At 36.3% G+C, this 144179-nt stretch overlaps 1 protein-coding gene and 1 long non-coding RNA gene across 2 annotated transcripts; one reads left to right on the top strand and one right to left on the bottom strand.

Moving 5' to 3' along the window:
- Window positions 1–19829: 19829 nt before the first annotated feature.
- LOC137396367 (uncharacterized) lies at window positions 19830–28675 on the top strand. The gene is made up of 3 exons (XR_010978544.1): window positions 19830–19954; window positions 20156–20300; window positions 28142–28675. It is a non-coding gene; the product is annotated as an uncharacterized lncRNA (long non-coding RNA).
- Window positions 28676–33364: 4689 nt separating this feature from the next.
- On the bottom strand, window positions 33365–86263 carry LOC137396364 (TNF receptor-associated factor 3-like). Its single transcript, XM_068082607.1, has 14 exons — window positions 86201–86263; window positions 85422–85553; window positions 82625–82862; window positions 78981–79142; window positions 72276–72354; window positions 69187–69208; window positions 66468–66648; window positions 65330–65380; window positions 60559–60749; window positions 57325–57338; window positions 55356–55438; window positions 48640–48789; window positions 39692–39859; window positions 33365–34490 (listed from the first exon to the last, which is right to left on the bottom strand). Exons 1-14 carry the CDS (start codon window positions 86248–86250, stop codon window positions 34323–34325), a joined length of 1689 nt encoding a protein of 562 aa, XP_067938708.1. The 5' UTR covers window positions 86251–86263; the 3' UTR covers window positions 33365–34322.
- Window positions 86264–144179: the final 57916 nt, after the last annotated feature.

Genomic DNA, 144179 nt, shown 5'->3' on the forward strand with positions numbered 1-144179 from the left:
TTCAGGTGATATCCAAGCGTATCTACAACAACAAGAACATGGAGTACTTGTTACTCTGATTTCAAGCGTATATGTATGAAAAGAAACTGTTTCAAGCTTGCATGGTACAACGTATCAAATTTGTCATGTAACTGGGAATGAAACTCCAATTACTGGCTCATATCATAAGTGGGCTCAAAGTTAGATCCCACAAACCTAATGATGGTGGGCGGTGGCGGTTTTTGTCGTAAGGAATTTAATTATAAATCGCGTCTGAATTCTTTCGCTTGATTTATGGTCATACTCCACTCGTTGGACTAGCACGAACCAGACACACGACAAGAAGTTTTTTTATACAGATTCGTTTGGCTTGTAAGTTTATGATAATACTGTTGTTAGGTATATTTACTCACCGGAAAAAACATTTCACGGTTTTCATTGCGCAATGTATGATAGATTGTGTGAAACTGTCCTTCTTGATCTCTTCTCTTCCAAACTGGACGCATCCACCATCTTCTTTTATTCCTCCATGTATTGGAAATGACATAATTTTACTATATGACAAATGTTGGGTTATGCTTTGATGTTGCCATTTGTAATATCTGATGGATATACTATGTATGTAAAGCATACTAGTTTTGTAGGGTAATATTTGTTTAATTTTGACTGTACTTAGCTGTAATATGTGTTGAATGAAAGAGATTGATCATAACGGTTATGATTATAACAATCAACCGTATCAGCTATAACCCAAACTATCAGAGAGTAAAACATTCAGTAGGCATAGTATAAATATAATGTTAGATAAAATACAGTTGATTGGTCGAAACTTATAGTAGAGTGTTATTGCTCATGAGTGATGCCTATCAATAAATTCATTGAACTTCTGAATGTTTTTTATGCTGTGCATTCATCTGTAGCGATGAGCTCGATTACTTTTTTACATACCTCTCTTTTCATATACACATTTTTCATTTATATATAACATATTTTTCTCTTGATTCAATACTGAAGTCTAAAAAAACTCATTCTGAAACTACTATTTCTGTACATACAAGTTTATCGATCACTGCCTATATATTCAGTTGCCTGATTCTACCACAAGTCCACTCAAGTAATCCAATATAAGAAAGCAATTACAATCTCTTCCAATGAACCAAGGTTGTCTAGTCTAGTCTTTTGAAACCTTTTACTTTGGTCACATGACAAACATTTCTCTTCTACTTTTTTGAATCTCTGATGATGATCCACGAGCTCTTGGTAGTGTTCTATTTACACCCTGTTGAGCTCGATGTCAATATCTTAGCACTTCATGAAGAAACTTGTTGAGTATCACTTAGCTAAACTCATGGAATACTACGACATCGACCTGAGTAAGTCTTTCAAGTTCCAATTTGGTAAAGTCGTGTGTAGCTAACTCTTACTTTCAGTAGACCATTTTTTTATACTTCATCACTACAGCCTACTCATCATCTGCAGAAATAGCTCGTTCCTACTCTGCAAAAACACCATTTGACTGCATCACAGCCGAAGAAATCTGCAATATTGCAACTAGTCCCAATTCGAGTTTTTCCTTACCGTCTTAACCAAAACTCCTAGACAGTGTCTCACAAGAACAAGATAGCATTTTGCTTGGGAAATTGATAAGTTAGTTTAATTTGACCAGTATTGAAGTCGTGTATCCCTTTTAAACCATCTAAGGCTTTTATAGTTGATTTCGATTTTATCCTCCTACCTCGAATGTAATGCATAAATCGCATTCAATTCCAGACTAATTCTATTGGGCTATGGTGAAGGATTTAGCAGAGCACCGCAGTTGTGAGCACAAGCATCACAAATATGCTAATATGGAATAATGGGGAATAAAAGTCTTGTGTTTCAAATCTATCGATTTATGGGTTTTTAACTGAAATAAAAACATTTTTTCCAGACACTGTCTATTGTGTGCTGTCGATTCTGAGGATGTTTTTAGTTATTATTTTGAAACAGACAGCAATATCGGAATAACATTTTCAACTCTTTATTGTTTTATTGCACCATCATGGATGCCATAGCATCGAGCTCTTCTTCTTCAAGTCGAGTTCTCCAAGCTGTCAACCTATGACTTTGCACGATGATGTGTTTCTCACCTACTGTACCTTTCTCTTAGCTGAGAGTAGTTTGTTCTTACATCATCAAACGCTACTTCGGTATAGTTTTGTACTCATTTCATGAGCTGGCTGGTCGTTAGTTAGCCTGAGATTACAGTTTGTTGCTATATTTTGCTTCATCTTCTTTTACAGCTATTTTCTCGTGGACAGAGTTTAGTTTACCTTTCTTCCAGTGTAGGTAGTTGCTGTCAAATAACAGTTATAAAAACATTTTGAAGAGCGTTTCAAATTCTTTTGAAGTGATGTCCAATTGCGTAATAGCTCTGCAACCAGATGTGGTGCTGGACCCTAAGTTGCTAAATTCGCCGACAAAAAATTCAGAGTGTTTAGTAAATCGTAAAACGGTAAGGATTTTTTACTTTATCTATTTTTGTAGAGGTAGACAACTGCTAAAAGCTTTGTAATAAAAGATGCTAAACACTCAGCGATTGGCTGTTAATCAGCTTGAAAACTACTGCTTTTTTCTCTTGCAAATTGAGTAGTAACTTTTTTCAGGCTGAAGCTGCCTTAAATTACGTTAATCTTTGATATGAACAAGTTTAAAGTATATGGAGCTTTAAACTAGTTTTTTAAACATCTGCTTATATAATGTGCATGCTTATCAGTAGAATCGAAATTATAAACATTTTGAGTTCAAATGTAAGAAAAACTTGAGGTGATAGTGTATCTCAACGAATAATACAAAACACTGTGGTGCCAGTTGGTTTGTTGACAAGTACCTATAGAATTAATTTGTAATGATGAAGTTTTTCTCGTGTGACGCTATCCTTGGTTCAAGATCAGAACCAAATAAGGGTAATGTATATTAATTTTATGTCTCTAGGCAAAAAATTTGAATTTTTTTTTATCCAGTTTTACATAAAGTGCATTTGTTGGTAGATAGAGTTTACATCAACATGAAAAGATTGAAATAAATGTCTAATTTCACTACCAAGATATTGATTGATGACGGTACTGCAAGACTAGAGATAGCGTTTTATTAGTCAATGTTTGTGTAACATGCCTTAATTTGCGAAAAACAAAATGACACATTACGGATCAGAAGGAAGTGCTCATCAGTTAACGACTGGGTCAGACTCTCAACTCTGCATGCAGTACATCAGTAATACAGAACTATGCATTGAAAATTCTACGTTTTAAATCATTTGGTAAAGTTTTAGAGCTTCATTTTAAATGGAGCCAGTTTTAAATTTATTAACTATTTCACTTGTATTTCATTTTCCTTTTAGGAAACCACTTTGGGTTTTCTCAACTGTCTTCACTTTTCTTTTATTTTACTTTTAATAACATCAGTGGCAGCTAACAACATACAACATGTAATTAAGGCAGAACTGCATTTAGACTTTCAAGTTAACACCAGAATATTCCCTTATTAATGGAGAAATTTACTTCTGAAAAAAGCCTCTCATTCGGGAATCACCTTAGATTTCTCAGCTGGCTCCATTCCATGTGGATCTCATCCTCAGTGTAGTCTGTGACGTGCATTTTTTGTTTTTAGTCGAGTTTCCCAAACTTCTTATCCAGTAGATTATATTTTAGTTGAAGATTCACTCTGCATTATGTCACAGTATCTAACACTGTTGTTTGAAAACAATGAACACATTTCCTGGCATTTATACAATTGCTTATACATTGTCACTAAATCCAAAGTCTGCTAAATACCAACAACATTCTTTCCCTGGTCTTTCTGACAGTACACGTGCCACCTAATGTTGGTACTGCGCTGGTGCTACATTGACGTGTCATTTATTTTGTCAGGTAGTTTTGTTTGAATTATACCAGGCCTGATCCCATTTTTCCCAACTATATTTCATTGCCAGCTCATAAACTTATCTGGGAAGTTGCTCCTTTGCATCATTGCTAACATGTTCTATTATCCACAATCCTGCATACTGTAAAAAACCCTTAACTTCTTCCCACCAGAAAAATCAGTCACTTAGAATTAACCATATATGTATATTTTATCATCCAAAATATATCATGTTATCATAAAGTATATATACGTACAATATATGCAAAAATTTCCTTGGCTGTAGCTCTCTCGTCTGTCAATTCCCATCAAGTGAAGATAGTTTTTTATTTACTTTAGCCATCTTCCATCCTGGAGTCCGGCTGTTTTTGCCTCGCTGACTGGTTCTCGTACGGTTGGCCTTAAATCAGCTGGCTTAACTGGGTAGCCAACTTAACTGGCTTATTCAGGTCATGGCACCAATCAGAGCTCCAACGATGGGACTGTTGTTTAAATGCTTATACTCCCAATCCATCCATATCCAAATGTTAGAGGAATTGACTGCAGCTACATTTATCAACGCATTGAGATGTTTTGTGGCCATTAGCATACCTGTTTTGATGCTATTTAGTGATCAAGACACCAGCATCTCTAGAAGATAGTCGTGATCGCTTAAGCGTAAATGTAACTTTGAACGTTATAGTAGATATAGTGTAACTTGACCACACACGACATGATCATTATATGTAAAGCATTTTAGCAAACATACATTCAATAAATCAGAATTTCCAAGAGAAATGGCACTATATTATTTTAGTAAATTTGATAAATTTAGGTGGGAGTGCGAAGAGCCTAGTGGGTATTGCCTAACATTTCTGTGACTGCTTTGGGGTTTGGTGGTTGCAGGTATATTGGTAGTAGCATGACATCTGCTTTGTTTTGTATAAAGCTTGTAAGATCACCAAAGCTTGGTAGGAGTCTTCCTTGACTGCTTTGGCTACCACTCTAGCCAGTTTGGCAACTTCTCACTCAACTTCTCATTTTCTAGACATTCACTTCATTCACTATATATGCAATCCTGGTGTAAATTGCATTCACTTCTAAGTGTGATAGAAAATCCCCAAATTCTCTGAGTGCCTTCCCATCTTTGGGATGTATTCTTGGCCAAGCGGCAAGCTTGTTGCGAAAAGTACAAATAATACTTTGCTTGTTACCATATCTTTCTTTAAGCATAGCTCTTGCATCCAGGTATGCTTCATTAGTATTTGTCACAAAGTGTCTATCAATGCACTTCTTAGCTTTTCCTCCAACGAACCTTTTAGGTCTCTGAGACGTTCCTTCCCATTAATGTTTTCAGTCTCTAAATAAGCATCTAGGTCTACTTACCAGTCAGTAAAATCCAGGAAATCTCTTGTAAAGAAAGAAGGTTCTACTGATGTTCTCTTTGCAGTGGTTTTATTCATTGTTGAAAGGAGATTTTTTGCAAGCTGCATCTAATTCATCTCAAGCGGTCGTTGCAGAGTGCTCTCTTATGTATGTACTGGCAAGTGGGGGGGGGGTGGCTGAGGTGTGTCATCCTGAGTAATAACAATTACATTTTGTGGTGTGACAGCAGTTGCTTCTTTTGGCGTGGGATTTTTCCTGCTCTGACTTTGTCTTTGAAGGTCATCATATATTCACATCCCTTTTGCGAACTTCTCCCTTGCTTCCTTCAGTACAGATTTAGCTTCTTTGAGTTCTCTTTCTTCATCTTAAATCTGTAGGGCTGTTACTCTTTCTGACGTAGACTCCTTGATAGTCTCAAACTCGTTCGATAGATCGCTAAACATATTTTCCACACTACTAGCTAGTTTATTAGCGCATCAAACTTCAGGACTGTTGACTGTAGAACAGTGTAACTGTAAGACTGTATTGTACAGTCGAGAACTGTATTATTGCTCAACTGTAGAGCCTTGGTATTGTTTCCAGATTAATTATTTCTCTTTGAAAACTGGATAAGGTTTCACTGCAGAGTTTAGCTAGACGCTAGTGTGATAAGTTTGGGGTTATGGCTCACTAGTTTATTTTAAGATATGTAGATAGTAAAACCTATAAAATGGACAAAGGCACTCTAATTGCTGGAATATTTCTACATGAAGTAAAAACATCAAATGTATAAAGCATCATGTAGAAACATAGAATGTGCAGAAAAACTGACAAATAGTACAGAATAGCAAGCGAAATGGTATATTATGCATAACATCTGTTTTACTAACCTTGTGCCTCCGTAATCACATTACTAGCATACTAGTGACACATTCTTTAGTTTATTCACTGTTTGTAAAAACAGCTGTAAATATGTCAAATGTATGTCTTATTTGCTTGAACTCTAAAACTAAACTAAAATAAGACAAAAAAAAAGAGCTGGAACAAACAAAATTTGGTGACCCAAAAGCAGTGCTATCATTGGTCATCATTATAAGACCACCTAAGGAAGCCAGCGCAGAGGACAGGCCAACTGCCCATGAGTTTCCACTCAGGGTGACCAGATAGCGCAAACACCAATGCCCAAGGCAGTCACAGAAATGTGAGGCAATTCTTACTAGGCTCTTCTCAGCTCTTTTGTCTCCTTGCTAGCATGTTCTATTAGTAATTTATCCACAATCCTGCTTCCTGTAAAAGAGCCTTTACGTCCTCACACTAGAAGACTCAGTCATTTCAAATTCACCATAAATGTATATTTTATCATCCAAACTATATCATGTTTTTATAAAGGGTATATTTACAACACATGCAAAAATGTCCTTTGCTGTTGCTCTCTTGTCTGTCAATTCATATCGAGTGGAGATAGCGCAGTCTTTTATATACCTTAGCCATCCTCTGTCCGAAAGTTGGGCTGGTTTTTGCCTCACCAGCTGGTTCTCGTATGGTTGGCCTTAAACCAGCTGGCTTAACTGGGTGGCCAGCCTTTTCTTCACAGTATGGTGGTATGTCACATTCTGTACTTTTATTTTATAATATGTTCGAAATCGCTTTTTCATCTGGTAGCACCATTTATGTTTGTCAAGAGCTAGTCCATAAATGTTGGATGTACGCAATGGATGTCTGAACTAAAAGATATCATATGACTTACAGTAATAAACAATGAGAAAACTTTGTGGCATGCTTTTTTGTAAGTGTGTTTTTGAACATACTAGGGTTTGTTATCAGCCAATGATTATTAGCAGCACACACTCCAGCAGTACTGCCAACTGTGGATGGAGTAGGGAAGATTTTGATGGTTTCCATTTTTATTGACATCAATATTCTCTGGTTCTATTCTAATAAAGAGTGATGAATATAACGATGCGTCGTCCAATATTTTTTATCCAGAGGATAAATACCATTTGAATGAATTTAAGATGATGTTTTGGGGCATATTTGCTCTCATCCCATTTTCAACCAATTCACCCACATTTTTGAAGGTTCGACTACAATCATCTATTACATAAGGCACTCTGGTAAGATCTACGATTCTAATGGACAGACACATGTTTGATACACATGAAATGCTGTTATGATTATACCATTAACTTAAGCCAATTCTCTAACATGGAAAGCTGTACGACTGATGATTGGTGACTATCAGCGACAAGATTAATCAATCGATTGTTTTGGTGTAAGAGGAATCAATCTATCAAACTGGCAGTCACCTGCACTGGTTGTACTAAAGAAGAATGGAAAACAAGTCCATCTGGTTGTTGACTACAGAGCTCTAAATAAAATGTATTATAATAAGAGACTGCAGGATACCCCTATTCACTTTGCTTGGTGATGCTGTACCACCGAATATAAACAGAGCGGCTCAATTGACTAATAATTATAGGGAGGGCTTATAGTGCTAAAAATTCATGAATAATCGGAAAGAGCGTATCAGACACGTAAGAAAATGAATAAACTGTACTAGGAGTATTACAATCGGCGAGCAACAGAGACATACCTTTCAGGAGGGAAAATAGATGCTACCTATTCAGACCTACGATTGGCAAAAATTGTAGCTGAGCCCTCTCAAGCCAGTACCTGGGCCTGTTTTATATTCCTGATTTAACACTTTCAATTCTGGTCGCTTTAGTATAATCTTTCCCCAATGGCTGGTCGCTTTTTAGGTTTTTCATTTATATAATGTATCTACCGTAAAGCTGCGTATGAGCACACCATTGTGAAACTGAAAACATGAGCTTCCATATCATACTAAACATGAGTTTATTCTGCTGAACCTAATCTATGTAACTTCAGGACAAAGAAAGCCTTTTCAAACCCCAAATTATATTTTTTGTAAAAAGAGTGAAAGGTAATGCTTATTGCAGTAAATTCTTTGATTGTCTTTTATTTACTATTATTCATGTCTGACGTATTATTATTTTGCATTTGGCTTATGATAAGGCAAAAAACAGTCAACACATGGCATATTTTAGAATCTTTCTCGCTCATTTCTGGTTTGTGGTCACCATCATCATTCATATCCATTGGTCTAACACTATCTGAATTGGATCCACCACCAACTCTCCTCTTCGCTTCATCATTGTAATCTAATACAATTATAATAATGGTTCTGTAGCTATTCTTTATAAATGGATGATTAGCCCAAAGCCTGCTTCGGAAATCGGTCGGTGGGGCAGGAGTAGATTGGAAGAGGAGGAATCTCCCCCACACCCCACCCTTTTAATCCTCTACACCCCACCTTCCTATCAATCTATGATTGAGTTTAAATCATCCATCGGTCAAGCCATTTCATGAAAAACTAAATAAAGTGAAACTGCACTGACATCTTTCACTCACGCACACTGTGGTTTTATTTTACTGTGCCCAATTCTGGAAGCATTTCCAATTTTACTCACCTTCCTCATCATCGGAGTCATCTACATCTTCTTCACTATCACTGTCATTTACCAACTCATCAATATTTGCAGCTATTTCTTTATCAATTGAGTGTCTTGATGTGGACAAATTCCTAGTCATATTCTAAAACAAAAAATTTGACAAAGTTACTATTCTGACATAGCCTGAGGTTTTTACAAATATTTCCAGTTCTATGTAACATATTGGCAAGATTTCTTTGTACACAAAGCTAAAACGCGGGGCTATCAGAATTTTGGCAATATTCGGCGATCAGAGGCCAAGAATTAGTCCCATGAACTAACATGACCCGGGTCGCATTATTTCGAGGTTAGCTACTTGAAGAGGACAACTCCAATCGAAATATTTCGATGTCAGTCTTGAAAGTGTTAACAAATGCCATGGTGAATGGATAACAGCGAGTCATGTTTTCAGGTGTTGTAATCCCATCACCTGGTAAACGAGTAAACAAAACTCATGCGTTGGATCAGAAACGTTCAATGACAGATTCAATAAACAACAAACAGGATGCTATATTGCTATGTATTAAAATTCTGTATCGTGGTATTAGGGTGGAAACATATTTTATCTACCCAATTGTTCATTTACTGATTTAATTACTGCATACCTTTACTGTTAGAGCTAGTTGGTTGATTTTTTACCTTGTTTGTCAGTATAGTTTTTCATTGATTGCTAGCTAATTGGTGAGTCAGTTGTAGAAAAATATACATTTGATTGACAGTCGTGACTAATTTTTCTTTTAATATTAGTGTATCAATTCTTTTTGCTAGAGACTTTTCGGCATAACTGAGCAGCTTAGCCAGGCTTTGGCTATAGATTGCATCTTGAGGCAAGCATTTTATACTTTGTATTTATTATCTTACCTGTTCGGCATTTTTTAACCTGTGTGGCTGTATTCACTTGGTGATCATGTAAACACAAATTATTTGTATTTATTGTCCTACCATGTCTGTATGGTGTTTCTTCCCCATCTTTGTATTACTAGTTAAAACCAAACTAACTTCATATTAACTAATATGGTAACCGTTTCGTGGTACAATATTTTTTTCATTTTTTTAAATATTAACTAGATAATCTTTGAATTATAACTTTTAATCTTGTAACAAAAATCACTAGATGGCAAGACTTGGTATATACATATCTACAAATGTGTGCTGGCATTGAGATTTTGTCTCAAACTAGCCGATGGTCTACAAGGTCTATTGCTGAATTGAAAATAATCATGACGTTTCTTAAGCATGGAGACATATGCGTAGCTTCTTAAGGAGGCAAATTTAATACAAAAAACTTGAACAAAATATTAGAATCATGTGAATGTAGTGTGTTTGATCTTTCCCCAAATCAATCAAGTTAGAGTCCTGAGTTAATAAAGACAATAGCATATTTCTGATATTAAAGTTTGATTCAAATGTTTGGGTCAAAAAACGTGTGCAAAGACATTCCATAAGCAAAAGCAAATCGTAAAAAGCATCTCCTACATTAATCTGACCACCCCTTGACTGAATTTCTGTCTACTGAGCATAATCTGCAATATTAGATGAGCATGTCCATGCCTCTAAAGTGTCATATAAACCTGTCATTTTAATTTTAGAGTTTTCTTAAAAAATATCCCCCAACATAATGCAAGCTTGAGCGAGTGTCATCGTCGATGTTGATGTTTGTCTTTGTGAGGTTAGGAAGAGTTGTAGGTTTGAACTTGAGGGCTAGATTTGTAATTAAGTATTTCAAGTAGAAGCTATAAGAAATTCAGCTCAACTTGAATTCAGAGTGTCTGGGTCTCATCGCGTGCAGTGCACCTGTACTGTTGTGGCGATCTTTAGAGATTATATTCGTAAAAATAGCTAGAACAGAGAGTAGCGCAGTCAGTCCTTCAAATATCCAGTCCTTGATTTCTGTTACATGATCCATAGCCTTATCACCAAGCGTCTTCTCCATATCTTGCACAGCATTGGTTGCAACAGCATCAACAGATAACTCTGAAAGTAAAAATTCATAATTAATAAAACTCCACCCAGATATCATAACACCACTGAAAAGCAAAGGTTTTTACGGTATGTGCCCTCCCAATTTACATAGCCAATGTATCCGTTTAACAACAGGGTATGTAAATACTTTATGTTAATTTGCTAAAATAACTCATATTTGTAATTAAAAATTTGCTTGAAAAAGATGCTTACGTGATACTTTGTTAAACAAAAATATAACTACTCGATTTCTCAACAACTAAATGTTTGCAGTGGCTGAAAACGACTAACTGTGGCTCAGTACGACTAACTTGAAAGCTTTTGTATTTCCGGATTAAGCTCCGCCCCTACAAAACGACCCAGAAACTGACCAGGTTCTGAGCCACTGCAATTATACCTGACCTTTCAACATATCTGTCAACTCTCAGGCATTGGGCGTGAGACTCACGCAATCACCCCAAAGAAAAAATTAAAATGCGTGAGATTTTTGCCCCAATTTCCACAATTTTATATATACTATCATTGGTACATCAATTGCCCCAAAACCAAATCTCACGCATTGCCCCACTCTTGGGTTGGCAGGCCTGCCTTTCAACCCTAATTATTTTCCAGTTGACCACCTGCCAGGCCTAATTAATTTTTTACACTCGTTTTTTAATCAAGTGAGTTGGATTAGATTCGGCATAAATGATGTTGTATTGCAGATAATTTAAAACTTTTTTGCAACTTGTTGGTAAAACTTTTAGTTACAATTTGGTGCTAATATAGGCCTAATATATTAACTTATATGATATGTTATTGATGAGATTCAAATTGATATATGTTTTGGAAATCGAAAAGTCTATGTTTGGTTGCTACTACCAGTCAACTTCTTGGTTGATAAAACTTTAATAGTATATTAGAATGACAGAAAAATATGTTAGGAGCTAGTTGCAAAAAAAACTGGAGTTCTAACCAGTAGAACTGAAGTTATCAGCCTATATGCAACATCATGGCATAAAAGAGCGTCCGATCCATAGTTCAATTTATTGGTTTATTATGTCTTTATACCATAAATACATTCTATAAAGACAACATTTACATTCTAATGACTCCAAACAAACATAATTGCAATTATGATAATAAGACACACAATATGCAAACAACTTGAGTACAAAACTGATATCATCTGAACAACGCATAAAAACGGGTAAAAAGAATCTGTATCAAAATAAGTAGAAAAAGGAAGTTTATCAAAAAAGGTATAAAATAAATGTTCATAAACTATAACTATCAGTTGCTGATAATCACTGACATGTGTGGATGCTTTGGGCATACCATCATTGCCACTAGTAAAATAATCATCACTTACATTTCCAGCCTCACCTGCAAGAAACAGCATCACGATAATAAAAATTATTATATAAAAACGGCATAATTTTTTGGCTTTCAATTTTTTTGCGCAACAATATCTAAAAGTAAATGCATTTACTATGTCTTTTGTATCTTCCAAAAACTATAAAAAGTTTTATCAGCTAGAAACAATTTTTTCGAACTAAAAAATATATTAATTCAATAATTCTGCTGTAGTACATTTAGAACTTACCTTATGCTGCTAATAATTTATCATTCTGTTGTTTTGAATCGTTTTCACTGTTGAATTGTTCATCTGAACTTATAATTACGCTAGATTGACTCAGAAATCTAGCAATGGCTTTCGGTAAATGTATTCAAAATGGCGACCTCCTGAGTTGAAGAACTTGAAATCTAACACAGGATTGGCCTGGTAAATTGTTTTTATTTAACGACACTTGTGGTATCAAAATAAACAACAGACTCTTATCTTTCGAAATAAAGCTTAAAAAAACGATCTACATGAAAGGAGTATCAATAAAGTTACTCAGAAAGTGACCCGAAATAGTTGGTTTCAAGCCAGAGTGGACACAACTTCTCATGAAATAGTAGGCATTAGGACTGAAAGGGTTAATAGTCACGATCGTAAATAGTTCAAATTTGGTTTTGCATTTAGATTTTGAGTATAAAACCTACACTGCACAGCTTTGCCTGCATTCCCATTTTATTGGCCAGGTAAAACAATGTGACTACAGTGAAAGACTTTGTCATTGTATATTAGGGGTGGTAAAATATTAATCAACAACTAAGGAAAAAAGGCCGTTGTTCGGATAATTTATGGTAAATTATATTCAACTTTAAGCATATACTACGACCTTTACCAATTTTAAAATTAATAAAAGTAGGTAGTTTGAAATGTTTTATTTTGCATGGATCTATTATTTTGGTTAGGTATTACCCCTACATTGTAGAAATTCAAGGTTTGCTATTGTGGCCCGCGGGGTCTACTGGCTGAATGAGCTAATGAAACGATAACAGCGAGTCGTGTTTTTACCTTTTGTAACCCCATCACCTGGTAAACAAGTAAACAAAACTCATGCGTTAGATCAGAAACGTTCAGTGACAGATTCAATAAACTACAAACAGGATACTATATTGCTATGTATTAGTACTCTGTATTATACTTTGTATGCATCTTCTTACCATATTTACTTGGTGACCTGCAACTCCTGGTGCTTTTGTTTCAACCAAACATTTTATACTTAGTATTTATTATTTTACCTGTTCGGCATTTCTTAACCTGGTGGCTGTATTCACTTGGTGATCATGTGAACGCAAATAATTTGTATTTATTGTCCTACCATGTCTGTATGGTGTTTCTTCACCAGCTTTGTATCACTAGTTAAAACCAAACTAACTTCATATTAACTAATATGGTAACCGTTTCGTCTTACAATATTTCTTTCATTTCTTCAAATATTTACTAGATAATCTTTAAATTATAACTTTTATTCTTGTAACAAAAAATCACTAGATAGCAAGGCTTAGTATATACATATCTACAAATGTGTGCTGGCATTGAGATTTTGTCTCAAACTAGCCGATGGTTTACAAAATCTATTGCTGGTTTGAAAATAATCATGACGTTTCTTAAGCATGGAGACATATGCGTAGCTTCTTAAGGAGGCAAACTTAATACAAAAAACTTGAACAAAATATTAGAATCATGTGAATGTAATAAGTGTGTTTGATCTTTCCCCAAATCAATCAAGTAAGAGTCCTCAGTTAATAAAGACAATAGCATATCTCTGATATTAAAGTTTGATTCAAATGTTTGGGTCAAAAACATGTGCAAAGACATTCCATAAGCAAAAGCAAATCATAAAAAGCATCTCCTACATTAATCTGACCACCCCTTGACTGAATTTCTGTCCACTGAGCATAATCTGCAATATTATGCTCAGATGAGTATAATCCATAAGCCATCAGATGAGCATGTCCATGCCTCTAAAGTTTCATATAAACCTGTCATTTTAATTTTAGAGTTTTCTTTAAAATATCCCCCAACATAATGCAAGCTTGAGCGAGTGTCATCGTCGATGTTGATGTCTGTCTTTATGAGGTTAGGAAGAGTTGTAGGTTTGAACTTGAGGGCTAGATGTGTAATTAAGTATTTCAAGTAGAAGCTATAAGAAAGTCAGCTCAACTTGAATTCAGAGTGTCTGGGTCTCATCGCTTGCAGGGCACCTGTACTGTTGTGGCGATCTTTAGAGATTATATTCATAAAAATAGCTAGAACAGAGAGTAGCGCAGTCAGTCCTTTAAATATCCAGTCCTTGATTTCTGTTACACGATCCATAGCCTTATCATCAAGCGTCTTCTCCATATCTTAAACAGCATTGGTTGCAACAGCATCAACAGATAACTCTGAAAGTAGAAATTCATAATTGATAAAACTCCACCCAGATATCATAACAACACTAAAAAGCGAAAGTTTTTAAGGTATGTGCCCTCCCAATTTACATAGCCAATGTATCCGTTTAACAACAGTAGGATCAACAGGCTAAGTAGGCTGTAAGTCTTGCCTATAAGTAGGCTAAGACATGTGCTGTCCATTTTTATGAAATACCTGACCAAGAGATCAGTTTTAGGCAGTGAGGGTAAACACGGATTACTATAAGTAAGCTAGAAACGAATTTGTCACAGAGTGTAATTTCATGTCATATATTCATCTTGAAAATGGTTTTGTGTCTTACCTTGATCAGTGGTTGCTGTTGATGGTGGTCTGTGTTTGGTTAGTCTATGTCTTCTGTAAGTTGTCTGAAAAGCATACGTTTTATGGCAATCTACACAAGTGATCCTGTCAAATTTCGACACAGAAGCTGATCTGACCTCTTTACCTCCAGAGTTGGACTTCAAGAATCAATAACAATAACATTAAAGTTTCTTAGTATAAATTGATGCATGAGTTCACTGTTGACTGGGTTCACTCTTGTCAATAGTTTAGACTTTTTCCCACACCAAGGATGTAAATAACAAATGATATAATTTGATAAATACTTAAAAGATGAAGATAATTAATTAACTAAAAAATCTATTAGTATAAATTGATGTATGGGTGCTACTTCACACCATCGATGTTTTCGATAGTATAGACCCTTTGCAACACTAATGATATAAACGATATAATTTGATGAATAAAATATTATAAATGAAAAGATTATCAAAAAAACTATCTACCCCTACCTACCTTTACTATCTCGTGATCAAATTCGTTGTCAGAGAACAGGTCATCCAAGATATCTTCACACAGAAAGTCGTCACCATAGCGAGCCATGCTGACTATATTACTGAAATTGAAGAGGGGGAGAGAGAATGACGTGTTTACTGATTACAGGTTTTTTCCTTAATAATAAATAAAGCTACCTTCGACGGAAAATAAGTACTAACACTACTAACCAGAAATCAGGTGTTATCAGCGATCGACGCGCATCTGCAGCAAAAACCTATACCCAAAAACCTTACAAGGTAACACAAAACCGCCCTGCGAGAATTGTGTTAGCTCCGAAGCCCAGGCCAGCACAATCCCAACAAAGCTCCATCATTAAACCCTGCCCATATGAGAGCCGTGGGCTATTCTTGGGGAGGGGGGCTGTATATCATTGATTTGGTCCAGTTTCTGCTTCGATGTCAGCAGGTATTAACACGCTTCCAACCACTTGTCTCTCACTCGTGTGTCACGAATTCATCTTGACTTAGAGCGATAAATTCTTCTTTAGTCTAAAGTCTGCCATAAACATGACCTTGAAAATAGACGAGTAGGTCGCCAAAACCCCCATACATAAAAGTGTATCATGAATGCGATTCTATGGTTATAGCGCGGGAGCTGAGCAGAGACCGCATTTATCGAGAAGCCGCCCTGAGCCCAACGTAAGTTTGAAAAGAATGGCCTTAGCCACGGTCAATGACCTTGAACCAGAAGCCACGCCCATCGTCAAGCCGTGCGGCTTGAGCATGAGGACTTACGGTAACTGTATTTGTTGGACAAAAAATTGTCAAAACGAGCTTATGTAAACACTGCACTACGGTTGATGACATCTAGGAATAAATATAACTAACATAAAATGACATATCCATTGAAATAAACACAACAACCCTTTTCTCTTTCAAAATAAAACAGCTACCCTGTCTTGTTTTCATAAAACTAGTTCTAAAAATAACACATCTCACAAGTAGGCTAATGGATTACATGAAGTAAAACCACTACAGAAATTAGCATATCACTCTAAACTACAGCACATAGTATATCACTCTAAACTACAGCACATAGCATATCACTCTAAACTACAGCACATAGCATATCACTCTAAACTACAGCACATAGCATATCACTCTAAACTACAGCACATAGCATATCACTCTAAACTACAGCACATAGCATATCACTCTAAACTACAGCCCATAGTATATCACTCTATACTACAGCACATAGCATATCACTCTAAACTACAGCACATAGCATATCACTCTAAACTACAGAAATCAAAACTTAGCGTGCAATCAGGTTGGCAAATCTAATGGGTGACACTCAAGATCGCTAAGACAGACATGGTGTGCCCACCACTTCTTTTCTCCTAGCCTGAGCCACTGTAAGACCCTGGTTTTGATCCACCTCCTACTCATATATTAAATGTATATTTTCCTGGCATTTCTTTGTGAATGACACATTCTTACAGACAATGCATATTTTGCCTTCGCTCTGGCAAACAATTTCAGAACCTGTCCTACCCATCTCATCAAATCTCACATCACCAAAATTTGGATCAAGCTTACTAGCCTACTGCTGTCTCATAAAAACCTCTTTTCCAATTGCATTATCATTCTCAACAGCTGTTCTACGAGATTGCATTAAAACTTTAGCTGTTGACTTATTTGCAGTATCACATTTAGTCAATGACAATTCTCTTTGCTGGTTAATTCAATCCTCATCTCGCTGATTTATTCTCATCAGCATATTGAATGACTCTAGTGAAGATTTCGGTGTTAATTTCTTGGCCTCCAAGAACTTTTTGAGTTCAACTTACAGCTTCAAACCGCTCATAGTATCAACCTTGAGGCTCTTCAAAAATACATTACACTATTTATTCATTCATTTGGCTGGCATCTGAATTAGTCTGCGGCCATAACAGTGTAGGGTGGGGGCCATCTCTTTTTCCCCCACCCCCAAGAGAGCCAAGCCCAGGCCAGTCTGTGGCCATAACAGTGTAGTCGGCTACTACTTCTATCTTCTTTAAATAATCCAGGAACACTGCTGATGTTGACTGAGGCTTTTTATTGCTCCTCAATCATACTGGGCAGCTCATACATGCAAACACTGTGTCCAGATACTCTGCAATCTTCTCTCCAGTTGTAAAATCCATAAACACATTCAAGATATCGATTATAGTAGTCAACCACCGCAAACAGCAACTGACCATTTGGCAATGGTTCTAGCAGATCACAACTCAGATGTTACCATACCTGGCTACTGGTGCTTAATGGTACTGGGACATCGGAAGCAGTGACACGAACATAATCTTCACCGGCCTTACAAATCCTCTCAGCGTCAGCACCAGTCCTCAGCCACCAAACCTTTGTTTTCAACCGCTGCTTGGTCTTAACTGTGCTTTGGTGGCCTTCGTGAGCTGGCTCAAAACATCTCATTCTCAAATTTCTTGTCCCAACAATTTGATTACCTCTCAAATTTACCGCTTCACCTTTCACTCAATTCATTTCGAATACTTTGATATGAAATGCTGCATGACTGGAAATCACCTGACTGAACTGCAAGCACCCACACCAAAGTCTCTTTGTACTGACCTAAACTATTTACTATCTGCTTTCAATCTAACGCTTATGGCACTGCTTCTCTCGCTGTCATGAACTTAAACTCCTCAACCACGACACTTGTCATGCATGGTCTTACAGATGCACATGAGCTTAGGTGTGATAGAAGATCCACAATGTTGTTGTTAGTAAAGTTAGCCTATTTGGTGTGTTGTTGTAAGTTGGACAATTTTTGGTTGAACTACACACGATTTTCACCTTTGCCAGAATTGACTAAATATGGCTGCTAGTTTGGCTACTTTACCCTCATTAGTGCTCACGATGTAGGACCAAGGGTGTATCCTCAACCATATATCATGTATTTGAACATGATTTTTTCAGCAGGCTTTCAACTAGGTAATTCATAGTCAGTTTACTGGTCATATTCGATTCACTCAAAATATTTATTTTATTTTATTTTAATTTTTTATTATTTGTATTTATTTTTGGTCCACTCTAAACCTGGACCTTTGGTTGAATGTTGTTTTAAAAGATATTTATTGTGCACACATTTACATATAGCATTGTTCTACACAATAGCGAGTTGTAGACTTTCACCAAGAATATATCAAATAATAATAATAATAATGACAGCTTTTAGAGATGAATACTAATTACTAATAAAGACTATTGATGTTCGATTGCCAAGAAAGATCAGCTCTGCAAATCTGTACCGTAAGACCAAACAATTACCATGAAGCAAAGAAATAACCCTGAGAAGACATGTCCACACTATGCCCCCACCTGCAGAAACACAGTACTAGCAATGAGCTAGTACGGGTGGCCATTAGAAATTTCACGAGTCTGTAAGATCACATGGTGAAAAACATTGAGTAAGACATTGAAAAACTGAGCATGGACACCGCCACAGCTAAAATCATCACACAGAATAGCGGACAGTGGAGGTATGCAGTAAAAACTCTGACTGAAGAGCAGAAGGTTGAACTAGCTGAAATGTTTGATACTGATTACACTTTTTGCTATCTTAGCTATTACACCGATGTCTAAATAGTACCTGTCAAGATCTTTATTGACAGCCGCTTCATAAACAGGTCTCTCGGAGGAGATGATGACTAACATGCTTTGCTTAGTAAACGTCCTGGTTACACTCCTTTTGCTAAGCACATGCAGCTACATTTGAAGTGATTGGTCAACATTTGCATGATTCATTTTAGATTGTTTATGTTGAGGGTCTGATCAGCTGCTTTTTTGTTGTTGACCCACGTGTTCTGTCTTTGACTTGTGATGCTGTTAGTATCCCGTTCATTAGGTTTTTGCCCTTAGTTCGTTGATGGCTTTTGTAAGGGTTTGCTGTAGTAGCTTCTGCAAGCTAAAATTCATCCCTTTGTTTTTCCAAGTCAGTGAAGAGCAGGTGTTCTAGATTACCATCATTTTTTTGGTCAAAATCGCACCTCTCAACCGAACAAATTATTCTTTATTGTATTAACTTTATGATTTGCTGTTGGATTTGACTACGTATTGTGTCTAATTTGATTTTGCTTAAAAATGTGCATGAAATGCTTTTTTAGGAGAGTTGAATACCTTTACCATATTGATCATGTTTCTACAAAGTGCTGTAGTAGAGCACCCTATGGTTGTGCGACACTTTGTGTCAAGTGCGACACTCTGTGTCAAGTGCGACACTCTGTGTCAAGTGCAACACTTTGTGTCAAGTGCAACACGTTGTGTCAAGTGCAACACTTTGTGTCAAGTGCAACACTTTGTGTCAAGTGCAACACGTTGTGTCAAGTGCAACACTTTGTGTCAAGTGTGACACTCTGTGTCAAGTGAGACACTCTGTGTCAAGTGCGACACTTTGTGTCAAGTGCGACACTCTGTGTCAAGTGCGACACTTTGTCAAATATGCATCTTTAATAGATCAAACAAACAAAGCAAACCATGGATGATCAGAAGATAAAATTGTTGCTTCTTATAGTGTATGATGCTGTTGGTCGCTAAGGACGTTTCTATGGTACAAAGATGGCGCATCACATGTTTCGCTTCCAAACAATGACACTGAACCATGACAGAATAAGAGTGATGCAGCTGTTTCCATGACGGTATTTCAGTGCCATATGTCAGTGTGTTTAATACTAATAACAACTTTCTCATACAAGTTTTCCACCTACCTCTGTAAACATAAACATAGACTCTGACTCACATATTGTTTGAAGCCTCAGTTCACAGCGTTCACCTTCCGTTTTTTTACTTCATTGTTGTTGTAAATGCAGGTGTTTCTCTTGCATCTTACTGTCTTGTAGGAATTTGGGCTAAAGATCAGCTTTGCGAGGTCACCCCTCAAATGTATCAATAGTATGCTGATACCCTCTCAGCTTTGGACGCCATATGTATATATACCAGGGCATATTGGAGAGCTCTCCCCTTTTCGGTTCATCAATGAAACCTGTGAGTGTTTGTATAACAACTATCTAATGTCCAGTGTTGCCCGGGTAATAAAAAAGTCTTTGTCAAAAAAATATATAAAAAATAAAATATTGGCTTGTGCAGCTCAAATAAGTTATAGAAAAAATAAAAAACAGTAAATGTTTTTTAAATATAAAATAATTAGCAAGTGCTGCCTAGATAAGGTATTTTCTACTACAATGATTGCCATATAGAATGATTTGACACTAATACAATTAATACAAACTGAGCAAAATAAAAATCATGAATATGTTAAATTAATAACAGCAATGAGTACAAAGAGGTGTGTATTAAAATTTTACTGTTGCAGTAGAAGCTACCCACCAATAATTTTGAATACAACAATACTGGCAAAACTTAAAGTTGAGATATCTGAGTTAAACACATCACTGAAGTGCATGAGAGTGAACAATGTTCTACATGTATGTCTGACCGAGTGGAGATAGAATGTAGGGTCCATCTCTACTCGAGATAACGCAACATACAACTGTTTATGTAAAATTTTTTTACAGTTTTCTGTGACTGACCATACGATTTGTTGAAATGCAAATTCGAGAGAATGAAAGTCGAATCAGAAATTGAGCTTGTATAAATTAAAATTGCACATTTAAAACTAACAACTTAAACAAAATAAGTCATGAATAGGCTTTAAAAAATTTAGATACAAACAAATAGTAACTTCAAATTAGTAAGTTCAAATTAGTAAGTTCAAAGCCAGCAAAGAGCGGTGGAAAAAATGTATTACACCTCACGGGACTCGAACCTGTACATTTATATGTACGAAAGTGAAGCCAAACGCACCTTGATTGGTAGGTATAATATGTTCACAATTAGTCCATAGTTTGACAGTGCAGTGCACCCTCAGGATACGATCACCCGGATATATGATTTTTTCACTTTACGAAGTTGAACATGAGGATTTTTCATGAGGATTTCACCATACAAATTCAACAAAATATTCGACCGAGTTCAAATTTGGCAGTTGGTGTGCTCATTACGTATGTCAAAATTGCAATACAAAGACGCCGGAATGCTGTTCGCCAAAAATATTTTCACAACACCTGAAAAAGACAGGATGACTGTGTTCTCTCAGCTCTACAATTCTTGTTTGTAAAACGGTAATATTTTCCCTTGGTTGACTTGCAACAAAATTCACATTACAGTTATTTGGTTATCAAAAGATTCATCATGTCTTACTCTGTTGTGTTGTAGGTGCAAAATATGTGGAAATGTGATTACAAGCTCTTAAAAGCTAAAAAACAAACAGTTAATCGCCGCCATCACGAAGTTGCCGTAGATTAGAATCTCTTTCCAAAACGGCTCAAATGGGATGTAGTTGTACAGGATGGCTTCTGTTTACACTTTCATGCAACCTCATTCGTCGGAATAGTTTCATAAATATCTTTCACGCATTCAATAAAACCATGTCTATTGTTCTTACGCATCTGTTTCATCATCATTGTAATGCTGTTTTCATCATTGTAATGCTGTCATTTTGAGCACTGATATCTCAAAACCTACTGTACAAATTCGTTTAATTTTTCAACCTTAGCACGAAGGAGTGCATATCATCCTCTGTTAAACATGATGAGCCTGTTGATCTCCTGTGATAGCAGAAAAATGCTGCAGAAATTATTCACGCTGTTTGGCAGAAAGTATGGGCCACATGATCAGATTACGACTAGACGATTAGACCAAGCCGAAACAAAACTGTAAACTAGCGAGCATCTATATTTGGTAAGGGCTCTTCGGTGAAACCCGAAGTGTTTGCCACAAACTAGTGCTACGTGAAGTTTTATATTGAGCTTTTTATTGGCCTTTCAATTCACGTGAGAACATCTCGTGTCAAACAATAACCAAATGGATTGATTATGGCAGAGAAATAAACTGATTCCGATCTACGGCGGTTTCGAGATGGCAGCAATTAACTGTTCGTTTTTGAGCTTTTAAACTAGTAGCAAAGTTGGAGTTGCAATCCCGTTAAATGGAAGAGCAGATAACTTCTTTCAAGTTGCTACAAAAAATCCACTTACCAACACAGCATCCTTGCCGATTTAGTTTGAAAAAGGTTTTAATCAGGTTTTCTAAAGGTTAGTAGTAAAAGCGAAGACAGAAACTAATAATTGATAAAGTTGTAGTGGAAAAAAGTCAAAATTCACGTGAAATAGTTGAAAGTGCATACTAAAACTTAGCTTTAAGTTTGTGTTTAGTAAGCTTAACTTATCTGAGGTGGGTTCAAGGTTTACGTTGTATTTGTTTTGAAGGTAAGAATTCTCTACGATACTTTTTGCTCATGATACATTATAATGTTACATTTCATTGCAGATCATAACCACTAAATACACTGAATACAATAAAGTTACTGTAGCTAGCTATAGTTATCAAGGTTAACATACCATTTTGTTACTAATTTTTAACATGTGCAGCACTTATACAAAATTTTGACGAGGTTTGCTAAGGGATGATTGCATTATATATTCACTACTAGCTGTGCCACCCGGCGTTGCCGGGTATTAAAAATCAGCTTAAAACAATTAGAAGTGATGAGATTTGCTTAGGGGAAGGCGGGGTACAGTGTGCCAAGGGGCAAAGTGATCCACCATATATTTTTTAAATTGTATTTTGTATTTGGAGTTATCGTTTTTACAAGAGGTCATGTGATCACTGGAGGTCCTTTTGAATAAAGAAAGAGCAGTGGAAAGCTGAAGGTAAGAAATTTATTAACAAAAAACTGATTTTTGATGTTTTTTGTAAATTTCCAGCTTTGAGTTTGTGGTCTTCATTTTGCGTTAATGCTTTGTTTTACATAAATAAAAATATAGAGAAATATTACTCCATATGATTATAGTAAGCATGTAAAAAATGAAAACTCTTGCGCATCTACAATTTCTTGCATGCTTATTTTTCTCAGGAAAAGTCAATTGGGGCAAAGTGAGCCATTGGCTCACTTTGCCTCGCACATACACAAACTCTTGAAATGTTACACAAAACTAAAGCAAGTACTGCTTACATTTTAGAATGGTACGAAACTACAAAGGTAAAACTGGGCAGGCAGACATAAGTCAAGTAGAATATGCTGCAAAGATTGTTGAAGAAGGAAATGGAAAGTCAATTCAAGAAGCTGCCAAAATTCATGGTGTGAACTGTAAGACTCTTAAGAGGCATATTGAAAAAGGACGTGTTGGAGGTGCACAGCGTAGAAGTGAAACTAGTTTACACCAAGAAGCAAGAAGAGTTGGCTGGCCATGTAAAAAATCTAGACAACAGATTTTATGGTTTATCTACTGAACAAGTTCGTAAACTAGCTTACGAATACAGCATGGCTAATGACTTGAGCATTCCACCGAGCTGGTCAAGAAACAAGAACGCAGGTGAGCCGGTGTTTAAAGTGTAGCAACATGTGTCTACTTGGTTTAGATCTACGCTAAAAACATCCAAAGTAACTGTGACTAAGAACAAGACAACAAAAACTAAGAAAAAACAGCAAACAGATTCTTCATCAGAAGAAGAGAGTTAGCCCAAGAATTATTGTGTTCTGATGAAGAAAGTCCAGATGAAGATGAAAAGGAAGATGTGCCAACTCCTACTAGAGACAATATTAACATCAATGATCATGTTTTAGTTTGGTACGAAACTAGCAAAGGTTGACTTGCAACAAAGTTCACATTACAGTTATTTGTAATCAAAAGATTCACCATGTCTTACTCTGCTGTGTTGCAGGTGCAAAATATGTGGAAATGTGATTACAAGCTCTTAAACGCTCAAAAACGAAAAGCCGCCGTAGATTGGAATCTCTATATTTCGATGACGTAGCCATGAAACTTGGTTATCGTCTTGTCACATGATGTTCTCACGTGACAAGACGGCACGCAACACAGCAGAGTAAGACATGACAAGACAAGACTCACCTGCAACACAACAGAGTAAGACATGGTGAATCTTTTGATACCAAATAACTGTAATGTGAATTTTGTTGCAAGTCAACCATTAATGTTTAGTATGCAGGAAAAGTCATGAAATGTAATGAAAACTCTGTTACCATCAATTTCATGAGAAAAGCTGGAGACTGCTTTGTTTATCCAGAGGAGGAAGACGTTCATGATGTTGACTTCGAATCTATAGTTATATTTTTGGGACAGCCAGTAAACACTTGTGGGACTCTGAGGGTTAGAAATCGAACTACATTCAGAGTGGATTTATCTGCTTATACTGTAAGATAAACTATTCTCAATAATACTGCTGATAGAGACATTGTGGGCAACACACTTTTTACTACATTATTTCATGATAATGCTCATATGACTTCCGCCCACATTTTATGTTATAAACTATGTATATTTAGTTTACCATGTTCTATGTCTTAGTCATGAGTCAAATTCAGTTAGCCAATGTTCACACTTTATGTTTTAACACAGTTAAAGATATCAAATATATATTTTGTGCAAGCAAATCACATATTTATTGCTATGGCTCACTTTGCAACATTGGGTGGATCACTTTGCCCCGCTAGTGGGGCAAAGTGAGCCAGGTGTAACATGTTGCAAAAACAATAAATTCTCGCGATTGATCCAAAATGGAGCATTGCAATTCACATACAATAATAACAACATGTTGAACTTTCTATTGACCAAGTTTCAGCTCAATTCAAGCAGTCACTTATATTTTATTTGAGAAACAAAAAAATTGGCTCACTGTGCCCCGTCTTCCCCTACCACTTGCTGGCAGGCAACTCTCCAGCAAGTTGCAGGCCATTGCCAAGTGGCCTGGCTTATTGCCAATGGAAAATTCCCCTAACCTAGTTAGTAAGCTTCAAATGTCGGTAGGCAATGACATTGCGTCAGCTTTGTTGCCCAGCTAGGGTATTCTAATAATACCTATAGCCGGAATGCAGACAGATATACGACACTCGGACATACTTTGAGAAACATATTATATATAGATATAAGATATATTGATGGTTTCTATGCATATGCTTTTTCACTATGTGATGCCAACCCTAGTAGTGTGGTGTAGGGGTTAGTTTGTCTGTCTGCAGAACTGGTGAATCCTAGTTCAATTTTAATGCGAAGTTGTTTTTTCATTCCTGTTACTTTTGCTTTAAAATTTTCTTTTGATTAAAAGAAAATTTTCTTTTAATCAACATCTGCAACATAGACCATTATAACTTTTACACAAAGGTGTTTATCTCAGTTTACTGCGTTTATTTTAGTGTTATTCATACTGTACCGGCTTACTGTGCAGTGCTTACTACAGATCTATACTGATTGCAAGTCTTGTTGGCCTTATGAATTTGCTCACATGTGGGCATGCATTTTCCTTTTGGTATGGCTTCACGCATAATGCTAGCTGCAGTGTTAAGCGTGAATAAAATGAAAGATTGGAATGTGTAATAAGTATGTGCACAATTTATCCCATAGTATAGCCAGCTGGACGGCCTTGTGTATTGGACAAGTACCTGTCTACAGAACTGGAGGTTCCAAGTCTAGTACAAAGCGGCTTTTTCATTTTCAAAACTATCATTATAACTGGACACATGCACAGGCAGACCAACAAAAGACACATCAAGGTTTATCTAGAAAAATATAACAGGTATCTGAGGATTAACTTTATGGTTGTTCTGACGACTGCTGTCTCTGATCTTTACTATAAGAGACATCTCTCTCTCTCTCTCTGAAAGTAAGAGCCATCCTGTCTGATCTGTCTGTCCAATGTCAGGTATAAAGGTTGGAATAAAGGATTACATGATACAGGGCTTGAACTCATGACATTCAGACACTCCCACACCTGCGCTAATCAGCTATCTTCTAAATAATTGTGCAATTACTTGTTCGTTGTGCTCCAGCCAGGGTAGTAGTAAATATAGAAAAAGCGGACCATCGCTCGATGCGTTACAAAGCATTGTGGGAAATGTACTACACCACGCCGAACTTGCGGGCATAGTACCGGCCCCAAAACCACACCGCACTTGCGGGCATGGTTTTGGGACCAGTCTAATAATAGCCCAGCATCATCATCCTGGGGGCTTTAGGAAACCTTTATGGGGGCCCTCACTGATATATTTCGGTTAGATTTAGCAATAAATTGGCAACACTGGTTTAACTGCGTGCCGACATACTAGCAAAGCATTGTATAATTTTCAGTAATAGTGGTGCAGCACATACCACAGATCAGCTACAATGCTTATTTGATATGGTCTTGCCGACCAATTTTTGGCTATTTGGAAGCCCGAGTTCGACACATGTGACTTGGATAATCAATCTGGTTTTTGTTTCTTCTGTCATTCTCATATTGTTGGTTACCTGTCACACATCTGAGGGCATTCATCAATATTTATAAATAACAGCGTGTGTTTTTTGTTCACTCTGCGTCCAGGTATAGCAATTAAAATCTAGCGATGAAAAGCAGAAGAAAGCAAGAAGAAGAAAAGCAAGTATAGCAGAAGATTTGATCTCAGAACCTCCAATTCACAAGGTGATAAGCTAAGCCATTAAGCTACACAGAACACGAGGGTTAACCCTCGTGGCAGATAGTCGTTATCTGGGTTAAATTAGTTGGTGTTATGCGGAATGTCACTAAAGCTTGCTCTCACAGCTCCTATACTAGCTTATTCAAATTAGCCAATGGCAACCACATCACCTGTCTGTCTCTAAGCTGTTTTTTAATACCCGTGCAACGCTGGGCATTCTGCTAGTTTTATTATAAACAGGTCTGAGATCAAACACCTATAGATTTTATATCGGTGTAGCCAATATAGCCACGCATAGAGATCAATCGTGTTTTATACTTGCTTCTGGGAGCAATAAAGCTTGATACAATAGAATGAAGTTGTTGAGCAGAATGAATGAGAAACCTTTATTATTTAGAGCAATATTTCTACAAAAAGACATAACTGTGAAAATTTATATTCGAGGTTTTTCGTTAATAGAGGCTCTACTGAATATGCAATATCTACCTATTCCTACGCTATCACTTTTGAAGTATATTCTAAAAGAGGAAAAATAGTGGAGTATTCCAAACTCAAGCTTTGGTATTTTAGTTAAACCATAACTGTCACGTACAACTTTTATCGTATTTATCAAGTAAATCAGACATGCTGATTCTGATTTTGTACTCAAAATAAAGATTGGTCCACTAACTTTTAGAGTATTCAAGGCTTTTCACAGCGTTTTAATATCGGTCTCAAAAACAGCACAACAAGCTCCGCCCATAAATACGTGGCGTAACCTAGCTTTTTAGGAACAGAATTTAGGAATGTTTAGAACGGTCTAGAATAATAGAGATCTTAAAAATAATCTGTCTTTTCTGAAAGGTAAATAAGCGGTAAATAAGCTATTTAACATCGCATATTTAAAAATGAGCTCAAAAAAGCGCGATAACAACGCTAGCTTGTGATGAAATCGCGCTTTTTTGAGCTCATTTTTCTCGGCGTTCAGCCTATTTAAACATGTAACAAGCTACGGGCAATTTTGAATAGTTTATATACCTTTCATAAAAGACTGAGATTATTTTACAGGCTGGATTTAGTTAATAATGGGTTTTAAGACACCCATCTCTATTATTCTAAATCGGACTAAACATCCCTAACTTCCGTTCCTGAAAAGCTAGGTTTCGTCACATATTTATGGGCCGAGCTTGTTATGCCGATTGCGTTGTTTTAGAGACGGATATTGAAACGCTTTAAAAAAGCCTTAATGACTTTGAAGATTAGTAGACCAATCTTTATTTTGAGTACAAAATCGGAATCAGTGTGTCTGATTTACTTAAAATATACGATAAAAGTTGTATGTGACAGTTATGGTTTAATGATCTATGCTCTGCTGCAGGCAATGGAGTGCGCTGAATTCTACAGTTCCTGTGATAAAACTTGCTGAACCCAACAGAAGGAACTGAAAACATCTCTTCACACTGGTTGAAACCAAAAGGGTTTGAACTCAACACTACTTGAAATAAACAAAACACAGGAAAACTCGGTATTTAACATTATCTAGTTCAACCGCAGTGCGGACAATATTTTGCTGTACATAGCGGTCATTCCTTGGAGGCCTCCAGAAATTTAGTTTGCCATAGCAATTTCCTTCTACTGATTTCCAGTTTTACAACACGACTCTCTCATCAAATACAGTTACGCCAACTTGTTTATTCTGGTGGCTCTCAGAGCGAGCAAGTCCAAGGGCACTGGCCTTGCAGGTAAAATTTAGATTAATTTGGTCATAGATGTATAAACTTGCTATTTATCGCAAGTGAACATTCAGGATATTTAGATTTACAGTATAGACAAGTTTTTTTGCCTAAATGGCTTGCATTGCCGTTGTGAGAGTTGTCTGCGTTACCAAAATTAGCAATTGGAGAGCTATACAATCGTTGATGGAAAATAAATAATCAAACCAAATACATGATCTCTAGAAGACAGATAACTTACATTCTTTTTTTTTGTGTTTTTAAAGATGAAGTTAAAAAAACCTCTCTGCTGTTTCTAGTCATGTAAAAAACTGAGTTCAGACCTACATACAGGTTTATAATACGTTAACTTATCTAATGCTTTCATGAACAACCCTGATGCTTGCTGTCATCATCCAGTTCCATAGCAGAATTAAAATTTGAAAGCCAATTTATTGGCGTCATTTGCATGTTTCCTGTGTACTGCTGTATCAGATTCTCTTGAGAAACAATATAAACCTTCAGCTATTCAAGGTGAAAAGATTATGGAATAAGTTTCAAAGATTGCATTTGTTGTGGATTGTCGAGTGTCATTGTTTTAGGAGTTCACACTAATGCTCGCTCAAACCATCGTCCAAATAAAATAATTGCTTGCTATAAAAATGTCTTATTATTCATTTAACATTATTAGCCCTAATAATGTTAAATGAATAGGTAACATTTATTAGCCCTAATCCATATACATCAATTTAAGCAGCATATTTCATTGTATTATAAATGTATACACAGAATTTAGTAGTTATGGTCTTTTTTGGTAGGATGAGACAACTTCATCTTTCTATTATACTGCACAGAATTACCCGTACAGGATGAATTTATTCGCGGCGTGATATTTCGCGAAAATTGTCTTTTCATGCATATTCGCGGATGAATTTATTCGCGGCTGAAAACTGCCACTCTCTAGGAAAAGTTAACTCTATTACGTCTAGCAATAGAGTTAACCTTACGCATGCGCGGCTGCGCGCATCGTTTTCTATTTAGCTTACAACTACGGGTGGACCGTACTAAGCTATAAATTCTTTGTTGCGTTCAGAGGTTTTCACGAATATTCACAGATTTGGAGGCCTTTGATGAACCAACAATTTGTGGTATGTAATGAGTTTTTCACATTTACTAAATTAGTTGAATCTTACTTTGGTTCTTCGGTAAAACGCATTATTCATGTTTTCCATCCCTACCAATTCATTATTTGTTTTAGTGTGAGAGAGATTTTTCCTCATACACGGAGGAACAATGATTGCAAGGGTGGTGTATGTCATTTTTAGAAGATCACGAATCATTCAGGGAAGTCTGGAAATTCAGATAGAAGTGACCGCAGCTACTTACGAGGAGAATATATCTGATTTAAAAAAAAGAGCAAAAACGCCTTTACGAGCACAAATCTTTGGCCAGCCGGCAGAACTTTGCAATAGTAAGCTACGAGGAGGGTTCTGATGATAACTTCCTTACCAGCCATGTAGTAGCAAGAGAATCGCCTTTAACATCTACCCAAGACAGTGACAGCGATGTAGAGCTGCTATTACCAAAATAACTAGTCAGAGCGCCATTACACGCTAGTATTCACTTATCAAGAGTATCAGTTTAATTTTATTGCTCTAGACAACCGCAATATAGACTAAACTTTGTATTTCCTCCATTCATCGTTTGTAAAATTTTATTTGTACACTCAAGTTTGTAATAAATTATAATATATCTATACATGAAATAAAATATATAATTTAATCATGTTTGCTGCAACGATATCAAGAAGTTGTTGTCAATGAAGGGATCTAGGTTGACTGGTTGCTTCTCTGCCAATATTCCTGCCTTGATGAATATTACTACTTGTCTCTAGTTTTCGTAATCGGAGTAGGTTGTTTTATTCTCAATCTGCAGTAAACACAAAAAAGAAAAAAATCTTAACAAGTGTCAAGGAAGTACAAAAACAATAGTTGAAGTATTTAATTAAAGCGATCAGTTTTTAAACAAAAGAATTAACTAATGCAGTTAATAATGGAAAAACGTATCTGCACATCAAATACATACCATAATGTCCAGATCAGAATCATGATCGTCCTCAACTTCGGTATTCGAGATTGATGGAGTTGATTTCAATGTATAAAGACTAGGAGAGCTTTTTTGCGATGATGAAGCCATGCCGAACTACTTGTAAAAACCTTGAATAATTTTGTAAAGTTTGCTGCAATGGCAATAAAACTCGAACCCCGGCGAGGATTTTAAAGTTTTGGAACTCGGCTACGTTTAGTACTTCTGCCTAGTGGCTATTTTCGCTATGACGCCATTCTGCCTATCTTGTGACAACCTTGAATAATTTTGTAAATAAATGTGATGCATTGGCAATGGTGTTAGCTCAAAGCCTAGGCAATGATTTTAAAAATGTTTTGGAACTCACCTACGTTTAGTAGTTATATTAAAAACTAGCCTAGCGACTAGTTTTCAATTTGATGCAGTAGTTATTCTCCCTTGTGATAAAAAATAGAACTATTTATTCAGGAATTTAATAATTCGCGGAGTTGACTGTTCGCGAAATCGCGAATTTTTATATCCATCGGATATTTTCATCCTGTACGGTAGTTGAATTGTAACATAAAGTGTACTGCGATATCAAATATAATGTATAATTAAAATACCTATGCACTCTCTATCACTTTTTATTTATCACTTCTATTTTATTGACTAGAAATTCCGCTGTCATACAGCCCACGACCAAAGAGATGGCCAGAGATATTGGCAAAAAAATAAAGGGTACTGATGGTTGAGAAATGCAATATTAGCAATCAAATGGCTCTGCAGTGCAATAGGATAACTGCAATGGTAGCTGTAATGTACTGGGTGTGGGTGTTATTATATACAACAATAAGCAATAATGAATGGAAAAGATGTTTATATTTTCCCCCTGCAACAGGAGAAATGCAATATTGGCCAATATTAGAAGTAAAATGCACTGATATTCTTAGAATAATCAATTTTTTTAATATAGTAATAATAGAAAACCAATACACAATTTTGTTTACATTTCAAAACGTCATAGGTAGCAATATCGAGAAGTTGTGGTATTTATATAGGTTTTTAGAAAATTTATTTAAAAAGTGTTTGGTCATGACAAACAACAACAATGAAAGGAAAATATTACACGTTATATCTCTCCCTTGCAATAGGAGAAATGCAATGTTGGCGAATATTATAAGTAAAATGCACTGATATTATTAAAATAACCAATATTGTTAATATAGTAGTACAGCAATAATAGAAAACCTATGAGCGTTCATGCGTCTCGAAGATTTCTGCAAACTGCAGCAAAATAAAAGCTGTTATAAAGCTGTAGGCCTAATTTACTGTAATGTATGTAATTCAACAACAATAAAGAAATATGTTTATTATAACTCTGAAATGCAAAATTAGAAGTAAAATGGCAAGCTACTGTGTACTATACACAGTTTGAAAGTTGGTTGCGTTGAATGTAGAATGGTTTTGAAAGCGGGTAGGAGCATTCACATGTATAAAAATGTAGCAAAATAAAAAATGTTCTCGTCATGAAGGGGCGTTGTAGTTCGGCCCTAGCTTGTACATAAGTTGTAAAGAATTTCGGCTAACGTTTCAAATAATGAAACCTTCGGTGATTGGACAAAAAACACAGGCTGATAAACTGTGTACCACAATTTCGTACCTGTAAATCGGTCTACGCCTCAAACGGTCTACCTTTATTACAGAAACCTTCGAATAAATTCGAATACAAGTAAAAATGGCCATAGACTGATGAAATGAGCACGGTTTTCTCGTGAAATGCGCACTGCTAAATAGTTCTACAATCGGTTGCACGGCTTTATTGGCGTTTAAATTTTCGGTCTTAACTTTTATTAAACCGAGCTTTTCAAGCTTTTTGTGGCAATTTTCGTTCAAATTAATCTGTCTATTTGTGTATAATCCGATCAGATGGGTAAGTTTTAAAATAATACCGACGGTTTACAAAGACTTGGTAACATATTTAAATAGGTTTAAATGTGTTTTGTATCGTTATTATACTTTAACGACTTTACATTCCAATGCTTAAATTTTTTGATGAAATTTCTTGACGAGGGTTCGTCTCATTGTTGATGAATAATTTTCGTAAGTTGTGTGCACATGCATTTATCATAAAAACTCCCACACTTCCGCTCCGCTCGTGTGTTCGTGGGAAAATTATTTTTTTAAATGATAAATTAGGCCTACCTGGTTTTTGTTTATGCCACAGTAAGACCTGCAGACAATTAGCATAAAAAATGTAGAAGAATAGTTTCAATGGGGGTAATTATTAGCTTATAGATTTTGTGTTAGTCATTACATCGACATTGAGCTTTGAAATATCCTTACTTATGGAATTGACTCAAGATTTAGCAAACCGCATTACATATAATTTTAATAATTTGTTCATAGTAAAACAATAATAATTTTAAATGTTCAATTTGTGATATATCTATAGAACCGGACACAGGGTTTAACATAAGGACAAACACTGAGCTTTATATATATATATAGATTGTTAAATAGCGCTTTGTTCTACTGAACGCAGAATGATGCTATAGTATCCTCAGTCCAGTAATGATTTATGCACCCAGTGACAAACCTTTAATGAGACGTCCACATAGCTCTAGCGCTGTCATGGGTTCAAAAGCAACTGGAGGCGCGTGTTAAGTCTTATCTTTCCTTTTGGCAGATTTAAAAGTTGACGTGAATAAAAAAGAATAGTATTACACGCAGTCATGCCCTCCCTCGTAATAACGCGGGACTGCTGACATTCCCAGAACAACAAAGATTAGTTTAGAATGAAGCGTAGAAACACGAATTTTAACTTTGCAATGCTACCAGGCGTTTATTGATGTTAATCAAATGCTAAATTCACTAATATTAAAAACTAAATGTGACCATACAAATTTACTACAAAACAGATGTTGTGCACTCTATTGAAAAAGGAAACAAGAAAATGTGAATGGATTAGTGGAAAGCTAGAGGCACATGCGCACTCTCAATCAAATCAACGTTTAGAGCTGCTATGGACCGCAACGATTAGCTGCTATGATGTCATTGTGCGATGACAGACAACGTAATCATGGCTAGCGATGAACTTTTAACGTGTCGAACTTCAACACCGATGAAAGCAGCTGTTAGCATGTTTTTGGTTATTTGTAGACGGCATCAGATTCGATTTTAACAGTTGTGAAGATTAATGCCGATGTTATTTGGCAAGCATGCTGTTTCTGACTTGACAAGTCATGCAAATTCGCGATTTCTATTGGTTAGCGTACGCCTCATCAATGCGGTCCATCACGCAGCTAAACGTTGATTTGCGTAATCGTGTGATAACTAATAATACGCGATCGTGTGCATGGTCATAAAGGGTAAGAAGATACACAGAAATTACAAAATTAAGTTCGAATTGATCATTGAAAAGACACCCCTACCAAAATCTACCGTAAAGTGAACTCGGACAGTTAATCAAGATTCAAAGGCTAAAAGTCTTTTTTCGGTTAGGTAAAATTAGTAAGCTCTAACCACCCGCTTCTCCCAGCTGACATTCCTATCCAAGGTGAGTTTGAAGCTCCACCATCCCTATCAAACTCCGTACATGCTGGATATGGTTCAGACTTTCATGTGTCCGTTAAGCCCCTACACCACGACAAGGTACCAGCACAGGTAGGGGACGCAGTTGATAGGGATGGAGAAACTTAAAAACTCACTTTGGTAGTAATGTCGCAACCAAGCTGCAGCCCAACTCCCACATAAATGGAAGGCGGGGCTCTCTTTTCCATACTAGGTTATTGTGTCACCACCTGGCTCCACCTTGACTCTGACATAAATGCTGTCAGATATAAGAAAATTACTAGTTTCCACTTCACTGTGAAGAGCAAACTGTGGGCAGCCTGATGCGATGTTCATATCAGTCAGGGGCTTTCTGAAGGATGAGCTCTCTGCGTCGGGCTACAATTTATATAAAAATATACTCTGAATAACCGTAACCGGGTACAGAAAAAATATTCTTATGAGTCAAGGCTTCAAAAAACACGCTAGAACATTCCTAATAGGTGGCTCCCCCTGAAAAAAAACATGATGCAAAATTGTGTAAAATGATCTTCGCAGCTACATCGAGTTGTTTCCAACGTGTTTCGAATAAATCTATGAAGACTAAAGAATGGAAATCATCTCGACAACTAGCTATAGTTGTTCATACCGGTAGAGACATTCTAAATGTTTGCAGTGTAGATTTAGTGTTCTTGAATAGCTTGTGGTATAAATACAATGTATATCTTTTAAGGAGTGAAATAGTAAAGTAATTCTACTAAGATTAAACACAGAGTCAAATCTTATGTTTCATGGATGTTTTACTACAAACTGAAAGTAAATTCAAACATACAATCTTTAAAGGTTGACTTTCAATAAAATTCACATTACAGTTATTTTGTATCAAAAGATTCACCATGCCTTACTCTGCTGTGTTGTAGGGGCAAAATATGTGGAAATACGATTGCAAGCTCTTAAAAGCTCCAAAACAAACAGTTAATCGCAGCCACACGAGACCGCCGTAATTTGGAATCCTTTTATTTTGATGACGTACTCAACTCGAAGTGGTTTTTGTTTAGACACGTGACATTATCATGTAAAATTCTTTAAAACTGAATCTTCAAAAAATATAGTGTAGAAATTATTTTCACAACCTTGTAGAATTGATTAGACAGTAGCATATGCTAATGGAGAAAACAGTGGATAGCAAACATACGAAGACCTCAAAGGAAGAATGATCAATGTCACAATTGTTCAAACTTGAGATATAGCCATTTTAAAGTTTGCAAACTTTTTTTTAGAAAGAATCACAACATATATCATAGAAACCTTTTAGCTATTGGTCGATAAGGATGTTACCTGGGAATGTGATCAACAAAGAAGCAGTAGACATAATTTGGTGGCACAACATGGCTTAAGTTAAAACCACTACACGGACATTGATCGATTTACTTTGGAAATCATTGACAACTCTCTACGCATTATGTTTTATTAGGCGATAATATTACAACGCTATCACATTCTGATTTTGAACGCTATATTGCAGTAAAATATGGAGTTTCTAGCATCTAAATTTCAAACAAAAATGAACAGGTCACAATAATAAAACTTTTTTGACAGTGTCCTAAAAAACTGCGATATTTCAATTTGCATTACACTTCACGCTTTGGCACACACATGTTTTGGCTTATCGGTACTCTTGGGATATTTCCCTTCATTCCTATTGCCTCTGTCCATTGTATTAAGTTATTAACCTTTTTACTGCCATCCATATACAAATGTAGCTGTCAGCCTACTGCCAGCCATTTTGCCGAAAATTTCCGCATTATGCTTCATGATATGTATACAATATTTTCAACTTCAAGCTCTATCTAGAACATTTTTGTTATATATTTTATTTTGCCAACATGTTAACAAATAGTGCTATGCAAAAAAATTCAATGTATCTATACTTTGTGCATTGCTAAAGCCATGTGAAGCTAAGATCGCTACGAAGCTAAAACGATCTTCTACAATGTTTTTTCTCTTACGATACTATTACTTTCACCACCATCAAAGTCAGTGCTGCTACTTTCATTACCTGTGTAATCACAAAAATATGAATCTGAATTGGCTATCATGTCATCGACATAAGTAATTCTCTGTTTTCTAACTCGGGAGTTACTTAGAAAACTTACACAAAAAATGTTTGTTTTCAAGTTGGAAATTCCCAAACAAGTCATGCGTCGCTATTGGCTGAAAGTAATCAAGTGACTGGACAATGATCGTTATTGCTTTGTAGCCCTTGGACATTGATCAGTTTTGCAAAGAGCAGGTTTATTTTAAGCAGGAATATCTCAGGACCTCGATCATTTTTGCTGAAAGTCTGTCACAGAGGCTAAACTTGGTGGCCAAAACTATTTAAGAGAAGATAACCATAATGTTTTGAGAAAATGTGACATTGATCATTCTGTTATTGAGGTCTTCATATAAAGGTGACTCTCGAATTATAACGACCGGTTCATTCTCATTCCTTTCACTACCCTCCATGTACAAATTTAGCTATCGGCCTACTGCCAGCCATTATACCAAAAATTGTCAATTTGGCTTCATGATATGTATACAATTTTTTCAACTTCAACCTCAATCTAGAACGTTTTTGTTATATACAGTAATACTTTAACTTACGCTTCAATTACGCTCCAACGTACGAGAAACTTGAGATACGAGCAGAGCCAGCTTTTGAGCAAGTTTTAGCACTAACATACGAGCCATGTTTAAGATACGAGCGATGTTTAAGATACGAGCACGTGAGTCAGTTGCCAAGTATGCCGGATGTGTTTTACGACAACAGCATCACTCTGTATTTTTCAACTGCTCAGGTTATACTTTTGTACCGTGTTTTTGTGCGCGGTTTTCAGTGCAGAATTATGTGAATTAAAAGTATTGTGCGTAGACCGAAAAATGCCAATAAAATGAAAAATAATGCAAAGAAAAAGCAAATGATAATAATTGATATTAAACGGAAAATTATTGAACAATATGCGAAATGTGTATGCGTGATTGAGCTAGCTCAACAATATGACAGAAATACATCCACAATTATCAAACAGAAGGATTATATTCAGGGAATTTAGTTCGCAAAAGGACTAACCATAGTTTGTAAACGGCGCAGCGATCTTCACCACCGCTGATGGAGAGACTTCTCAGGCATGGGATAAAATAAAAACAATTGGCCGGTGACAGCGTAACTGAAACGATGCTACGTATGTGAAAAGGCCGGTTCTGTCTATCAAAACTATAAAAAAAGACATTCGGACAAGTTGGCTAGTGGTCGTGCATTAACCCTTTGTGACGACACCTGAGTTCGTCCTAATCGCAACATGTTGAAAGGGCGACAAAGGCAAACGTCCTAAGATAGGTTTATCTTGAAACGGCTGGCGAGTCGTGAGAGCGAAACAAAGGAAAAATTAGCTAACGAGAGAGAAACTTTAAACTACGAATGCCAAAGAAATTTAAATTACGTTAATTAAGTTAAAAATGAAAGTTTGCTTTTAGGTTTGCTTCTAAGTTTGTCTTTTAAGACTTTGATAAAATCTAAATTTATCAAAGTCAACTGTTGTAATGAAGGATAGCTTATATCTCCCTCTCTGGCAAATGCTAGCGTTAGCTGCTATTGTATGTACTATGGCCTATGGTACTATGTACGTAGGCCTATTTAATTTTACATTTTAATTAATCACATTTCCTTGCATTATTTTTTTATTTGTTGCTTTTTGAAAGTATGTGGTAAATTGGGACAATAACCAACATGTTTTTTTTGTTACAATATCTTGTTTTGAGTGTTCTATTTGCATTTTTCAGAGTATGGAAACCAATCAATATATATTTAATTGTTCTATATATAATTAAATTGCACCAACATGCGAGTAAATTGACATATGAGCTCAGTCTCGGAACACATCAAGCTCGTAAGTCGAAGTATGACTGTATTTTATTTTGCCAACATGTTAACAAATAGTGCTATGCAAAAAATTCAATGCATCTATACTTTGTGCGTTGTTAAATGTATGTGAAGCTACGATCGCTATGAAGCTAAAACGATCCTCCACAATGTTCCTAACTCTTACAACTATTACTTTCACCACAATCAGAGTCAGTGCTGCTACTTTCATTATCTGTGTAATCACGAAAATCTAAATCAGCTATAATGTCATCAACACAAGTAATTCGCTGTTTTTCAACTCAGGAGGTACTTACGAAAGCCATAATAACACTAAATAGTTCGAACGTCAGAAAGGAAAAATATTTGTTTTCAAGTTGGAAATTCCCAAACAAAAATTTAAAACTGCTTTGTGATTTTAGGCTAATTTCATAGAGAAATCTTTGGACAACCCTGTCAATACCATAAAAGTTCTAAAGATCGTTGGTTATGTAGTCAACGAATAATAAAATTAAGTTACCACGCGATTGCTAGGAAAGTTGCGAAAATGCGCCTACAGCAGCCGACCATAGACTACGCATAAATGCGCCAATGGCAGTAAAGATTTAAAATGCAGTGCAATTCCAACTTTAGTGCAAGTCGGAATAAAATTTTGCAAGTCAAAGTAAAACAATTTTTTACTCTGTGAGTACGGGAAAGTATTTCACTTCTTATTTGCTTCATTTTAATTTATGTATTTTATTACCTTTTAAAGTATTCTATTCCGCAATAAAATATAACAAATGGCATCAAAATATTAGAACAAGAGAAAACAACTCCTTATCACATGAATTAAAACTGATGGACAAAAAGAATAAGAAATTATTAAACAAGTGAGAACTAAAATGTTGTACCACTAAAACTGAGTAATACTCTGATGCCGTCTTCTTCTCCCCCCACATCATCTACACACTGAATACTAGTTCACTAGTATTCAGTGTGTTTATGTCGTTTATTGATGATAAGATGGAGCCACATAAAAGATTATTTCGGATATTTTCATGGGTCGCATTTGTAACCTCGAAATAGTGTATGTAGAGACAGTCAGAACCCGATGACTCCCTGTAGAGAGCAGACGACTCCCTGTAAAGAGGTTTGTTCAGAAGCATCGATGTAATCGTTGAAAAACTCTTAGAACGTAGCAAAGGCTGAGGATTGAGCCTTTGAAGAATTTAATAGTCAAGATCATATAACGCATTTCTCCACAATGTTTACAGTTGCTAGTTTCTGCAATATCAGCCTATTTACATACAATAATTAAAATTTCCAATGTTCTGAATTCCATCGATTATACAGCCAATAAATATTGTTTCATTTAAAAATTTTATACTCTATTGTGAAAGTGATAGATAAAAATATGCACATACATGTATATTATTGTGGTTCAGGTCTACATATTTGAGGTTTACACAGTGAAATGTATTATTGCACACCTTAAAGTTGCAGAGAACGTATCGTGATCAATAAGTCATGGCATCGTAAATTGAACAAACTTTTGCCAATTTCTACCATATCATTATACCCACTTGATTTCCGTCGACCTATTGTAATCGAAGTTTTGCTAGCGGTTTAAACTGCCCTGGCAAGAAATTATCAACTCTGGTTGTTTTATTAAAATTATTTAATTCTTGTTAAACCATTTTTTAACACCAATACTCACAACAAATGTCTCATGCTTGTTGAGTTCTGAGTTACTCGGACATAAAAGGGTGAAGGTCACTCTCTGTTTGAAAGGGAAGGTCAGAAGTTCATCGAATTCTCCTCTCATGAGAACAAAGAAAAGACTCAGACATTTCCCTCGACCGAGTCCGTCACCATTCAAGTAGGCCTGAGATATAAATGAAGATACATCTATGAAAATAGACATGCATACTTAATTTTATACAATAACCAAACCTAATTTTTCCTGTCTATGATGCATGTAGTCAGTCATAGTACAGTTATCCCTCACTCATAGCCGCTTACCTATGCAATAATCATACTTTTAAAAGAAAAGCTTGTGTCATTGTATATTGTTTATATCATTGCTGTATGACGAGATATGATTGAATCAATATTCTGAGCTTGGAATCTTGGAGCTTGGTATTTACCTCAAATTCATACCACAACATACGTTTATGGCTAAACCATGCCTAAACAAACAGATAATATGCATAGACAGATGAGTAATATAGACATCCGCTATGGCCCAAAGTACATGTTAATGGCATGTTCACAAATAGATTGACCAATGAGAACTAGCCTCAACTGTGTGAAGGCCATGAAGTCTACTGAATTGTTCAGTGCCATTATTGAAGAAGCTTCATTGCATTTTTATGGTAACACAGGAACAGCAATGATATGTGGTAGCAGAAGAGTTTGTGAAACCATTTGCTTTGCTATATTTTGTGCAATAAAAAAACTCTAGAGATTATGGATGGAAACAGGTAATCGCAAAAATACTCAAGCTCATTACATGAGCGTAGTTATGTTCTGATCATCGTTGGTTGACGCCGATTATGGACGCGACTAGCTTGCGTTGCAAATGGATATTGATTAAAGTCTGGTTCCCATATCGATTGCGAGACTCCAGCGGTAGCAAACCGCTTGCGATGCTAGGCTCGGCGACGTATGTTCACATAAAGCTGCATCGCTAATAACGGCATAAAAATGTTCGCTTGCTATGCCGTTTCGATGATGCTGACCTTCACCTGTACAGTGCATTTTGGGAAGGTTTTGCCTGCAGCTATTCGCGAAATTTGAAAATCGCTAAACTCTTGCATTGCTGCCAGCAACTACCGGCGCATAGGTTCCCATTTCGCCGCTAATAGCCTGCGGTGCTGACGCCGGTGTTTTGCGACGTACGTATATAGGAACCAGGCTTTAGGCCATATCAACTATTTAGGCCAATCAAAAATTATTCAGTTTTATTTTAATCAATCTAGATAAATAAATCCATTTTAAAATGGCACATCCTCAATGCATTGGGTATGCAAAATACACATTTTATTGGTACATGCCCTAATAGTGCGTCTCTTCTGTCTGCCTGTTTTTAGGGCCTATTTTGTTTTAGATATTGTGTAATCAAAGGCCCTCTGAAGTTTTGAAAGTCTATATGTACAAATGAATTTTTGTTGCCCATCCATTTACCATATCCAACCTTGTGTGAAAAAATACTTTTAGCGTTTTTAAACACAACACCATCTGTAATATAGCAATGTCACACTTGTGCATCTTTTTAACTAGAGAGCGACACGCTAAAATGACTTCAATACAGACACCAGATACTTACATTTTACATCTGAAAAAATATAGGCAATTAACTTGAAAAGAATGACATAATATACTTACAGATCGGCATATGAATGCCAGTATTTTGTACCAACGACAACTGATAAATCTGATGAGATCTCAAATCTATCAAAATAATAAAAATAAGTGTTGTTTCTGTATCAATCCTTGCTATAATAAGTCTGTGTGTATATCTCTAAAGTCACACCAAAAGTGTCGAGAAAAACCATTGCAATACACAGGAATCACACCCGGGTATTCGGATTCTCAGCCAAACACACTACCAACTGTCCTACTCAATCACCTTGCTGCATCATAGAATAATTATGCACATAACTATTACACATGATGACCAATGATGAACTTACACAAATTTTTCAGAGATTTTATTAGAAAACATCTGCATTTGTTCCATATTTGCGATTGTTTTTGATGTGCGAGGTGATTTGATTACCAGAATGATTTTAGATTAAAATCGATAAAACTTGATCGCGAGTAGCCCTTTGAACCCTAACGGGCAGTTTTCCGGCATTGCATAGGGTGTGCCGGAAACCCTAACGACCGGAATTCTGGCATTCACACAGCTCTGTTTACAGAAACGGTCTCTAAGTAACAGCGTGAACCAATCAAATCAATTCCTGCACTGGATGTTAGACCAGAGATTTTACTTCCATTTGTAACAGTTTTCAAATATCTTTATCTACTTCCTTCGTTATACTAACAAATTTTATCAGAACAGCGCGAAAAAATCGATAGTAGGTCATAAATGATTGTGATTCAAATGAATAATTTTTCATGATACTAACTATAATTTTCCAACATATTCCGAGTCATGAAATTACGATGAACATGTGCTCAATGGATATGACACTACTGTATATGTTTTTACAAATTTTTAAAATCATACAAACTTATTGTTTTAGCCCGATTAATGGTCAAGTAATGTTTTTCTGTTTGATGACATTTGCTGTGGGTTGCCCAAGTTTTTATTAGTGTTTTATCAAATATCATTGTATTATGAGCACATTTACATATATTTAATAAAAGTTTAAAAACTTCGGAACGTTGGACAAATTGCCCAGGGTTACTGACACGCATCGACAAGAATGGCCAGGGGTCAAAGGGTTAATATGCTCAGGAGGAACATGCGTGCGAAATGAGATCATTAGTTGTTATCGTAGCAGTAGTTGATATATGTTATTGCACTGAAGTTGCAGCGTCATGTGTCTCTATTCTGTTGGACTCTTTGCACTTATAGACATCACTAGCTGCATTACCCGTCTACACGAACAGATTCACGTGCAGCATAAGGTTTATTGAGAGTTGTCTTTCATACTGTAAAACAACTCCAAATATGCAGTCTACTGAAATTGTCCTGATCAGAGAATGCATGCACATATACATGTCAATGTTGGGGAGAACAATGGAAATCTGCAATGTGTCTTACGGCTAGATACGTGTAACATCTAGTAAATATTCTAGATTCATGGGTCTAGATTCATGCATCTGTTCACCCTCGTCTATATTTGCAGTTGACGATCGCGCACTTCTGCCGCTGAGCCCCCGCCTCGGCTGACCAGTCTTTACCCGCCTCGCAGTTGATAATCGCCTTTTTGCACTCGCCTCGCAAACAATCGGCCTGCACCCGCCTCGCAATCAATTGCCTTGCACTCTCCTCGAAATCAATCGCCTTGCACTCTCCTCGAAATCAATCGCCTCGCAATCACCTCGCACTCAATCGCCTCGCACTCGCCTTTCAATCAATCACCTTGCACTCGCAACCAATCGTCTCGCAACCAATCGCCTAGCACTCAATCGCTTTGCAATCAATCGCCTCGCAACCAATCGCCTAGCACTCAATCGCTTTGCAATCAATCGCCTCGCACTCGCCAACTCTTTCATCCGGAAAGCCGCGCCTGGAGACTCGCTGTACTCGGGGCAAAAAAGGTCTCCCATGCATCCCCGAGTGACGCCATGGCCCCAAGCCTAGCTGTGCTACCCGGCATTGCCCGGGTAGTAGAAAAAGTCTTTGGACAGAAAATTGATTTGTATTTAACATATAACAACATTTGCCATTCTAACTTTCAAACTACATATCATGAAAGAAGTGTTTGGTGTAGTTGAAATAAATTAAGAGAGAAAATAAAACGACTGTAAAGGTTTTCAAACCGATGTAAATTTAAAATTTCATAACTTTCAGTGACCTATATCTTTTGATAACGTACAGTGGAACCTCAGTTCTCAAACATAATCAGTTCCAGAAGGTAGTTCGAAAACCGAGTTGTTCGAGATCCGAAACAATTTTTCCCATTAAAATAAAATAATGTAAATTTTAATCCGCTCCAAGGCGAGAAAACAACTTCGGTAAAGTATTTTTTCAACATTTTACACCATAAGCTGTGCTTGTACCTGGGTAATAAAAGTCTTTGCACAGAAAATCTATTTGTATTTAACATATATAACGACATTTGCCATTCTAACATTCAAACTACATAGGTAACATGAGAAAACATGATAGGTAAACGTATCATGAGAAAAGTGTTTTGTGTAGTTGAAATAAATGAAGAGAGAAAATAAAAACAACTGTAAAGTTGATCAAACTTTGTCAAACAACTGTAACTTTCAAACTTCATATCATGAGAAAAATGTTTCGTGCAGGTCAAATAAAATTTAAAAATAAAACGACTATAAAAAGGTTTAGATGTAACAGTGAAATAGTTAGCAAGTAATAGCTAAATTGAGTGTTTTGCTACGATTACAATATGAGATGATTCGGTAATGATACAATTAATACGAACTGAGAAAACAAAATAAAATTCGGGAATATGTTGAATTAATAATAACAATTCTTGCATAGAAGTGTGTGTATAAAAGGTTACTGTTTCACAACAGCTATCCATCAAAACTCTGAATACGACGATACCGGTACGACGATATGTTATGTAAAAATAAAATATTGTAGTGTCTTTGTCTGGTCGGAGGTGAGAGAATCTAGATGCTATTTCCGCTCGAGATAATACAATTGTCCGGGTGAAAAGTAGTGACTTTAGCAAAGCAGCGATTTAGCAATTAAGAAATAGCCAGAAATAGATGTTCACAAAAACGGCATCGTGTTTCAGAGTTAAAGATGTGGTTGCGTCAAAAAATTCAATTTAATGAAATTAAGACCCATAAAAGGCTAAAACATCAGCTACAATTTGATGCCATTTTTGTCTTTGTAGACCAACCCTGTCCAGAGATATATGCGTTTGAATGGGGCCCTCTTTTAAAAAGCTCACGTTCCAGCGGGTGCTTCTTTCGTGACGTCACAAGCAATATATCTGAAAAGAAACCACGAGCGATAAGTATGAGGTCGCTCCCTTAGCCAATCATCAGCGCGAAATTTTTATATAGGCCGTAATAAATGTTATCACTCGTAAAACGTGTTGTCTGTGATCTCAAATTTAGGGATTTTACTCTATTATTAATTCGCATAGACATCGATATTTACTAAATTGATTTACATCGTTACTTTAATGAATTACTCGATCGACCCGTTTTATTGGCGAACAACATAATTGTAAAAATTGCTGCGAAGGTGACTGCGAGTTTTCTTGGCATCAGGTAGTAAAAGTTCTACGGAGGAAGATCGGAGAATGGAGATAAATTTATCTTTTACTATGAGTCTCCTATAGAGTTTCCTGTTGAGTTTACATTCAGATTATATTTCCCTGTTTGAGGCTAAAATGTAATTTCCTGCGCGTGCGAGATACGTATGTACAGTGAGTTCTTGATGGCTTCCTTTTAATCTTTAGCATCTAGCAATACAATGGCTTAGATTGATGAATATACTAAAGGTAATATTTTAGTACTCATTAATACATGTACTAATTAATAAAATTATAACTTTTGCTATCACTAATCATCGTTTTATGGTTTTTTATCGATTCTCCTAGCTACATTTGCTTCAAATTTTCTGTGGCAGTTTTATCTAGTAAATTAGATTTATGATTTGACTTTAGATGTTCACTTTTCACTTGTAGAAAGTGAAGAAAATTGATTGATCAATGCAAATCTTTAATTTCCAGAACCAAAGCTCCGAATCGTTGGCTTGGCGTACTTGTGCCTTTGTTAAACGTTTATTCGTTTTTAAAATTACACTCGCAATCTATCAAACTCCCAATTTGAAAGCTTTCAATAGATACGCTTTAGAATGACATATCTATGAATGACATATATTTATTGCATTTGTTTTACTGATTACAGGATGTTTATGTCGTCCCACCAGCCGAAGCAGCTTTGTCAGTGTGGAAACTGCCATAAAGGGGAAAGAGAGACTTGAATGTGTGCTGCATAAACCATGTTTTGTTCGAGTTTCTTGCAGTAGATGAATTTGTCTTATTGTATCAGCTAAAACTATATGAGTGGCCACGACTTGATGAATATTTTTAATAAAAGCTTTATGCCGGGATGAAAATCTTTTGCTTGTAAAAATTATATAATAAAATTATATTGTTGAAGATAATGCAAAACATGATTTGCAGAATATTGTAGTGAATTGGATACGGTATATGGATGTCCGTAAAACTGGATTTGAACTCACGTTCTCCAGTTCTGGAGAACGTGAGTTCAAATCCAGTTTGCAGCAGACTTCTCATCCTTAAAACTCTATCCCTATGTATATTATTTTCAAAGGTAGTAAGAAACTAGTTTTCAGTGTTGGCAATGATATACAGCCCCGCCCCAAGGATAGGCGACGGACATAATGTGGGTGGGGCTTTTGGGAGGCTGTATATCAGTAGTGTGGGTAGCGGCGGAAGTGTGCTGATACAAAGACCTTATTCTACAGTTAACTTGACAGAATTACCGTAGACCGGTAGAATTGGTAGTCAGTACTCCAATGTTTACACAGCATTTAGAGAAAGTGAGTAAGACAAATTTTCAATTTTCATTATTTGAGGCCTTTGAAACATTTATAATAATGTATCTGTAGTAGGGTTTAAAATTTTATTCTAACCAACATGAGCAAGTACAAAATAAAATATATGCCAATAAAGCCGTGTAGGACTAGACTTTTATCGCAAATAGCCGATGTGAATACGAGATATATTGACAGATAAGTTCACTGGTGACATCATTTTGGGCAAGTCTGGGCATGTTTTTTTGGCCTGAGCGTTTTTACGGCGACCAGATTTTTTCGATTTTAATCTTCAAATAACTTGGCAATGAGATTGCCTAACACAACAAACAACATATCAACTGATAGAGAAAAAAATGCTTTTTTTAAGATCAACTCAAATTTGACGCAACCACATCTTTAATAAAATTTGATCGCCAAATTCCAATATCGAGAGAGTCTATGGTCGATATCGTTTTGCCGAAAACAAATTAGCCGTAATACGTCGAGGACAAAAAAAGCATCGCGTGTCATGAAGCTAAAAGAAAGCCATCGAGTTGAAATTATTATGTCATTTTTGTGTGAAAACCGCAAACGATGAATAGGTTATGTATAGAGGTGTGTACTAACCGGAGATTCCCGTTAATGCGCCCTAGATACCTAGTAGCGGGTAATAGTCCGAAAAGTACGGTACTCTATAAGGCGGACAGACAGACAACGATTGCCGTTTATATAGTGGATAATCGCGCTTCGCTTGATCTGAGCGTTTTAATCGTGATCAAGTTTTACTGATTTTAATCTTGAAACGTCCTGCCAGTTAGATCGCCTCATACATCAACGTGTGAGGTGATCACACGTTGATGTGTGAGGTGATCAACGTGTGATCACCTCACACATTGATGTGTGAGGTGACGGCAGAAAATCGCATCAGGTGACGGCATCGCATCACGGTGATCACATCAGGTGACGGCAGAAAATCGCTCCGTCACCACCCCGATTTTCTGCCGCCTCCTCATCGGCCTCACTTAGAGGCCCAACAGGCAGTACAGGGTCAATAACCAGCTCCACCGGCGGCATATTGATGGCATCCACCTCCGAAAAGTGGTTGCCACCTAGACCCAATGATCTAGGTCGAATGTCACTGACAAGTTCATGGCTGACATGGTCAGTACCTATGTCACTACCATAGCGCCGTCGCCTGACATCCCTTACATGCCTAGGCATGCCATCCACACACACTGTGTGCTTAGAGTAACCTGGTACGCTGGTAACCTGCCCTAGCGTCCACTGTTTTGTGCAAGATGGGGGGTATGAGAAGTTGATGGAATTATTATTGATTACCGATGAAAGTCATGTTTTATCCTGTATTATAAAACAGTATTTCTTCCATGCTACACTGATCATATTACCTATGTTAAGGTTATTACTATTACTAACTATATAACTATCTGCTGTTACCACTATTAGTTCAGAACTCCCACTGCTCTGCAAGCTGCAATTACCCATCACACCTACCCTTATGCGCATCATTCTACCAGTTTCAACAAATTCTATATGTGAAAGGATATGCCAGGCCATTAACCGCTTTGGGAGCTCAGTGTGTCCTGATTTTGTTTTTCTACTACATACTGCTGCAGTCTTGTTCACTATAATTCACTCAAAATCAGGACTCCGCCAAATGTGTGGGACACACAGAACAAAACACTACAGAAGAAAGGTCGTGGAATGGGTTCACCATAAACATTTATTAGTTAATGTTTATCCCAAACTTGGAGTTATCCCCTACCAGTCAATAAAAATGACCGATAGGGGATAACTCCTCACCTGTAATCACTAACCCATAAATGAAACCTATATAATACTATTCTACACCATAGAAACACTCACTGATGATGGGTTCAAATCGACTAAGCTCTCCCTAGTGGAGGTAAAATTTTAGCGCACAATCACATGGTACTCTGCTACAAAACGTTCTACTGCTACTCACTATTTGAAGTATGGAAACATACTGCTTGTGAGGAGAACACGATTGAAATGCGAATGCTTGACATACCTGCTCATCGCAACTGAATAATGTACCCACCAAATTTAAATGTATACACGAATGTAAAACTATCAATGTAAAACCTTTGCTGCCAACACCAGCTCCAACGCTATTCACATGCCCTAAACTGTTATTTTACCTAAAAGTACATTTGCCACAGGCTATGAATGTGATTCAGATGAAAATTAACAGCCGTTAGCCATGAAGGTGGAAGTTATTACCATGGAGTACTAGATAAACCTAGATAAATAACGGGTGTTTTAACACTACGGGTGTTTTAACACCCTGATATGCTGTAAATCACTAGCAAAATGAACAGACGGCACCAACTAAATAACAATCAACTTTACGTACTCTGTAAATAAAACCTGTTCCAACTTCCAGCATATGAATATTTTACCAAAAACTCAACACTAACCCTCGCACACATTTTGTAGCCATATCTAGAGCTGTAGAAGGGATAACTATAGATCGACATCTGCCGACCTCTGATAGCATCAGATTTCTTTCTCTTGTAATCGCAGATTCTCCAAATGAGCACTCCATCATAAGAGGCAAACTCCAGGCCCTGAAATGAAAAAAAGAAAGTTTACAATGCTGACAGACCCATAAACATATTAACAGAATTAACATATTACAAACATATTAACAGAATTAACATATTACAAACATATTAACAGGAAGAAGGCTTTTAATGAACTAAGCATCTATTAATTTCCTTTATTCAAAACCATAATACTTGGTCACAAAACCAAACACAAGTCACCAAATGTCTTTTTTGAATACAGTGCTTTTTAGGGGCAATTCTTATGTGTTTAGTCGTCCCTCAAATTTATTGAAGTTTTTAATGTCTAATGTCGAGTTTGACAATAAAAAAAACTATTGAGTCAAAACAAAATAATTTTTTATTGTAGTGTATTATTCTGAAGAGAAAATCTTATACTGTAAAACCTTATTTGAATGCCATGGCGCTTTATTTTCCTTAGAGCGGCGCTTTATTAGAGGTGACGCTCAAATAAAGGGAGCGTTGTAATTTTCAAAAACCTCATCAGGATGTTGAAAAGATAAATTTAACTCTTCCACAGGTGAATCAAATGCCATCTAAATTATGCACTCTCCTTTTGGGGGTGCAATATCAACTCTTTTTAACGCAGGAAATTTACTGACTTATTTCCGATTTGTCATACAATTTTTAAATAAATATGCACGAGGAAGCTGATACAGTAGACACTCCTATAACATATACCTCCTATAACATATACCTCCTATAACATATACCTCCTACAACATATACCTCCTATAACATATACCTCCTATAACATATACCTCCTACAACATATACCTCCTATAACATATACCTCCTACAACATATACCTCCTATAACATAAACCTCCTATAACATATACCTCCTACAACATATACCTCCTATAACATATACCTCCTACAACATATACCTCCTATAACATATACCTCCTATAACATATACCTCCTATAACATATACCTCCTATAACATATACCTCCTATAACATATACCTACTATAACATATAATGTACCTCTTGCAACATAAATTCCAGATAACGTAAAGACATGCTAAGTTTTTTTTTTGTATTATGTAAAAAATTTCATATAATGTAAAGTGTCAAATTGGGACAACTTCTCAAACTCGATTTGAATGATAACATATCTGGTCGCGATCATGAGAAAAAACGACGTACGTATAGCGTTACACCTATTATATATAATGTATATACATGTATATACAATTTCTATGACATTCTAGTTCGTCATGATAGATCGTCAGATGTGTAGGCAAAACAGAGAACAGGTAGCTGCGCAAACTTGAAGGCGATCGATTGGTGCTGGTGTAACAGCGTTGGTCTACCAATCTGCACGTCACGAGTTGAGAGTATCATCCAGTTATCTTTTACCCTAACCTTGACCATTTGGATCCAGATAGATGACGAACAGGTAGATGCCACTCTTTATATAGTCAAATATATTTTTCTTTTGCTTTATTGTAGACATATAAAATATTTGTTATTAGTTTTACTTTCCAGAATAGAATGCGCTGTCTAAAAAAAATGAACAAATCGTTGTGAATGGACGTCGAATATGTGCATTTTCCATCAACTTGTGGCAAAATAACTGCAACCATTGTCTATAAAACCGGTGGAATTGATCAGAATAAGGAGACAAATTGTTGATGGAAACTAGTAATATTGCAGTTACGATACAGCCAATAAATTAAAAAGTTAAATCTAGTTTTTGTCTTGTTGTATAGCCAAAGGGGTGAGCTTGGAAAAATCTTTGAATGGATTAGGCAATTTACATGTATTTTACTGTTCTTATAACGTAAAATCCCTATAACGTAAATGTTTTGGGCATAGATTATTTACGTTGTAGTAGCGTCTACTGTACATGTCTCTACCAATCGATATCTATCGCTTGCAATTAATCAACGATGGTCTTATAGTTTGCGTTGCCATTTTTTGGAGCTTTCAAGTTTTTTATTTTATTTTAAATTTGAAAGTATACTTTTATTTTATAACTATATTTAATAAGGTTGCATAAAAGCTCATTGCACTCATCGATATGTTTGTTACAGTTCGCAGGCAAAACTGGCTTTTTATGTGCAATATACAGGAATTACAAGCGCCAATCCATTGTAACCAGGGTTCAGATTACCGCATTGGTGCTATCAAATAATGTGCTATAAATATGCAAATTTACAAGTTTTATAATAATAATCTATCAAATGCTACAAATATATAATCAAGAACAAGTGACACAAACCATAATTATAATACATGCAGCAACAAAAATTAACATTTTAAAACAAAAATATTAGCATCGTTTGCTCGACCAGTTGCATTCTGATTGTTGCCTTCGTTTCAAACCATTTCAGATTCTTCTGGCTGTTCAATACCTTCCACAGTGTTTTATGACCTCAACGCCTCTTCTGCACAGCTGAGCTAGTCATTATTAGCGCCCAATCAATTTTTAGCAAAGCAAAACTTTGTACGCGATGTCACTTTGAATAGAAACCGGTAACGAGAATAAAGAGAAACCGCGTGTAATCAAAATAGCCTCAAAATATGTAGTAGCACATTTTTCACCGTAAATGCAAAAACTTTTTCCAATATGGTTGATAAATCTAAGTATCAAGACCATGTTAAACAAGGAACTACTACTAGCCTGATACAGTTACTAAATATTTCTATGGGGTTGCTTTCAATGTTTTAACAAAAAAACCTAAAGACTTGGAGTTGGAAAATGGACTTCAATACTAACAGAAACAACGAACAAATTAATTGTTATTGATGTAATCAAGTCATTATTAGTACGGTTTTGTGGACTTTTTTTTACTGATCACTTGCTATTATGGGAAGAGCAAGAATGTCAAATAGTGGCGGTCAAATAGAAGTGGCATTCCAATGGAAGCGGCATTCAATTAAAGGGTGGCACTCTATTTTTTTAACCCTTCTGCCATAGTGGCGCTAAAATAGAGGTGGCGTGCAAATAAAGGTGGCATTCAAATACAGGATTGGATAAGGGTGCATGGAATCTCTTCAGCTTTCACTGAAAAGCTATTTCCATAAAACTATTGAAACTGATATGGAGTTAAAAAGCGGGTTTTTAAAAAGTTGATGTTTGATACTGTGAATAACTTGAAATACAGTGAAACTCGGATAACTCAAACTTCAAGGGACCGAGCAAAAGTGTTCGAATTATCAGAGTGTTCAAGTTATCAGAGCACTGTCACAAGTCCATGTATTTACCTATTTATTAGTAGATACATGAACATATACAAACTATAATATAAATCAAAAGCACAAATGGCTTGTTTCAAATTAAATGCTTCTAATGTAAAGTTTAAAACGTTTTTATCAAAAAGTATAGAGATTTTTCTATCACTTGAGATTGGTTTGTTGTTTGAGGTGATGTTATTGCCAGGACGTTTTTTAGATTGACATTGGCAAAACTTGATCGTTGCTGAAATGCTCAAAGAAAAGACATCTTTTTCTTTTGAGCGTTTTACCCACGATCAATTTTGCCGATCTTTCTTGAAGTTTATGGAAAGATTACCTTACTTTACCTGGGATTCGTTAAGAGCAACACTCGGAGGCAGTTCAATTAAAAGTTTTACGAGGTTTTACGGTACATTGTATATCACTCACGCTTTTTGAATGGATACTTATTGAATGTACACACGTATTTTGTGTTTAGGTCAAACGATGAATAGTTTTTTTAGCTAAGACAACGTATACGTTTGACTTCACCAATTCTTAAGACGTTTTAAACATTCAACATTCCGACGTTAATTCAACACGGAATCAACGTCGGAAAACTATTCATCACGGGCTAGCCGAGTCCCGCACTCAAGGATTTTCGCCACGCAAATACAAAACAAAAACAACATGCTGTTTTTGTTTTGTATGTGCGTGGCGAAAATCCTTGCGCCCGTGACCCGGCTAGCCCGTGCTGTTCATCGTATAGCAGTATAAATCAAATTTCACCAAACCTTTAGAACAGTCGTTGACAAAAATATTTTGCCAATGGAGGTAATAACGACGCTTATGAATTACGAAAAGTTGAGGTTTACCTCCATGGCTTGGAATAAAGTGATTTTCTAAAGCGATAGCAACCGTTTCGGTAGCCGTTGGGCAAAAAACAGTTCGTTATAACAGTGTTGAATTCGAGTTATATAGAGCCATTTATCATTGCGTGGGAACGGACCAAGCAAATCCAGTCGAGTTAACCATGTGTTCGCTATATCCGAGGGCGAGTTATCCATGTTTCACTGTATATGATATTCATAGCTAGACAAAATAGCTCACTTGATAGAAATTTTCGGTTGTACATTGTAAAGAAAATGTGGCTAAGAGTTAATCTTACTTCGTACGGAAGGCTTTGGAAAAATTACCAGTTTGGTTGTCTCCAAAAAGCCATAGAAACATTGGGGTCAGCAACAGCTTAAACATTGACTTGCAACAAAATTCACATTACAGTTATTTGGTATCAAAAGATTCTCCCACGTCTTACTCTGCTGTGTTGTAGGTGCAAAATATGTGGAAATGTGATTACAAGCTCTTAAAAGCTCAAAAACGAACAGTTAATCGCAGCCATCTTGAAAACTCTGTAGATTGGAATCCCTTTCCAAAACAGCTCAAATGGGATGTAGTTGAACACGATGGCTTCTGTTTACAGTTTCATGCAACCTCATTCGCCGAAATATTTTCACAAATATATTTCACACATTCAATAAAACCTTGTCTATTGTCCTTATGCTTCTATTTTATCATCATTGTAATGCTGTTATTTTGAGTACTGATATCTCAAAACCTACCGTAAAAACTCGTTTAACTGTTCAACATTAGCTCGAAGGAGTGCATATCATCCTCTGATAAACCATACGAGTCTGTTTGTCACCTGTGGTAATTGAAAAAGCTGCAGAAATTGTTCGCCTCATTTAACAAGAAGTATGGGTCACATGATCATAATACGACTAGATGATTAGACCAAGCCAAAATGAAACTGTAAAGTAGCGAGAATCTATATTTGATACAGGCTTTCTGATAGAACCCGAAGTGTTTGTCGTAAACTAGTGCTATAAGACGTTTTATATTGAGACTTTTATTGGCCTTTCAATTCACGTGATAACATCATGTGTCAAAACAATAACCACAATGTTTGAGTACGTCATCGAAATACAGATTCCAAACTACGGCATTTTCGTGATGGCCGCGATTAACTGTTTGTTTTTAGCTTTTAAGAGCTTGTAATCACATTTCCACATATTTTGCACCCGCAACACAGCAGAGTAAGACATGGTGAACCTTTTGATATCGAATAAGTGTAATGCGAATTTTGTTGCAAGTCAACCTTTAAGGTTGGTTCAGAATATATTGTTGTCTGTCGGTGTTGTCCTCTCAGTGATTATTCGTCAACTACGTGTGCACCATAAACAGATGACATCACCAGGTAATGCAGATATTTCAGAAATTTTTTACTGTCAGTCAATATTTCGCCCTGCAACCATGACGGTCTGTGCACTGTGTACTACATTGGTGATAGTGATTGATCGGGATTGCTTAATGGATTTATCCCTTCATGATATTTGCTGCGGGACTAGTATTTCATTATTTCAGCCTTTAAATCTTATAAACAAAACCTTTAGACGCTGATGTAAATGAAGATGGGTTTGTTATAGTGTAAACAATGTTATCACAGCCAATGTATTGTGGGATTAACACCTATACAGTGTGATATTAGTGTACAATTATTAGCCAAGTGAAAGTGTGAAGGTGAAACAAAATGGTCTTGGTTTCTGTAGACTTCAATCCAAAACTATAGTTTCCACTATTCAGTAAAACAATCAAATAAATATATAATCTTTTTTAAAGCTGCGTTCACACCAGCCGATTTGCAAACAGAGCTTTTATGTATGATCTGTGAATGAATTTATGGGAGTTATCAACCCGATTTTTTTGGTTCACACTAGGATGAGTTTAAACTGAGAGTGGTCAACTTTGCCATTTTTATTTGCAAGGTCAGATAACTTTAGCTGATAAATTTTTAGTGAGTCAAGATTTACATTTTGTGGTATATTTCCTACAAAGTTTTTTGTGAATGTTTTGAGCGAGTAAGCCATTCATTTTGCACTAACAGTTCATCACTAATAATGGATAAAATAGGAAGGACGATCTTTTGCTAACAGCGTCGTCTTCAATTATTATAGAAACAGCATAACAATTGAAGATGCTTTAATTACTACTCTGTTGCTATAATTGAACACGAGCAAAAATATTTGTTTAAAGCCTTGACAAAAAACGCGCACAAATATCAAAACAAATACGGCATTCACTTTAAATGACAATGTGTGATTTGCTGTGTGGGATGATTTCGCTGGCTATTCAAATTGAGAATCGTTTTGCATCGTCCACCGATCGGACAGATATAATTTTTCTCTGAACAAAATTGTTCTCAGGATTGTTTACACTTTTCAAATGAGGCGATTCTCCGCCAGTGAGCAAAATCTTCCAAGTGAACAGCATGAAATCAGCTGGTGTGATTGCAGCCTAACTTGTGATTCAAGAAGTGTGTGTGACGCCCATTTTTACATTGTACCAACCTTCATACGTTTCTCCATATCATTCAGCAGTTCATTATTCCTCCGAATGCTCTGGGAGTGGGATTCTATGACTGTAACTCTGTCTGCAGGAAATGAGGATGAACATGGTTGTGGAGACAACTACTAAGAAGAAGAGGATGAGTATATAGAACTCTCAATACGGCAGAAAAGAATTCAGTAAACGGCGGTAGGCGATGAGACGAGTGAGCGGTAACATACTGAATATAGGTCAAGGATTTCACTGGAAAGTGCAAGTTTAGGAAAAAGAATTATTAAGGACCTTCAGTGATCAGACCATCAATGGTTCACACGCGCTCCCTGAAAGGAGACAGTGATCTGGCTACACCCCTTACCTACTTCAAGTATCGGCGCTCTTGTTTTACATAAACTCTAATTAATGGATTATCAAGCAAGCTCACAGACACAGCTCTTATTATAGTAAATATTACGTATATGCTGTTTTATTCTATTTTAGACATATACAATATTTTTTTTATTTTTTCTTTGCACCATAGACCTTGCTGTGAAAAAAAAGAGAAAATAGATTTAAATTAACATTAGAAGTGTGCGCTCCCTTAACTCAATGTGAAATTACGGCAATCATGAACCCTACAACAAGTGCAAGTGATAAGAAAAAATAGATAAGTGAACAATACTGCTGTTCAATAATAACAGTTACTGTAGTCATTAAATTAAAAAATTAAGATCATATTTTTTCTATCTGAAGGGGCAAAGGATTTGAGTTTGGGGTGATTTTGGATTAAGCAATTTACATGTATTTTACTGTTCGTATAAGGTAAACACTTTCATAACATGAACACTCTCGGAGCAGACTATTTATGGTGTAAGAGCATCTACTGCATCTACTCTAATATATTGAAACAAATATTATTGTACAAATAGTTTAGTCTGCTAGATTCATGTACAATTCACCTTACAACTACAAAAGCTAATATGAGATTAAAGGCATTGTTGGGTCATGTTCAGCTAAAGCAATCCGCTCACACCATGTGATCGAGTAGTCTTTGATGTAGAATCAACGAACTGCAGGTCATTTGAGACATCAGTTATCTTGTAGGTAGCTAAACGTACACGAATATCTGGCCATGGCTTGAAAAACAACTACAGTTTCGATCAATCATTTGATAGGTAAAACCAATTGATCATTATTATTTACAAAAGCTAGGCCAAGTTCCTAGATGCTTCAACCAATTACAATCAATTTTGAGTAAAAATCTTGATAAGAGCATGCGCAAGCATCTCATTGATAAATTTGCGCAGGCACCAATACATGAAAGACTGCCCTTAACAACATGGTGAACACATTGTTTAATCTGAACATAGCCCAACAGGACCTTTAACTATGTTATCCCACGACCACACGAGCGGAGCGGAAGTGTGGGAGTTTTATGATAAATGCATGAGCACACAACTTACGAAAATTATTCATCAACAATGAGACAAACCCTCGTCAAGAAATTTCATCAAAAAGTTTAAGCATCGGAATTTAAAGTCGTTAAAGTATAATAACGATACAAAACACATTTAAACCTATTTAAATATGTTACCAAGTCTTTGTAAACCTACGATAATATCTTAAAACTTACCCATCTGATCGGATTATACACAAATAGACAGATTAATTTGAACGAAAATTGCCACAAAACGCTTGAAAAGCTCGGTTTAATAAAAGTTAAGACCGAAAATTGAAACGCCAATAAAGCCGTGCGACCGATTGTAGAACTATTTAGCAGTGCGCATTTCACGAGAAAACCGTGCTCATTTCATCAGTCTATGGCATTTTTCACTTGTAATCGAATTTATTCGAAGGTTTCTGTAATCAACGTAGACCGTTTGAGGCGTAGACCGATTTACAGGTACGAAATTGTGGTACACAGTTTATCAGCCTGTGTTTTTTGTCCAATCACCGAAGGTTTCATTATTTGAAACGTTAGCCGAAATTCTTTACAACTTATGTACAAGCTAGGGCCGAACTACAACGCCCCTTCATGACGAGAACATTTTTTATTTTGCTACAGTTTTATACGCGTGAATACTCTTATTCGCTTTCTGTTAAAGATCGCTTATCAAAACCGTTCTACATTCAACGCAACCAACTTTCAAACTGTGTATAGTACACAGTAGCTTGCCATTTTACTTCTAATTTTGCATTTCAGAGTTATAATAAACATATTTCTTTATTGTTGTTGAATTACATACATTACAGTAAATTAGGCCTACAGCTTTATAACACTTTTATAACAGCTTTTATTTGGCTGCAGTTTGCAGAAATCTTCGAGACGCATGAACGCTCATAGGTTTTCTATTATTGCTGTATTACTATATTAAGAATATTGGTTATTTTAATAATATCAGTGCATTTTACTTATAATATTGGCCAACATTGCATTTCTCCTATTGCAAGGGAGAGATATAAACGTGTAATATTTTCCTTTCATTGTTGTTGTTTGTCATGACCAAACACTTTTTAAATAAATTTTCTAAAAACCTATATAAATACCACAACTTCTCGATATTGCTACCTATTACGTTTTGAAATGTAAACAAAATTGTGTATTGGTTTTCTATTATTACTATATTAATAAAATTGATTATTCTAAGAATATCAGTGCATTTTACTTCTAATATTGGCCAATATTGCATTTCTCCTATTGCAGGGGGAAAATATAAACATATTTTCCATTCATTATTGCTTATTATTGTATATAATAACACCCACACCCAGTACATTACAGCTACCATTGCAGTTATCCTATTGCACTGCAGAGCCATTTGATTGCTAATATTGCATTTCTCAACCATCAGTACCCTTTATTTTTTTGCCAATATCTCTGGCCATCTCTTTGGTCGTGGGCTGTATGACAGTGGAATTTCTAGTATATCTCAGTGTTATCAACATGACCTTTAACTATGTTATATGCTATATATCTCAGTGTTATCAACAGGACCTTTAACTATGTTATATATCTCAGTGTTATCAACATGATTTTTAACTATGTTATATATCTCAGTGTTATTAACAAGACCTTTAACTATGTTATATGCTATATATCTCAGTGTTATCAACAAGACCTTTAACTATGTTATATGCTATATATCTCAGTGTTATCAACATGACCTTTAACTATGTCATATGTTATATATCTCAGTGTTATTAACAAGACCTTTAACTATGTTATATGCTATATATCTCAGTGTTATCAACAGGACCTTTAACTATGTTATATATCTCAGTGTTATCAACATGATTTTTAACTATGTTATATATCTCAGTGTTATTAACAAGACCTTTAACTATGTTATATGCTATATATCTCAGTGTTATCAACATGACCTTTAACTATGTCATATGCTATATATCTCAGTGTTATCAACATGACCTTTAACTATGTCATATGTTATATATCTCAGTGTCTGTCTGTCCATTTATAGTGATTAAAATCTAGAAAAGCAAAATCTGCTTCGCAGAGGATTTGATCTCGAAACCTTAAGTCTAAGCGTAACGTAACAATTATTAAGCTGGTTTAAAATGTTTGAGTAGAGTTAGACTACTAGCTTATGAGGCAAGTTACTTGAATTCATTGTGTAATTATTTTATTACTTTTGTGAGCGTGAGACTTTTGAGCGTGTGAAGAAACGTGGCATGAAGAAATGTGGTGTGAACAGATGTTAGACTTTGTTTGAAACAAAAAAACAACTTCGTAATCGATTATTTACCTGACCGTCCCCACCCAGATTTCTTCCTCAGCTTAACAAAAGACCAACAACATGTTTGTTAATTACATTGTAAAATGAACGAATAACCGGTAACAGAAAGGAGTAGAGATAGTTGATTTGAATCTAATGATTATTACTTGTTAAATCGAATCTTTATTGTCTTTTTATAGCAAAAGTCTGGTTTGTTTAAAACTTACACAGGAATCCCTCACTTGCCGCGGTTACCAATGTTGGATCCAGTGAAAATCCTTGAAAAGTAAATGAAAATCTGCGAAATACAAACTGATTTTTCTTAGTCAATGTATGAGCCAAATTTTAATACTAGAACAATCAAGCCGCTTTTTGAACATACGTGTAACGTACTTTTCGGACTATAAACCGCACCCCTATATAAGCCGCATCTGCTTTATTTTCCAAAAAAACGATAATAAAACAATACATAAGCCGCACCTTTGTACAGGCCGCAGAACACAGGACTGTGCTTTGCTGTTTAAAACGGAACAGTGCCGAACGGCAGTTTCGTATTATCCGATGCTTTTTTACTTAGCGCCTAACGGAACAGTACCGTAAGGCATTGTTTCGTATTTTCTTTCACCGCTAGAAGCGCACAATTTGGAGTCCCGTTAATGCGCCCTAGCGGTGAAAGAAAAGCCACAGAATAGCCGCACCCTTATATAAGCCGCATGGCTCAAGTCATCAGAAAAAAGTAGCGGCTAATAGTCCGAAAAGTACAGTAATCTATTGACCTCTATAATAAGTAAATTGAAGTTATGTATATTTACTTTCAGTATATATTTCAACTTCAGTCCCAGTATTGTGAGCCAGAGAATGCATTTACGTAGTACGACTTCATCAGGTCTTAATATTCGTAGTTGTGATTAACTGAGTTCGTTGCGATAAGGAAGTCACGTGTTTGTAGATATATTTTTTGTACATTTTAAGAATTTTAATTTTTTATTAATTAATTTTCTCTTATCTTTATTTTTTTGAAAGATCTTTTTTTTTTAACGAACACTTTTCAACCGCCAAGTACTGAAACTGTGAAAGATAAACTACAAAGTAGAGAGATATTAATGTACGACGAGTCGGAATGTAATTTTTATTATTGTAAATCATGTCTTCTGAGATCAACAGGCCGAGAAATCAGCCAATGAGAACGCTTCTTATCATGAATCCTCAACTTTTCACCTGACTTATCGAGTGACAAACTAGAAACAAACAAGGGGGTATTTATTATTCGCCGCGTAGACACTTCTCATCCTGACCCTTTGTTGACCTTTGACGATGAACTTGCACAAAATTTTAGCAGAATGTATCGGGATTTTTCTATCATTTCCGATTGTTTCTGATGCTCAAGGTGCTTGGACTGTCAGGAAGTTTCAAGATTAAAATCGAAAAAACTAGATCATGGTTAGACAAGTGATCAAATGAGAGTATGATTAACTAATGCCTCAATTTTCTCGACCTGCGCTTACCAAGTCCGGAATCTCGAATCTGTCTCTCAATAACTCCAACTTTTCCAGAGACTTGCTCAATCTGCTGTGAGCTGTGTGCAACAGTCCTCATCGCATTCACCAGGTGATCTCCATTTGTCTCTGATGCTTCCTGACGGTCACTGAGCTTCTTTACGGTCATTGCCACCTCAGCTATGACTTTCTATGAAAGAATGACATTTAAACAATTTTGGTTGCAAAACAATCGAACAAATCAGAACAATCTGTGCTTGACTAACTTAACAATTCACCGAAACTGATAAAAAATTAATCAGAATAAATGGTTTGCAAAGGGCATAGGACTTAGGCCACAATATAATATATTTCAACTGAAATATACCCATACAGTAAACACTCCAATGTAAATAATCTGTTCCCTGAAGGCTTACGTTAAAGGGACTTAACGCTATGCGAATAGCAAAATACATGTAAATTGCTTAATCCATTCTAAGATTGTCCAAAACTCACTCCTTTGGCCCTTCTATAAGGGAAAAACTAGAACTTTTTCAATATAAAGACTGAACAGTAACTAGTAGTATTAATAGTTTGTATTAAAAGAAGTTTTTTTTATACTTTTTTTCATAAACTTCAGTTGGTCTAGCGTTTATGATAACGGTAATTCTACAATGAGTTAAGGGGGAGCACACACCTTCAATGTCAATTGGTTTGTTTAGAGAGCATTGTCTATAGTGCAAAGGAAAAATGTTGCAAAAGATTTGAAGTGTCTAAAAGTAAAACAAAAGTAAATGTATGGCTTTACTATTCGTATTCAGATCCAGGGTTCGAGGTTAAGATAAGAGTTAACTTTTGATGAAACTAAAACTCATGATATTAAGCTTGGTATACATCGACACTCAGACGTCTGCACCAATAGATCGCCTTCAAGTAGTTATAAATACTGTAATTGGTCGGCTACTTATTTTCTGTGCTCCGTCTACACAACCTGATGATCTCTAACAGCGAACTAGACTGTCAGGGTACTAGAATATATAATAGAGTTTTTAAGTGCAGCAAAAAATATCGATATTTCAGGACTAGCTACAAGATTTTCATTATTCGAATTGAATTTGATAATTTGCATTGACTTGACATTTTACATTATATGGAATTCTTTACATTATATGAAGTTTTAGGAGTGGCTACTATATATAACTTGAAATAGGCAAATAAAATGTACTTGGTGTGATCTTATCTGTACAGATTGTTATCTTCAACCATTAAAACAAATGACATATTAAGAATTTAGCCTACATAATAATTCTAAAGCATCATTTTACAACTACTTGGTTTATATATTAGAAATCAGTGTAAAATGAGGTTTAATTTAATATATAATTTACAGCCATTGACTAAATTCACGACTACTAGAATTCTAAACTTCAAATGAATTCGTAGTTGCTTCCTCTTCAAATCATAGAAATGGTAAAATCCGATTGGATTCGACACCATTTCTTTCCGCTAAATTTGTGCGAAGGCATTCGCAGTGAGATTACTATCCGACTTTACAGAAACGCTCACAGCAGAAAAATTCGAATTGATAATACCTGGCAAAGCTCTCCCTAGTGGAGGAAAAAAATTTCAGCTTATTTCATCACACTAGCACTCGGGTTTCTTCCAAATACTCTCACAAACGATGAGTTGCTCATACGGCGACAACAAGCTGATTACATTATTAATTATTTATTATGGTTCAAGGTTGTAACATCTTAAATTATCAATTATTGTTTTGACTACATTATCTGCTGTTAATATCACACTTTCTTCTTGTCTGCAAATGGAGGCTTTTTTCCTATTCAATTCAATAAAAAAACTTATTCATGCGACTTCTGAAGTAACTACTGTATAGCAAGTATTAAATTATGTTGCTGTTTTGTAATATAGAAGGCAGCAAAAAACGAAAATAAAATACTCATCAGGCATCATGGGGTCAGTTAGTGCAACAAGTGTTCGAAACATGAGTTGAAATGACCGTGACCTCATACATACCCGATACATGCCATACCATTCTAATTCACTCACATCTACTGTATGTAAGTAATTGTAACTAACTACAAGATTTGATATGAAAGTGTATCTACCAACACAGATGATATATGAACAATTAATAACTATAACTTACATGTTTTAATATTTAAGATAATAACCAGGTTCGAAGAAGTGCATAGGTGCTTTACATTAAGCGTTTATATTTGATATCTTGGTTTATCCTACAATCTAGCTAAAAGTTATGTGATATAATAAATAAATTTGGAGTTGTCTCGCCCTACTAAAAAGGAGCAGATGACTACCAAATCTGGTGTCAAACCATATTTTCAATATGATTAACATTGCTGCACAATTTGGAGGGTGAGGATTGGGGCTAATTTAGATACCTTGAAATTGGGAGAATATTTTTGTGGTTCTATCAAAAGAACTCTCATTTTTGGCATCATGTTGTGCAAAATTGAAACACTAGCAATGAGTTCAAGACATACAGTTGACCTACATTAGGTGTTAGCTATTCATAAATTATAACAGACATCAAGCAGCCTGCACCCCTGCAAGGCAGCGATGTTCTCTCTTCCGTTGAGTCATGATGAAATAAGATAACGCCTATGTAGATGTGCATGGACAAGCAGCGCATCCAATAGAGGAAGGTAGTGAATGCTTGGCATATTTTCAAAGATGCTTTCAGAACCATTGCACGCACGCCTTCCGAGCATGCGTGATAACATCATATGCAGTACTGCATGGAGTTCTTATTTTCCAAACAAACATTGGCTAACGTCGGTGCGAGAGACTTGATGGCTACAAAAACAGTGTGACACACTTTTGTTACGCTATGTAATATAAACATTATATTTACCTAAAATGAATTTAGCTTACTAAACACATACTTGAAAATAAGTTTTAATCATACAATAAACTTAATTCTAAGTTTGTTTTCGCTTTCATTTCTATTACTTTCTTCCAATGATTTTTGCTTTGCATTCAGGCTCATTTGGATCTTCACTTTTAGCGGGCAATTTTAAAACTTTTTCAAACTGATCTGACTCAAAAGACAGAGCGATGCTGTTCTTGTAAGCGGCCTCTCGCACACTTGACCACTTGACAACCACATAGAGAGACAACCCATCTCGTATGCTCATATCTCAAGGCAAAAAGTTGCTTAGAATTTTCCTAATATCTCAAATTTCTCATACTTTGGGACACTCGTATGTCGAGGTATGACAGTATCCAGTAAAAACGCATTAGTAATATTGTAAAACACACCATTATAATAGTACAGCATATTTATATAAATCTCTAGACACAGTTTCATGTTGTGTCACGAAGCGTACACTAACAGCCAATAAAGCATAACCAACAAGTGTTGCCGCCGTTGCGTACCATAATGATCAAAACCTCTACTGCAGCTTTTCTACACCTAAAATGGGCATGAGATTGGACTTTGAAAACTCTAAGGGCATTTCTCACATGCATAGGGAATCTCAAAGCATTCCTATTGTCAGCGGTGACGCTTGCATTTTTGCAGAAGAGTTGCACAACGCTAGATCATCGCTAACATACTTGATTTGGACTATTCTTGCATCAGAGGCCAGGATGTCACAATAAATGTACATATTGCCATTCCAAAGATACCTGTTTACAAAACAAGCCTTCTGTATGATCAGAGGCCATGACTGATGACTAATAAAACAATGATAGCAAAATAATGATGCTTTGATAGGTATTTCACCAGAGCCCTATATACATGTAACCGACACCATACCAAGTACTATATACATGTAACAGACTCTGTACCAAGTACTATGTACATGTAACTTACTCTGTACCAAGTACTATGTACATGTAACTTACTCCATACCAAGTACTATGTACATGTAACTTACTCTGTACCAAGTACCATGTACATGTAACTTACTCTGTACCAAGTACTATGTACATGTAACTTACTCCATACCAAGTACTATGTACATGTGACTCACTCTGTACCAAGTACTATGTACATGTAACTTACTCTGTGCCAAGCCTGACATAGCTCTAGTATTATTGGTTTGCATCGACAACTTTTCTCCTTTTGCTGATAAATTTCACTGGTTTTATAGACCATGATTGCAGTAATTTTATAAAATGTTGATGGGGACTGCACATATTCGATGTTCATTTACAATGATTTTTTATTTTTTTTTAAACAGCAAGGTCTATTCTGCAAAGGAAAACTAATAACAACTATTTTGTACGTGTACCATACGGCAAAACAACAAAATATTTTCAATGTAAGAAGCGGTTCTACCCGGCGGTTGTCTATCTGTATCCAGAGATTCAATGTTAGGATAAAAGATTAACTTCCGACGATACTCCAACTCGTGACATTCGGATGGATAGACCGAGGCTGTAACACCTGCGACAATCGATTGCCTCTATGTATTTATGAACAATTATGCAGCTACCGTATTCTCTGTTTTGTCGACACATCTGTCGATCTATCACGACGAACCCAAATGTCATAAAAATTGTGTATATAATAGATATAATGCTATACGCACATATGTTTTCTCTGTGGCAAGTGTGGCGAGATATATTACACACTCAAATCAAATTTGAGCACTCACTCGACTTGGCGCCTTACGCTATCTGGAATGTTTTATGTAGTACGAAGGCACAACTTCACATAACTTTTTTACTCTATCCCCAGAATTTACGTGCTCCAAAATTTTTTTCCAAAAATTACCATACAAATGTAGACAAGGCAGCTCTTACCTCGAGAGGCTTCACTTTGTTGTTTACTACTTTCTTGATTCCCATAGTGCTCTGCAAATAGTCAAAATGAAACATGGCATGGAAGCTTCTGAGAAGGTTCAAATTATAGTAATAACAACATTAATAACATTAATAATAGTAGGATATAACTATATTATACATCAGCAGTCCTGTAGAGTCTGACAGTTACAATGAAAGAGGAACAGCCAGTCAGACTCTGAAGTAATATTAACGGCAGCTGTCGGCAACATTGCAGTAATTAAAGATAGTGCAACTTGAAAGATTTCCTTTTTTTAGCAAAAATGACCAGGACAGCACCGATATCAGTGGCAGGGTTGTGACGCATTACAACAGCGCTGCATCATAACTGTGCAGTATTCAGTAATTCTTAGGGCAGCATAATAAGCCACAATGCAGTAATTAAATACTACTAAACTTGATTTTAAGCTATGCAGCAATGAACCTATTTTAATTAACTAAACAAATTATAGTCTACAATATTGTTACATTAATACTGGCTTCAACATAAGATGGCTTCGACATAAGATGGCTTCGATATAAGATGGCTTCAACATATGATGGAAAGAGGAAAAAAGTGGAATAGCAGCGCTAAGGTGCGTTAATGATTACTGGAAGAAATAATTATGATTAATACGAAACAGCTCCTAATGGCAATGTTTCGTATTAACCGACGCTTTTTAACCTAGTGCTTAACGGAACAGTACCGTTAGGCATTGTTTCGTATTTTCTTTCACCGCTAGAGGCGCACTAACCGAAGATTCTGGTTAATGCGCCCTAGCGGTGAAAGAAAAAGCCATAGAATAGCTGCACCCTTATATAAGCCGCATGGCCCAAATCATCAGAAAAAAGTAGCGGCTAATAGTTCGAAAAGTACGGTAGCTTATGCTAGAAATGAAGATAATGGAAGCTCGATTATGTTCATTTCAGCTCAGCTGTTCAGGCTGTTTTTCTTCAACCTCTGTAGACCAGCAAGTTGATTTAGAGGCGCGGCATCATACACTTTGGTCAGCAATATGACTCCTTTCAGTTCGACAGCTCTTCTTCAAGCAAAATTTTTCCAGTTTACCTTTTCTATCCAACCTACTACTGAAACAATATAATGAACAGGACCACCTACCATATCACTCGTTTTGGCAGTTGTCTGCTCGATGCTATGAAGTTTAATAGCCAGATATTCGAGATGGCTGTCCTTGTCTTTCTCCATGTGCTGCTGAAGTATTGAGACTGTTGCTGCCTCAAATTTACAGTAGTCATAGAAGTAGCATTTACCTGCTGCAGTTATGCAGGCCACGTGGACTCTCTGGTGTACCAACAGCTAAAAGCAAGATCACAGGTTTCACAACAGGACAGGGAAATGTAAAATTTATCCAACTCTTAGACTAAATTCATAACAGAATATGTGCAAATTATTTTGTAAAAATACGCAGCTTCAAAGATATGATAAAATTCTATCGGAAAGCATAATGCATTGATTAGAGGGACTTCTTCACACGCCCACATGGATTCAGCGAAAAAACTTCACTCGCTGCACGCTAACGTTACAAGAGGGTTTAGAGGATATCTTCAAAGACACTCTAGTTTACAAGCCCTAGTAACTGGACAATGAAGATTTAAATCAATATTCATCCTCTCCAAATCTGACAGCAAGATAGGATGTTAACAGTCGCGTGCACATGTGTAAGAACTACAGAGTATGCATAATTATTCATTGATGAAGTATCACAATCGTTTTTCCTAACGCTTTCAGCGTGGCTTCAGACAGACGGACACGCCTCTTATTACAGTAACGATTACATTGAAAGCAAATTGTTTATGAAAAGTAATCTCTGCTACTTAAAGAGCAAGTCAATAGGTGTACCATGATTATACGAAAACTTTCAACTCTGAAAATATTTATTATAATAACAGCCGTGTCTGCCAATCTATGGTTGAAGGTTGGGTAAAATATTGCTATAAATGGGATTTGAACTCATCACTCTAACACCTGCGCTAATCAAACACCTTACAGCTTTTCTGAATAATTGGACAGATAGTCATTCTCTGCACTTTATTAGCACACATGACTATCTCTCACAGCACACCTTACTATCTCTCACAGTACATCTGACTATCTCTCACAGTACACCTGACTATCTCTCACAGCACACCTGACTATCTCTCACAGCACACCTGACTATCTCTCACAGCACTCCAGACTATCTCTCACAGCACATCTGACTATCTCTCACAGTACACCTGACTATCTCTCACTGCACACCTGACTATCTCTAACAGCACATCTGACTATCTCTCACAGTACACCTGACTATCTCTCACAGCACACCTTACTATCTCTCACAGTACACCTGACTATCTCTCACAGCACACCTGACTATCTCTCACAGCACACCTGACTATCTCTCACAGCACACCTGACTATCTCTCACAGCACACCTGACTGTCTCTCACAGCACACCTGACTATCTCTCACAGCACACCTGACTATCTCTCACAGCACACCTGACTATCTCTCACAGTACACCTGACTATCTCTCACAGCACACATGACTATCTCTCACAGTACATCTGACTATCTCTCACAGCACACCTGACTGTCTCTCACAGCACACCTGACTATCTCTCACAGTACACCTGACTATCTCTTACAGCACACCTGACTATCTCTCACAGTACACCTGACTATCTCTCACAGCACACCTGACTATCTCTCACAGCACACCTGACTATCTTTCACAGCACATCTGACTATCTCTCACAGCATACCTGACTATCTCTCACAGCACACCTGACTATCTCTCACAGCACATCTGACTATCTCTCACAGCATACCTGACTATCTCTCACAATACACCTGACTATCTCTCACAGCACACCGGGCTGCCAAGGAACCCGCTAACTATAATATACCACCAAATGATTTATCATTCTGTAACCATAAATATTCTGCAGCGAAGCAGAATTTTAACTTTCGTTTGAATTTTTTTGGTTACCAAATTTTGTTAAAATGGCAATTGTAATATATTTGGCACAACCAAACTCTATTGAAAATCGATTACAAAGGAGAAAATACAAACTTGGCCATAGAGGATGGAGCGAGTGACCACACTACAAGTACATATACATGTATATCTGGTTACCATGTGATGTTATTGGTAAACTAATCAGAGGTTGCTGCTAATTACCACATGCACGGTGGTCAGCGTGACACTGAATTTACTTGTGAAAATTCAGCATTGATAGTGCTTGAAGGCTCAATGTTAGAAATAAATACATCTTGTCGAGCTAAGAGCGTATTTTATATTTAATCTAAAACGCACTATACTTCCATAATGAACCAGTATGTTGAAGTGTCACTTTGTTGACAAAAGGAAATGAGGCAACTTCTCACCGAGAGGGTCGATGACAACAAATCGCTACCATAAGTCTTGTCCATTTGTCTGAAGCAAATGTTGACATTTACGCAAAAATCACTTTGTACAAGATTCAAACATACAGCTTCCAGCATGGTAGACCTACTCTCTGACTGCATCACTCAACCACCTCTGGACACCGTAGAATAGCTGTGTACATAGCTATTCTGTGCTATAGTGACACATCTGACAATTTCTCACAGCACACTAGACTATCCAGAGTACTAGCAGGCACACAGTGCGCTACACGTAGACAAAGAATGTCTGAGATTGATCAGGCATGTCATACAGATAATTAAACCTTGCTGACTTGTGTATGGAAATTACTTGCATCAAATATTGCACTGCGCATACCACTGAATGCATTCATGCATTTCCATAAAACTTGGGGTTTGGGAATTTGGGTTTGGTTAGTGACCCCATAACTTGGGGTCACTAAGGGAGATAACTTCACCAGTCGTATTAGTTTTTATATTAATAATGAGAATATTAAAGGTTGACTTGCAACAAAATTCACATTACAGTTATTTGGTATCAAAAGATTAACCATGTCTTACTCTGCTGTGTTGTAGGTGCAAAATATGTGGAAATGTGATGACAAGCTCTTAAAAGATTAAAAAAAGCCGCCGTAGATTGGAATCAGTATATTTCCCAGACATTGTCATTACGTTTGGTTATTGTTTTGTCACGTGATGTTCTAACGTAAATTGAAAGGCCAATAAAAGGCTCAATATAAAACTTCTCGTAGCACTAGTTTATGACAAATACTTCGGGTTTTACCGAAGAGCCGGTAACAAATATAAATGCTCGCTACTTTACAGTTTTGTTTTGGCCTGGTCTAATCGACTAGTCGTAATCTGATCATGTGACCCATGCTTCGTGATTAATTTCTGCAGCATTTTTCGATTATTACCGATGACCAACAGGCTGGCCGTGTTTATCATACAATGATATCTACTCCTTCGAACTAAGGTTGAAAAATTAAACGATTTTCACGGTAGGTTTTAAGATATCAGTGCTGAAAGTGACAGCATTACAATGACGATAAAATTGACGCGTAAGAACATGCTTTTATTAAATGCGTGAAGTATATTTGTGAAAATATTTTGACGAATGAGGTTGCTTGAAAGTGTAAACCGAAGCCATTTTGTACAACTACGTTCCATTTGAGCCGCTTTGGAAAGAGATTCTAAACTACGGCAGTTTCGTGATGGTTGTGATTAACTGTTCGTTTTTTAGCTTTTTAGAGCTTGTAATCACATTTGCACATATTTTGCACCTACATACAACACAGCAGAGTGAAACATGGTGAATCTTTTGATATCAAATAACTGTAACGTGAATTTTGTTGCAAGTCAACCTTTAAGCGAACAAAGAATAAAAAAATCAAACCCAATATCCTTTAAAATCAGACCCGTTATAGTGTACATATCCCACCTGTTACAGTGTACTTATCCCCCTGTTACAGTGTACTTATCCCCTTGTTACAGTTTACATATCACACTTGTTACAATGTACATATCACACCTGTCTCACTGATACGTATCAGGGCAATTTATTTTCAATATGTAAAATGAATAACAGCTTGCCATGAATAATTCATGGACTTGTGATGCATTGTTGAATCACTTTTACTTCTAAGTTGGACAGTGCAGGCTCATAAGCATAATGCTTCCTGCATCCAATGGTTCAACTCTCCATGTCTGTGAAGTCTTAAAGCAGGTTTCTTCTGACAGGCATCAATTTTAGCGCTGCTATTTTCAACTTTTGTGTCGGTCCATTTTAAAATGTGAAACTGACTAGATTAACTACTTACATAAAAAATTTGAATTTAAAAGATTGCTTTCAAATAAAATTTTTTAAATTAAATATCTGATTATAAACTCTAAACAAGCCACAAACAGAGCAAAAACAAGGTTATGAGTAATGTCAACATCCACTTTGATGATTTATATATACATGTAGCTGGTCACGAGCAGTGTGTATCAATATCGTTATCGCACAAGCTTGAATGAAAAGGTAAGTACAAAATGCTTCACGTAAATCGTCTGCTGTTTGTTATAATATACAACACTGAGGCTAACGGCAAAGGTATCAGGAGCTACCTCTATCAAGAGCTACCTCTATCACGAGCTACCTACGTATATCAAGAGCTACCTCTATCAAACAGCAACTTTATGAACCACGCAAAATGCTTCGCAATCAAAATGTACTACTATTGAACCAGAGCTGATCAATATTCCTCTGAGCGGCCAGTACCACTTGGAGAATCCCGATAAAAACTGGGCGGGAAACACGTAGTCGGGAAAATAAAAATGCAAACAATGGGGATTTTCCGAAACATTTCTTAGTTTGATTTCGCTGAAATCTGTTTACTTAGACCTGAACTGCAATAAAATGACAGAAAATGAAGATATTTTAAGTGATGACAAATTCTGTTTGTAACCTTGATTGGTCGTAACCTTGATTGGTCGTAACCTTGATTGGTCGTAACCTTGATTGGTCGTAACCTTGATTGGTCGTAACCTTGATTGGTCGTAACCTTGATTGGTCGTAACCTTGATTGGTCGTAACCTTGATTGGTCGTAACCTTGATTGGTCGTAACCTTGAATGGTCGTAACCTTGATTGGTCGTAACCTTGATTGGTCGTAACCTTGATTGGTCGTAACCTTGATTGGTCGTAACCTTGATTGGTCGTAACCTTGATTGGTCGTAACCTTGATTGGTCGTAACCTTGATTGGTCGTAACCTTGATTGGTCGTAACCTTGATTGGTCGTAACCTTGATTGGTCGTAACCTTGATTGGTCGTAACCTTGATTGGTCGTAACCTTGATTGGTCGTAACCTTGATTGGTCGTAACCTTGATTGGTCGTAACCTTGATTGGTCGTAACCTTGATTGGTCGTAACCTTGATTGGTCATAACCTTGATTGAAGTCATACTACATAAAAGTCTGCATTTTTTTAATTTAATGACACAGCAGTCTATACAGCTAAATTATTTTAAAAAGAGAGCAATATACAATACTGTGACAAATGGCAAAAGAATGACATTGCAGAAAGGGTTTACAATTATTCTTCAAGTTGATAATATAGTTCGAACTGTCCTCGCCCTCTTCCTGTAAGTGTGTGGCACAAAATACCAGCTTTGCAACCTCATTTATTTCACACCAGGGGTGGATTTTATTCTGCAAAGCTTTATTCTACTTGCAGCCTGAGTGGCCGTCAACATAGCAAATATTTGGCTCTTCGGCTCAAAATCAAAAAATTATTTTCAACCAACTCAAAAATGTATCTGAAATAATGATTCACAGCATGTCCACCACGCTGTGAAAGACTAATCTTATTTTACTTAATAACGCAAGGAAGAACTCTTACAAACTGTAGTTTCTGCTAATTTTTCCAGGTAAATAAATGTTTTTCCCGACCCTCCGTGAAATATTGAGTCTTTTTTGGAAACATTGCAAATCTGCTTTCACCTGTCTACACTTGCCATAGCAACCGTTACTAATTACTCACCTGTCTACGCTTGCCAAGTTCAAGGCCACAAATGTTACATTGGGTGTCAGCATTTTCACATTCTCCATAGTGATCCTGCAGCAAAATGACAAAAATTTAAACATATTATATGAAACAGAGGGAAAATAGATGAATAATAAATACACGGGAGTTATAGATCAGACTTGGATATTTTTTCACTTTAAAATATTGGTGAGAAATTTAGCTGCTAGATAATGATTAGACATGCAGGGACAGAGACTACAATAATTATATTTTAAATAGGCAAATCATTTAGCTGATATAATATCTGATCCTCAGTTGATATTCCAACGCATACACACCAACAAATATCTCCAGAATAACAAATTTTCTTCATAATCGATTCGCGATGAAAGTGACATTGAATAGCAGGTGTTTGAATTCAAATGTCGCACGACAATTTACAAAAAGTTTAAGCTGTAAGCTGAAGACAGTGCAGTGTTCAAAGCATTCAAATCTATATTAAAGTGCAGTGTTCACCAGCATTCATAACATGGTGAGTTATTTTTATGAGGTTTAATTAAGCTATTAACTTAACAGACTCAACAGTGAATTCAAAAGTCAACTCCAGAATCAACTCAAGGATCAATTCAAAACAACTAAACAGACATTTGGGCCTGTCTATAAATAAAGGGATTTGTAGCAAAAAAATGAAATGAAAGTATGAGCTTGTCTTTTAAAGGAAACTTGTTCTAGACTAAATATATTTATTGTTGAAAAATACTGTTTCGAGATATCTTAAATCAACTTCGATATATCATTGGTTGAACTTTGGGTCAGCATACATGCAATTTTTGCTCATTTAAAGCAGGTTTAGTAATTTACAAGGTGATCCAAACCAATACATTGTTAATGCAAGTTCTTGAATTATACTATAATTAGTTGACCAATAATGAACAATTTTTAAAAGTCTCAAGATACTCTGCTCAATCGATAGACAGCAGCGGTCTTTACAAAACTACATCTAACCAATGTCCCGAGAGTAACCAGAAAGGTTGAAAAATTTCCATAGCACAATAATGGCAGTAAGACAAAATCTTTTGAAATTCTCTGTTTCTGCATTAAGCCCAACAATTGCCCACAAACACTTTTGCTTCCAGCCTCTTGGATAACAAGATAATTGGTGACTCGCGGGACAAGTGACTCGCGGGACAAGGGTAACAACTCTTCTCCAGACCATTTACATGGTGGGATATTCATTTTGTTGTGGGAAAATAAAGAGACACACATTCTCTTATTATTTAAAACACAAAACACCAAGTTACTGTACTATTTGGGTATCTCACCAACTCTAGACTAGCTCTAGACTCCAGGTCTGAATTTTCCCTTTCATGTTCCACTCGGTAGCAGTCATTAAAGGTGATTATCATAGTTCATCATCACAATTTAAACAGCGGTTCTTATTATCAAATTTGAACTGGTACAAAACTGCGTTTGAGGTGAAAAGGCTGGAGTGAAATTTTTTTGCAACCTCGCATGGAAAGGGTCCAGTCGATGGCTTAGGAGGGAGTGTCAAACGTTTAGTCAGAAGGGCAGTAACTAGCAGAAAGTCGGTGGTTACAAATGCCGAAGAGTTCAAGGGGGCTGTGAAAGAGTCTAAGGTTTCGACCATTGTAGTAAAACCTCAGGAAATAGAAAGTCAAAAAATGTTTTTGGATGAACAGTGGAAGGACATCAAGACGATGAGTGGCACACGACAAGTCCACCATGTTGTAGCTTTGCGTCCAGCTACTGTGGAGCATAGCAAGTTTGCGGGGGCTGAAACGTTGTCTGTTCACGACTTTTCAAGTAACAAGAATACCACTTTTAGTTGTGCTGACGTTTCTGCTGACACTGTAAACAATCAAAAAACGACACCAAGTAATTCAGACGTTTCTGCTGACACCGTAAACAATCAAAAAACGAAACCAATCTCACCTAAATTTGGTGATTATGTTTTGGCATAATTGGTTGGAAAAGATCGATCAAATTTTATGTGGCAATTGTCGAGACAGTGGAGCGGAAAATTGGGGAACTCCAACTAAAATTCTTTAGACGAGTTAAGCCATCTGGGCATGTTTTTGTACCTAAGACCAATGATAAGTCATGGCTACCGGCGGCAAATATCTCCAAGCTACTTTCGTGCCCAACTATCGATGGTAGAGAGAGATCTACATTTGTTGAAGATTTAGGTATAGCAGAATAATTGTGAATTATGCTATAGAGATGGAGTTTTGTTGTATCCAACCTAAGTCGGATAGTAAGCACACATACCATTATTGTAAATTTGTTTGGTAAACTTAGTTTTTAGACCTACTGTATCACATTAAAACAATAAAAATAGCATTATAATCAAAAGAACAATGTGTTATGTTTCAATATTCATATACTAAGATTTAAGCAAACTTCTGCACTATTTCTGTGAGATTATTGACATCTTTTTGAATGTGTCATTTTTGTCCCGCGAGTCACTGTCCCACGAGTAACCAATTCTACTGCGTATGCCGGCTCAGGCAATGCATTGTTGACGATTCTTCTTGGTGTTTTAGATTCACCACAGTCAGGCAAGTAAATATTTGCTTTTATTGCATTGTGGAACCATACTTCACAGAGTTTTTGGTTTTAAAATTATGTCTTCAGTCTACCATTCTCTCTGATGTCCCGAGAGTCACCCACTCTTTGCTCGCTGAAACCCTTTGGGTACACCCTACCATAAAAAGTTATATATATTCTGAAAGCCAACGAGGAGTTCTTTCTGGTGAACATAAAATTACTGCTCTAAATCATATTGGATTCAAAATACAGATACAAAAGCTTGTGAATGTCCCGCGAGTTATTTATGGACACGCCCATTTCAAGAATCAACTCAAAAGTCAACTCCGGAATCATAAGTCAACTCAAAATTCAACTCCAGAATGAAGAGTCAACTCAAATGTCAACTCAAGAACTAACTCAAAAAACAATTTAAGAATCAACTGGAGAGCCAATTCAAGTCAACTTAGGAGTCAATTCAAGATTCAACTTAAGAATCAACTCAAGGGTCAAGTCAAATGCGAATAACCTGCTCTAATTTAAACTTTGTTATATTTCAGAGTCATTTGCAAAAGGATGCTTCATTCCACCTCAAGAATATTTTGCAGTTGACACTAGAACTATATTTACATTTATAATGATATGATAATATATATATCATTTATAATGATATGATAATACAATCTGATGAGCTCTTACAAAGATAACAAAAAGCATGGGATTAAAAACTTTCATAAACACACATTTAGAGAAAGACACAGCTTTTCTATATGTCTACGATTCCACATATCAAACCTTCTGTACAACTCCGGCATTAACTTGGAAAGTTCATTTAGGGTAAAGCACAAGAATCATTTTGACACCTACATGTATATGGCTTCTTGAATAAATGATGCTCAACAGAAAAATCCATTAGCACAAGCCATTGCATTACAACTGTATTATAAGTAAAAGGTACAGACTTCTAGTTGGACAGGATGTAAATGACATCCTGTCCAAAGTTAGAGAAGTACCTCCTACTAGATCAAAATTCTTTTGTAAATAGATGAACCTCACATGAACAAGCTGTTTTGTAGTTTAACAGACAAAATCTGAATTGTATTGTTATTAAGTCAACTTAGAACTAAATCCATTTGTATTAACAAAGGGAAGAAAACAAAAAGCTAGCAATACCATCACCAGACATGCGCGGACACAGTTAAGACAACAATTTGAAGCATAACCTTATAACAATGTATAACGATATACTTACACACAAGCAGGAGATAAGTGAGGTACACTGCCTGCACTGTCACGGTGTACGACTAAACAACAATATAGTACATATACATTCTCGACATCTGCATTAGACTACCAGACAATCATAGAGTATACGAGGAACCAGTATTTATAAGAGACCTACACGTATGTACGACAGGAGAAAGTGTGACTATGCCAACAGCTACAAAGGATAAGCATGCGCATTTCCATTCTCATCGCTGTTTTACATTTAATTTTTAATAATTTTGTATATTGTTTAACGAACCTGTTTCTAGTTTAGTGGCCAATAGAACTGAGGCTATGTTTGTCATGTCCATAGATACTGTATATATACCTAGATTGGCCAATAGGGAAAAAGCCTGTCAGACTTAAATAGCGTGACGTAACGTCACTGTATTGTACCTCATGCTTGACTGCACTGTTGTTTACAATGAATCTAATGGGAAGAAGGTAACAAAATTACATTTATTTTCACATAAAAACCTTCTTGTATACATAATCCAGTAAACTAAAGCAGTTCTGTGATAATATCTGATAACCACCATAGATTAAAACTATAAAAGCTATGAATTGTTGCACACAAATCATGAGCCATCATGGCTTTATTTGCCACCCTCTCTTATCCCCATTCTCTCTTTTCCCCTTCTCCAAAGAATAAGTTAGAAGGGGAAAAGAGAGAAGGGCAATGGAGAGGGGAGGGGAAATAGCCCACCCACTCAAAGAGCCAGACCCTGGCTAGGTAAATAGACTAATATGCTGAACTAAACATGACTAAATATGATGAGTATGCAAGTATGTCTGAAGTCAAAAATGAGACAGAATGATTATTTACAGCTGGCTATGTAGCTGGCTAAGTCACCAAAGCTGAAGTGTAATGATTGTATCACTAGCATCGTGGATGTTACCAACGTTGTGTAAACCAAACAACGAATTCCCTAATCACAGTTAAGAATCAGGATGGCTTGACTTTGTCTTCGCCTGTGGTGATTGAGGTTTGCAACCACAGCAAGAAAGCGACAAGAGTGTTGCTTAGTAGTGCTGGATTGGTGAAAAACTTTGCCAGGCTAGCACTAATTGCCACCACTGGCAAAAGCTGGCAAAAAGCTATTACGCCTCTCCTAGACATATTTGAAGAAAATATATACCTTCATCAATAAGAATCCCTCACATTGCATTCACACTATCCAATTTCATGCCAATTGTCTGGGCGATTTTTGGCCTACCGGCCAAAAATCGCCTCGTGTGAAAAAAGCAAACAAGCCCAAGACCAATTTTGTCCAGAGAGAATTTTTATTGTGCTGTACCAGATCAGTCGACAATTCTAGACTGATTTTCATTTTGAGTAGACAATGAAATCATTTTCACAGCGAATCACACATTGTCATTTAAAGTGAACGCCATATTTGTTTTCACATTTGTACGCGCTCTTTGTCATGGCTTCAAACACAATTAATAATTCCGTTGATAGGAAGGATGCCATCAACAGAATTATTGATCACGTTTAATAAATAGTAATGGCATGATAAGTGAATCATCAGCTTCCATTATTTTGCCTGAGCTATAATAAGTGAAGCAGAGGATGTTAGCAAAATATCATCTTCCCTATAGTTACCCGTTACTAGTGATGAGCTGCCCAGCGCAAAATAATTGGTAAACTTGCTAAAAATCGTCCGTGAGAAACTTCATAGGAAACAGACAACAAAATGTAAATCTTAACTCACTAAAAATATATCAGCTAAAGTTATAAGACCCTGAAATTGAAAAGTGGCAAAATCGCCTCCTCTCGGTCCAACCTCGACCTGGTAAGAACAGAAAAAACCAGATCGATAACTTCCATGAAATCATTCAGATATCGACCACAAAAACACTGTTTGCAAATCAGCTAAGGTGAATAGAGCTTTATAATATAAAACTATATGAGCACAGATAAGCGCAGCTGATAATCGATAAACAACCGTAGGGCGGTGACTTTCAACCTTCGTGCAAGTTATACTTTGTTCATTCACAAAATTCTAAGGCACTCCTAACAAAATGACATAGAATGACACTCTAAAGGTATGGCCACACGTAACGAATCTTTCGTTCATTCTGACCGAAATCACGAAATGAACGAATTATTCGGCCGAAATTCACAGAATTATCTGAGCTGTGCATGCACACCGAAATCATCGATGAGCCGCTTTTAATTGGTTAAACAAAATATTAGCGAGCACGATTCAAGCAGCTTTTACAATTTATATTGTCCAAGACACGTATAACGACACACAATAAAAGTACCAGCGCAACTCAACATAATACATACGATGCAACTGCCTAGATTGCGCTATTGTTGGTTTTTTATCGTTCGGACACTATGGCTACAAATCGTTTCTTTTTCAAAAATAACATTCTTTTGACTTTTTTGTCCGTGTCTTGGACTATATCAATGGCAAAAGCTGCTAAAACTGCGCTCGCTAAGTTGGCTTAACCAATTACAAGCGTTTCGTCGACGATTTCGGTGCGCACGCACAGCTCAGACAATTCTGTTCATTTCATGATTTCGGTCAGAATGAACAAATAATTCGTTACATGTGGCAGTACCTTAAAAGGGTTCATGAAGATGAAATATAATCTAGGTCAGAGTGGCAGTTGATTAGAGGTGTCGCTCAATTAAAGGGTGGCGCTGTATTTTTTAAACCTTCCCCTATTATAATGGCGTTTCACTAACGAGGAACTCAAATCAAATAGAGGTGGCACTAAAATAGAGGTTTATGGTAACTCATATAGCCTTCCCCCCTGATACACTGAAAGCTCTCTAAGAAGCCACACGTAGGTACTTACTTACACCTTTGCTGCTACATAGACGCTAACCACCCCAAAGCCAAAACAACACACGCTAATGAACTGTTTCAAAACTGAACAAGTCATACCTCTAGTTGGTTTCGCTTGAATCTCTCTCCGCAGTAATTACAAGGGACAACCATAAACAAACATTGTTCCAGATGTTTGTTTAGGGCTTCTTTAGCAAACTTCTCTGGACACCCAGCATTCGTACAGTGAACAGGGGTGAACTGACAGATCTGTACATGGTCCTGCAAATAAAAAGGTCACCATGGCTACCTGGTAAGTTTTAACAAAGTGTTTGTTGAGGTTACGGTGAGGAGAAACAATGGTAATGACGTCAATAGAATTGCTGCACAGAATGATTTGACAACATAGAACATGGTATCAAGAACTACTAAACCTTACAATGAGGGTGATATTATTAGAGTGCAGCATTAAAATGTAAAATGTAAAACTAAGCCTACACATGCCACTACAACCTTTCCTTATGATTGTCTTAATACAGTCAACCCTCGCTAAAATGGATCCTGTTAGTTACGATATCAAAAGAAACGGACAAATTGAGGCATATCAGCTGCGATCTAAGTGCAGTTAGGTTCAATTAATTTATCAGTTTATGATTTTTAATAAAAGTATAAAAAATTTTTAAATGTAAAAAACACTCTTCTGTCGAAGCCATTTAAATAAATCACTTGCAAAAGTGAAATAAGTTTTTCGATTTTTTCCATTTGAAGTACTTCATAAGATGAACCACAATCATGAAAACAGCGTGTAAAAAATAAACTTGACCACAGCTCATGGAACTTAAATTTTATACCTCAGCTTTTTTAAAAAGCAGCTCAGACTCGTTTGGCATTGGACCTGTAACTAGTCAAGTTTGAAATACAAGCAAATGTTCAAGAGGATGCTCAACAACTAATAACCTCATAACAACACACTGATGTATAATGGTTCCTATTAAAGTTAACTTACCGCATATTGTGGTGTGTAAGGTGACCGTCAGATAAGACATGGTACAAAATTGCAAGAAAATCTTTATGAATATATCAATTGTGTAATAAATTGCTAAATTATACTAATACACTGCTAAATTAATGAGATTGCACAAGATAAAGCTAAATTGACTATAATCAATTGTATAAAATGACAGCTAAATTAATTGCGTTCACATTAAATAAAAACGATGCAACCTTCCTCTGATTCTTCAATTAAATCTCTGTCAACTGATAGCGTCTCAGATCACTATCAGGCATTGTGGGAGGACTTCAGACAATGTGTAATTTTTTTACCCTTTGAACCCTAACGGCCAGTTTTCCAGCATTCACATGACTTTGTTTACAAAAACTGTTTCTAAGTAACAACGTAAACCAATCAAATTATATCTTGCACAAGAAATCAGACCAGAAATCTCGCTTCCTCGTGTAACAGTTTTCAAACATCCTTACTTACTATCTTCGTTTTAATAACACACTAGCTGCATTACCCGTCAACGGTATCAGATTCTTGTACAGCAAGAGGTTTATTGAGAGTTGTCTTTCATACTGTAAAACAACGCCAACTATGCAGTTACATCTCCCTCTCTCCGTCTCTCCCCTCTCTCCCCTCTATCTCTCTCCCTCTTTCTCTCCCTCTCTCCCCCCCCCCCCCTCTCCTTCTCGCTCTCCCTCTCTCTCTCCTTCTCTTCCTCTTTCCCCTCTCTCCCTCTCTCCCCTCTATCCCCTCTCTCTCTCTCCCTCTTCCCCCTCTCTCTCCCCCCCCCCTCTCCTCCTCGCTCTCCCTCTCTCCCCCCCTCTCCTCCTCGCTCTCCCTCTCTCTCTCTCCCTTAGTTCAACGCAACACATGCGGATAGACAACATTTTTGGTTTTTCTGTCGGGCGTATGAAGAAACAGTTTTCGGCGTGTGCCTACTTTTGAGCAGGCGACGTATAGCTGGTCATGGCTGATGCAGGGTGACAGTAAGTCGATAGCAGCTGCTCTCTTTCTTTTCACAATAGCGTATCGCAACCCTCGGAGTACTCGTGAAAGTTCTGTAATAGTAAGTTACAGTAGGCCTACTCGTAGCTGGAAAAAAATTAGTAACTCGGCTGCTGAAGGAAATGAACATGACCCACTATCACGAACAGCGGCAAATCCAACGTTATTAAGTAGTGGAGATGTGGCAATTCATAGATAATACAACATCGTATAAGAAACACTTACCTTTTTGATGTGAAAATTTAGGTGAGAAATGCGTTTTTCCAGTGGCTCCAAGAAACAAACGTTTACGTGACCTTCTCGGTACACGTTGGCAGTAAATATTAATTGCATGTAAATAACTACTCGTTAATTTATTTTATTTAATGAATAGTACATTTGTATAGCTGTATAGACACCTTTGTATAGGCCGCAGAACTCAGGAAAGGTGCTTTTTAACACGGCAGAAAATTTGCCGTTTAAAAAGCGTGCTAACCGGGGATTTCGGTTAATGCGCTCGAGCGATGAAAGAAAAACAACAGAATCGCCACACCTTTATATAAGCCGCTTGGCTCAAATCGTCAGAGAAAAGTAGCGGCTAATAGTCCATATTACCAAATTACGATATTACGAAATTACGATAATTAGTACTCATATTAATTCGGTTGGCTTCGTTCGACCGAATGGAAAAAGAAAGACCGCTCTATAATTTATTTACCGTTACTACACATATTAATTCAGTTCGCTTCGTACGACCGAAATTCGTACGACGATAAAAGAAAAGACCGCTCTATAAGGGGGACAGACCGATAGACAGACAGACAACGATTGCCGTTTATATAGTAGATATGATTTGAACGGCATCGCGAAAAAATCAATACGACTCGTTTGTTAGTAGGTCATAAATGATTGTGATGCAAATAAAGAATTTAATTTTCCAGTATATTTTGAGTCATGAAATGATGATGAACATGTGCTCAATGAATATGATGCTACTGTAAATTTTTTTATGAGTTGTTTAAAATCTTTCGAACTTTTATAGTTTTAGCCTGAATGTCGAAGTACTGTTTTTTTCTATTTGATGATATTTGCCGTGGGTTGTCGGACTCTTTTACTAGTGTTTTACCAAATATGGTTGTATTATCAGCACGTTTAGATATATTTAATAAAAGTTTTAAAACTTCGGATCGTTGGACAGATTGCCCAGAGTTACTGACACTCAATGAAAAAACCGGCCAAAGTTCAAAAGGTTAAGGCCGTAAAAAACCAGGGGCGGCAAAAAGCTTATTCCACTTCGCAACCTGAAAAAAAAACGAACCCTAGGGCCACGGCGTCCCGGGTTTTAACTGTACTGTAACACCTACTGTTATTGAGAAAAGAAGGTGTAATAAAACATTTTTTACAATCAAATGGTACTGATTATGTAAAATTAAAAATCTGTAGGATTCAAGGTCTGACTTTTATATCGGTTTAATATAATGACCCCCCAAACTCTGAAAGTTTTTTCCATCATCGTCTTATACGCTGAAATATATGAGTTAGTGAGCTTTCCATTGTTATTATTAACTCTTTTCACAGACAAATGTGCTTCCCATTATTCTACTGGTTTCACTGCGCGTCATAGCAACACATTGGGCAACATTTCTAAAGTTCAAATCTATTTTTGTGTTATAGTTTTTTGTATCATAGCCTTTTATTCAACATTAACCGGCATTTTAATATATATCGATCTACTTATACAGAAGTACGAGTACCGCAGAAAAATACTACGGCAAACCTTTAATTTTCTCCATGTCGGAGTATCATCACACCCAAAGCTTTGGTGAGGGCAGCAGCATTTCTCTCGGAGCAGAACCCTGTAGCTAGCAGAGTCTTGCACAACCTGATCTCTTTGAAGACCGTTTAATTGACAGGGTTCCTCCGCTAGCTCATCTTCATCAATATCATCATGAGGCATAGGACACGGGATGACATCGCGAGAACCAAACTTACCGTCTATGCATGCTTTACATACCCTACAATAACAAAATGTACCAACTTTTAAGTTGGTCGATGTACGCACAAAAATAAAACCATTAGTAGTTCCTGTGTAAACTGACAACAATGCTATATTATATTTAGTGAAGGCTGATGCATATTGGAGTGACTATGAACTAGTAATATGTGGTCAGAGTAATTCACTTTGAATACACTACTATAAGCTTTCATTCTATTGCCTTTTATTCAACAGCTAACTACTGCAACAACCACTTAAATGCCTTAGTAACCATATACAGTCAAACATGGACAACTCGCCCTTGGATAGGTCGAACACATGGTTAACTCGAACGGTTTTGTTTGGTCCGTTCAAACGCAATGATAAATTGCTTCAGATAACTCGACCTCAACTTGGTTAACTCGAACAATTTTTTGCCCAACGGCTACCGAGTCGGTTGTTATCGCTTTGGAATATCACTTTATTCTAAGCCATAGAGATAAACCTCAGCTTTTAGTAGTTCGTAAGCGCCGTTATTACCATCATCGGCAATATATTTTTGTCAATGACTTTTCTAAAAGTTTAGAAAATTTTGATTTTTAACAAACATCTACTTAGAGATGGCCTTTGGAAAGCAAGGAAAAGTGAGGTAATTTTCGCAAACTTCAAGAACAGTCGGCAAAATTGTTCTTGGTTAAAAGGCTCAAAAGAAAAAGATGTCTTTTCTTCTGAGCATTTCAACAACGATCAAGTTTTGCCAATTTTAATCTGAAAACGTCCTGGCATTCACATCGCATAAAACAACAAACAAATCTCAAATGATAGAAAAATCTCTATACTTTCCGATAAAAAATTTTCAAACTTTACATTAGAAGCATTTAATTTGAAACAAGCCATTTATGCTTTTGATTTATATATAGTTTGTACAGGTACATGTATCTACTGATGTATCTACATGCACTTGTAACAGTGCTCTGATCACTTGAACGCTCTGATAACTCGAACACTTTCACTCGGTCCCGTGAAGTTTGAGTTATCCGAGTTTGACTGTATAGTTAATTGAATGAATTAACTCAAAATGTATTGAATGTATGGTTAAAGGTTGACTTGCAAAAAAATTTTCATTACAGTTATTTGATATCACAAGATTCACCATGTCTTACTCTGTTGTGTTGTAGGTGCAAAATATGTGGGAATGTGATTACAAGCTCTTAAAAGCTAAAAAAAAATGAACAGTTAATCGCAGCCGCACGAAACAGCCATAGTTTGGATTCTCTTTCCAAAACGGCTCAAATGGGACGTAGTTGTTACAAGATGGTTTCTGTTTACACTTTCATGCAACCTCATCCGTCAAAATATTTTCGAAAATATACTTCACGCATTCAATAGAACCGTGTCTATTGTTCTTACGCGTCTGTTCTATCGTCATTGTAATGCTGTCACTTTTAGCACTGATATCTTATAAGTTATAACTTACCGTAAAAATTCGTTTAATTTTTTAACCTTAACTCGAAGGAGTACATATCATTGTCTGATAATCCTGACAAGCCTGTTGGTCACTTGTGATAATCGAAAAGCGCTGCAAAAATTATTTGCAAAGTATTGGGTCACATGATCAGATTACGACATGACGATTAGATCAAGCCGAAGCAAAACTGTAAAGTATCGAGCATCTATATTTGACACGGGGTCTTCGGTAAAACCCGAAGTGTTTGTCATAAACTAGTGCTACGATAGGTTTTATATTGGGCTTTTTATTGGCCTTTCAATTCACGTGAGAACATCACGTGACAAGACAATAATCAAATGTAATGAATATGTCAGAGAAATAAACAGATTCCAATCTATGGCGACTTTTCGTTTTTGCGCTTTTAAGAGCTTGTAATCACATTTCCACCTATTTGACACCTACAACACAACAGAGTAAGACATGATGAATCTTTTGACACCAAATAACTGTAATGTGAATTTTGTTGCAAGTCAACCTTTAAGAATCACGACGTCTGACATAATGCTTGACCAATCCGACTGGACCACTAGTTTGCAATGCCTAATAAATGTTGCCTTAGTGTTGTTTGTTCACAGGCCTCAGTGTCTCATTTGGTGAATAATTTTGAGAGCATCAATGAGAGTTTTTCAGTTCACTAAAAATAATAAACATTGTCATGAGGAGGACGACTCTTCTCATGACTGGTAAGAAAGTAAAACGTTAATAATCACCTTTAATCTTTCATGAAACCGACACACTGACATGACGCTGCCATAAATTTCCTAACTGTACCAGTTTGTTAGTGCTGTTTCTTTTTAAACGATACTTTGAACTTTCGCTGGTTAATGGCTGCATTTTTATTTTCTGTATACACAAAATGTTTAAATTAGGTAAAGTAAAGAAAGCATAGCTTATAGGCATATAAATTAGGTTTATTTGTGTATCGGCTTGTATTTGACCTCAGGTCTGTGATCATCCAATAAGATGACAAAACATCAGCAAGCTGTTTGACCTTCTTCCCCACCGATGTATTAGCATGGCATGCCTTGCATCGGTGCAACCTCCGTAGATTTACAGTATATTGTGAAGTAATATTTTAGAAACAAATACCTGCTGCCACAAATTGTCTGATGAGGTTGAACCAGTATATCATCACAGATGGGGCACTTGTACAGCTTGATCAGATATTCTCTCCTGGTGAATTGAGGACGGACAGAGAAATCATCTACTGATGATGTTACGCTACAAAAATCATTTCAACTAGTTTAAAGTGTCTGTATGAAGAGTTTTTAAAACCAGCTACTGCAAAAGTTATAGTTTTCACAATGATTGGATTGCATGAAAAGATGCAAACAGCGCATCATAGCGGCCTTATCGAGCTGAAATATGGGTATGCCTCTATCTCTATGATAAGGAGAAATACCTCTATGATACATAGGTAGAAATACCTCTATGATACATAGATAGAAATGCCTCTATGATACACAGGGGAAAATGGATAATAAATAAAATGCAGCATGAAAGACTTGATCAATATAAGCTAACTTTGTTGTTAGTAGATTTCCCAGTCACTCATCTTCTATCCTAGGGAATACTGACCAAGTTGACCATGCATATTTCAAAGAGGTACTTACTTACGCATGTGGGAGATAATTGTGTTCATATAGGCACCCGCAATGGGCAGTACCTTCGGTCAATGAAAATGGAAAAGTAACTAACATTAACTACAAGTAGTAAGGATTACATTAAAACAAATGCAGGCTAACCAACCACATTTACAGTTTGCTAGTATTCTAAAAGGGATTTTACAAATATTGCACCCTACCAGTTGAACTAAGTAATAACTTTAAGAATTCTACTGTAGACTTAATATGTTAACAAGATCCTACCTGTTAAGCTGCTCAGTATCCATATGTGAGAGGTCAGTGGCACCAGCCATCCTTAGACAGCAGCCCTCCCACCAATCAGAAAACGAACCCTTCTTATTGCGTTCCAATTAGCCTAAGAAGAAAATCATGAACTAGTTAGAACTACTAGCTGCTCTCACACAGATGCATGTTTTGTATAACAGCAGCGTTGCTGGATAAAATCAATTACGCATGCTGTTTATAACTCCTTGACTCATTAGTGATCAGCCATAGCTACAGAGCGTGAGAAGCGGCTGCTTCATTCCAAACGTACGTACCAAATGATTCCTCAGAATATTAATTTGCTATCATTTAAAAACATTTATCTACAACATAAACCATCACAGCAGTCTCCATGTCAAACTGAATATGTCTGGTTATGGTAAATTATAAGTTACTCGTATGCTGGCAATAAGGGTTGGCATTTTTCCCAGTAGCTTTTCCCAGGGCGGCGGGAAAAACTGGTAAAAACCAGGAACAACTGGTAAAAACCGGGAAATATTATAACACCAGAAATTTTTATCCAAATATTTTGCTAAAAAATGAAATTTAATAAAAATGGAAAATTGGACTAAACACTTAGTTGTGTGACTCCATATTTATATCAAGCAATAGAATAAAAGTGCTTAAAAGTGGGGAAAATTAGAAAAAATCAACACCCAAGACACGGGCCAACGTGAAATAACGATGGGCCTTTTACAGTCTAATAATAGAACTGTTTTGAGGTGTATTGTTTAGCACTTTTTCCTTAGTGCAGACCAAGCTGCGCAACAGGCTTGGAGTGGAGAAGGCATCCAAACTGGTAGTTTGATACCAAAACCAAAAAAAACAATTTTTTCATGGTGTGATTCGGCTGAATGCGAGGATTAACTTTTCTTAGACAATCAATTCTCAATACTCTGATCCGTTCATTCAGTTCACCGGTTTCGACTACTTGGCATTATCTTCATGTGTTTTCGTTTTTCAATTATTTTCTAATTGTTGTATTATGCTTACTGTGATGTTTCACACATCAATTTTGCTTTTCATTCTATATTACTATTTAATATATGTAAATAAACGAATATTATCTTGTGATCTGGTCTTTTTATTCTATTTTTAATAAATAAATAAACCAACTATAAAGGTTATGCGCTTTTTTAGCCTGTGTACTGTTAAAGAGCCATAAAGAAGCTCTATGGCAGCTAATGGTATAAGCGTATTATTCTTTGCATAAGTATTAGTCAACTTGTCAAAAAAGAGGTTTTTTAGTTTTTCTCACTTTTTCCCGCTTTTGGACAAAAATGAGTTCTTCCTGGGGCGGTAAAAACCATTATAAACCGGCGGTAATAACCGCCATGGAAAATACTATGCCAACCCTGCTGGCAATACCGGGTGTAGTGTGAGATTATTGCGCATAATAATTATGTGCACAATTATTCCATGATGCAGCAAGGTCGTAGAGTTGTGCAGTGGTAGTGTGCTTGACTTTGAAGAGGTAGGACTGACTTCCATCCAGGGCAATCTTTTTAATGCTCTTAGTACAGCTTTGGACAAACTAACGCACACAGCTCTTATTATAGTAAGGATCTACACTCGTGCATATTGACATCAAATAATTCAGTAGACAAATATTTCTATATGTTCAACATAGGAGAAAACTGCATAATTAGTAATGGGATTCTTTTTTTACTGACATTTAATCTACATGCATAATAATACATAACAGCCAAATACCTCAAAACAATATTTATATGAGATTTGCCATTAGAAATAAAAATGTGAGCTGATTGTAAATTATAGCATCAAATAAATGTATGCTAATACAAAATTACATGAGTTATCTACTACGTGAAAATATAGAAAGACAACTTCTAATTGCGTGTATAAGGCTGCTATGCAGATCTTTGGTTGTATGACTTATCGACCGGATTTATGTGTTAATACTTAACACAACCTCAGCTGTAGGTTTGCATTTTCATAGTTAGCATCCATAAGCATAAAGGTTTCAGCATTACACTTTGTTGCATTGTGCTGTATTTGGTTACTATGATGTACTTGTTTGTGCAGTAAAGCTTCCCTAATCTACCACAACCCTAATTCTAAACACAGGCAATTCTATCTCGCAAACAGTCAATCTAATCAGGGCTGAAAGATTGACATCTTGAAGGGTAGAATCCCTTTCAGAACACCCAAAAAATTGGTAAAAACAAGCAAAATTTATAAAAATATTTGGAAATATATTGGGGATCTGATTATTATTGATAATCTCCATCTAGGAACAGATTGGTAAATTTACATGCATTCAACTGTTTGTACAATGGTAAATCTCTATAACATAAACATTCTCTGTTTTACATGTATAAGTTATGTATATGCACGCATTTAACCGCAGCTACTCATTTTAAAAATAACTTGAAATGTTTTTAAGAATATAAGTAGAGAAATTTCTTTACATCTGCGTAAACTAAAAAGCTGTCATCATACAGGTTATACAACGAACAGAAACAAAAGTCGTTTACTGACTCTGGCAAGCATAAAAAACTGAGTAAGACTCGTTGTAAGTTGTAACCATTGGAAGCAAATGAATCAAGGCATGAAACCAACAAACTGGCCAAAGGATGAAAAGCCTTTCAGCCTTTTGTATCTAGAAACATTTTTCGTAAAGTCGAAGCAAAAATTCTACCAAAAATATACTTGTTTGATAACTTGAATAGTTCGAATGCAAAGGCTTACATAAGTAGAGGTTTCACTGTATATATATACACCGAAATGTATATTAATATATACCTCAAGTATTCTGTATTTTATAAGCACTAAATCCAGAGCACACGATATCCTTGTAGGCTTATACCCTTCACACAAAACATCATAAAGCCTACGTTTTCAATTCCATAATATAACAAATATAATTATATATATGACTATGTTCCTCCCTCAATCATAATATTAATATACTCATGTAAACCTTTGTTTTCGCTACAATTATTATATCGTATTATAGTATTATCTATATGATCAAAAAGGCTATGTCTTTACTCAAAGTTGCGCAACATTTTTGCAAGGGCCTAAATTCCTCACTCAATTATATTATAAATATAACCATGAGGGCCTATACTCCTCAATCGACATTGTGTCATTTCTAAATCACAAGCTGTTATGATGGCCACATAGTGATGGTCATTCCATAGTGATGGTAGGTGATTACAACACGATCGCCACACTCAAAGTTTGATTCAATTTGAATTCCATTTGTGACTTTTTTCGGGTTTTATGAAATGCTTTGTCCTTAGAACCACTGACACAGCTAACACGCAGCTCTTTTTGACAGGCAACACTTTGTATACAATTTATTTGTTGAGTTCCCTTTACCCCTAAAACAACTTTCCACCTTTGGTTTAAATGGGCTTCAGTTTTTTCAACTTTTTCAGGCTTGATGACAATATTGATTGCATCTAATGATGAACATTGAATAAATTTGCATCTTTAGCAACAGCCCCAACCTTTCTTTTCACCATCCTTTGTAAGCTCCTTCCAATGCCATCTACAGGTTCATTTCCATGACCAGTGGCAAAGAAGTTCCACTCTAACTTAAATTCAAACTCTCTTTTAAACCAGTTTATGTGTGAGAAAAGGTAGCAATTGTAAAACTGCTGCTCATTTCAAAAATCGCTACCATGCCACTCTACCAGTCATCACGTCATGCTACCAGTGGGGCCATGCTACCAGTTACCATGGTGTTCCATTCAAAAAAATTTTTAACCCCTTCTACTTTTGAACACAACTCTTCGATTTTATCACACATGAATTTGAAGACAAGGACTTCATCATGGTCAAAAAGGACGGATATAACGCATGGTACTATTTACAGCTTTGGGTGTATAAACACAGCAATTTTGTAATGCGCCTTCTAACTCTCTTAAAGTTAGTCTTGCCATGTTGGCACGTAAGTGAAACTGATGGTGCAGATAAGGTGCAAATTTACTATAAATCTGTCTGTGATAGTGTTAGTTCCTTTGCATTTATGGAAACAGAATCCATCAAATATTTTGTTTCTCGCAGTTAAACTATATTAGTCCTATATTAGTGATAATCTTATCACCCGATTGCATGACCTGACATCACAAAATCACTGGTGTTTGTGGACCTATTTTCAATGTGTAAACTTTCTGAAGTGACGAGTACTACCCATTAGACTTTAACATGTGCGATGAGTAAGGTTACAAAGATGCATTTTATGAAAAAAATAAATGGCTTATTGACAGAATAACACATGTACATGGTTAAAGGTGTGCATGATGATGTAAACTTTGTATGGTTATTCACCATTTACATGTTGAAGTGTATAAAAACACAATACCGTTGATTGAAATTTTAATTTAACATAATTGTAACAATCTATTTGGAAGAATATGAAACACAATAATAATTATAAAAAATTAAGTATTACATGTAACAGCATGTGTAAGGGCATGACGCTTGTAAAAACCTTTCACACAAATACAAAATGAGCTATTCAGACAAATATCTATCCAAAAATAAAAAAGGCTGCAAAAGCTCTGAACAACTAAATCCCTCCCATCTAGAGATAGTTCAATAAAATTTGCCAAAAGCATTGGTGTTACCATCTAATAAGAGAATATGTAAGTTTTTATTTTTCAAGTTGAATGTTTCACCGTGCATTAACTTTTAATTATTTTTGATGTATGTCATGACCAACATGTATATTTCTTTTATAGAGATCAAGTTAACCAGGGACATAAGTTTTCAATGACGCTATGCTTTTCTGTCCTGATTTCACCAAACCTCAGTATTACTTGAACAAAAATTTAATGAATGGAATATTGATATTGTCAAAAGTTCAAAAGTTGTCAAAAGACAGCTGACATTGTCAAAAAGCTGTATTAGAATCAAGAAATTTTCCCAGAAATGACTTTGTATCATTGATAGAAGAAAACGCCCAGTTTGAGAACTGTTGATGCAAATGCTGTGAAATTTAAAACATGCATGCTTGACTATGTGTATGAGCATTCAATAATTTTCAGCTCAACTCTCATGTTTCCAAAATGACCTCCCAGACCCATATTTTATGGACAGGCTTATTTGAAGTAATTGTTGAACCAAGGCATTTCATATTATAATCACACGTCTCATAAACCGCAAACAAAAAGTCATAATCAAAGGACAACAATCCAACGCATTACTAGTCACATTAGAAGTACCTTCAGGGTCCGTACTTAACAATCCGTACTTAAGGATCTGCACTGGGCCCAATTTCCGATCTTGGCATACATAAACAATCAATTAAATTGTTTTTGCAGCACCAGCCTATTTGCTGATGATGCTTCAATATATCAAACCACAAACACTATCGAAGACAAAAATGATTTTAACATAATATAGACTCACTGAAAGCTTGATTGACTAGCCGGTGCATGTCATTTAACGTTGGCAAGTGCTCAAAAATGCTCCATCCTCCAAGCTACCGTCTAAACAGTATTTACCGAGGTATTGTACAAGAAACCAAATCAGGCTTGGCTTTTTGGACAGGAAAAATACTTTTTCCTAAGACAGCAGAAAAGTCCAGAAATGAGTGGGAAAAATGGGGAAAAGTGGTAACATGTGGGATAACATAAGAAAAGTAGAATTATATTGAGAATTATTTAAATTATTTTTGATGGCCAACAATTTGGTTCATGAATACAGTTTATTGCTACCAGGAATGAGATGTTGGAGAAAAACGCTTGCCTGGGCACAATTTTGAGTGGATTATTAAGTTAGATTGAACTATAATCTGTGAGTTATAGTTCAATCTATCAGTTATCAGTTTCATGAACTCTTGAGACTTTATTTATGAGTGAACATAGATTACCTATGTTTATGTTAGCTAAATCCGGTTATTTCAAAAACAATGTAGCATAATAATTGTTAATTGTAATAATTGTGAGAGAGAGACTATGGAATAGTATTTGTATAATCATCATATACACGGTTACAATAATAATTTTCTTACTTACTTTTTTATTGAAGTTAGCTCAATATTGCAAGTTGTGGGTTTTGGTATTTGCATGTAATTTAAAGAAAATTAATGTTTTTCTGTGTATATTTATTGTACATTATATATACTACAATATAGGCATATTGTTATAGCTGAAAATCATGTTTTTGAAATAGCTGTATATTAGCGATGCTCCCACACACGTAAATGTCAAGAGATTAGTTGATAGGTAGAAAACTTACCAGTTACAATACATTCCTACAACATATATTATCTCCCACTAATGGAAACAGGTATGCATCAACAACCATTGCTTACGTGCTGCATGCGTGTACAATATTCTTCTCATTTGATTGTGGAGTTGGGGATTATCTACTCAATCCATAGCAATACTATAGTAGGAACACAACTCCTACTCAGTCCGTCCATTTATATAGAAGTACATGTAGCTTAAAGGTTGACTTCCAACAAAATTCACATTACAGTTATTCGATATCAAAAGATTCATCATGTCTTACTCTGTTGTGTTGTAGGTGCCAAATATGTGGAAATGTGAATACAACCTCTTAAAAGCTAAAAAACGAACAGTTAATCGCAGCCACACGAGACCGCCGTAGTTTGGATTCTCTTTCCAAACCTCAATGGCTCAAATGTGAGGTAGTTGTAGTATATGATTTCTGTTTACAGTTTCCTGCAACCTTGTTCGTCAAAATATTTTCACAAATATACTTAACGCATTCAATAAAACCATGTCTATTGTTCTTACGTGTCTTTTTTATCGTCATTGTAATGCTGTTTATTTTAGCAGCGATATCTTATAACTTACCGTAAAAATCCGTTAAATTTTTTAACCTTAGCTCGAAGGAGTACATATCATTGTCTGATAATCATGACGAGCCTGTTGGTCATCCTGATATACGATTTTTTCACCTTACAAAGTCAAACATTGTGATATTTTTACCTCGCTATACGAATTTCATTTCACCATACGATTTTGAGAAAAGTTTCGCCCGAGTTAAAATTTGGCGGTCGGTGTGCTCATAACGCACATCGAAATAAAAAAGACACCGAAATATAGTTTGCCGAAAACATTTTCAGAACGTTTAGAAGAGACACGATGATCGACTTTTCTCATGTCAGCATTCCGCGTGAAAAACTTCGTGTAAAATACACAAGCGAGAGCAAATATTCATTTGTAGCGTTATTATATCTTTTACTATAATCTTTTAAGTCAGCATACGTATATAACTACAAGTATCTACATTTAATTCGCTAGCTATGGAATCTGAGACCGATACAAACGTTACAAAACGAAGGAAAAATGATTTCTATGTCAACAAAGTTGGGTGTCGTAAATAAGAAAGCACCCGTATTATTAACATTGTCAAGGAATATGATCGCAACCAATCAGCATTTGCAATTATTATTTAAACAAGAACTCCATTAAAGCAAGCACAAGAAAAAGCTTCCGACTGAAGATTTGAATGAGCTAGGTCATGCACGCGATCAGCATTCAAAAGGAGCAACCATTCTGTAAAGGCGAGGATTTAGAAAATACAGAAAATCCCACATTCGCAGAAATGTTTCAAGTGTTTAATTTACTGATGTGGACTGGTACATTAAAACAATGCATGTATAATATATATTATTTATCTCTTATGTGGCATGTTTTTCATATTTTATTTGTTTCCTTTTGATTTTATGTTATATTTTCTTGTTTAACCATGTCTTTGCATATGGGCTTGTTATCTCCTACGTGAATACAATTCATTGTATGTATGTAACTCATATAACTAACTACTCAAGATGGTTGACGCATTAACATTACATTCTGAAACTTGTTAAAGCCCACATTCCATACAAGAAAAACTACTGTAGCACCTTCTCTGGATCCTTCTACAAGCTTTGGCTAGCTAGCAGTTTTCTGCATTGCACCAGCATTGTTTTCTTTTAAACCAGAAAAAAAATTGGACAGGACTAGACAGCCTTCTTTAGCCTGCTAAAAATTCCATTTTATTACGTATTAAATTAATCTTCAAGTGTACAGCAGCATAATTAGCATTCCATTTTTCTTTTCGGTAGCCATTAAATGGTCAGGTGTGTGAGAGGCCGCTTTCGATAACTGCATCGCTCAACCTTATTGAATTCTGGTTGAAAAAGGTTTCAACCAGACACGCTAAATTTTATAATGAAAGTGAAGACGGAAACTCATGAAGGATAAAATTTCGTGATAACAGTGGAAATTCATAAAAAATAGTTCAAAATACATACTAAAACTTGGTTTTAAGGGTGAGTTTGGCAAGCTAAACTTATTTGAAGTGAATTCAACGTTTATGTTATGCGTACCTTTTGAAGATAAGAACTTGTTACCGTACGATCTGCATTTGGTACACAGATTACAATTTTACAGTATTGCAGATTATAATCACTAGGTGCACTTAACACTAGCAGCTACTGTAGGTAACTATAGTTACTAAGATTAACATGCTATTTTGTTACTAATTTTCAATATGTACAGCATTTTTATAAAATTTTGGACGATTGTTACCTTCTTTTTTTTTCATTGTATAACGACAATGGTTTCTATACCCCGACATACGATTTTTTCGCCATACGATGCCAGCCTTGGAACGGATTAACATCGTATTTCGAGGGTGAACTGTATTGGGTCACATGATCAGATTACGACTTGTCGATTAGACCTAGCCGAAACAAAACTGTAAAGTAGCGAGCATCTATATTTGATACGGAGTCTTCGGTAAATCCCAAAGTGTTTGTCATAAACTAGTGCTAAGATAAGCTTTATATTGAGCTTTTTATAGGCCTTTTAATTCATGTGAGAACATCATGTGACATGACAATAACCAAACTGTAATGACTACGTCAGAGAAATAAAAAGATTCCAATATACGGTGGCTTTTCGTTTTTGAGCTTTTAAGAGCTTGTAATCACATTTCCACATATTTGGCACCTACAACACAACAGAGTAAGACATGGTGAATTTTTTGATACCAAATAACTGTAATGTGAATTTTGTTGCAAGTCAACCTTTAATAGTTATATTCATTCTATGTCTAGTAACTAAGGAAGCAACATCAGTTAATTGTATACAAATAGTTGATCAATCAACATGTATATTCTATCATAATACCTTACGTCTAGACTGCTATTCTAACCCCAACCCAGACTTTAGAGGGTTGGTTGGAGGTGTACGTACATTAGCGTATACATACGAGGCATCGTTACATGAACTATGGCATTGGATTAGCCTTGTAGAACCGTAACCCGACCATCACTAGACAGACCTGCCAACACAAGAGTGGGGCAATGTGTGAAATTTGGTTTTGGGGCAATTGATGTAACAATGATAGTATATTTAAAATGTGGAAAGTGGGGCAAAAATCTCACGCATTTTCATTTTTTTCTTTGGGGTGATTGCGTGAGTCTCACACCAATGATATACAGCCCCCAAGGATAGCCGACGGCTGTCATATGGGCGGGGTTTAATGATGGAGCTCTGTTAGGATTATGCTAGCATGGGTTTCGGAGCTAACACAACTCTCGCGGGGCGATCGCATTGCCTTGTTAGGTTTTGAAAAACACGACTCGCTGTTATCGTTTTATTAGCTCATTCAGTCAGTAGACCCGCGGTTCACAATAGCAAACCTTGAATTTCTACAATGTAGGGGTGATACCTAATCAAAATAATACATCTATACAAAATAAGACATTTCAAATTACCTACTTTTAGTAATTTTAAAATTTGTAAAGGTTGTAGTATATGTGACCCAGGCAGTCAGAATGTACAATCGTGCTAAAACAACATTTTTGAGTTATTTACAGATTCAAAATCAGCCATATCTGAGGATTTTAATGCAATTTAAATTTTTTAAATCGGCTTATATATGCCCAGGTTATGCAAGATTTAGTAGAGAAGGTCTCACGATGAACTAAAACTGTTGTTTTGAGTTTAGGCAGGATAAGGTTGCCGATTTATGAATCGTAAATTATGGTATTTGTTTACAAATCAAATTGCCATAGCAACAGACCACTTAATCTCAACCTATATTGATGAAACCTGGCATTCTACACATTAAAACCCTGAAAAAGATGATGGTCACATTTTTATTTAAATTTGATTGACGGTTGACCTTCCAAAGATCAGGGTAAGGTCAGCAATATATGTGGCTAAAAGCTCACCTTCCTGGAGATTTACATTAAAAGGGTATGCTTCAAACTGGGCACTTCTCACCAAGTTATATTGCTATGACTGCATATAATGACAATCCAACGACTTATCAAAATGTTGGAAGTGTATTCAAAATTGTCCATCTATACAGAAGGTCATGGTAAGGTCAACGAAAGGTGACCACAGAGGGCATCAAGATGCGGAAATATCAACCCAACTCATCAAGTGACCATTCAATCTAGAGCTATTTTTATGTAGTTTAACACTCACGCATTGTAACACAGAGTACACAGCAGAGATTTATTGTAGCTCATTCAACGGGTTTGCTTGTTATATTAGTGGCAGTTTGTCCCAACACAACCATATCAAATGTGTCCTTCGGTTATCCTTGATACACAGTTCTAACGAGGCTTATTTGTTTACATGACATAAAACTAGTGCAGAATTCCTTACATTTGCATCCACTTATTAGTTTGATATCAACAGTTTTAATGGGAAAGTTATCAGCAGTGATAGGCTGATCGTTATTCTCTGTAATTTAATTAATTAGGATGATCGCTGTTACTCTCCTTATCGTTAGCAGCCACATATTGCGTAAGTAGCTGTATTCCTGAGGTTTCCCTATTATCACAATCTTCATCATCGCTTTCACTATAATCTGATGCAGCCTACTTAGATTCTAAGTAGAAATACTTAGAATTACGTCTAAATTATTAGCGTCAACTAGCCGTAATTTGTGCGACGGTTCATTTTGTTTTAGCCTGAAGCATTGAAACAGAAAATGGCCACATACACGCATCCACACGCAATTAGAGTCTATACTTAAGATCTTGGGTTATGACAAATTCCATAGCAACCACCGATATGGGTAGATTTAAATGGCAATTCTGGCGTTATGATTGGTCAGAAACAAAAATAAACAAGACCATGTGAAAGAGCAGGGTTGAATGCACTATAAACCACTGTTTACTAAAATAGTGACGGTGAGTCATATAATAGCATAAAGCACGCGTTGCGCTCTATTGTGAACAATCCAATTACCGCATGATTGTACATTCTGACTGCCGGGGTCACATATGCTTAAAGTTGAATATAATTTACCCGAACAACGGCTTTTTTTCCTAGTTTTTGATTAATATTTTGTCACCCCTAATATAAAATGACAGTCTTTCATCGTTTTCACATCGTTTTACCTGGCTAATAAGATGGGACAGCGGGCAAAGCTGTGCAGTGTAGTTTTCATACTCAAAATCTAAATACAAAATCGAATTTGAGCTATTTTACGATAGTGACTATTAATATCACGAATGCTTGCGAATGGCAACTGACTGATCATAATGGTGACAATATTGGGATACTATATTTATTTGACAACAAAGTGAATTCACCAGATAAGTAAAATAACCACTATAGTTCATAATATTTGTAAATTTACAAGGGGCTTTATTCAGCATATTTGTTTGTTCGGGTGCCGTGTTCGGGTTCATCCCAATAGAGCTCCATCATTAAACCCCGCCCATATGAGAGCCGTCAGCTATCCTTGGGGGCTGTATATCATTGCTCACACCCAATGCGTGAGAGTTGGCAGGCAGACCTGCCAATCCAAAAGTGGGGCAATGCGTGAGATTTGGTTTTGGGGCAATTGATATATCAATGATAATGTATATAAAATTGTGGAAATTGGGGCAAAAATCTCACGCATCTTCATTTTTTCTTTGGGGTGATTGCGTGAGTCTCACACCCAATGCGTGAGAGTTGGCAGACAGACCTGCTAATCCAAAAGTGGGGCAATGCGTGAGATTTGGTTTTGGGGCAATTGATATATCAATGATAATGTATATAAAATTGTGGAAATTGGGGCAAAAATCTCACGTATTTTCATTTTTTCTTTGGGGTGATTGCGTAAGTCTCACACCCAATGCGTGAGAGTTGGCAGGTATGTTGGCAGGTATGCTCATTTGGAACAAAATAGCCAAAATAAGCTACAACATGATTACTGGAAATAAAATTATAAAATTGTTTTATACATCAGTAAACTTTTAATATATTTAAATTAGCCAACTATAGTTTTTGCAAACTTTAAATATTCATGTTTTTTCGCTTCATCTCACTTTGTGCCATTAAACACCTTTGATTAGCCTTTGATGATTTAGGATCAGATCCGGTGTCATGGCGGCGGGCGCTTTTTTATAAAATTTTTCCAAAATCAAACAAATTACCGGTTTTTGTCCGTAGGAATTGATTGTTAGGAAATCTCCTGATAGTAATAAAATAGTTTATTATTTTTTTAACCCTGCAGTACCGTGGGTAAGGGTACGCAGACTTTACAGTAGGTTCTTGAATAAATTTTGCTCTCACTATCCATCAATCTAGTTCTTCTACTTTGCTGAGAGAGACACTACTACTAGTACTAAATCTGATCTGAATAAATTTACAATATCGCTAGTCTTGTTGCTGGGGCCTGGTGTGAAGTATGAAACATGGTTGATTCTAATGAATTTAACAGCATAGAAAATGCATTCCATAGCATACATATCCAGGAATGTCCCTGTCAGCTTTCATTGAAAGAGTTTAATTCACACATACCAACAGAGCAGGATGATGAGAACAAAACCCTTCTAAAAAAATAGCTCAATTTTAAGCTCTCTAGATAGAACTAAATATGTCAAGTCACATTTTCTCATTCTTGCTCTGAAGTTTCACCCTGATAAGAATGACGCAGAGAAAAATTCCACTTGTACTGATCTAATGCAGTTGATCAACAAGTCATTCTTTAAAGTATACAATGAAACAAAATTCCCATCAGACAATGAGAAAACTCTGGTAGAACAGGGCAACATTTATACCTACATTGATATGAACAACATATCTTGCACTTTCAATGACTGTTTCTCAATATACAGCCAACCTGCCTTGACCCATATTTGGCGTAAAGAGCTCAAAAAGCACCTACAGTTACCAGAGCACAAGCTGGCTCAGAATAAAGGTTTTCAGTATGGTAATAATGATCATTCTGTGTATGTCACAGTGTTCAATAATGGCACTATACACTGTCAAGGTATCATGGCGTTATACTTTGGTACAAACATATTAGCAAAAGATGTAATAGATTCTGTAATTGAAAATGCTACATCATCAGCAATCAAGTGTCACTCAAGTAACCGCTCTGCCAAATTTCGTCAAAGCTATCAGTTATTTGACATCAGCCTAGTACATGGGAACATTAGGGACAAAAGCGGTTCTCCTAAAAGCTCACCTAAAAAATTGAGCAAACCACAAAATACTCACACGATAGAACCCATAGGTGCAACTGAAAACAGTGATGTAACGCCAAGCTCAAATTTCCCAACAGAAAACACAAGTCAACTGACATCATGTCTACAGACAATAAATCAAACGGTAGGCAGTGAAAAAGAGGCCTCAACAGGTTGCTCGCATTGTTCTGTACTTACTGACCAGATACAAATGCTCAGAATAGAGCTTGAAAAGGCTTTGACTAAAATATCTGTGCTAGAAACGAGTGTCACCAGTATAAAATCCTCTACTAAAAACATAGAAAGTACAGTAGGAGGGCATATAAAAAGTGTTATAAATAGAGTTCAAAACCTTGAGTCCAGACAGAGCAGTTCGGATTGGTCTACTATTGTATCAGATTTAAAAAACTCAAACAAACAGAATATTCAAAATGTATCAGGAACAACTCAGAAACCGCCGAACTTTGGTCTAAGTAATAAATCAATCATTCAAACATGCAAAACAGTTCGACCCTGCTAAATGCATGGTGATATATGGTATTGAAAAGCCAGCAAAGAGTGATGATGAGCTACGTAGACTAGTTGGAAAAACACTAGGGACTGCCATAGTAGAACGTATAATAAGAACAGGTGAAAGAGCTCCAAAATACATGGTCCAATTTCAAAACCCAGAAATGGTAAATGAAGTAATGCAAAAATGGTCTACCTCAAACCTTGGCTCCTCTAAAGTTAGATTGCCCATAAAGAACAATGGTATTGTTCAACAAGTTGTGGGGTTTGCTAAAGATATTCTGAAAGACATTATAGACGGAGATATAAGTGAAACCATATCTAAATGCTTCCCAGGGGCCAAAGGGGTTAGACTAACAAAAAATAATAAAGCTCTCAAAGTAGTGAAAATCACCTTTGTAAATGAAGAGCAACTAAATGAGGCTATTAATCATGGGTTACTATTTGAGGATATATGTCTGCGAGTGAGGGTCGAAAAAGGTAACACCGACCCTGTGTATACTCAATGCTACAACTGCTGGCGTTTTGGACATGTAGGTAGACATTGTTTAAGTAAACAGACTTGCAAAATTTGTTCAGGTGATCACAAGTACCAAGAGTGTACCAATGAGGCAAAATGTAGAAACTGTGACAAGGACCATCCAGCAGATAGCTGGTCTGCATGTCCAAAATTTGCGAGCTATACGGCCAAAGTTTTAAGTAGACTTGATAACATTCGAAATGGTTAAAATCGCACAAATAAACATCTGTGGGCTATCTGATAGGTCGAAACTCTGTCTAGACAAATATATAGATGAACAGAAAGCAGATTTGATTTTTCTATCGGAAACCAAATCAGACCACAATAATCACAGTTTTGCTAACTGTGTCTACACAGGCCGAGCCAATAAAAGCAATCCGAATCAAAAAGGTGGAGTAGGGATTATCTCCCATAACTCGTTAACAATTGATAGACAATCTCACCTTGAAAAAGATAGTATAGATGCTATATTTGCCAATATTACAATTGGCCACACTAGACTACTACGCTGCTCAGTATACATAGGCCCAAATGCTTTCCAAGACCTCAAAACTTTTCTAAGCATGACTGAGCAAGCTTATAGTCAACTAGATAAAATCAAATGCTCCGGTATGATGATAATTGGGGACCTAAACTCCAGACATAGTTCCTGGGGAGATACTACTGACAACAAATTTGGAAAATTTGTATCAGATTTCGTAGATAATAAAGACCTTACAATTATCAGCAAGTACGAAGGAAACTCCTTCCTGTGCGACCAAGGTGGAAGTAGAATAGATTTGTGCATGGTCTCGAATAGCATATTAAAAAATTTTGTTGACCAGTATGCAGATATTACAGTGGAACTCTTCACTGGAGCTCCACATAGGGGTCACCTCCCCATCTGGACTATACTAGATTTTTCACATGTTAGATACATATCACGCCGCACTTATTGCTGGCAGGACACTAACTGGGCCTACTTTGAGAATACCCTAGATCAGCTTTCCATCGAGCTGATCCCAAAAACTGTAAATATGAAAGACCCCTGTCTTATGGCATACAGCTAAAACACTGCTGTTAGAAGCCAAAGAGAGATGTGTGCCTCAAAAACATATAACTGGACACAGTAAACTTTACTGGAATCCTGAACTTAGTCGTCTCTCCTACGACCTACGAAAAGCCAGGAAACTGTTTAAGTTTAGATCAAACTTTGAAAACGGTGATGCTTTAAAATTGGCTAAAGACAGGTTCACACAAGCAATTACTAAAGCTAGAAATAGTTATCTAGACTCGGTATGTTCGAACCTAAATGACTCAAATGGTCAGTTATTTTGGAAACATTTCAATAGAACCTTTTATCCTAAATCAGACATTTCGAAGAACATAGGTTCACTCAAAAATGAATTAGGAGAAGTTTTATCGGAGGACAGCTGCAAAGCACATCTTTTTTACAAGGATATATTCCTAGGCCAACACTTATCAAACTCCCCATTTGATGAAAATTGGAAAACCATAGTAGAAAATTATGTTGGGAAATCAAACTTTCTAGATGACACAAAAGATGAACTAAATATTCCCATAATGGTTGATGAGATAGTTTCGGTTCAAACCAAACTTAAGACCTCAGGCAAAAGCATTGATAATGATGGCATACACCCCCAAATGTTCAAATACTGCGGCCAGTAATTTCTCATATTACTGTATAAATTATTCAATGCAGCATTTGCTAACAATAAGTGGCCGTGGGATGAAGGTAAAGTTATATTTCTTCGCAAACCAGGTAAGCCAGATTACTCAAGTACCTCTGCTTACAGACCTATCACCATCACATCATACGTAGGTAAGTGGTTCGAGCACATACTTAAAAACAGGTTAACCACCCTCTTGGTAAACAAAAATGTTATTAGTGACTCTCAGCATGGCTTTAGAAAAAATTACAGCACCTCCACTTACATGTTCCAATTGCTCGCTTCCATACAAAGTAATTTAAAAAAGAAAAACAAGATTGCAGGAATTTTCATAGATCTCCAAAAAGCATTTGATTCAGTGTGGCACGACGGTTTATTATATAAGCTTTACCATGCAGGTGTTAAAGGTAGGATGCTCAAACTAATTGCTTGTTTTATTAAATCTCGCAGAGTTAGCTTGCAAGTGAATGACTATTCACTAGAACCTAAGACCTGCAAGATTGGAGTACCACAGGGTAGTGTACTCTCCCCGATATTATTCAATCTTTATATAAATGACATGCTTGAAGGCATAACTGGCACAGCACTGCAATATGCAGATGACCTGTCCATAATTGTTACAGGTGTGACTGACCAACATCTCCAACAGTCTAGTCAACAACATTGTAATACTATATCTGACTGGCTTAAAAAGTGGAGATTTGTCGCAAACTGTTCCAAAACAGACTTTATAATATTTCAGGGCATATGTGCAACTCCGACTCTTTCTGGTGAACAAATAAACAAGACAACAACGTCTAAAGTTTTAGGAATCACTGTAGACTCTAAACTGGAATTCAAACAGCAAATAAATTCTTCCCTGAAGTCCCTCAACAATAAATGGGCTCTACTGAACCATTTATTTTCAAAAATTTGTCTATTATAACAACAAGAAAAATTCTCTCTAGCGTTATTATCCCGAAAATATGGTACTTAGGTTTTCTATGGGATAAGAAAAACTGTATTTCTTTATATCAAGCCCTAAAAGACATGCTTAGAGTGCCGTACCGGCCTCCAGGGGAGCACCTTCACGTATTTGCACGTATAAAACCCATATCACTTCTATATGAATCTCAGAGGTTGACTCAAATGAGACAACTAATAATTAACAAGAGTGCTCTGACACTTGTTCAGTACGACAAAAGCTTGGTATATATTACGTTGAATGCATCTAGCAGAAAGTTCTTAGGTGTAAGACAATTGAACTCAGTTGACCTAAAGTCCTCGAATTTCAAAAAATCAACAATAAACAAATATATTACTAAAAAGTGGAAAGAAACATACAATAATTACAGTAAATTTTCTGGCACATCTTATGGTCTTCTACTCTATGTACAAGACAAGGCTACATTAATTGATAGCAATCCAATACCCATTCAAGCAGCTCCTCGACTAGTAGGCAACCTTTGTGCACTACTCACCGGTCGCACCAGGCTCCAGCTTCACACCTACAGACTAGGCCTCACATATTCTCCCACCTGTGTCTGTCTTAGCGAAGACGAAACTTCACAGCATTATGTTTTCGAATGTGAACTATATAAACATGTACGAAATAAAACCTCTCCTTCAGTAAATGATTGGTATAGTATAATAGATTACATAAAAGCCACCAAACGAAATCCATAGTTTAACACAGCTTTATCCAATGCTCGCCGCCACATGTCTAATCCATGCTCTTTTTTTACAGTTGCTATAAGTGGCTTCCACCGGGGCCGCCTATAGCAACAAAACTTCTAATTGTAGAAACAAATACAGTCATCTATTAGCATTAGCTAAAAGGCAATTAACTTCTTCAAGAATATTATACACAACATGCCGAGTAACTACAGATATCCAATACTTACCGAAGACTCTGACATTAAATACTCAAATACTCAAAACATATACTCTTTAGAAATTAGAATATATATATATATATATATATTTACACTGCAGAAAAAACTATATAGTTAGATTCATCCACATATATATCCAATAGGGTGCAGAAGTTGGGGCGGGGCTTGGTGCTAGGATCGACTCGTGGCGAGTTTGGGGCGCTGCTCGCTGTCCTTTGCGGTTGGACTGTGACCGGGGAATGGCGGGGGCGTGCAAATGCTACTTGGTGCTCCCAAAATACTCCTTTAACAAGGATGGCCTTCCCGGGCAAAACCAAATCTTGAGTACTCAACATGAAATAACATAAAATAAAATAATGTACATGTCCTATCAGTAGAGACAAGTGTAGAGTAACTCTTTACACAATCATTATTACAGGTTAATATGATTTCTCAAATCATACTATATAAGATCATTTACTCAAGTAAAGTATCAAGTTTTCGCGCTCGCATGGATGTGTAACAGGGATATAACTTGTGCCAGACATCCAGGCACACATGGAGTCAGTGCAATGGTTCGACCCTCGTCGTTTGTTGGTCTCGTGTCCTCCCGTATTGGACCTTGCTGCGCTGCAGGCTAGTCTCGGGTGGGTCTTGGGGCCAAGCACCGCAATCTACACTGACGCGCAAATTCAAGGATATTTTAAGAAGACAATCTGTCATTATCATTTATCCCTTTATTACATTTATATCTATATTTTTAAATACTGTTAAGGTCTTTCCTCTGCCTGCAAAAAGAGGCTCTTTGTTTAATTCAACAAAGAAATATATATATAACACCTTTTTCCCAAGCCAAAACCAGCGGTATTTACTAAGCTTACTGCTAAGAGATACAGAAACAGATTCAAATTACCTAGTGCCATAAACCACAACAAACTCAACAGTAACCTGCTAAATTCATTTAATAATCTCTGCACTCATTTAAGAACTCTTCCTTTGCAATCTTTTAAAACAAAACTCAAACTACACCTACTATCCTCTGACCAATAATACCATACACCATATAGCCTTACCTATTTTAACCATTTTATATTACACTTTGTTTTCATGACTAGAAAACTGTTGTCATATACTTGTATACTATTTTCACTGAGCTATTATTTGTCCACTTTTTGTTTAAACAATACTCATATCAATCCTCAAGCTTGCGTTCTACATATTTTATGCATTCAGTTCTAATATTATTATATTAGTTAGACTATTCACGAGTTTTTTAGTTAGACTATAGTTTCTTTGCGGTCCGTTTTATTTTTTGTTGTACACCGCTTTTTAGTTAGTTTACTTGCCGTGGTACCTTGTGGAAAACATATTGTAAAATATGACTATTGATTACCACAATAAAAATTGCTCATAATAATAATGGCATTTTCTGGTCTGTAAACACCACCAGTAGTTACCGCACCAAGAATAATGTAAGCAAAGCTTTTAAAGCCTTTCTAATGCATGAACATAAAAATAATAACAAGATTTCTACACAGACCTGCCAACCCAAGAGTGGGGCAATGTGTGAGATTTGGTTTTGGGGCAATTGATGTAGCAATGATAGTATATATAAAATTATGGAAATTGGGGCAAAAATCTCACGCATTTTCATTTTTTCTTTGAGGTGATTGCGTGAGTCTCACGCCCAATGCGTGAGAGTTGGCAGGTATGTTGCTACAGCAAATAGTCACAAATCGAAAAAAAGTGATATTTTAAATAAAGCGCGCGCAAGTGTGTTCGGCGTGTATTAAGTTTGCATACAATTTACGAAAAGGAAGCAAAAGGACTCACCACTAATAATATAAAGCGAAAGGAAAATTTCGCTTTAGTGGTGAGTCGTAATAGGGCTGAAGAAAAGATAGAAGCACAGGCTGACAGCACTGAGCAGTGGATCAACCCAGTGTCGTATAGGGAGAGTTACGTCACCAACGGAGCCTATACAAACGCATCGAAAGTTCCAAACAAACATCGGCCGCGCCTACTTTTATATAGAGTTACAATGGACTGCTCTTACCTGTCTTTGTTTATCAGTTAATAAAACTACTTTGGGTAACCTTAGAGCACTATCAAGTATACCACAAGAAAGCTCAGGTTTTGCTCTAACTCACATAGCAGTTGTAAAAGTGACAACTCCATATTTACAGATTTTCTGCTACTTTCTAGTAAATAACCTATTGTCTGCACTAGAATGTCTCAACTAAATTGTGTTAACTTGCAATTTCACAACTCTGGGCGACCAAACAAACAATTTAATGTATTCACAATGATAATTATATTTATAATACCATCACTTGCCAATTTTTTTGTTCATAAAAATTATAAACAGGCTTGTTTTATGCAAATTACAGCAAATTTATTTTCGGACAATGATTTTAACCAAACGTGCAAGAAGTATGAAGTACAACATAAAAATTGAACAACTTTCCATAATAAAACTGAACACTAAAAAGGCATATATTATACTACATAGAAAATCTTTCATAGTAATGTTACAATAAAAAATTATTAACTTCGAATAAACAAGTCAAAAAAGCTAAGCTGTACTAGAACTATAGTAAGGTACACCAACGTAGTATTTTGTGTGCAATGGCTAACTTACACATGTTTATAACATATTTACATATTATACTAGTCAAAAAGAATGAGTACAGTAAAAATACGGAAAGCATCAAATTTCAAAAATACTTAATAATTAATATTCTGAGTTGGTGTTCGCATGGCCATGCTTTTGCTACCAAACTGCACTGACTGTGAGGTGGAGGTATGTTTTTGACATAAAATATGAAGTCTAACAATCACAAACTTCCTCACTAGTTTCTGCAATATAGGATGACAAGTGGGCAGTTGACATGGCATATTCAATATAGAATCAATGGCATAGATAAATATTCAATATCAATGGCATATCAATATCAATTTTCCACATTGCTTGGTTGCTTGACCCCATGTCTGAAATAACAGCCACAACTTTCAGACCAATACTGCTTGCATGTGTTATGACATCAATAATAAGAGAAGCTAGACTGTCCCCGGAAATATATTTACCATTGAGATGGAATGAGACAATTTGTTTCCATCTTTCAGTAATTCCTACAAAGATACAGCCAACACTTGGATTCGAAGTACATGTAACACTAGCAGTAAAACTGCAGACACAAAGAGGAAAGTAATAAATGAAATAAACAAGAAATTAACCTCACCAACCTCCAAGCATAACCGCTAAACCATGACTAGCAAGGCCACTATGGCCAGGTAACGTCACTTCTTCTATTACGGAGCTGTTGCTAGCATCATACTCAAGGGCTTCAGTAATCTCCATCTCATCCAACACAAGGCAACATGGTCGATCCCTCTCATCGATACTCGCAGCCTAAATCAAAGAAGCTTATAAATGCAGTATAATCCGCAAAGACATCAGAATATTAAAAGAGCGATTAGCAAAACAAATGAGAAACATAAAATTGAAAATAAACATAAGATAACACTTTATTACACAAGCTCACCTTTTCCTTCATGTATTGAAAAACAGTCGTGAGAACTCCTGGCTCAAAGCAGATAGTCTGAAGTCGTCTTTGCAGTGTCCTAACAGGCGGAAGAGGCATTCCTGAATCCAAGAGATGATTGTAACCTGTGGACCCACAAGTAAACCGCAACTTTCTTTATTGTATCGAGTTGCCATTGCAATCCTCTAGTGGAATGTCTCAGAAGAGCAACAAGTTGATCCCTATTAAACAACTTTTTAAGAGCCATTTCATGGGTTTGGAGTTTTTCTAAGGTAGCCCTATATTCTTGTTGGACCTGCATAAATTAAAAAGGTAGCTACATTGTTGAAAATGTTCTTGATTACCACTACTGACCCTATTGAATAATTGACTACGAAAGTTGATATTAAAATAAACAATAGCAATATTATAGATCTGCATGTTACCAAAGTGAAACCGATCACAATTCTCAACAAGCATATACACGCATATACATGTTAGGGTTTTAGAGAACTTAAATTTCCTCAAAATTACCCGCATAAATCTTCTATACCAATATGAGTCTGAACTGCTCTTACCTCAATGCATAATAGCGTAAATAAGCTTATATTTTTAAAAATAATCTATATCAAATGATAGTTTTCGATAATTTTCACTAATAACATACTTTCTTAAGCTTCTTCCGTAACATTCGTTCTATACTCTCGATTTCGGATGTGATCAATGTTGTAGGCTTACTTGTCGCTAGTTCTGATTCTAAGACATTCGGTGAATCAATTTCTAAAAATCCAAATATACCATATTGAAATAATGACAATGATAGCCACTTTTAAGATTTAAGCTTCAGCAACTGGGGAGCACTGTTACTTTCTGGACAGCACATAAACTTGCAAATCAATATGAATAGAATGTGAGAAACGTTTGCCTGTGTGAATTGAAAATGTGCAGCAAGCAATTTATTATCATTGGCGATGAGGGATTGAATTCATCAGTAAATACGAGTACGTGTATGTTAGACAGATATTTAAATCATACTTATACATCACTTATACCTGAGCCCCTAAGTTCCACTGGCCACAACAACTGATAAGATAATCGCTGTACTGCTAATAGGGAAAATGTTATAGAAGTGAGTGTCAGCTAGGAAAGTTAGAGTGTGTATGAAAGCTACATGTATAAAGAATACAATTGTTAATCACACAGCAATTTTGTTCCCATACCTCTTTGTAGTCACCTGTTAAAAGATACATTTAAATTAATAACTGAAACTGATTGTAATATAAAATTACTTTTGCAAAAACCTGCTGCAGTTTGATATGCCATAAGCTATCAAATCTGTTGCACAGTTTGATATATCATAAGCAATAAACGAGAAATTGAATATAGAAATTAATGACAAAAATTTCCTCACCCACATTTTGGCTTGTGCTGGGGAACGCAGAAGAGCTGCGGCTTGTGATTAGAGTAGTTTTACAGCAGTTCTTCTTTCAGGTGGTGGCCTGTGAGCAAACAGAGTCGGAATGGCATCACTTGTCAGTCGACGCTTTTCCGTTTTAGTCAGTGTAAAACACTTTTCTTCAAAATGTCTCTATATGTAAACAGAAAAGAGGAGAGGTAAGCATGGGAAACAGTAATATGAATACTACTATTACTATTAGGCCTACTAATAGGGCTACTATTATTACTATTCAACCTATTCTTAGACGCCTACACAACTTTGTCCAATACTTTTAACCAGTTATCTCTTAATGAATGCAAAATACTATACCGGTATGCTATTTTTATCAACTTCAATAATAACACAAATGCAAAGCAATACAACAGATAAGAAAACTTTGGTAATAATAATAATAAAACATGACAAAAACAATAGTGGTACTATAAAAACAATTAAACTTATGAATAGCATTTATGATAATTGTAAAATGTATTCTAACAACTAGCAGCAATGGCCAGCAATAATTACAATGACAATAGGAATACCAATATGGTTTAAAAACCGATATACGTATATACGCATAACAAGATAATTTTATATTATATTTTGACTAACCTCACAATGTTTAGAAGAAGCAGTTGACTGCCGAAGTTTGGGATTCCTTTTGCTACTTCCAGAATCCAACCTGTAATTTTCACATTAACACTGTTTAAATAAAATAATAAAAACGACTCCGTTAACATAGGCCTGACATGGCGGTGAATAATAGTCTACAACTAACCTTAGCTTTCCTACTAATCAGTTCAACATTAAATTTAATAGTAATACCTAAATCTATACAATTGCAAACACTAAAAACAACGTGAACCTTACCTGCCCACTCCATGCATTCCTTCTTTCAGGATCTTTGGGAACTGTAAAATCTGTAGGCCTAACTCTGATCTGCCTGAGTATCCCACAGCCCAAAAATTAACCATTATGATGAAGATGCTATTTAAATCACAATTACATTAAAAGTTATAAAAAATAAAGGGGAAAAGTTTTGACGCAAAGATCGAAATAGGTAACTCCACGCTGTCAGATAAACGAATTTTGCTTTTAGCCTGGTGAAAATGTAACTAACCACAGATAATATGCTCGTGTTATACATGAAATCAATCAGAAAATTCTGACAATCTTTGTGGTATATAAAAAAGCTAAGAAAATGGTGATTTAAATTGTGTATAGGTCGTATATCTGATTCGATACCTTAATTTTCAACAGAACCTTATATAGTAAAGCGAGTTTGTTTGGAACTCTCGAAAATGGCGTAACTCTCCCTATACGACACTGGGTCAACCGGGGCTATTTATTTGACTAAAGAATTCAAATTAAAGTGTGATCCTACAGCTAACTAAGACGCGCATGAGGATAAGAACAGGGTATAATACGCCCGGTAGAAGAAGTTGGCAGTCTGGAAGTATAAGACACCTGCTTTCTTGGACTTACAAGTAGAAAGTTACCCAAAAGTAGAGAAAGAATATTTATTGATTGTTTGTTTTATTACCAACTCTTTTTCCATTATTAACTAAGGCATTACAAAAATGTTGCCAAATTTTTATATTATGTATTAACTTGTAGGCTAAATAGCGTTTGCTCTTTTAAAAAATAATTGCCGTTCGAACCTACAAATTTCAATTATCTGTAACCACCATAGATATAGTAAACCCTAGATATGCGAATAACCAAAACAAGTGAGGCCTATAATTAGCATGACGCAACGGTGATGTGTAATTTTGTAAAGTGAATCAGCTGATCTATGAACTCCTATTGATTTATCAATAAAACTGCTCAATTTTTCCATAGTTTGTGCGTGTGAGACTGCATACTTTATTGATAATATATAAAACTGACTTTAGATGAGAAAGGCAAGAATCTTAGACACATAGTAATGGTGTTATGCGTGGTTGTGGAGAAATTATGTTATGCATAACTCATCCGAATCCACACACAACATCAGTGTTGAATTTGCTTGTCATATTATTCTATTTTGACTATGTTTAGTTTGTGTACTTTTGCTTAGCTTGTAGGAACTAATCTAATTATTACTGGTTCAAGATTAGTGAAGGTGTTAAGCTATTATAAGTAATGCTGATATTTACCAGTACAAGTTACTTCTTTATTCTATAAGTCAAACAATTAAAATACACAACTAACAAAATTCTAAAACAGTCATATTAATGACAAATCAATTAGAATAGCTAATGAAAGTTACATCCTTACTCGAACGGTCGTCCGTGTTTGCTTGGCTTGGTCTATGCGGTTGCGAGTTGCGATAGTCAGATGAGAGTCATGGCAGTCCTTAAATGAAGGGAGATAGGTAGGTGAGATAGTGGTGTAAAAGAGGGTCAGCTGATGAAGGAGAAGGTGGCTCCATCGGTAGAGAAGCAAGATAGAGGCTCCTCAGCAGGCAGATGGGAAAGCGTCCAATGAGGCCCTCGGGAAGAGAGAGAGACAGAGCTCAAGCTAGAGCCAGAAATAGAGATGGAGATAGAGATGCTGAGTCATTAGAGCTCTTCTCTCTTATAGATGTCTGGCATGCGGGATGGTTAGCCTGTGGGTGTAGGTTGAGTGTTGAGGTTCAATGCTTTCTGTCAGGCATGTGAAAATATCTTGTTTGCGTAAGTCTTCAGCTGGTGCACGTGATATTGACATGTAGGGTGGAGCTCGTGACTTACTCCTGGTGTCTAGGTCATGTTTGACAGGAGTGGCAGATCTGTATGTGACTCATTTGACTCGTCTCTAATGTTTCTCTGGTGGCTTTTTGATGATGCTGGTTGGTAGGTTTAATTGCTTCGACTTCCCTTTGGCATATTCTCCATCTGGTGTTGATGCAATTTCTATGATTGATTTCTTCCAAACTTGAAGTTTCTAATTTGCTTTTGACATTTTCAAATTATTGAATCTTTTAATGTCTTTGGGCATCTTGCTGCTTGTATGTATTATATGCTTATCCTGTGGTCTGGCTACATTCCCTGTTGGTATCTTGTTTTTGCCGTATCTCCATACAACAATGGATAATACCAATGATTTAGAAGCTTCTATATCATTGATAATACAAAGAGTGACCAAATAGAAATTAAACTAATAATTCTCTGCTGTAGAGTTTTGATTCTTCTTTTTAATATGGAGATACGTGTGACAGCAGGCTGTTTAGGTCAACCACCACGTCGGCAGCTAGTTGTCGAGGCTGTAGGTGTGTCCTGATTGTCAGAAGCTGCAGGTTGCTCATCATCATGAATAGTAGTATCACAGGGTGTAGTATTTTCAGGGTCAAGTATTATGGTGCTGGCTGCTGTCTGAGATGTTCTTCCATGTTTCAGCAGGCTTTCTGTTCTTATGGTTGGTGTCCGTCTTTTCACAGCTTTTGGCTGAAGGTAGGTTGGATAAGCTGTAAATATTGTAGGTATTGCGTCAGAATTTAGCATTGGTTTTCTTCCAATACCTGGTGGAACTTTGTAGCAGTATTTCTCAAAATGTCCACTGCATAATACAGAGCTTGGTGTTGGAATCCAATCCTGTCTTTGCACCGCCTTTATCTAAGCATTACACGTTTCAGCTCGTTTCTCGTTTGGAAAGCGGTGAAACACCAGATCTGAGCATTTCTCAAGATTGCTTGAACATTTTTAGGCACAGCACCAGCTGGGGCTTGACCTTTTCTTAGCCTAAACATTAACAATACATACATGTAGTAGAATCAATATCATTACATTACTTGGAATGAGACAAAAAAGGCGTTTGACAATCATGCCAAGCTAGATTACAACCCTATCAGCTGAGAGACAAGTTTGTAATATGTGTTGTTGTAATCGGTCTAGACACTCTTTCTTTTGATAGTCCCAAGCCTTCATTCACTTCGCTTTCAATTCAGAATAATCATAGAAAGGTATGTTCGTTGTTATGAGACCATAATAAGGCAAGTAAGTTGAGTTGGTAGTTAGTTTGTTTCCAGTAGTTTCTTACAACATGAACCAAAGGTATAGTACACGTGCAAAGGTTAGGTTTACCAAGTGTTTAAAATTTTTATTGTGGGTTCACAAACCTGGGTGTTGTAGTCTTCGCTGATGACATTTCACCAATAATTTTGTCTTATTGTAACGTTTATGACTTGAAAACTAGTATGACAAGCATGCTTTCACTACTAAACTCATTGCACAACTGAAGGCTCTGTTGCCGTGATGCGCATCACTGCAACGTAACGTTGTGAGAACAACAGCCAATTATAATGGGCCTCACATTTGCTCCATTGTAATGATAGCTATTCGCCAATCTAGGGTTTACTACATTGATGGTAACCACCAATCATATGCTGCGTTTGCATCTGCTCACTTATATACACAGTTATTTTTGCATTTGTAGGGCAGTCGAGATTTGGCTAGTAAGGTGAGGCATGCTATGATATCACAATAAATTAATTCAAGTCCAACACATATTCTTTCACTACTTAGTCAGCTTGGCTTAAAAGGTGTGCTAAAATACACAGTCTGCTATTGACTGTAGTATATAGAGTCTGTATTATCGGCTCTTTTGCTGGAGTTGCGCTGGTATATACATAGTCTGCTATCGGCTGTACTATGTAGAGTCTGTATTGTTATACCCTAATACGCAAGGCTACTCTCAACTCAAGAGCGAGTCCACACAGACTCGAGGGCGAGCCGATAAACAGACTCGAAGGTGAGCCGATAAACAGACTTGATGGTGACCCGATAAACAGACTCGAAGGTGAGCCGATAAACAGACTTGATGGTGACCCGATAAACAGACTCGAAGGTGAGCCGATAAACAGACTTGATGGGGACCCGATAAACAGACTCGAAGGTGAGCCGATAAACAGACTCGAGGGTGCCTTCTCCCAACTTTTACACCCTAGTAAGCCAATCCCAATAATTCTTGCTGTTCGGCCCATTGCACTTATAGTGAATGCAGCTATGATGCACTGGCTTATATCACAATGCTGATGTCAGAAACAGTGACAAGAATTTATTTGCTACTTGCTTTGGAAAATCAAGCTGAGCTATAGTTAAAAAACACAGTATCTTTATTGGTACTATATCTCACAGTGCAAAGCAAAAATACACACCAGCAATTACAAAACTGAAAAATTATATAGCAAACCAAGGGAAGAATCCACAGCTGATTGGCTGCACAATAATTAAGTAAACTGTTGCCGCAATAAAAATATTTCGTTTAAAAAAACAATAATATTTGTCATTAACTAATCACGTAATATGAGTATTAATAATTTTCTGAGTATCTATGTAGTAACATGCAAATCTTAGAACAATACGGTAAATAATTGATTAACATAAAGATTTACTATTATAAAACAGACATATACACTACATTGGACAGGTGTTAAAGGTTGACTTGCCACAAAATTTACATTACAGTTGTTTGGTATCAAAAGGTTCACCATGTTTAACGCTGTGCAATATGAATTTTTTGCATTTCGATACGATATGCAATAAATATCAGCGATATCGATATTTGCATTCCTAATAATTAAAGACTAATTAATGATGTTAGGTTTTGCAGTGAAAGTAAATGAAGCCTATTTTAATGAAACCTAATGTTAGAAAATAACCATTTTGAAATTAAACAATCTACTCCAAACTAAAAACGCCAAAACAAACTCCAGCTCAACACAAATGACTATAAAAAACTGGAAATCCAACTACAACTTTCTACTATTAGGAAACATTTTTCGATAGGAACAGCCGTTGCAGATTTTTAGTAATGCAGTATAAAGCCCTACTTCCATTGCTCTCTTCAACCTCAATGAAAAATTGCTGCCCCTCCACGATGCTTGTGTTTTGACATCACAAGCAATAAAACGTGCTTAAACTCTGGTCAATTTTTATTATCTAATTATAAATAGTGGGTTATTAATAATATAAACAAATTGGTCAAAGTATTATGCCTTATATCGATATAAACTTAGCATTACATGGCCATGTCGATATGGCATTAACATCGACACAAATCAACATGTTGTAGGTTCAAAATATGTGAAAATGTTGTTACAAGCTCTTAAAAACTCAGAAACAAACAGTTAAAAAAACGGTCGTAGGTGAGAATCCCTTTATTTCGATGACATACTCGTCATAGTTATTATTTTGACAGGTGATGTTATTACTTGAAATAAAAGGTTCAATATAACACTTCTCGTAAAACTAGTTTATGACAAACACTTTGGGTTTTACCGGAAAGCCCTTATCAAATATAGATGCTCGCTAGTTTACAATTTCGTTTCAGCTTGGTCTAATCATCTAGTCGTAATCTGATCATGTGACCCATATTTCTGGCCAAATGGCGAGAACATCTTCTGCAGCATTTTTTTACCATCACAGGTGACCAACAGGCTCGTCATGTTCATCAGAGGATGATATGCCCCTTTCAAGCTGAAGTTTGAAAGTTAAACTAATTTTCAGGCTAGATTTTGAGATATCAGTGCTCAAATTAACAGCATTACAATAATAATGAAATAGGCGCGTAGGGACAATAGACATGGTTTTATTGAATGCGTGAAGTTGTTTGTAAAAATATTTCAACGCCTGAGTTTGCATGAAAGTGTAAACAGAAGCACATCGTGTTCAACAATGTCACACTTGAGCCGTTTTGAGAGAGATTCCAACCTACAGCATTTTCGTTATTGTTACATATTAGCTGTGCAGTCAGCTTTCTTTTAGCTGTGCTATAATCGCATAATTGTCTTATAACCCATAGCTATGGGCTTGCTAACTAAGTCAGTTCCTTTATGTGCTTCTTACCTGGCAGCAGTGTTTTCTGTGATTCAAGACTTATCGTGATAATACAATACAACAGTTATGGCTGTGATTACCTGTTCATTTTTAAGCTTTCAAGAGCCTGTAATCACTTTCTCACATATGTTGTATCTACAACATAGCAGAGTAAGACATGATGAAATAACTGTAATGTGAATTTTGTTGCAAGTCAACCTATAAACATGCGCCTTTTTATATGACTATTCAAATTCGACTGAACCGCGACAAATCCCATAGATACATTGAGCCAGCAATTTGAAGCAGACGGATTATAGACTTAGAGAACACAGCAGCCTATAAATACCGATACAAACTGATTGTCATTTCATTTGCTCCACAAACATGAAACACTCTTGTAGTTTCTGCGACTTTTCTTCTAACAAAGAGCATGTCTCCTAGAGGCATGCTCATGTTCGCAGACATCAATGCTCCTCCAGTGACGAAGTCGTTAGTACCCAGCCTCTCTTACAAGCACCTCAAGGGCTCAGGGACCAAGAACATATTCACCCTATCGCCCATACCATCATCGAGGGCACACAAGGTCACGACAAGACCGACGGTCGTACTGGAGGCCAGCCTGTAACGCTTGCCTTTTTCTACGGCATGAAGCAGAATCCCAAATTTGTCCGCCGATAAACTCTATCAGAGATGACAAGTGACCCTCTCGAGCTACTGGACTCGCTGGTAAAAATCAACTTCTGAGTGCCAGTAGTCCCATCACTAGCTCGGCCTTTTTCATGATCACCATTTCCGTTTCAAGGATTTTATTTTGCGACAATAATGGTGGAATTCGGTGTCATACTTATTGTCCATTTTTTGTTACAGTATACTGTGTGTATACCTGTGGTGTTCATCAATTTCTCAAATGATGGGCGAGCCTTTGGACATGTATGCTTTACTGCGGTGAAGTCCTTTAAGTTATTGAGTAGAATCAATGATGAATATACTGTCATGTACAATTCCAATAACATTTTTCATATCATTAATTTCATTCTTTTAGCAATTCAGCTGGTCGATTGCACATTCTTTTTTAATAAATCAGCCTTTTGATAACTTACATGACGTTTTGTTAGATTGTCAGAAATGAAGAGTGATCTGTTATCAGAAGAAGGCCATTATAAAGATGAGAACAGTGACCCTAGCATGTTAGCATGGAGCAGAACAAAACGCAGAAAAGAATTTGAAGTAAAAATTAGCTGTGAGCAATGATATACAGCCCCCAGCAATGATATACATATGGGGGCTGTATATCATTGGCTGTGACTGAGCTCTTCATATGTCACAACAATGATGACCTACTCTTGCTTTGCATGATCAGTTGATCAGTCTTCATGTACCGAAAGTTCAAACAAGTTCACCCACAAAAACTATGCAACTTGCTTATGACCAGGTCTTTAAGTTCCTTGTTTCAGCAAGTAAAATTTGTAATAAAACACCCAGTCAGAGCATACAATCAAGATTGTAATTCAACTGATGATGAACAGTCATATTCAGACCTATAATAGACATTCTGCCCGGTTTAAGATGTTTCCAGACTACAAGTATATGCAACAAGGAGAGTTCGCTCAATTGTCATGGACACCATCACTGATATTTTCATAGATGTAACCTCAGACGAGATCATTTTAATGATGCTTAAATATCTAATCAATGCTAGTTTGCGTATTTCTGAGGTACAATATTCATAAGTACACGCATTGCAAATGTGCATAGTTGTACACAGATTGTCTGCAAGGGGTTAATTTTTCGAAGAAGTTTTCAATCTGCAAACTAAATACATACGCACCTTCTGAAATATGTTACGCACCTTCTGAATACATTAGTGATCATTCCTTTGCTGCAAAACTATAAGTTGTACACTTTGGTTTTACATGTAGGTTCACACAAGACCCTAACACGACATCTGCGTCTTCGATGGAAGAGTGTGCACAAACAAGAAGGAGTAAATGACAGCGGGCTATTTGTAATTGCTTTCTTGGTAGAGACACTATTGGGTTCAACCCGATCAAGGTATAAAGTTATATCGAGCTAGTATATAACATTCACTTTTGCCTTGATGAAAGCAAATATTATTATTCAAATATTTACTTTTGGAATAAACGTATCATTTCTTTTACACTTGAAGCACTCTGGGTTCAGAAATCAGTTTGATTTATCTCATAAGTTAGTCGTGAAAATGTCTTACGTTTACATGATGTAACTAATGCACGTGTCAGTTTCATTTTAAGTACAGTAGGCGCTCCTACGATGTAAATAATCTGTTCCAGGAACATTTACGCTATAGGGAATTTATGTTATTCGAGCAGTAAAATACGTGTAGTTTGCCTAATCCGTTCCAAGGTATTTCCAAACTCACTGCTTTGACAATGCAGAAAATAAAAACCAGACCTAAATATAAGCTTAGTACATTTTTGGCGTCCATTTGCTTACAATAAAGTAAAACAAAAATACATTTTTATTATAATAGCGGTGTTTACCTGTCTGTCGTCTGTCTTTTAAGGGGTCAAGATTAAGATAACAAATATCTTTTTACGATATTACTCGTTATATTCAGATTGGTAGGCTGAGTCTGTAACACGTGCGTCAATCAATCGCCTTCAAGTATTTTGGAACGATTGCACAGCTACTTATTTTCTTTGTTTTGTCGACAAGTCTGATGATCTATCACGGCGAATTAGAATGTCATGGACTTTGTATATACGATAGAGATAATGCTACACGCACGTAATTTTGTCTCGCAAGTGTGGCGGGAGAAATAAAGTGACGGCTCAAGGCTAACTGCAAGATTATCGTTATTTGAATTGAATTTAGGAACTGGAACCGGTTTGACACTTTGCATTTTATGAAATTTTTACGAAATGTGACGCAAAAACTGAACATAATTTTTTTACGATATATGGAATTTATGTTGTCGGATGTATACGTTGTAGGAGTGCCTACTGTGTAATCCTAAAGTATAATTGCTGAAAAAAATCAATATCGACTTAAAATCAATTGTTCATTATGTGTGTGGGTATGCTACGATCTATATATAGATTTTTCAAAGTTGGTCGTATGTCTATATGTGTGTAATTCCAGCTATAGCTATTAAAATCTTGGAGTAACAAATCCTTATCGCAGACGATAGGATCTCAGCCGCTCCGGTTTGCCAGTCAGAGGCCTACCAACTAGGCCAAACAAGCTTGATTAATTCACTAGGCGATATATGTTGTTATATCGGAGCAAATATTCAACGGCTTTCCGCTACTACGCAGGGTGATATCGTAACGTTACGGAGAGAGTAGCTCTTGTTAGTACGCTTACTCAAATTATCCATTGGCAATGTGCCAGGCTAGTAGCAAGTGACAGCCAACTCTCTTTATACCTTTCATTGTTTATAAGCTGATTTTTGATACCCGTGCTCAGCTAGAAGGGTTGTAAATCCATTGTAATTATTGTTAATGTTGGATACATTCTTGCAGATAGGCCAGTGGTTCCCAACTACTTTAGAGCCATGGACCCCCTGAGCTTTTTATCTAAAAGTCATGGACTCTTTTATAAACATAATATATGGTGTTTATAACAATGCATTGTAAATTGGCGTACATTATAAATTAGAATAATGTAAGAGTCAATAGATTTGACATGTTTTTATTTATTTACTTACATAAAGCAATGCTACACTAAATTGCTTTGACTGTTAATTTTCAGTAGTCAGTTTGTTAGTGGGATAGATTGTACTTCTTTTTTTTTACCAAATTCTCAATCTTTGGGGAAATGGTTGACAAAGCGCATCGCATGTCGTCTTCAAGTCCCAGTCGGTTTCGTTGTTTCGATTTGAGAACAATCATGGAGGAGAAAGCGAACTCGCATAAGTATGTACAATAGACACAAATGGGAGCAGAGTTTAAAGGGCGTGTTTGGCTTTCTGTGGATATGAATGAATCATGGAAGGTCAAAATTCTTCAATGGTTTTATCTTCATAAACATCTTTGGTTATTTTACCGATCTGCTGGTTTCATTTTGTTGTCAAATAAATATATTGGTAAAAATAAGGACGCTGAAATGTTTTATTTTCCATGGATCTTAGTATATTGCTGAAACTGAAAAGGGAGAGGGAGAATTACGTGTTTGCTGGTTACAGGTTGTGTTATTTTGTACCATTAAGTGGAAATCAGGTACTATCCAGCGATTGACACACATAGGTGATAAAAGTCTAGACCCAAAAACCTTACAAGACAATGCGACCACCCCGCAAGAATTGAATTAGCCCCGAAACCCAGGCTAGCACAATCCCAACAGATTTCGATCATTAAACCCCGCTCATATGATAGCCGTCACCTATCCTTTTAGAGTTTTATATCATTGATCCGACCACTATGACAGAAATAGCTGTAAATATCTTGCTAGAAAAACCAATACTGGCACCAGCCTGTGGACCCCCTCAAAAGTTCCTGTGGACCCCTAGGGGTCCATGGACCACCAGTTGGGAACCACTGAGATAGGCCATCCTTGCCATTCCTAAGTAAAGCTCAATGTGCAAACACCCTTTATTAATACCTCAATTTTTTTTAGATTTTCTCTCACAAATGAGTCATTTTTCAATAAATGGCTTAAGGTTGCGTCTAGAAAAGACTTATTTCTACAGAATCTGTTCTGAACATTTATGGTCCTACCACTGTGAAACATTTATGATCTTACACAGTAAACGGATATTTAGTCGGAAAAATGATGGTCGAAACCGCCGTTGCCAACAGCCTATTAGTTGAATTCACAGACAGTTAATTAAACTGAAAACTACTATGTATATAATACATGCTATGTCTATCAATATGTATACACTTCACAAGAAACATTCTGGTGACAGATACTTCTAATCTCAGCTTACCATTTTTGTCACAGTTGATGTGTTTAGCTCATGTCCTTTGAAATTTTTTTTAATTTTAGATCATGACACTTAGAAAGCGTAATGTACATATGCTATGCTAGATTTTGTGTAAATATTCCATGAATTTATAACCGGATGTAAATTATTAATAAATTGTAATAGTTGTTACAAAATTAAATAATTTAAATACAAACTCTGATGGAATTGAAATTGAAATTTTTCTGTTCACACATTTTATTGCAGTATGAGTCAGCTTTTGACAAATAAAAGGGGAAACATACTAGCGTTGAAAAGCGCCCTATGTGAATAGATCACTCGAGCAGCTATTTACCTTTTTCCTATTTTTGTTGGTTACATTAACCCTACACGGTTTCCTTATCTAACACAAACGGTGTGAAAGCTTACATATGTTCAAAATACTGATTTGAATAGTTATACATATCTGAGGTGTCACTAACTTCATACTGAGACTCCCTTTTTTTCATAATAAGGAATTTAATAGTAACTTTAATGTGAGCGCGCTCTAATGAGCTGCACACAATGCAAACGGCGTTTTTACTTTTAAAGTGTTTTGAACTTCAAAATAGAGATAGCTTTTAAAATACAATTGTGTGTAGTAATTGGATGTCTATATGGTACCAGCAAAAGCATGCAGATCTTGATGTCATATATGCAAGATATGATTCATCAGTGATAGCATCAACAGTTATCAGCAGTAATAATATAATAGTTTGTTAATGAAACCCTACAACTCATTTTACTATAAGTTTTCTTTTCGGAAAAACGACCCTTAAAAATAGTTCATTGAGAGCTGGTATTTTTGGAGGAGAAACCACATTGTATAACTCTATAACCTAATGTATAACTCTCTGCAATAGAGATTGCATGCTCTTTATTTTTGTCTAGTAGTGGAATCATAGCTTTATAAGCTGCTGAAATTGCAAAATTCTACTCAATTTGAAGTAGTTATAATGTTATCGATGTTTGCATATATAAAAGTCTATTACTGAATTGCTCACATAACGTCGATATCTACAAATTTCCTTTCGATGGAACAACCTGCTGTGATTGGCGGGAGCATGGTAATACAATTACGCAGCGCTCTAGGCCATTACTGCATAGAAGACTTTCTTTTGACCTTGACATTTGCCTCGGCATCTGTGTACCCAACAGATATACATGTACTGTATTTACTGTACAGTACTTGGTTTAAGGTGCACAGTGTACATGTAGTTTAGTAGGAGCATTGCGAAGCTCCTATATATAGCAAAAAATCGCGTATGGTATGCAGTACATATATGGAGACAATATTTTTTGACAAATGATTTGATAATTTAATGCAGAATTTAATTTGAATATTAATTCATTTATTAACTTTATTATAACACATATAATTCCTTTGAAACCAGAAACTGGTTGCATAAACAAATTTTGAGCATATGCCAATTTAGGTGAAGCTCGTGCCTTGACTTGGGCTTAAACAGGGTTACCGGTATCCTGTTTTAAATTATAAAATTATTGGTACCATCTTGCAGGGAAGTTACAGATGATGTTTAATACAACAACCAATTTTAGAGCTACTACAAATGAGAGTTATTTTTGTTTGTTAATGTCGTGGTCTCTCCTTTAGAGATTACATTAAACTGGTCTGTTTGTTTGGAAACTGGCCTTCTTGTCTCCAGTTTTGATCACGAAATTCTGTGTGCTATATGGCTCTGACCAGTATGTACTGGTGCAACCCAGTGCCTTATATGAACGAGTTGCATGACCCAGTGTCATGTAGCACAGAATTGTGCAACCACAAAAGTGTATGTGAGAGCTCGCTATATATGTAAGTACTATATAAATATATAGAATATACTACATATGACTATATATAGTACATATAGTAATATACATTTTATATATTATATAGTAATATATATTTATATACATTACTATATATATATAGTAATATAATATATATTATGTATATTATATATACTACTATTTATATATATACTCATGTTACAGGCAGTAAAAACGTTAAAAAGGTAAAAGCTGTCAATACGTACCAATAATACCACAGTTACTGTATAGTCAACAAATTAGAAAGTTACGTTTAGTTATTCTCTATTTGAAAGGCCAAATGTGTGAGTTTGGGAAATTCTTGGGTCGGAATGAGTAATTTACATGTATTTTGCTGCTTGTATCAAGTAGAATCTCTATAATGTAAAAGCTCTCAGAATAGATTATCTACTGTACACTAGATTACACTTACTTGAGACACTAGATATCAGATTGTGTGCAGATTTTTTAGTTTGTTGAAATTTTTAACTACAAGAGCTGTCATGATTATTCTGTTATCTAGAAGGGAAAAGGTGCGAGGCTTCTGATAGTTTTCTGCAACAGTACCTATTCGTGGTTGCTACTAGCTATGTAGCCTTTTATGTAGCAAGAGATGGAAACTGCTTGTTTTACGCTCTCACTCTCCCTCTTTCTCTCTCTCTTTCTCTCTCTCGCCCTCCCTCTCTCTCTCTTTCACTCTCTCTCCTTCTCTCTCTCTCTCTCTCTCTCTCTCTCTCTCTCTCTCTCTCTCTCAGATTCTCTCTCTTTCACTCTCTCTCTCGCTCTCTCTCCTCTCTCTTTCCTTTTCTCTTTCTCTCTCTCTCACTTTCTCTCTCTCCTCTCTTTCTCTCTCATTCTTTTCCCTCTCTCCTCCCTCTCTCTCCCTCTCTCTCTTTCACTCTCTCTCCTCACTCTTTCTCTCTCACTCTCTCTCCCCCTCTCTCTTTCCCTCTCACCCTCTCTCGCTCTCCATCTCTCCTCACTCTCTCTCCTCACTCTCTCTCTCCTCTCTCTATCTCTCTCCTCTCTCTACCTCTCCTCTCTCTCACTAACTAGGAATTTTTACTAGTCACTGATTTCACATTTTTGCGTAAAGAATGTTATGGTCATGTCATGTAAGCATAAATCTAACACACAGAAACCTAATCATGCATATACAAGGAGGTACCCTGATACGTGACTATATTAACAACTTTCTATCGACTGTGAAAGCGCTTGGGATAGCACAATTTTTTTAACCTATTGAAGCTCCAAGCTTGTAGAGCAATAAAACAAAACATAAATCATATATAGAGTAAATATTTTTTACATTCTTTTAAAGTAGTGATGTTTTAGATGTAACTGAAGAAATAATGACTAGAGTAGCCGACACCAAGTCTTATAGAGTGTGCATTTTTTTTTTGTAAAACAAATAGTTTTACTGTAAATATCTTGTTGCTGAGAATGAGATTGTTCCTTTTGCTTGTTAATAATCCTGCAATCCTAAGAATTTCAAACAGTGTGTCATTTAAAACTAACGCTATGTTAGCAGCCATTGTTCATTTCTCAGTCGATGAGAATTGCCCTCAGTATTTTGGCAATATGTCAAAAACTAATTTCAATTTGAAACTTTAAAATTATACTGCCAACATATTACACACATATCGCTCAAAATATTTTATTCAGACACAAACAGGAAGCGCAAAAAATACAAAGTAAAACCATGCTGCCACGTTTGCTCGGGCGTAGGATTGGGTTGGAAAATGATTCGCAGAATTATCTCAGGTTCAGGCTTGAAGGAGTTAATACATCCTAGTACCGTAGTGCTATTACCATATGTTTGTTAACCTAGTTAAGTTTTAGTATGTTCAATGTTGTTAAGTCATGATAAGTTACAGTTGTTAGCTATAGTACTTAACTTATCGTACTAAAACTTTACCAGCAGTAAGTCATCTACTATAATAGATAACTTACTAGAGCTAATAGTGATTTCTATAAATAGTAAATAAACTTCTACAAGTTTTAAAATGATAACTGTATGCAATCGTCTATTAAATTATGTAGAACAAGTTTACTGTTCTGCATAGTAATGTTTACTATTGGGATATTTTAATGAGGTTAGAGAAGTTGCCTACAAAAAGAGGTGTTTAATTTCTTTCACTGCTAAATACACATTAGATATGAGGAATGATCAAAGCAATTACAATACAGAGTTTGACTTGATGCATTGAGGTCTTCTGAAAGTGAAAAGCAAATTACACTACAATACACTACATTACATGACTCACTTCTCATACGCTGTGCAGAGGAAGTCGCTGAACTGTATTCCAGCTAACCATAAAAGCATGAAGATGTTGGGATGGTGTTAGAATGTACTTCTTTGGTGTCTTTTTGTCTAGTAAGTATTAGTCAGCATTGATGTCATGGTAACTAGTAGAAATCAGATTCGTAGCAGTCGATTGCCATGGCAACTAAATGAGCAGAATGAGCAGAAATGAACTAAATCACCAAATGAGTATGGGTGATTGATTGCTACTAAAACGGAAATGACAAGTTCATACCATGCTTAATAAGAATGAGGCCAATTCCGTATGAACGTCAACCTCAGTGAAGATTTTTAAAATTCAAGGTACACCAACAATATGGGTATCAAAATGAAGCTAAAAGTTTGCAGGTCATGATGCTATTATTTTTTTAAACCTCATGTTGCCACATAAATATATATAGGGTATCAAAGGAGGTGTCTCAGGAAAAGAGCTAAAAACTAAAAAAATATTGATATCCCTTGTGGTCATGTTGTGTAACTATACAATTGTTCTCAAAGACACTATGAATTATAATGCATGCTAACATTATCAGCAATCACATAAAACAGAAAAAAATGTCATTCTCAATTTTAATCCTTGAAAATATAAACACAAGAAAAACATGAACCCGTGTAGTGTCCAGAAGGGAAAACCTTCAAAAGTTTCGATATTTCCCGCATACACTATTCAAAATTTTTTTTTCTTTAAATCCTCTGTTAGTACCCTCTATAAAAAATTTTAATAGCAAAACTTTTGTTTCACAGTAATTCAGCAGTTTAAAAAAAGGGTATTCATTTTGGTAGTGTCCAAAATATTGTAGTGGCCAGAAGAAACTGTAGTGTCCAGAAGTGAGAAAGCTTCAAATTGTTATTAATATTTTACAAGTGTATTCGGAGCATTGATATAAGGTCCTAGACATATAGAAGAACTAGCTGTGCTACCCGGCGTTGCCTGGGTAATAAAAAAGTATTTGGTAAGAAAATTTATTTGTATTTAACATACCATATACAATATTTACCATTCTAACTTTTAAACTTCATTTAATGAAAAAATATTTTTTCTGCAGTTCAAATGAATCAAGAGAAAAACTAAAACAACCTAAATAAAAAGCCTTTACCGAAAAAAGTTGATTTTTATTCAACATATAACAACACGTGCCATTCCAACTTTCAGACTACATGTCATGAGAAAAGTGTTTTGTGTAGTTGAAATAATTTAATAGAAAATAAAAGCAACTTTAAAGGTTTTTTAACTTTGTCAAACCGTAACTTTCAAAATTCATATAATGAGGAAAGGGTTTAGTGCAGGTCAAATAAATTAAAAAAAACAAAACAACTATAAAAGGGTTTAGATATAAATGTGAAATAATTAGCAAGTATAGCTAAATTAAGTCGGTTTTGCTTTGATTACAATAAAGGATGATTTGTTAATGATACAATTATTACGAACTGGGAAAACAAAATAAAAATCCTGAATATGTTGAATTAATAATAACAATTCTTGTATAACATCCATGTACAAATTTAGCTATCGGCTGACGGCCATCCATTTTACTGAAAAATGCGGATATTGCTTCATGGTATGTAAACAATATTTTTTCAATTTCAAACTATCTAAAACAGTTTTGTTACTTATTTTATTTCTCCAATATGTTAAAAAACGCTGCCATGCAATAAATTCAATGTATCTATACTTTGTGTATTGATAAAGCGATGTGAAGCTATGATCACTACGAAGCTAAAACGATCTTCTACAATGTTCCTTACTCTTACAAAACTATTACTTTCACCACCGTCGAGTGAGTAATGCTATTTTACTTATTTGTGTAATCACGAAAATCTGAATTGGCCATAATGCCATAAACATAAGTAATTATCTGTTTTCTAACTTGGGAGGTACATACATAAAACTTACACAAAATATTCGTTTTTTTGTAATTGAAATTCTTGCATAGAAGTGTGTGTGTTTGAAAAAGGTTACTGTTCCACCAGAAGATAGCCATCAAAACTTTGAATACGACGATACTACTATCTTTCGATACTAGTACAAATGTAAAAATGAGATATCGTGCGTTGTCTGACCAAAATGTGATCCTCGAGAATGTCGAGGCTCTTCTCACGAATACAGTATACTTGTCCACGCCGAAAGAATATAGTAATTGAACCTCACGAAAAATATTTCTTAACAGGGGCGTCGTGAAGCGTGGCCGCATCTGTAAAATAATCAGCGTGCGCTAAAGCTATATCTATAGCCGAAAGGACACACAGATATCCACACACATACTTTGAAAAATATTTATATATAGATAGTTGCACTCAACATTTACTCTGATTTTTGAGTGGTGAAGAGATTATTTGTTGAGGGAGAGACAAAACAGTCTAGGAAATTTTTAGGGGAAACATCAAACAAATCGCTTTCTACTCATGATAGCCGAAACTAGTAATCCCTTCAATTATTATTATTGTTGTTCAAGGCAAACTATATTTTTTCTAATCTGTATCATGTACAAAAGACACTCGATGCTTCACTTGAGTGGAACTACTTTGCTACGAGCCATGGCAAAGGCGCGGTTGATAGGGTGGATGAGTGTGTGAAAATATAAGTATGGACACGTGTGAAAGCTGGTAAAGTTGAAGCGAGGAATGCCGTTGAACTTTTCAATGCGGCTGCATCTTCAAACCAGGCTGTCGATGTCACATTTGTGTTAAAAGAAGACATTGCTGCAGAACACCAAAGGCAAGGATTTGACAAGATCTGGGAAGGAATATAAATTCTGCTTGGCACCCAAGGCGTTCACTACGTCAAACCAAAGACGGCAACCGAAATTCTTTTTGTCGTTGCACTGGTTGCTCAACCACTCATACATTCAACTTTGAGACTAAAACAAATTTTCTCAAAACCATCCCAATAACGCCAGCTCCACACCCCAGTACATTGGCACCTGCAACTGTGGTTATTTCTCCTGGTCACAATAATAGTCTTCCTAACCACTTCGCTATTGGGAAACTGGTAGCTGTAGCTTATGAATGTGGAGCATATATAGGATTAATCGAGAAAATCAACAGTGATCAAAATGAGATACATGTCAATTTCATGACTGCCACATCAAATGGAACCTACAAATGCCTGCCAAGGACAAGCCTCAACTCGTTCATGCCAATTTTATTTTGGCTGCGGTGCCAATTATAAGCCCTAATGATGCTTCGCTTCTATCTTACGAACTTGAAAACTCCCAAGTTGTTAGCGAGCAATACAAGAAAAAGGACTTTAAATTCATTAAATTAATTACGTTTTTTTGGTCTTGCTGCTTTGAAAAATAATTTTATCATAAACTTACATTTTTATTAGTCATAATAATATTCAAACGTTTTTTGTCTTCTTATATTATGCTGTAAATAAATTTATCAATTCCTGGTAATAAATACAGCTAATAAAGTTCTGTGAAAAGTCAATTTCTATAGACAATACATAGGGGACAAAGTTGTAGTGTCCAGAATGTAGTATCCAGAAGGTATGGTGTGTTCATTTTTTGCAAGTACTCGGTCTACAATTGGTTAAAACCGGTCGAGATATACATCATTGTGAAGCTGGTTTGTGCTACTCCAATGTAAACCAAGTTTAATTTTGGAAAACCTGGGCGATTCGATAAATTCTGACATTGAAAATCGGAAACAAATTTCCCAATTCTATCGAGTAGTGTCCAGAAGGAGTACTTTTTTAAACTTTTTTGCTAAATGGAAAACTCCACAGCCATGAAATATTAGTGGGAGCTAAACACCATCAGTGGCTACCTACAATAAGCAGCAAATCAGTTCTATGTTGTTCCAACAAAAATCTACCATGACTTATGTTCATCAAATGTAGTGTCCAGAATATATGGAATTGGTCATGAGCAAAACCCTAAAATAGAAATATTGTTACAAGATGTACCCGTCTGTTCTTTAAACAGCTTTGGTGTGTTTGCTAGTTTAAACTAACTATCCACTCATCGTCTCTATGTACCTCATAGAGCCGAATGTACCTCATACGGCCTCCAATTATCCACTCATCGTCTCTATGTACCTCATAGAGCCGAATGTACCTCATACGGCCTCCAATTATCCACTCATCGTCTCTATGTACCTCATAGAGCCGAATGTACCTCATACGGCCTCCAATTATCCACTCATCGTCTCTATGTACCTCATAGAGCCGAATGTACCTCATACGGCCTCCAATTATCCACTCATCGTCTCTATGTACCTCATAGAGCCGAATGTATCTCATACGGCCTCCAATTATCCACTCATCGTCTCTATGTACCTCATAGAGCCGAATGTACCTCATACGGCCTCCAATTATCCACTCATCGTCTCTATGTACCTCATAGAGCCGAATGTACCTCATACGGCCTCCAATTATCCACTCATCGTCTCTATGTACCTCATAGAGCCGAATGTACCTCATACGGCCTCCAATTATCCACTCATCGTCTCTATGTACCTCATAGAGCCGAATGTATCTCATACGGCCTCCAATTATCCACTCATCGTCTCTATGTACCTCATAGAGCCGAATGTACCTCATACGGCCTCCAATTATCCACTCATCGTCTCTATGTACCTCATAGAGCCGAATGTACTTCATACGGCCTCCAATTATTCACTCATCGTCTCTATGTACCTCATAGAGTTGAATGTACCTCATACGGCCTCCAATTATCCACTCATCGTCTCTATGTACCTCATAGAGCCGAATGTACTTCATACAGCCTCCAATTATCCACTCATCGTCTCTATGTACCTCATAGAGCCGAATGTACTTCATACAGCCTCCAATTATCCACTCATCGTCTCTATGTACCTCATAGAGTTGAATGTACCTCATACGGCCTCCAATTATCCACTCATCGTCTCTATGTACCTCATAGAGCCGAATGTACTTCATACGGCCTCCAATTATTCACTCATCGTCTCTATGTACCTCATAGAGCCGAATGTACCTCATACGGCCTCCAATTATCCACTCATCGTCTCTATGTACCTCATAGAGCCGAATGTACCTCATACGGCCTCCAATTATCCACTCATCGTCTCTATGTACCTCATAGAGTTGAATGTACCTCATACAGCCTCCAATTATCCACTCATCGTCTCTATGTACCTCATAGAGCCGAATGTACCTCATACGGCCTCCAATTATCCACTCATCGTCTCTATGTACCTCATAGAGTTGAATGTACCTCATACAGCCTCCAATTATCCACTCATCGTCTCTATGTACCTCATAGAGCCGAATGTACCTCATACGGCCTCCAATTATCCACTCATCGTCTCTATGTACCTCATAGAGCCGAATGTACCTCATACGGCCTCCAATTATCCACTCATCGTCTCTATGTACCTCATAGAGTTGAATGTACCTCATACAGCCTCCAATTATCCACTCATCGTCTCTATGTACCTCATAGAGTTGAATGTATCTCATACGGCCTCCAATTATCCACTCATCGTCTCTATGTACCTCATAGAGCCGAATGTACCTCATACGGCCTCCAATTATCCACTCATCGTCTCTATGTACCTCATAGAGTTGAATGTACCTCATACAGCCTCCAATTATCCACTCATCGTCTCTATGTACCTCATAGAGTTGAATGTATCTCATACGGCCTCCAATTATCCACTCATCGTCTCTATGTACCTCATAGAGCCGAATGTACCTCATACGGCCTCCAATTATCCACTCATCGTCTCTATGTACCTCATAGAGCCGAATGTACCTCATACGGCCTCCAATTATTCACTCATCGTCTCTATGTACCTCATAGAGTTGAATGTACCTCATACGGCCTCCAATTATCTTTTCAGCTCTATGCAGCTTATGTCTACACCCTTATCATGTAAGCATTTCCTCAAGTCGTTTATGTTGAATTCAATTTCCGGTTCAGTAGATGATCAACTGCTAAGTTTGTACCAAGATTATGCATGAAGTGATTGTCACAGTAAGCATTATTTAGCATAAAATCTATATATATAAATGTAAGGGTTTGTTGCTTTGTCGTATGTCCAGTTATGTCTTGTTTATATATAAATTATAAATCTCAGTGTCTGCCTTTTTGTTAAACCCTGTGTTCAGTTATAGTGATTAGAATGTAGCAATGAAAAATCTTCGCGGCACTGGATTTGATCTCAAGACCTCCAGATCTAGAGGCAGTGAAACGACACCATTAGGCAAATAGTCATTACATTGGTTAAGATATTCACGCTTCAAAATGATTGCGTCAAATTTTAGTTGATTTTAACAGAAAATATCAATTTTTTTTCTATCAGTTGAGATGTTGTTTGTTGTCTCATTGTCAAGATATTTCAAGATTTAAGTCGACAAAAATTGATCGCGGTAAAACCACTAAACGATGACATGCCCAGACTTTTCCGAAATGATGTATATAGTGAAACAGCTTGTCTCTATCTCTCGTATTCACATCGGCTATAGCGATTAAAGTCCAATCCTACGCGGCTTTATTGGTATAGATTTTATTTTGTATTCGCTTATGATTGCTAGAACAAAATGTTAAATCTAGCTACAGATGCATTATTATAAATATTTTAAACACCTGTCGTATTAGTTTTCGTCGTATTAGTTTTCTCTAACTCCTGTGTAAACAGCTGGGTACCGACTACGATTTGGCCAGTCTATGGTAATTAGGCCGTCGAGTTAACCTATTTCATCGCAGCCTTTGTATCAACAAAGTTCTCAGTTGCTGCCCTCACTGGAAACTAGTTACTAAATAAATTAAGCAAGCTGCATCTTTAAAAGAATATGTGCGAGTAAATGGGGAAACACACTGCATCCCTAAAAAATTCATCTATAGTCAGTGTTATCTAGTCATTATTAGTATCAGCTTGCAGAAAAGAATTTACTGGTCGCATTTGATTAGTTGGTTTAAGTACAAAACAAATTGTTTTATGAGTTGATCGAAATAGTGAACACAAAACAATGTCAATTTCTTTGAAATCAATTAACCCAGCATTTCTGGCAAAGGGTTAATAAAGCCATTCTTGCACCTGGTTGGCGGATTGTGGACTCAGCTGTTTTCCTTTAGTAGGTTGGATTATAAAATCTTTTGAGCTCTTAATATTTGGTCTGCTGGAATTAACTCGAGCTATGCAAAAGTACCTGTCAATGCAGCTCTGATTACACTTCATACATCCATCTATTTAACAAGACTTCAAAACAGGTGGCATGACGTATTCAATATGTTCTGCATGTTCTTCATTTTTTGCATTGTCTTCAACATTATTATTTTATCATATAATTTTACAAGCCCAAAAGTTTTCATCTCAGCAAAATGTTTTTATCAAAAACATCCGTCCAAGTCGTGGCCATTCACATAGTTTCAGCTCATATAATAGGACAGCATACTCTTCTGCAGTAAACTCGAGCAAAACATATCATGGTTTGTGCAGCACACATTCATGGCTCTCTTTCCTGTGTATGGCAGTTTCCACACTGACACAACTGCTCCACTGGTGGCGCCACATGAACATCCTGTAACCAATAAAACAAATGTAATAAATACATGTATATGCCATTCATAGATACACCGTTCTAACGTGTATTTAATGAAAGCTTTCAATTTATGAGATATATAGATTGAGATCTTATTATCTTAATAGATGTTATTGATCTTAATTTCATTTGATCGACTTTTTTACGCAATCATATCTTTAAACCACTTGCTTGGGATTACTAGAACTGTCGACCATTACATGTAATAATGGTTAAGCTAGCCCAAAACCTGGGTATTGTTTTAGGAAAGATTTTAGTAAAGATCTAGCTTTCCTGGTTGATCACTCGTGTTCCTTAGGTAATTATTCTACTACCCGTGTAAATGGCATTCGGCTAGTATATAAATATATATATAAATTAGAAAATTGAGCAGTTTACTTATCTTTGTTTTAGCTACTGACAGTTTCTTGCAATCTTTAGGCTGTAGACTTCAAATCTTGTTCAATTTTCTAATCTATACTGCTCCATCCTATGTTGAGCGTCTGATTTTAGTTCTAAGTATGACACATTTCAATATATATATATACATATATATATTTATATATATACATATATATGTGTATATATATGTATATATACATATATATGTATATATATATATATATATATATATATATATATATATATAAGATCTCTGCTAATACCGTATATGCTTAGAGTTAAATATAATTTACCCAAAATCACTCGAACAACGGCCTTTTTTCTCTAGTTTTTAATTAAAGGTTGACTTGCAACAAATTTCACATTACAGTTATTTGGTATCAAAAGATTTATCATGTTTTACTCCGCTGTGTTGTAGGCGCAAAATATGTGGAAATTAGATTACAAGCTCTTAAAAGCTAAACAACGAACAGTCAATCGCAACCATCACGAAAACTAGATTGGAATTCATTTCCAAAACGGCTCAAATGGGACATAGTTGAACAAAATGGCTTCTGTTTACACTTTCATGCAACTTCATTCGTTGAAATGTTTTTACAAATATACTTCACACATTCAATGAAACCATGTCTATTGTCCTTACGCGTCTATTTCATCATCATTGTAACGCTGTCACTCTGAGCACTGATACCTCAAAACCTATAGTAACATTTCGTTTAATTTTTTAACCTTAGTTCGAAGGAGTACATATCATCCTCTGATAAACATGACAAGCCTGTGGGTTGCATGTGATGGTCAAAAAATTCTGCAGAAATTGTTCGCGCTATTTGGCAAGATGTACGGGTCACATAATCAGATTACGACTAGATGATTAAACCAAGCCGAAACAAGACTGTAACGTAACGTAATATATTTGATACGGGCTTTTCGGTAGAACCCGAAGTGTGTGCCATAAACTAGTGCTATGAGATATTTTAAATCGTGCCTTTTATTGGCCTTTCAATTCTTGTGATAACACCACATGTCAAAACAATAACTAATTTGGCTTGATTACGTCAGCAAAATAAAAAGTTTTTAGCCTGCGGAGCTTTTGTAATGGCTGCGATTGATCGTTCGTTTTTTAGCTTTTAAAAGCTTGTAATCACATTTGTACATATTTTGCACCTACAACACAGCAGAGTAAGACATGGTGAGTGTTTTGATACCAAATAACTGTAATGTGAATTTTGTTGCAAGCAAACCTTTAATATTTTGCCACTTCTACCATAAAATGTCAGTCTTTCATCGTTGTCACATTGTTTGACCTGGCCAATAAGATGGACAGCAGGCAAAGCTGTGCAGTGTAGTTTTCAAACTCAAAATTTAAATCTAAAACCAAATTTGTGCCATTTCATAATGGCGACTATTAATATCACGAATGCTTGTGAAAGGCAATTGACTGATCATAATGGTGGCATTATTGGGCAACTATATTTGACAACAAAATGACACCAACAGATCAGTAAAATAACCACCATTGTTCATAATATTTGCAGATTTACAAGAGGCTTCATTCAGCATATTTTTTTGTTCTGGTGCCATGTTCGGGTTCATCCCAACAGAGCGCGATCATTAAACCCCGCCTATATGATAGCCGTCGCCTATTTTTGTGAATGGTTTTATATCATTGTTGTTATGCAGTTTCATCCTTTGCAGGCAAAGGGAAGAAGAGTCTTAGGAAACTCATCAAAACAGATGTCGGTTGTCAGCAAGTAATGAAAGGACACGGAGAATCATTTGAGTTTAGGGGCAACTTTATTCGCTCTGTGAGACTAACCCTGGTTTCCATGTAGACATGGTTCAAAGCCTGTTCACCCGTCTCCGTTCAAAGCCTGGTTCCCATATACATCGCAAAGCACCGGCGACACCGCAGGCTAGTGCAGTGAAATGTGAACCTACATGCCGGTTACTGCCAAGTACTACCGGTAGTTGCAGTGGTCAACGCAAGAGTTTAGTGCTGTTCAAATTTCGCGAAAAGCTGCAGATAAAACCTTCCCGAAATGCACTGTACAGGTGAAGGTCACCATTATCGAAACGGCTTGGCGAGCGAACATTTTATGTGATTATGCGATTATGTTTAGCAATGCAGCTTTATATGTGAACACAAGCTGCCGAGCCTAGCGTCGCAAGCTTTTTGCTGCGCACGTTACCGCCAAAGTCTCGCAATCGATATGGGAACCAGGCTTTAAAGGTTGACTTGCAACAAAATTCCCATTACAGTTATTTGGTATCAAAAGATTTACCATGTCTTACTCTGTTGTGTAGTAGGTGTCAAATACGTGGAAATGTGTTTACCAGCTCTTCAAAGCTCAAAAACGAAAAGCCGCCATAGATTGGAATCTGTTTACTTATCTGACGTAGTCATTCCAGGTTGGTTATCATCTTGTCACGTATGTTCTCACGTGAATTGAAAGGCCAATAAAAAGCTTAATGTAAAACTTATCGTAGCACTAGTTTATGACAAACACTTCGGGTTTCACCGAAGACCCCGTATCAAATATAGACGCTCGCTACTTTACAGTTTTCTTTCGGCATTATTCAATCGTCAAGTAGTAATCTGATCAAGTGACCCAATATTTCGCAAATAATTTTTGCAGCTCTTTTCGATTATCACAGGTAACCAACAGGCTCGTCATGATTATCAGACAATGATATATACTCCTTCGAGGTAAGGTTAAAAAGTTTAATGATTTTTTACGGTAAGTTATAAGATATCAGTGCTAAAAGTGACAGCATTACAATGACGATAAAACAGACGCGTAAAAACAATAGACATGGTTGTATTGAATGCGTCAAGTATATTTGTGAAAATATTTCGACGAATGAGGTTGCATGAAAGTGTAAACAGTAACCATCCTGTAACAACTACGTCCCATTTGAGCCGTTTTGGAAAGAGAATCCAAACTACGGCTGTCTCGTGTGGCTGCCATTAACTGTTCGTTTTTGAGCTTTTAAGAGCTTGTAATCACATTTCCATATATTTTGCACCTACAACACAACAGAGTGAGACATGGTGAATCTTATGATACCAAATAACTGTAATGTGAATTTTGTTGCAAGTCAACCCTTAAGAGTTTTGTTGCGTTTTGTCGGTGAATAAAAGTACTAGTGACTTCAATAATATAAACCACCAACATTTGTGGTTTATACCATTGATGACTTGTTGCTTACTGAGTGTTTGATAAACATACCACATGAACGACTTTTGAGATCGATGTCGATATAGAAAAGACAAAAGACGCCATTTGCCAAAAAATTGTGAACATTTTATGCAGTTGACAATTTTTGACGATTTCATTCATCCTGTTCGCATGCTAGTAAAAAAATTTTATGTTCATGGTTGCATGTCAGAATAGTCTGAGTATTTGTTCCACTTCCAAATAGTTACTAGTTGTCAAGTTTTTCTAATTAATACGTTTTTATTGTGTTTATACTTTCACTAGTGACTAGATTGTGAATTCATTACTTTTTGTTCCTAGAATATGCCTTTCTGCTACGAAAAAAGTGCTGTTGACACAATATTTTACATAATTTTTTGACGGATTATTGGTTCATGCCTAGTTCACTGCCTCAAATCGGTTAGCCATAAATTTGTCATACCACAAAATATCATGTCAATTTTAAACAGAATAGCTTAATTTTTTTTTTATCTTTACAAATTCAAATGTATAATATAAATGTGTGAGCTGTTAAAATTTGCTGGATTATTTCTTAACAAAACTTTATTCAATGGAGAACTTCAAAATTATAAAGGAACCGCTTATAAAACTTGCAAGGCTAAAATAAAATTATTTGTAGCACAAAATGATTTAGCCTATAAACTTCTCTACCACATAATGATGCTGTCCCAGTCTGCATTCTTACGCACATGCCAAATCTCACAAACCAGACCATGTCACCCTTTCACCTAACATTTCGAGTCAAATTATTACAACAATAAGTTATCAGCATAGAAATGAATAGTTGTTACGTGTTACATACATTTCACGATGCCTGTTTAATTATAGCCAATATTCTGTTCGATCAATACAAAGACAGATACATGATGGTTGCCATGACACGACCTTCACCTTTAATTCAGCTGTAGGTAGTGATGATGACTACAACTACAAGAAGCACAGCTCTTCCAATAACTATTCCAATGAAGGCACCAACAGTCAAATCAGCAGTCACGGTCAATTCTGTTGGCTGAGTCTTTGGTGTTATGGTTACGACTTCTGTCCATGTCACATTCCAAGGGTGATGATTAAACCAAGGACTACAAGGAGTTTGCTGAGAGCATTATAATATCATTGCACCACTTCCTTTGCATTGTTTCATGTGAACATCGGTTCTGGGCTGAAACATGTGATGACCTTAGTTCATTTAAGAGCAAATTCTAACAAAAATTTGCAGCTATTTTGGTGACGCTGATTTGCAGCAAAAAGGAGGTTCTTGGTCTGTGTATATAACATTTTTTCTTTACGAACACAAACTTTTCTTTGTTATTATATATATATAATAATAATACTATAATAGTGTATAATGTATTATACCTTAGTATGTGATTATTATATCCCGAAATATTCCAGGATTTACATTGTATATTAAGAATTTCGGTTTTTAAACATAGATTCGCTTCTAATCTTTTGCTATTGGAAAATAATATGGCTTAAAGTGAGCCTATGCCCCTTCCGTTTGCTCAAAATAGTAATTTTGCATGGTTATTTTTATCATGAGTGCAAATGACTGCAGAGGAACATGTCTTACTTTGAGTCAAGGAGCAGTTCAGAAAGTACAAGAGGCAACGGTAGCAATGTGATTCAGTGGTGCAGTTGGTGGAGTGACAGGCTGCTATGCAGAATATCTGAGTTTGATTCCCGTGTGCTGCACTTTTTTCCGTACCTCTTAGTAAAGTTTTAAACAGATGGATCTGCACGGCTTTTGTTATAGTAAATATTAAATTGACGTTCTTGTAGAGGATATTTGTTAAGGGACAGAAGTACTAGAGATGGTAAAAGTTTGAGATGCATGTAAAGTATAGCATTTGATACTTCTCAAACTTCCCATCTATTTGTGAGGTCATATCTATTAATACTCAAACCACCAAGCTAAAACATGTAATTACTTTAGTTCATTATGAATAACTTTCGATAAACAATTGAAGCTTCAATTGGTGATGAGATGATGTGCAAAACTGGGAGGTGGTTGAATTGGTGTAGTTGGCAGAGTGTCGGTATCAAAAGTTTAATACCATAAGTTTTAGCCCGGTACATGGAAGTGTTTAATGATGCGCTTTATTACTGGCCAATGGCTACACAGCTTCCATGCCAACAATCCATAGGCATGTTAGTTAGGATTAATTGTCCTTATTGCGTGTGAAAGTGCCTTCTTGAGTTTCTAATCAGATGTATCTTTTCATACATGTATGTATATGATATACGAAAGTTGTAAGATTGCCAACTAGATAATGTAGATAATGTTGATACTAAATTGTAGATAATGTGTGGAGCTCTAGTGGTCAATTCTTATAGCTCTCCCCTCATGTAAGAATATTTTAATATCATTGAACACAGTCTATATTATAGTAGAGATTATACTGCAGTTCCAGAGAATGGTTGAATAAGAGTGGGTAATAGACATACCTAACAGTAGAGTGCTATCAAGTACATAGCAAGTTGAATAACCTGAGTTAGAGCCCTGTACATAGCATTCCTCTCTGAAGCGCTTGTATTACAAGCTATACCATTTCTCCAGTGCAATGGTCTTAAGCAAGAATTAAAGATAATTAGTGTTTTATAACGAGATTTAAAAATCAATTTGTTTGACATTACTTCATGTATTTACTACATTTGTCCATAAAAATAGAAAGCTGAAGAGTGCCTAGACACTGTTACTCCGTTTGAATAAACATAAGTCTATTTTTCAAACTTCAGTGCTGTTTTGCATATTTTTATGCCCAAAGATGTAAGTAATACTTATTAAGATTTTAATTATATAAACATTTGATATACTGCAGTCTGACTAGGAGTAGCAGATTAAGCAAAAGAAACGAATTTAATGAAATATAAAATTAATGGTAGAGTATTTCTGATGACTCCTGGAAAGACATGTACTTAGCCTAGATTCAATCACACATGTCTGTTGCTCTGCTGTCGTGAAGTTGTATTCATTTAAAATCTAGTTAAGTACTGCAATATTGAGTATTTTTATTCCAGGCTGATGGTTTTGCAACTTGGCATGTTTTGCCACTTGATTGCATAATAATTTAACTTTCTGGCATTTTCAACTATTTCAAACATTGCTGTGTCATGCCACATTATCAGATAAATTGTCTATCCATGGAGTCACATAAAAATGCAAAAGATGCTACATGTATATAGACTTATTTCGATATTTAAATATGAAGAGGTACTAACTCGCTATGTAAGGCTAAGCTTTTAGATTATTATCTATCAGCTAAGAGAGTTTCACGGATTGAGAGGAATAGTACATCACTTTATTAAGTAGAGACAACAAAAAAACACGAGTTTTTTTTAGATTACCGTTGGCTGAGGTGGCGAACAAACAAGAAATATGATAACAACATTGAAATTTATGGTAACGTTTTGACATCATTTTTTGCTTCTTTGACTGATCACAGCATAAATTTCACTCTAAAACAAACAAGGTGAAAGCAAAGCTTAAAAACAAATTTCTGTTTTTCATGCCAACTACGGTATGTAATTTAAAGTTTTGTTAAGCCGTTGCTTATGTATCTGTTACCATATCTTTTTCATGTGACCAAAAATCTTGTATACCAACACATTTATGCTGAGAAACCACCATATTTACTTTAATCATATGGTGATACTAAATGTTGAACAAATACTAATTTTTGCTAACCATGTTGATATCAGCACTCTCACACTAACGTATAATATCATAGATACATAGTTTACTGCTTGAACCTTAACAAGAACCTTAAATATCTTAAAACCGCAACACCAATAATTTCGTTCAATTGATTTTTGCGATTTGTTCATCTAAACTTCTGTCGGTTGCTGCAAACTGCAGTCGAAATCAGCTGACTAAAACTACTGAAATGAAAAGCAAAACTACCATAGAAGTTCAAACCTACAAGAAATGCTACCGGTTACATATCTCTAAAATGCTTTCAAAGTTTCAGTAGACTTCATGCTGTCAAAGATTTTGTAGACTACAACACAAGAAGAGGAAGTAGTGCAGTCTATCATGGCCCATTTATAAACAGGCTGTGACTGAGTCATGAAAAAACCTTACAAATCCTTAGTTTTACAACTACAAGTTGTTATGCGAGACAAGCCTTCAATAGTCGCAGTCATAAGAAATCCTAAGGAAGTCAAAGATAAATTCAAAGGACTTGACAAATTTAGTAAAACCTAAATAACTTACTTGTTTATCATAAGAGAATCTGTTTATGGTGAAACTAAGTGGCCGTTGGTTTTGTATGAGGCTCTGAAGCTCTACAAAGGTAAAACAAACCTTGCAGAAGTTGCCGTTGTAACATATAACACAACAACAAATATCTACACGTATATATTAGCACAACTCATAGGATAGTTATTTAATAAAATTGAGAAACTTACTCGGAAAGCTAGATCTTTACAAAAGATTTTTTATAGAAAAATGCCAGGCTTGGGTCGGCTTTAAGCCATGGTCACACATAAGCCGAAACGAACTACACGGCGCAAAACGACGTCGGTGTCAGTTGTAAACTGTTCGACTGAAAACATTTCTAGCCGAAATTTCTAACATTTGTAACCATTTCAGTTCTGCTCGTAATTCGTGGCCGAATCTCTACTTTTATTGGCTGGTTAAAATTCTAGCGAGCACGCTGCACATCTTTCCTTACATCCAAGAGTTTAATTAAAAAAATGTCAATTCTCAACCTGACACTGTCTTCATTCCTAGTCATGTTCATAGGTTGTATCCAATATTCTCTCTCTGTCTAATGCCTATCTCTTTGTCAGAGAAAAATGTAGGTCTAAACTAGCAAGCAAGTAAATGCAAGATTAATATCTACATCTTCATCAATGACATCCATTGTATCGATTTCAGACATAGACAGGAAGTGAAATGATTTCGGCTGCCGTGTGACATGTGAGCCGAATGAACCGAACTGAAACAACCTCCGAACCTATCGTGTGACCAAGCCTTTAGCGATCGTTATGTGTAACAGTCAACAGTGCGAGTTATTAACACCATGAGCAAGAGTATTTCAAACAATGTAGTGACTATTTGCCTCAAGAATGCATTGTAATTCGCTTCCTCTAAATCTGATGAACCTGAGATCAAATCCAGTGCCATTCGGATTTTGCCATGAAGAAAATTGATTCATTTTGAGTGTGTTGTGGTTGACCTTAGTATTTTACCAAAACAAAAAGTTGTCTCTATTATCAAGCGTAGGTAAAGAGAAGATAACTACAATATTGCTTATCTTGATTTGAAAAGATAAAAAACCACTGTTAAAGAAAAAGAGATTATACAGTAGGCGCTCCTATAACGTATACTTACTATAATGTAAATTCCAGATAACGTAAAAAATTTATGTGAAGCTGTTGCTTCCTACTATGTAAAAAACTTCATACAACGGGGCAAGTTGGGTGAGTTTTTAAAATCAATTTGAATGTTAGTGTAATTCGCTGCACTTGCGAAAGAGAAAACTCTAGACGCTTAGCGAAATATCTATAAAATATAACTTTCGCAACATTCTAATTTTTCGTAATAGAACGTTAAATGTGTCTACTAAAAGGCGAATAGAATACCTGTGCAATTGTTTGTAAATACCAAGACGATCGATTGGTGCAGGTGTTACAGCGCTGGTTTACCAGTTTTATTGTCAAGAATTGGAGTATCGTCAAAAATTATTTTTATTCTAACCCTGACCCCTAGATAGTAGTAGACAACCAACAGGTAAAACTGCTCTTTATAGTAATAAGAGTTTAATAAGAGATAATAAGTTTGGTTGCTTTGCCCTATTGTAGACATACAAATCAGGATGATCAGGCAATTCACATGTATTTTACTGTTCTTATAACATAAATTCCTTATAAGGAAAACGTTCCTAGAATGGATTATTTACGTTATAGGAGCATCTACTGTAGTACTTTACAGTACAGTATGTGCGTAGTAATCCATTCAGGATGTTGCAAATTACACCAAATTCGAATGACCCTGTATATTATGAAATGATCAATTCAGAAAGTTGCTGACCTCCTGTATTTGATGAATAATGATATTATTTATGAATGCCCAAAAATGCACTTGCAAACCTTGAATAAAGCAAAGCTTCCGATTATTTTTGAATTATGAAAATTAGATTGCGCGTGACAAATGCATACAATTTAAGAAAAGACAATAAAATGATAATATCGGACATTCTATGAAGTACAAATTATAGTTGATTATTTATTAACTCCCAGTTCAGTGGATTTAGCAATTGAGTGCGCCAGGAGAAATCATGCACCAATAAAGCACAGAGAATAAATATCTACACAATTGTTCAAAATTAACAGAAAGGAGCTGACTAGTGGAGGTGTTTAGACAGGCGGAGGAACACAACTCTTATTACAGTAAAGATAGTACTTAGTACTCACCAGTGACATACTTGATTATTCAATATGTTAATCAAGGTCTGTCGATCAGTTTAATAGCTGGTAAGTCAGTTCTTTACACTTGGTAATTTCCACTATATACTTAAGTGAAACAAGAGAAGTAATAATATCTGATATAGCAGAAATAGACTGGATACAAACCCTTGTGCATTCTTTCCAGCAACTCCAGCGCCAGCACTTTGATCTCCCATTGTACCTATTGTGTACATAATTCAATGACATCAACATAAATAGATTTGAAAAGCAGCTATAGAGGATATTAGTTTCCATGCAAAATGATAAGCAAAGAGAAGTATCACTTTCCTGTAATTTCATTGGACAAATTTATCGCATAATACATAATAAATTAATAATATTAATACTTAAAACATACAATGCGATATAAGAGTTAATAAGGAAGAAACTATCTTGTAATAATTCTATCTTTAATGTTTTTGCTGCGTGCACATTTTAAAAAGCTTTTAATTCCAAAAGCTAAGTAGGCATCTTTTCCAACTCCACTTCCAACATCCTGGTCCTAGCTGAAGTGTGAGCTGCTGTCAGCGTCCTAGTCAGCTCGGCTTTGATAAGGCAAATGAACTTAACCGTTTCGACGTGCTCCGACTTCTGGATCCTTACCAAACAGTCAAGGTTCTTGGGAATCTGTAGTAAAGGAGTCTCACTTTTACTTGGCCGGTTGGTAACACTGGCTATAACCGTAAAAGGCACGAGCTTGTCTGCCTTTCGTCGTTCAGTAGAAGGTTGAGCGCCAATCAGGTGTTGCTCAACATGAGGCTCTCTGTTATTAGAAACAAGGCTACATTTGGAGGCAGCCGGGTCAAAACGCTTTCCTTTCTTACTGCTGGAAGACCTCACTGCCAGATGCAGGTCTGTCGTGCTCGAGCTCTGACACACAGAGAAAGGAACCGGTCAGACCCACAGACACAGGCTCTACATCTGAGTCTAGAAGGCCCCCAAGCATTGTTCTCCTGTCTCCAACGGCTCTATCTGGCTCAACATGTCTTCAAGAGAATTGATAGTCTTACCTTGTTAAGGCAGGCTCATCATTGTGAGCTAGTCCTACCATCGTGACAGGCTCGTAAAAATACTGTAAAGTGATGGGCTGATGAATATCTTGGGAAGTGTTGCTCCTCGCGGTGTAATAGTGCAAATGGCTCAGCTTACAAATCCTTCAAGTTTGGTATCTTCCCTCGGCCTTTGTATCCCTCAGCAAATGTCGCTCAGGTTTGGCCATTACCATAGAGACACACCTATTCCCCATATCAAGAACATGCTTTCACGACTAGGCTTTCCTCTAGGCATCTACATTTAGGCTTTAACTTCTCTAAGGGCTTGTAGTAGTTCCGAACAGCTGTGCCATCTTGTCTGGAGTGGTAAAAGCAAACTTTCTCCTTGTCACATCTCTGTCACCTCTTGAGCTGTTTCGGGCTGAAGTCCAACTTGCATGGTGTCTCCAACCAGCGGGTCAGAGCGTTTCTGACCAGGGCTGAATTAGTTTGGGACCTCAGTGCAACCAGTAGTGGGCACTACAGTTGCAGCCTTCACTGTTTCATCAGCTCTGTTAAATCTGGCTGTGGCAATCTATACGGACATGCCCTTTTGGGGCTTATTATTTTTCTCCCTTCAGTTGCTGAACCT

Source organism: Watersipora subatra, chromosome 5 (genome assembly GCF_963576615.1).
Source record: "Watersipora subatra chromosome 5, tzWatSuba1.1, whole genome shotgun sequence".
In the NCBI taxonomy this organism is placed as follows: Eukaryota; Metazoa; Bryozoa; class Gymnolaemata; order Cheilostomatida; family Watersiporidae; genus Watersipora; species Watersipora subatra.

What these genes read in the sequence shown, in the direction of transcription:
- LOC137396364 (XM_068082607.1), bottom strand. Translation starts at nt 86,250, where the DNA reads ATGGCTGGTGCCACTGACCTCTCACATATGGATACTGAGCAGCTTAAC. An exon ending in ACAAAGTGAAGCCTCTCGAG is followed by an intron (nt 60,750 to 65,329) that starts GTAAGAGCTGCC and finishes ATTCTTTCATAG; the next exon opens with AAAGTCATAGCTGAGGTGGC. An exon ending in ACAAGCATGAGACATTTGTT is followed by an intron (nt 34,491 to 39,691) that starts GTGAGTATTGGT and finishes TATAAATTGTAG; the next exon opens with CCCGACGCAGAGAGCTCATC.